Source organism: Lycorma delicatula, chromosome 12 (genome assembly GCF_047948215.1).
Source record: "Lycorma delicatula isolate Av1 chromosome 12, ASM4794821v1, whole genome shotgun sequence".
NCBI lineage: Eukaryota > Metazoa > Arthropoda > Insecta > Hemiptera > Fulgoridae > Lycorma > Lycorma delicatula.
In genome coordinates, this window is record NC_134466.1 from 7,982,297 (window position 1) to 8,126,475 (window position 144,179).

At 33.4% G+C, this 144,179-nt stretch overlaps 1 protein-coding gene across 1 annotated transcript; it reads right to left on the reverse strand.

Annotated features, from left to right (window-relative positions):
- Positions 1-2,280: 2,280 nt before the first annotated feature.
- dlp (glypican dally-like) lies at positions 2,281-110,036 on the reverse strand. The gene is made up of 9 exons (XM_075380369.1): positions 110,021-110,036; positions 62,992-63,150; positions 34,849-35,083; positions 26,228-26,384; positions 21,979-22,144; positions 17,555-17,685; positions 9,317-9,714; positions 7,990-8,165; positions 2,281-2,630 (listed from the first exon to the last, which is right to left on the reverse strand). Exons 1-9 carry the CDS (start codon positions 110,034-110,036, stop codon positions 2,281-2,283), a joined length of 1,788 nt encoding a protein of 595 aa, XP_075236484.1.
- Between the last annotated feature and the right edge of the window lie 34,143 nt (positions 110,037-144,179).

Genomic DNA, 144,179 nt, shown 5'->3' on the forward strand with positions numbered 1-144,179 from the left:
TTCGTTAATCGTAACTCAAAAGCAAAGGGTTTCCAGACCTATGTTTATATGAACTTTTTTCATTATTTTCACTTAAACATGACCTGAAAATTTCCTGTTTCTTCGTGGGACACGTGTATAAAAATTACGTTTTGACAAAATATATAATGAAAAATTTCACAAGAACTAATAATTAAAAGTTATTTCATAGAGTTAATAACAAAAAAAGAATAATAATATCATATTATCTTTTCTGTTATTTGTACTGGTACATTATAAGGAAACAATACATTGAAATTGTCTATCAACCTATTCCATCTACAAGTCAGACAAACAATTTTGAATGTTTGTGTAAACCAAATATAACAATACCAAAATACCAGGTTAGTAATAAGATTTCTAGTAAGTTTATTGCCTGGTAATCTTGTGCACATGTCTGTTCTGAGTTATGAATTTCATTCATTTAATTGAATATTAAAAAAAAGAATCCCATAAAGTCAAGAGTATAGTAGTTTACGTAACCAAAGTACAGTCATCATCATGATACGGTTATGACTACAATTACACAGTCCAGACAGATGGTGTGGTTTTAAACATAAGTGTCGAAAATAGAAATAGTTACAGCAAAAAAAGTACTCGAAAGGCTTTAAATTGCTTTTATGAAAAATTTTATTTTTCATCTATTGCTGGTCTAAGAAACTAACTACAGTTTTATGAGCAGAAGATGGAAACCTCCATAATACCACAGCTGACTGATATTATTATATGCATGAAGTGTGTGCTAACACACTTATATTATATTTGAGAACACAAATATAAAAAGGTAGACACAGAAAAACCATTGAAATTGACTCATTTCATCAAGTAAGAACAATGTTGGCTGTGTATTACCTCAACAGTCATGTTCGAGAATGTATGTTGTGAAACAAGGGAATGCTTTTTAGTCGCTGTTGAGAACTAAAGAGAAGCATTGCTGTTACCCATTATCATAAAACCATTTCTCCAGGAAAAGCGATTTTATCTGATAAATCAAAAGCATACAACCCCCTTCAAAAATCCAGTTTTACCCATCAAACTGTTGTACATAAATATAATACAGACCCTGAAACCGGCACATATATGTAGACAGTACATGATGGTTTGCAATCCTATACAACAAAGCCCTGTGCAGTATGCACCAGCCCATGATTGATTCTTATTTGTGAGAGTTAAGTAGCATTGATGAGAAGAAGAGAACTTGTTTGAAAAGATTTTGGGAGATGTCCTACCGGTTTACATTTACAATTAATTTTTACAAGTTTATTAATGTACCGGTAGGTAGGTAACGGGAAAGATCCAGTAATAAGGTATGAAAAATGATAATTTTTAGAAAAAATGTTTATTCAATTTTTAGTTGGAATGGAATACAATTTATTTTTTAAAATGTATTCCCTTTTAAAAATTAAAAGATGTTAGGTGACTTTTTTCTTATCATATTACAGAATTTTCCTTTTTTAGGTTTGTTTATCAAATTATAACAATTTGCTGTGTATTAAGTTTTACAGAAATCTAATGAAATATTATATATTGCTCCAAATAAATACAAGCCTACTCTTTCATTTTTATTCCAAAACAGAAAAAAAATTTATACTTCGGTTGATTGTATAAATTGTTTTTGATCGACTGATGAGTAATAAAATTAACTTAATGTAAAATTAACATGAAAATTAAATAAAATAGATTTACAAAGGTAATTTAAAAACCATTTTAATTAATCATTTGTTATGTTTGGTACCGTAATAAAAAATGTATATCTATCTCTGCAGTTAATATGATAAGCTGTTTTTCCTTACAAATAATAATTAAATTAAATCGAAACAAACTGAAACCAGGTTATTTGAAAAGAATCTCTGTAAAAGTATTTAATGGAGAACCATCACAATCTTTTGTACTGCTGTGATACAGTAGATTGCAGCAAAAGATTGGAATCTATTCAACCGCTTTAACTATTCCTCATCAAGTTGTACTTAAATAAGCGCTTTGGAAATTGGAGGATTTCCTCACATTAAGTCATATAAGTAAAAAAATATAATTTATTTATTTTTGTTTGTCTAAACAAACACGCTCCTGCCAGTGAATTGTATTTATCTGCCAAATTGATTTCACTGATTTTTATCGATATCAAAATTCTTAAATGATTGTTGAAAATATAATATAAACATATATAATACACATTTAAATAATAAAATTATTATAATTTAAACATATTTAAAAAAACACATAATTTGTTCATATTGTTTATTATATTACTATAAGAGTTATTTATTGTATTAATTCATTAACAGCATTACCGAACCACATTATGACAACAGGCACAAGATAAGTAATCAGAGCTCTATTTAAAGACATTTTATTACTATTAATTCCAGCAGAATTTATTCCAAGCGTTGAATTAGAATTAGATCTACTTCCAGCCTCGTCTAATACTGTATGTAATCTATTATCTTCATCATTCTTAGATATACCACTATCTGGATGAAAATGTTCTGTTGGATTAATTGAACTAATTCCGGAGCCAGTTTCACCATTATCATCATCATCATCACCTTTTTCTGTATCATCATTTTCATCTGGTGGCATACCTGATCCACTACCAGACCCAAATGATTCTTCTGAAATAAAAGAATAAATAAATGTTATCATAAAAACATTTATTAACATGATTATATTAGTAACAATAAAAAAACTATACTGAAATAAAGAAATAAACACATTTCTTTCAACACTTCTATCAGGCACGATCAAAAAATTCAAATAAGAGGCACGGTTTATAATTTATGTGAAATATTAGTTACACATAAATTTAAGAATAGAATTTTCTTAAAAATTCACAAGGGTTTGTTTGCAACTGTTTATGGCCAATTTTAATATAAAGTCAAAAATGAACATTTTCAACATGTTTTACTTATTTTATTTCCGTAAAGGTGCTCTGAGATTCACAAAGAGATATGTGAAGTTTGTCGTGTTGATCGCTTAACAGAACACACGTGCCAGAATCGATTTACAAAATACTATTTTGGAGTTTTTTTCACTCGAAGATGATCAATGTTCTGGTCGATCTATTTTAGTAAATGAAGAAGACCAAATCAAAGCCATAATTGAATCGGATCGTCATATAAATGTGTGAGAGATTTCAGAGAGGTTAAATGTATCTCACACACAACGATTACAAATCACATCAAATGTATTGGATTTGTTAAGAAGCTTGATAATTGGGTTCTGTATGGATTGAAAGAACCATACAATGAATTGATATTTGCTATATGCACTTTTATTGCGATGAAGTCTACTCGTTTTTGAAACAAATATACAATTTGTTTTAAAAAAAGATCATGCTGTCAATTCGGTGGGATGACAAAGATGTTGAGTACTCTGAGCTTCTTTCAAGGAACCAAACGATCAATTTAGATGTTTACTAAAAACTAATGAAACCAAAAGAACAATCTAAGCAAATGGCCAGAATTGGCAAATTGCAAAGGAATCGTGTTCTACCAAGATGATGCAAGGCCTAATACATCTTTGGTAATTTGTGGAAAATTACTGGCGCTAGTCAGGAAGTGATATTTCATCTCCATATAGCCCTGATCTAGCACCATCAGATTACCATTTATTTCAAAGTTTGCAAAACTCTGAACGGTAAAATTTTCACTATGGATGATGATCTAAAATCATACTGTGTACAGGTTTTTTTCTGATTAGGAATATTAGTTTTAAGAGTGTGGAGTCATGAAATTGCCTGAAAGAGGGGAAAAGATTATCAGATGATAAATATGTACGCGATTGAAGTTCATTTTTTAGGTTAAAAAAAATTAAATTTCTTTCACACTACATAACTGAAATTACTTTCTTGCCAACCCGATAGTAATACAGTAGCAAATTGAACAGAAGTTAATCAATAAAAAGTACCTTTATTTAGAAAAGAAATCATACCTGTACAATTTATGACTATCTAGTAATTAGTATGTCCTCCTTTATTCTTAATCACTTCACGTACATGATTTGGTATTGATTCAACAAGTGTACTACACGTATCTTTTTATTTCTTCTTCATGTATCGAAACTGATATTATTGCTTTAATGTCAATTTTTTGTGGTAAAATTCATTTCTGAAAGTTTTTTTTTTGACTGTTACCCAAAAATTTCCAATCGGGTTAAGTCTAAGGAGTTGCCTGGCCACTGACACACCTTTTAATGTTTCATTCTTTGAAAAGTTTTTTCAATTTTTTGGCAGTATGGCATTTTGCTAATTATTGCTGAAATATTCTGATCCTTGTAGGAATTTATTTTGAAGGTGTGCCATAACCTTTTCCTTCAGAACCTTAATGTAACATCACTTTTAATACCATCTACAGGAAGTAATGAAATAACCCCGAAACATTTTTTTCTAGGGATGTTTAACTGATTGTTGGATATGATGTGATGATTTATTTTCATCAGATGCTTCTCTAACATATGGAACACAAACTACTATGTACCTGATCATAAAAAAATGTAACTTGTCGGACACATTTTTCTAGTCTTTGGTCCAGTTAGCATGTGCTTTGGCCTACAACAGCCTTTGATTGAATACATTGCTAGCATTAAGTAACTATTTGAAATAACAAAATTAGCAATGCTAGAACAATAGTGGAAATGAAGAGACACTGTTTTTAAAACCCAAAAATCATTGTTATGGGTAAATCACCCATTGTTATGGGTAAATGCCATTTACCCATAACAATGGGTGTTTGATGGGGTGAGTTCCTAATTGATCATTTGAAATATTAATGACAAAATCATACAGCAAATGATAGAAGAAACAACGTATGTGTACATTGTTTGATATGCACACCAACAGTCCACAGACTGTTGGCATGCATATCAAACAACAGACTTAGGAGCAAACAACAGTGTTTAATATTTTAAGCTAAACCGTACTTATAATTTTGTAAGCCAAAATTTTTGGTACGCACCCCGAAAACAAATTTTTTGATGGGGATTATTAAAATGATACAGTAAAATGCAACAAGGGATTGCAAGCAATTTATCAAAAGTTATTTGTCTAAGTTTATCTGGTGACAAGCTATAGGAGATACCAACCCATTTGATGCCATATTAAGTGAAATTGCAAAATACTGGCCTTCTGAATATAAAATACAGCTCGAAGGAGGATGTTAAATTACAGAAAAATTAAAGGCAGTGTGGCTATATACTACAAAAGACACAATTTTTAACCTAAACTGGTACGAGTTAAATTTTCTACTGCTGTTCCAACATCTTGAGCAATCAATAGAATTTATTTTTATTTTTTGCAACCATTTTGTAATTTATTTTACACTCTTAAACTTTTTTCTAATTACGCCATTCTAATTTTAACATAAATGTATTCCAACAAGCATTTTAGTTTTTAAAAATATTTATTAGATAATGTTGTGTTGCCAACATTTAATTTAACTGACTTTGTTTCATACTATGTTTGCTGTTTACATATTCTGATAAATATGTTGTACACTAATCTACTAGACCCAGTGGTATTGAAAAAACTGGAGATTGAGAACTACATAAAGCAAGTGAAAACTTGATCCCTGTTCTGTACTGAATCAAACAGTGCGTATATAAAAACATTAATGACATTTCTATGGAAGTGTCTCATGAAGAAATGGTATTTCAAGAAGTGTACTATAAGTGAAAATAAAGAAAAAAATTCACATACACATAAGTCTGGATGGATCTACCTAAGTAGTGTTAATTGAGCATGAAGAATAGTTTAAGAAATTTTTGTTTTATTAAAAACAAAACAAACTGAATGGCAGAGAAATACTGCATTATAATTTTTTTTGTCGACTACATATCATACAAACCCACAAGGTTGGTCTAGTCGTAAAACTTATCACAAATCAGCTGATTTCAAAGTCGAGAGTTCTAAGGTTCAAATCAAAGGTAGTTGCTTTTATTAGGATTTGAATACTAGATCATGGATACCGGTGTTCTTTGGTGGTCGGTTTCAAATAACCACACATCTTAGGAATGGTCAACCTGAGTCTGTCAAGACTACACACACACATTTACTGGAACACTCACACAGATACTAATGAGTCATTAATGACTTTAATTGTTGGTGCAACTAAGAATAAAAATATTAAAAAAAAAAAAAAACAATCATACAATTTTATAGGTTTTTTAATTCCAGTCATTACATTCTTTAATGATTTTACTATGAGCATTTTTCTGTTATGTTAGACAAATTTTCTGCAAATGTAAAAAAAGAAATAATCTTTCAGTAACATGTAACATTTTATTTAAAGCAGAGATTGGCAAGATTGATTTATTTAGTAAGATATAGTATGGAAGAAGCTCTCTGGAGATGTTTATATGATTTTAAGGGTAATTTGCAGTAATTAAAAAGTAATATATATCAAATTATTTAGTTTGTTAAGGTGATTTAAAAAACTGATCAGACATTTGTGTAACAAATTAAACATAAGTTAAGGTTTAATGTGATTAGTATCATAGTATCATAGACAGTGGATCATGATCAAAGTAATCGTAAATTTGTTGTGGCTTAAGTTCATATTGCTGTCAAATAAATGTACGAATAAGAAGAAAAAAACACGACTTAAATCCTCCTGGAAGCTTTAATAAACTAAACTTCTATAACTTTTTATGTTTTGTTATTGGAGTTGAGATGTATCTGTTGTCTATCTCATATTTAAATGTACCAGTGAATACATATAACTTTGCGACTGAAAATAATTTAATTCTTTTTCTCAGATAAATGGGCAAGTTTATAATGTTGCAGGATCAGGATAATAAGCAAGGCCATATGTGCAAAGCTATCAGAGTGTGCCACAATTGACTAAATATAACTTAAGGTGTGAAGATAAGTTGTTGGAAACTATGAAGCTAACAACCGCTAAAAAAATGACAGTAACTGTAGTATGGTAGTAAAAGAATTCTGTTCTAATGTATTACAGTGTAGGAGGAAAATTGTAGTAACTGAGCATATCCTTTTGATAAAAAAAGAGAAAGTTATCGTACATTTTTCTGATAGTGAAATTAATTTCAAAAAAGTACATTTTATTTAAACATAAAAAATGAAAATAAAAATGATAAATATCTAATTCAAAATTATATATAATATAAAATTGTATTTTGAATTACCTAATTAAAAAATCTGATGTGAACACCACACCACTTCCTTGTACAATCATTAAAAATTACATATACACATTTTTTTTGAAATGAACATAACATTTTATTTCATTAATAACTTCTAATATTTTTTCATATTTTTAAACATTTTTTTTTGTCATTGTGTTATTATTTATTGTAATTTTTTTTTTACAATCATAGGTTAATAATTATTATTAATATTTAAATTTCAAAAAAAAAGTTACAAAAAAGGAGATGAAGTCTGATTTGAACCGATGTGCCTTCCCCTTTTAAGATGCAAATATTTCATTAAGATTCCATTTGGCTATAACTCTGGAGCCAAGGAAAAGAAGTACCATTTTATGATGTATCATTGAAAAGCTCTCAATGAGGGCTTATTGCTGTAGTTAAGAAAAAGAAAAAATTTGAAATTTTTTTGTATTTTGGGCTTTTTGGACACGTTTGGTTCAGTCGATTGCAATCAAAAGGGGAGGTGCACAACTAGATGTTACAACAGTCCTAAATCCAAAATTTCAACATCCTACAAATAATTGTTTTTGAGTTATGCGACATACATACGTACATACGTAAAGATGTTATGCCGAAACTAGTCAAAATGGATACTTCTGTTGAAATCTGAAAACCGAAATTTTGCGATCACAATACTTCCTTTACTTCATATAAGGAAGTAAAAACAAATTATACAATTTTTCGATAATGATATAAATCTTCAAATTTGCGTCAACCTTTTGTAGCTGATAAGTAACATGTGAAGTAATAATAAAACAAAATTTAAATATTAAAAATTTTAAAGAAAATAAGAAGACAAATAAATATTACCTGTATCATACCATTCAACATCATTCCCAGTATGAGCAGCTCTTAATTTATTGTTTATTGTTTTGAGCGCATAAATTTGTTCATTAAGTAATGTTGAAGGTCGTGATAAATCAACAGTTACTTCTGGGTTACTTTGTTGGTTTGTAATACCGTCTCCAGCAACTTTACCTTCATACCTGTAAACAAGTAGATAAAATAAAATACCTTTTATTAATAATTTTTACAAAAAAATAAAAATAAATAAATAACAATTAACAACTAACATTAACTCCTTAAATAGTGAATTTTTTTAAATAAAAAGTTTATTTAAGTTACGTGTTGTATTAAATGAAAGGGAAAAGACTGCAAAACATTATTATAATCTATTTTTATTTTCAATTTATTGTACTTAGAATCTATGATTATAAATGAGGAGGATTTACATAAAAATCTAAATCTGAATAATTTTCAAGACATTCATCATAGAAGCAGATTTTTAAAAATAAAGTTAGTAAAAACATAAAGATTTAGATCCATAAGGTTTTAGCTATTCTCACAGCAGTTTACGGCTGTGAACAGCTAGGTCACAATCAGCAAAAATGTATTCCTTAAGTACCATTAAAGGTTTGAAGATGGATGGGATAAATAACAAGATCGGAGAGGATCTTAAACTTGAAGGCATTAACAATAAAAATAAACAGTACCGAGAGAGGTGACATGATCATCTGACAAGAATGCCTAACAAAGAAAAGCTCTTCAATATAACCCAATGAAAAGAAGATATTGGATATCCCAGAAAAAGATTGTAGAAAACCGCGCATGACTGAGGACTTTGGATCTGAACAGGTAATCTGCCTATAGCAAGTAATACAGGTAAAGATAAAATGTTTTTTTTTTTTTTTACTATCTTACACTTTCCCTTGATTAATGTGTAGGATACTCATGCTGCATAAATTTGATTTTGTCCACTGCACACCGCAGTTTCGAGTTCCATCATTCAAAAATTACTTCCATGCTGGTACTGAGATCAAAACATATGATCTCCATATACATTACAGACTGAATGATCTCAATCTAATAGAAATATTTTATTGTATTAAAATGAACTGCATCAAAACGGATAGTCCAAGTCACATTTACTCATGGCTGGAACAAGCTATTTTAGTTTTAGATTAATATTCTTGTATTTTTAATTAATCATAACTTCTACAGCAGGCTGAACAAACTCTCACATTTCAACTAGGGAGTCAACTTAAAAACAAAAACTTACCAATGAAAATCATTTTTATTATAATTTTATTTTTCAATAAGATTTAAAATGTAAATGAAAAATATAATTTTTACATACCTAGCTTTTTGAGCACCGTTCCAACAACTATCATCTTTACCAGGTCCAGACGCAACACTCTCTCCATTGCACATTTGATAAGGTAAACGAGCCCAAAACTGCTTAGTTTCTCTAACACGTGAACGAATATCCTTCAATAATTTACTTAAACCTAAACCACTATCATCATTATCATCATCATCATCATTATTATTATTATTACTTTTCCTATTATTTGATGATCCAGGACGACTAAACTGTAAAGTTTCAAGAGAAAGCTCGCCACCATTTGATTCTTTATCGGTTGCTGCACCTCTTCTAAATCTTTCTATTGAAAATGGAATTTGTTCTTTATTAAATTTCTCATTAATGAACCTCTTTTTTCTTCCTAAAACTGGTTTACCACAGCCACTAAAAACCTAAACGCAAAAAAATGTATTATTTAACTCAAATCATCAATTTGTTTCATAACTAATAAATACAATATTTTTAGGAGAAGGCAATACAATATTTTACTACAAGAAATGTTCAAACTTAAATTATGTGCCAAATAAAAGAAACATCTCCAGGTTTTCTAATAACATGCACTGGAACGGGTATTAACTTGTTAGCGTCATTTGCATACAGTGTGGGTCACTTGAAAAGTATGAATGAAAGAGATGTATATTTAAGTGTGGAAAAAGTTTAATTTCTTTTGAAAGAAGGCCTTATTTAAAAGACAGCTTGATGAATATACACCCAAAAATGCCAAATTAGATTGCTGACAGTTAACACACTTATTCAAAATAACATTTAATTACATTGCAGGATACTGTTTCTACATTCGATAGCAATGTTAGTTGTGCGCAGAGCTTCTAACTTTCAGAACTCTGCAAATTTCTAGACTTTCAGAAGTCGAAATTGACTACAGTATTAAAAATACTTGTTGGATTTCTGGATTACTAATGGACAAATTCATGCAGACACGCTTGCAGGTGGCTCACTCACTACTGACATAATTTGAAGAGGGGAATGCTTTTTTACAGTCTACTATCACTACTGATGAAACATCCTTCATTAGAAACCGATAAAAGCAAAAACAGTTGTTTCAGCAAGAAAGGTTGCTTCATTATCTTGAGATACAAAGAGTGTTTTACATATGTATTTCATAACTGAACAGTAGACTATAAATACAAAAAAAGATGGCATTGTTTTTTTTTTACAGAATAATGAACATCCATACCAACAATTCAAAAACTAAAGTGAACTGTTTTCCTTCATCATCTCAATAGTCCATCCCCCCCTCTCTCTCTCACTCTCAAGCTTGGACTCTGATTTCCACAAGTCAGGATACTTGAAAGAGTTTCTAGAGGATGGGAAAAGTTTTATTAATAAAACTAAGAGTTAATGAATAACTGTTTGAAGCTCACTTAGGGAATGTCTACAGCCACAAGAATCTTTTCTCAGCAAAAGCAAAAGCTACTGTAGAAATGGTTGCAGTGTATTCAATAGGAGGGAGACTGACTAAGGAGTATGCCTTTAAAAAGGCATATGATTCAACTGACAGAAATGTGTTAATCAGCATTCTACAAGAATTGCGACTAGATAATGAAACAACTGAAATAATTAAAGTGACCTTAATAAACGCAACATCTAAGGTAAAATTTATGGGGAAAATTTTGAAATAACATTAGGTGTAATATAAGGAGATTGTTTATTATCCTTCCTTTTTGATTGTATATTACAAGTAGTTAGAGAATAGAGAAAAGCCATAAATACTGAGGGTATGCAACTTGGAAGGCACTCAAATAAGAATACAATGGATCAGCTTTCACAGATGACATGGCATTAATTACAGACTCACTTGAAAATGCACAAGAATAAATCACAGAATTACAAAAACAAATAGCCAAAGTAGGATTATAAATATCCTTTGACAAAAAAATACAGTTTATGACAAACATCAGTGATGCACCTCAATATGTTAAATAATAAAATCATACCCTAAAATGGACCGCTTTAAATATTTTGGAGAATGGATATCAAACAGCACAAAAGTAAAAATAGCGATAGACACTAGAATACAAAAAAAAGAAAAGAGTATTTCACATTACAAAAAACACATAACAAGAAATCTAATCTAATATATATGATAAAATCATACAAAATTGAGACATCAAATAGTGGTTAGACCTGAAATATTCTACACAACAAACATTTAAACTAATCAGAATTGGAGGTTTTTATAAATTAGAAAAGATCATTGAAAGGAGACTTCTGAGGAAAATAGTAGGACCTAAAAGTAACAGAGAATCGGAATTCAAATTACAACCTAATATAGAATTTGAGGGTTAAAAAACTGACAGATGTTATGATGAAAAGATTTATAATTCTATGAAAATACACATAGACGGGTGATCCTGGAGAAAAGGTAACTTAACTTTTAACTTGCTAAGAAGTTACAAATCCAAGCCCATGTGGTTTTGGAAAACAGAGACATGAAAAACATTAGAGTCAAAACAGATAAATGACAGGACACTTATTAGACAAGTAATTCAGAAAACATTGATTTTTTCCTTTTCAAGAAAGGAAAAATAAATCGGTGGAAGTAAAAGGACACAAGAAGAAAAGGAATGACCCTCTTGAAGGATGAAAGAAATATGGGCACAAAGGAAGATAGCCAGGTTGATTTATCATACTCTCTGAAAGGGTACTATTTGAAAAAAAAAATTAAAACAGATCTGAATGCTCTCTAAATATTACATAATAGAAGGAACAAGAGGCTCGACTTAACTTGATTGGTAATTTCAGGTACTAGATGGACTCTTCAAGCAACCTTTCCTCAAAACTGGTTACTGCCAGTTTAGATAAACTTATTGAGATAACATAAATTAAAAACTGTTACAACTACAATTAAAATAATTGCTTTGATAGATGTTTTTATAAAAATATTTAAGATGCTGGAATCTAATCAGAATTACATCATAAAATTCATCCAGAAACTAACGAATATTTAGAAATAATATTTTTAAAGCAAATAATAAAAAATATATTTACAAAAACAAAACTTTTATTTATTTTTATACACAGTCTTGTTGTTTTAGTGTCCTAGCTTCCACACCATAAAAAAGAATAGAAAATCTATAATATATGAACACTGCAATTTGCAACTGTAAATCAATATTTTGTTGGGAAGCATCTTTCACTGTTTCATAAAAAAAAGTTGTAGCAGTTTTTATACATAAGCATGTGCTTGAAAGGGCTGTTTCCCAATAGTATAACCAAGAATCAAAGTATTTCCATTGAAAAAGCATTTCTAAAAATTACTGTTAATTTTAAGCTGAACATACAAGTCACTCTTTTCACTAAATATACTATTTGTTTGGTTTTCTCAAAATTCAATCTCAGGTCATACTAACTAACTGTATTATTTTAGCTTTGGAAAAAGACTGTAAATCTTTGATATTAACAGTCAGTAGAACAATATCATCAGCATATCAGATGTTATTGAGTAACCATTCAGGGGTATTTCCGAATCAGTATCAGTTAGAACTTCTGGGGAAATGTTTCAGAATACACATTAATAAAAAATGAGAACAATAATTGTACATAATTTCAACAAGCTCATCTTATTGTCACTCTTGCAATCACATTATAAACTATGGCTCAAAATAATTCTATGGTTGAGCAACAAAATGTCCTCGCAATATATGAATTGTGACTATCAAATACTTCTTTTACATACAACTTCCCCTGGAATTGTTAAATGATGAAAAACATTTTTTCCCCTTTTTAGGTTTGTTATAATAATTTATAATTTATAATTATTTATAATTTTTAGAGGTATTTGGAGGCAGAAAGAAATGGGGTTCTACATAGTTAAAAAAAATTGCATTATGGTGAGTTTTTAATTTTTGTCCACGATCTTGCATCTGCCATATTGAATCAAACTTAATTTTTTAAAAACGCGAAGGTGGATGTACGACAAGTGATTTCAATTTCAATTTTTACAAGAAAAACAATGGTGAAACCTGTTTTTCTGTAAATACCTTCGTTATAGAGTTATAAGCATTCAAACTTGCAGTCATGTTAAAATTGTGTTAACAATAAAACGAGGTAAACATGGTGCATTAACAATTTCATTACATTTTACATTCATTAAGCATACGATACAAACTTTAAACAGCGCTATAATATTGATAATAATAAACAATAATTAATAGTTAACGAATAATTAATTAATGAATAATTAATAATTATCAAATGAAAATTACTAATGAAATAAATTTAAAAGCAAACCATTCTACAATAAATGTTCAAAATGCTTTCCCTCTACAGCCTGGCAGTGTGCTAACTAACCTCAAATAATGTCCGTTTATAACTTGCTGTATCATGTCTGGTGGTACACAAGAAGATTCATCAATTGTTCTTTTTGATTTATCAATGTCTGCAGGTTTTGTCTTGTAAACATTATGTTCCAGATACCCCACCCCCAAAAAGTAATCCAGAGGAGACAGATGTGGGGGTCCTGGCAGGCCACTCTATGACCTATCCAGTTATTTGGGAATTTGTCATTTTAAATTTTCCATGCCCTTAGATTATTATCTAAGGGCATAATAAGGTGTTATTATTAAATTCTTGTCCAATATTCTCCCAGATATTTGGTCAAACCTATAGGCTAACAAGTTGCAGTAAGCATCTCCTGTAAAACTGCCATCTAAAATAAAAGGCCCTACAATATAATGGCTAATGATTCCCGCCCAAACATTCACTTTCTGAGGGTGCTGTGTATGAGCTTCCGGCATCTACCTGAGATTATTATCTTCCAAGATTGACAGTTTTGTTCATTCACATGGCCGTTTAATATAAAAGTCGCTTCATCAGAAAATATTATTAAATTAGACAAATTTCTGTCTACATCAAATTTTTACATTACACTAACACAATCCTCAATTCGGCGGTCAAAATCATCTTCTGAATGTTCTTGTACCAGGTGTAGTTATAAGGGTGAAATTTATTTGTTTTAAGAATTTTTTGAACCGAAAAATAACTGATGTCATGTTGGACAACAGCTTTCCAAATCAATGAATGAGGGTCTTCAACAAAGGTCTGCGATACATCTGACTTTGCATCAGTTGTGACAGTTCTCGGTCTTCTGATGGGAGGATGATCCATAACAATACTGGTTTCTTCAAATTGCTGTATTGTCTTGATCAAAGTCGATTTACTTATTGGTTCTCTGTTTGGAAATCTATTATTAAATAAATCACATACCTCTTGTAAAGGCCAAATTCTATCACCGTACCTGTACATCATCAACAGAGTTATTCTTTCGGTTTCACTTAAAGAAGGAATTGTTATTTGAAGATTTTAATATTCAATAAAACTAAATAAATGAATGAAGAAACTAATAACAAAACTTTCATTAAAAAACAAATTTGAAACGCTAGGCCTAGAACTTAATTTTTACTAGCGCTATCAAATTTTACCATTACAAATATGTTGAAGTAAAAAGATGAAATGAGCAGTTAGTAAGTTGCATTGTTTCAATGTAATAAAAACTGCATTGTTGTAAACTAACAGCTGATTTATAATGTATTTTACAAAAAATTTGTAATACATTTTTTAAGTAAGTATTTCCAGTTGCTGGCCTCTGTGGCACAAGCGGTAGCGTCTTAGCCTTTCATCCGGAGGTCCTGGTTCAAATCCCAGTCAGGCATGGCACTTTTACATGCTATATAAATGGTCATTCATCTCATCCTCTGAAGCGATATCTATTGGTGATCCCGAAGGTTAAAAAAAAAAGAGAGTATTTCCAGCTGATTTTGTTTCATTTATAAGCACTGTTATTGTATGTATTATGAATGTAAAATGCAATGAAATTGTTCATGTAATGCATTTTACCTAGTTTTAATGTTAACACGATTGTTCTGTCATCCCAACTTTGACTGCTTATAACTATTAACAAAAACATTTACATAAAAATGGGTTTCACCATTATTTTACTTGTAAAATTTTAAATAGAAATAATGTTTCGTATGTCCCAGCTTCCAGTTTAAAACAATTAACAATTACCTATATCACTGTATTATTTGATCACTATTCAATAAATCATTGCGCAATGTTGCTATAAAGAGTAAGGCAATGAGAATAAAGTTTTTATAAAGTTGAATCCTCCTCTATGAATCATGAGACCTTGCCGTCAGTGAGGGGGCTTGAGTGCTCAGGGATACAGAGTAGCTGGACTGAAGGTGCAACCATATCGGAGATGTACCTGTTGAGAGCCAGACTAAGGAATGATTCCTGAAAGAGGGCAGCAGCTCTTTCAGTAGTTGTTAGGGGCGTGAGTCAGAATCACTTAAACGGCCATATCAACATCACTCAGTCCTCTGAGTACTACTCAGCTGAAAGCAATGGAAAACTACAGCTGCTTGTTTTCCAAGAATATGTGGCTCTTTGCATTTTCATATAGCAATGATGGAGGTGCCTTCCTTGGTAAAATATTCCGGAGGTAAACTAGTCCCCCGTTCGGATCTCCGGGTGGGGACTACTAAGGAAGGGGTCACCATAAAATTAAAAAATAACATTCTACGAGTCGGAGCGTGAAATGTTAGAAGTATAAAAAAGGTCGGTAGGTTACAAATTTAAAGAGGGAAATGGATAGGATAAATGTAGATGTAGTAGGAATTAGCGAGGTTCAGTGGGAAGAGGAAAATGACTTTTGGTCAGGTGATTTTTAGAATAATTAACTCTGCTTCAAATAACCGCAGGCAGGAGTAGGTTTCGTAATGAAAAAGAAGATAGGGAAGAGAGTAGAGTATTTCAAAATGCATAGTTCTATAGCTATGCATTTCTTCAAAGTATAAAAAGTATAGGGGCAAGGGAAGCAATTTTAGGCGTTTATTTTTAGGCGACATACTTGGCGTTTATAGACCTAGAAAAGGCATTCGATAACGTAGACTGGAATAAAATGTTCAGCATTTTAAAAAAATTAGGGTTCAAATACAGAGATAGAAAAACAATTGCTAACATGTACAGGAACCAAACAGCAACAGTAATAATTGAAGAACATAAGAAAGAAGCCGTAATAAGAAAGGGAGTCCGACAAGGATGTTCCCTATCTCCGTTACTTTTTAATCTTTACATGGAACTAGCAGTTAATGATGTTAAAGAACAATTTAGATTCGGAGTACCAGTACAAGGTGAAAAGAAAAAGATGCTACGATTTGCTGATGATATAGTAATTCTAGCAGAGAGTAAAAAGGATTTAGAAGAAACAATGAACAGCATAGATGAAGTCCTATGCAAGAACTATCTCATGATAACAAACAAGAACAAAACAAAAGTAATGAAATCTAGTAGAAATAACAAAGATGGACCACTGAATGTGAAAATAGGAGGAGAAAAGATTATGGAGGTAGAAGAATTATGTTATTTGGGAAGTAGAATTACTAAAGATGGACGAAGCAAGAGCGATATTAAATGACGAATAGCACAAGCGAAACGAGCCTTCAGTAAGAAATATAATTTATTTACATCAAAAGTTAATTTAAACGTCAGGAAAAGATTTTTGAAAGTATATGTTTGGAGTGTCGCTTTGTATGGAAGTCAAACTTGGACGATCGGAGTATCTGAGAAGAAAAGATTAGAAGCTTTTGAAATGTGGTGCTATAGGAGAATGTTAAAAATCAGATGGATGGATAAAGTGACAAATGAAGAGGTATTGTGGCAAATAGGTGAAGAAAGAAGCATTTGGAAAAATATAGTTAAAAGAAGAGACAGAATTATAGGTCACATACTAAGGGATCCTGGAATAGTCGCTTTAATATTGGAAGGACAGGTAGAAGGAAAAAATTGTGTAGGCACGTTTGGAATATGTAAAACAAATTGTTAGGGATGTAGGATGTAGAGGGTATACTGAAATGAAACGACTAGCACTAGACAGGGGGGAATCTTGGAGAGCTGCATCAAACCAGTCAAATGACTGAAGACAAAAAAAAAAAATAAATAAATTGAAACCCATATCAACTAAGGGAAAAAAGCATGTAATATTTCATATTCCAGACATAGAAAATATAATTTTATTACCAGGCATAATATTTTAAACTGTGAGACAATCAGAGAAAATTTTAAACAAAAGAGTACCCTTTTAAATATTTTTTTACTTGAAACTATCAGTATACATGTTCCAAAAGAGCAAATAGTTTAATATTGTTACTAATTTTTTTTTTTAATTACATCAGTAACAATTATTTAGTTATTAAATAAAATAATAATTACCCTTTGTGATACTTGATGTGAATTTTCTTGAAAATTCATTATCGCCTCAGATATTTTAATATTAATAGGTTGTACAACCATTTCTATGTTAAATGGCCCTAATAAGCGTTCAACCAATTTATCCATCATATCTGAAACAATTACAAGTAATATGATTTAATAAAAATATTTTTAACATACACATACACAGAGGTAAGTGGGGAGGGGTGGGAAAGGGAGAGGCAGTAAGACAGAGATTTGTAATCAATATTTTAATACAGCGCATTCCTTCATTAAGAGAAAAATCCAAATTGGTAAGTTGAAAGAATAGAAAACAATTTTAAAACCTCATTAACTCCTCTCTTATGAACAGAAATATTTTTGCTACCGAACACTGATAAAAAACAAAAACCGTTTTCACATTTTTCAAATCTAGATGCTTTCAAATGATGTGATTTCAGTTAAAATATGTAGGTTGACCACAAAGTAAGAACTGTTTGTGCATCAGATGCACGTGCTTCACTCATAACAATGAGTTAAGGTCAGCTGGTCTGAGTTGCTCTGCTAGTCCTATACAAAATTTCATAGCTGCACTTTGACATGGAGTGATTTTGTGTGTTTATAATGAATAAAAAATTGAAAATCTCACAGGCTATGGGGTTATAACCTCACAGTCTGCAGGATTTTTCATTGCAAGGTGTTTGTCCTGTGGAAATCCATTCTCAAATTACTCCTATAATATATGTAACAGTGTAATAAATGAAAGAAACATAAGGAAGTGGTATCTTTATTTACAGCAGGGAGAACATGTGTTCATGACAAGCAATGTTCAGAAATCCTACTCTCATTACTGAACAGCTGAAAGAGCTGATTGACATGAAATGTTAAAGAAACAGGTGTTTCATGTTAGACAAACTAAATGATAAATTTCCTGTACATTCATTGGTCTCTGTTACATGAAAGTGAAAATGACATCATGATAGCTGTTCATGAGTTCTTTAATGGACTGGCGGCAGACTTTTTAGACGAATCCATATAAAAATTAGTGCCAGGATTTGTTGTCAAATGCTTTGAACTTACGAGATGATTATGTGGATTATTTTTTTTTGGGCGAAAAACACTTCTGCATTATCATCACCCGGGTCTCTTATTATTTTTGTAGAATTACAAGAGGCTCCTTCTCAGATAATAAAATATTAGTAAAATAGGGTTAAAAATATGATGAAAACCAAGATAATAATAAGAATAAAATTAAAATAGTAAAAGAAACACAATAATTAGGATAATATATGTAACGCAAACAACAAAATAATAGCAAAATCTATGACGGGTTAAATCTTATTTAGTATATTAATTCTTATTAGAAGTAACAATACCCGGTGGTCTAGTACATTCTTGTCATTTCTTAGGATGCGCTGTATGCCCCTTGGAAATTTAAATTTGCGATGTAAGGCTGCATACAGACTGTGTATGACAGTCCACAAGAATGTAGTGCACAGTCAAGCGACAGTCGCATTGGATGCACAGCGATGCACTCTCCCCTGACATCAGGTATCCGTGAATAGCTCTGGTATGTCCTCGGCACATGACCACTTCCTCTTGGCAAATCTTTCTGCATGAAGAATGCTATGATAACACTGTATCTTTGATGTGTCAGAATTTATTATCTGCTGTAGCGGTTCAGTCACCTTGCCACCTTCTTCGAGGTGTATGTTTAATGGAATTCATAAAATCGGTAGTTGTAATTCGAGCTGTGGAAGATGATCGGCTACATGCATCTTTGACAGTGGATGTTCATTACCCAGGATTCCCACATGACTATATGGAAAAATAGTTTAAAAACTATAGATTACGGTGCATATATTGAAATTAAAATAAATACAATAAATCTGTTACAAAAACTGTTTTTTGCTTTTTGGATGACCCTCGTACATATACTGAGGATATGGCACAATACAAAAATATTACTTTACTTACTAATACAAAAATTACATTTTTTAACAGGTTACATTAACTAAATATTTTAAATAAAATCAATATTTAAAAGATATCAGTTGGTTTTTTAAGGAAGATCATCAAAAGTAAATGGATAAAAAAATATAGGTATAAGGAAAAACATTGCTAAGAAAAAGTATGATATAATAACCAAAAGGTCAAGTTTGAAAAAGAATTTTAAATCTTTCATCTAGATCTAAGTAATCTATTTATTTATTTAGATTTAACTCCGTTAACATTTTAAGAATAAACTGTAAAAGAAAATTAACAAGAAACATAAGTATAAGCAATAAACAGTGTAGTATCATAATCGTTTTAAAGTAAAGAGTGTATAATAAATTGTTATAAATTAAACATTGAAACAGCTTTCTTTGGTATATGCGTTTGATTTAAACAGCTTTCTTTATACACTAAAAAATAGTAAACAGAACTATTTTCAGTCATGTTTGTACAAATAACATAAAAAGACATCAGTATGTTAGTAAATATAAATCTGTTATGTTACATAAGAAAAATTTCACTATTCACTTAACTATTTATATAAATAATTGTTTCTAATTATTTTAATTTTAAAACACAGAGAAACATTCAAATTACACGTGGAAAAAAAATTAAAAAAACCACAAATAGATGTATTATAACAATTTAACTAAAGCATTCGTTTATCACAAAAACCAAATTTTTAAACTTAGGAATTGTGGTTTTTAATCCTTAGAAATTATTAATCAAAATAATGTTTGCTTACATTTCCTTAACATTCACTTTTAAAATTTCAGTTTAGAACTATTTAGGAAGTGAGAATTAATAAGGAATGGAATTAAAGAGCGTTACTCCATTTACATAATGTATAAATTCAATAAATAGTCAATCACTACCGATTCAAATTTTTAAGTGATACCCTTTAATCCAGTTTCACCTCTCCTAATGATAGTTTAAAGATAATTTCCAAAATTTGCTTTCAAGCAGTATCTGTGTTAAATTTTGAATTTCTATTCAAATTTTTTTCTTTTTAAAAGAGTTTAGGAATTTTAGCTATTAGTCTCAGAGTTGATCGGTGCAGCTGCTAGATTCAAAGAATGGATTGGTATTTTATGTCTCAGCATCTTCAGAATTTAAAAGAACCAGAGCTGCAGTCACAGAATAGATTATGAAGAAGATAGATCAATGCAGTTTTTACTATTTTGCCCACGACTCTGAATTTTTTTGTGGAATATTTTTGTTTAAAAATGAAGATTTCACTATAAATTAAATGCGTCAGCAATATCTATGGAATTAGGCAATATCTATGTAATTATCCTGTTTTGTAAGTGGTTAAAAAGAAAGCTCCTTTTTTCCAATATTTTTGGAGTTATTTTCAGAATTGATTTCCAGCTTCTACCACTGTCAGGTTGCCGAGTGAACAGAAACTGTAAAATTCACCCTTAATCCTTTAAAAGAGTTTAATGAAAATCTCAATTCTTTCATAAAATGATATAACTGATGGGTTGAATTTCAGACTTTTATCACAGTTTGAAAAAGACAAAAAAATTGATATTATGGACCAAGATATGCTGGTTTTGATAAAAATTATTTAGCTCCTCATTTCACTTGTGATTAAGAAAAAATGCATTCTTAATATCAGCTAACTACCGAAGATAACTGTGTTCAAAGGTTTTAAGTTTCCTAGCATCTGCACTGGTTTTTACCCGTATTTCATTTAATCTGTTAGTGATCTGATAATAAAAATAAGTTTTGCTTACACTTCCTGAGGACTTCCTTGAATAACTATTCCCCATTTCATCTTTCTAGATAAATATCAGGAGATGTAAGAATTACAGAGTCAATAATTTCCCATTTAAGGAAATTAGCTTTTCCCATTTATATAAATATACTATATTAACAGTTATAATGCCTAAGAGTTAATAAACCACATCTGAAAGGTTATAAACCCAAATACTACAAGGCAGATGAAAACAAAAGGCTATCAAATTTATTCTATTGAATTTATTATGTTTTTAGAATTCCTAAACGGGTTGCATTGGGATCTCTTACATAGTTATATATCAACATATAGTGTTACTTTAGCCCCTTTTATTGGCATTAATATAAATTTTTTTTTATCAAAATAAACTAAATGGTAAATACCAACTAAAATTGGCACTCACATTCACAGCCAATGCACAGCAATACTGAGTTTGTCAACAAGCAATATTTCCCCACCAGATACCAAGGATGCACATGCTCTTCAGGTCTCAGCATTCTCAGCAAAGAACACGGTAGCGGTATATCAACAGAACTGATAATGAGGAAGAAAGGAACAGGATAAGGAAAAGGATGAACAAATGACCTATCAGGATAGATCAGATTTTTTATATCATATCCTTCTTAATCAGGACTAATATTAATGCCTGAACACATAATTAACAGGAATGAGAAATAAATAAAAAAAGAATTAATTTATTTTTACTCACCAACATAACTATTCCACTCAGAATCAAGTTCTGTATGGTAAGCTAAGCAACCTTTCATGACATTAATACAATACGTTGAACAAGCTTTTAGATCAGGTAATCCTCTACAAGCCGGACACTGTGTCATTTTCATTACAGCTGTAGTACATTCTGTACTTGGATTAATCTGTAAATTAAAAAAAAATCACGAATATAAGATACATTTTTTTTTTAATTTTAAACAATTATAAAACTACAAACTTAAAATAAAAAATTGTAAGAGATTTATTACACTTCAATAATTTAAATTGTATCTAAGATAATAAGGTACCTCTAAATCCTTAAAACTTGACAGTTCCATAATACCTGAAACATCACAGGAAACAGAATTCTAGAAAAAAAACTTGATGAAGTAGAATATATCAGTAACTAAAGGTGCATTTATTAACCGGTTCATGAACATAAGCAGAGTTAAACAATATTAAGTAAAATTTTCTTTTAGATACAAAAATGTGAGCTATCAATATTACTTAAAAAATGGTCAATTATAAACATTTCTGTTAACACACTCATTCTCCACTGAAATATCAATTTTTCCACCAAAGAAAAACATTATATATTTAAACATTATATATATGATCCCAGTTTTTAATTCCTTAGTTAAAAACTAATTTCAATTTCTTCATTTTTATTAAACTAACTCTGTTTTTTAATTAAAATAAGTTTTGCATATTATTCCTTAAAAACTCCTTAGGAATAAAATGATATGAAATTTTCAGCTTTATAACTCTTTAAAAATGGTAGATTAAGTTTTTGATCGCTTCGATGAGGGCTTTAGGAGTAACAAAAAAAAATCCTCTAAAGCTTACTAACAGAAACATTGTTGTCAGGTTTTTAGTTTTTAACTCTTCTACAGGCACTCCTTTGTGATGTCTTAATTTTATCCCATAAAGTTGTTGACCAAAACAATTTTTTCTTACTTTTTCTGAAATAAATACAACAAACTTCATATTTCAAACTATATGAAAAATATAAAAATTATGATGAATAAATTAAAATTAGTAATGGCTTTTATCGTTCATATTCATGAAGTGTGCGATTGGAAAGTTTTAAGGCTGGGCTTGTAATTTCAAAGGCCTGTAATTTTTACAGGCTATTGTATTGGATTTCCTTCAAAGTAGTTCCTTTCTAATTGAACAAACAGACTCCAATGTATTTCCATTTTTGGGAGCATCCCAGGAAATTTTCTTTCTTAAGGGTGTTAAGAACCCTCTCTATATTTCCTGGATGTCTTCGATCAAGAACGCACAATGGCCAGTGTGTTGTCACAGTGAAGGACGCAATTCTTGTGTCGTCAAGACTACAGGACTCTTCCACAAATTTTCATGCAAATGCCGAAGGACATTTTTATATTATTTCTGGTTGACTGTTTGCATCCTAGGGGCAAATTCATGATGCACATGAATTCTGATACCTGTAGAATCGAAGAAAAACTACTAACATGTCTTCACATTCGACCGACTTTGAAGTGTCTATCAATCGTGGTGAACTTGGACCTTTACACTGCAATGACTGTGCCTTTGTTTCTGGGTCATACCTGTAAAACCATGATTTATCGACTCTAATTACCTTATTTAACAAATCTTTGTCAGTTTCGGCCTGATAAATCATTTCTTGGCACACTTCAAGTGTCTGTTGTTTCTGCTAGTCTGACAACAATTTTCGAATGAATTTTGTGGGCATTTGAACATATTCAAACCTTCAGTTAAAACTGACCGAACAACATATAAACTTAAATTCAGTTCAACAATCATCTCCCTAATTGTAAGTCTGCGATCAGAGGACACTAAATTGCCAACTTTTCATTGTTTTTTGAAACAGAAGGCCGGCCATCTTTGAATCTGTTGAACTGACACAACATTTGAATTACTCTGACATTTACCCCAGAAACCTGTTTTTAAGAGTTTATAAGTCTTCAAAGCTGATTTCCTGGTGTTCAAACAAAATTTGATACAAACTCGTTCTGTTTTTTTGTACATTTTGCAAATTCAATAATTTCACCAAAAACGTGTCTTCACTCACCAGGATGACATTCTTTACTGAACAAAGATATCAAGATGATCTTTTCAAGATATTTCAAGGGCAAAATAAACTTCCACTTCCACACTTGTGGGAAAACACTCTCCCATTGAGCAGTAGCGGCACCTGTCTTTCTTTTTTCTGTTTAGTCTCCAGTAATTACCTTTCAGATAATACTCCAGAGGATGATATGTATGAGTGTAAATGAAGTGTAGTCTTGTACAGTCTCAGTTCAACCACTACTGAGATGTGTGGTTAACTGAAACCCAACCACCAAAGAACACCGGTATTCACAATCTAGTATTCAAATCCGTGTAAAAATAACTGACTTTACTAGGACTTGAATGCTGGAACTCTCGACTTCCAAATCAGCTGATTTGGGAAGACGTGTTCACCACTAGACCAACCCGGTGGGTCAGCAGCACCTGTCTTAAAACTTTCCAATCACACCTTGTATATAGATTAAAACCAACTACATTTTAATTGTAAAGAACTTTCATTCAAAAAATTTTAGGTTCATACCCCACTAGGTCCATACTTTATTATCATACACGCTGTTTCAAGATGTGCACTGAGTAATTACAGATGTCATTACATGACTGCTAGTCTTTGTTTGCAGTTTCCAGAGCATGTTTAAAATGCCTATGACTATAGACAGCGCTACCGATCGTAAAGTACATGTTGTAATTCGTTTCAAGAGGTACAAAAGCTACTGAAATTCATCAACAGATGAGTTAACTGTACGAGGATGATACAATGTCCGATGGAACAGTGAGAAAATGGGTCAGGGCATTTATAAAGGGAAATACAAATTTACACGATGCGGCACGAGTAGATGGCTATCTTTCATTACAGATAACCTGGCGCTTAGTTAATGAAAAAGCCCATGAGAATAAGAAGGTTTATAATTTCCTGACCTGGCACCCAGCAACTACCGCTTGTTCCTGCATTAAGTGATCAGTATCACAATGACGATGACATCAAAACAGCTGTTAAATAATGGTTATTTTCTCAAGCGGCACATTTCTATAAATCTGGAATGCAGAAGCTGATCCCACAATACAAGCACCTTAATTCAGGCAGAAATTATGTAGAATAGTAGTTAAAGGGGAAAATTGGATTTTTAAAAATTTGTTTGTTTTTTTTAATATTGGTACTTACTTCAAAAACATGCTTATACTTCAAAACTATTATTTCATATGGTGAAGTATTAAAACTTTTTCTCAAATTTAGATAAATTAATAAATAATTTTTATTCTATAAATAATAGTTTTATAAAAATAGAAATTTTTTATAATACCAAAAGTAACTTTAATATTGGTTAGTTAAAAGAAATACCTCTGGATGGTATTCTGGATTCACCAAATGATATAACTCCTCAACGAATTAAGTATATAAAAAAAAAGGCAGTTAGTAATGACTAGTTACAAGTAATATTAAAGATGATAAAAATAAGTGAAGAAGATTATGTATATTAAACGTGAAATAAAAACAAATAAGAAATGCATCAGCAGAAGAATAATACACAAACCAAACCGCAACAAGAGCAAGAGGGATGAAAACCCGATTAACTATGGACTAATGTCACGAAGATTTATAATACATTGAAGAAAATAATTCATTGGTGACATCATGTTATTTAATTAATATTAAGAGGTAAGAAGCCTGATTAAACAAAACTGTGCTTGTACAGATTGCTTTTTCTCATCCACCTAATAGGAAACTTTCAAAAAAATGTGCGTATCACCAGTCTATGTAAACTGAGAAGGAAGTTGTTGCCCCATCAATCACTAGACGGTGAGGTGTTTATTTCCAGTTACATATTACCTACCTGTACTAAGAAATCAAGGATAAGCAAGTGTACATCAGAAACCCTATGTGAAGGAAGAATGAACTAGAGAGGTGCTGGAGAAAAAATGTAATAAATTTTCTTTTGTAAAATTACAAAATTCTAGCATTTTGATAATGCAATAATTACAAAAATATACGGCTAATAAACTTATATGTTTAAATTCTTTAGGAACAAAGAGACACAAGTGTCAACAGACCCTTGACCCAACAAAGCTGAACAAGATAACCGAAGACGTTCATAATTAATCAAAACTTCAAATAATTTCTTAAAATTAAATTACAGGTATATTATATTACGATATATAACAATACAATTTGCAGATAAATTAATTAAATTTACATTAGCCATATTAGATGCAATATCTCCAGCAATATTAAGAGCCTGAGCAAACGTCCTTGTAGCTACAAACGATCGTTTGAGTTGGAGCGATAATTTGTGAGGTACATCACCAAAAGGTTTTAATTCTTTCATGTGTTCGCTCACACAACCCAGATATCTGGAAAATAAAACACGAAATTACATTAAAAAGAAAAAAATATTACAAACAAGATTAAATTAAATAGATAAATAAAAAACTGTTATTTACATACACGTATAAAGTAAATAAAAATAAATGCAACTTATGTTATTAAGTGTTACTGAAGTAAACAAATATAGGTGTGGTATTTCCTTCCTTTCTATATTACAAACTTAAAAAAACAATTTCCTCTAAGATGATCATGAAACACACTACACCATTTTTAGGTACATAGACAGGTTACAAACCACATATGTTATTAGAATAACAAAACTGAGAATTCTAAAACTGACTAAATTTTCAAAAAATATATGAATAAAATAATTCTAAAACCTGGAACCAACTTCAGGTATTATCAAATATTTATAGCCTCCATAAGTGTGCCTCCATATATATATATATGTTCCTTTATGATAAAGCAATCCTCTTACACAAATTTTTTGATGTTTTCTTATTAGAGAAAATTTATGTTTTTCATTAGAGAAAATACTAAAAGTTACATTGAGATCAATTGAATTATCATTTTTAAAATAATAGTTGAATATATGAAATTTAAAGTGAATGAAAATAAAAACTTTAAAACTTATTATAAAAAACTTTAAATTTCAGCTGTTTAAGCTACCAAATTCAAAAGAAGCACAGTATATTGACTCTTAATTTTGCCACTGAATCCAAAAAAAGAATTTTTTTACAATTATGGGCATCGTTTAGAAAATCAGTTTGAACGAATATTGGCATATTAATAAAAATAAAAAATAAAAGCTATATGGGAAAATGAGATAAAATATTACAAAACAATAGCTACAATAACTGGAACAACAGAATACGTCTTGTTTTTTAAACTAAATTTCAAAACAATTTTTTTTATTTTCATACAAAGATACTTTGAATATCAGGAAGACAACAAGCAATTATAATTCAGAGTGTACAGGGTGTCCATAAAGTCTTTCCATAAATAAAATCCATATATTTCATTAATTAAGATTTCATTTGGCTATAACTCTGGAACCAATGAAAATTACCATTTATGTATATCGTTGAATAGCTCTCAATGAGGGCTTATTACTATAGTTAAGAAAAGTCCAAAATCCAGATTTTTTTTTGATTTTGGGTTTTTTGGACACTTTTGGTCCAGTGTTGATTGCAATTAAAAGGGGACTGCACAACTACTTTTTACAATAGTCCTAAATCCAAAATTTCAACATCCTATGGCTAATTGTTTTTGAGTTAAGCGAGATAATACATACATACAGATGTCACACCAAAACTAGTCAAAATGGATTCAGGGTCAGTCAAAATGTATATTGTATAATGTATATCCGATGAAATCTGAAAACCGACATTTTTCGCAATCACAATATTTCCTTTACTTCGTACAAGGAAGTCAAAAACTATTACAGTTGCAGTTTTGCAGTTTATGGCAAAAGAAAGAAAAATTATCAAGTATTTTTTATATTGGTTTGTTGCGGGTAGAGGCAGAGTAGAGGGCACTGTGATCAATTTTTTATAAAATGGCGTCAATCCAGGAGAAAGCGCAACGCGTATTGTGGTATCATGAGTCGAAATTACTGATTACTGTGCAGTGAAATTTTAGAAAGGAGTACGGACGAACAACACCTGATAGCAAGAGTATTGCTGCACGGTATGCAAAGTTTAAAGAGAGTGAAAATGTAGTCGACCTTCCCTGAACAGGGTGGCCATCTGTCAGCGAAGAGAAAATTGAGGTTGTGCAGCAAGCGTTTCTACAGAGCCCTTCCAAATCTACCAATCGTGCATCTTTTGAACTATGGATTCCCCGGACAAAATTTTACACCAGAAACTAAGGTTGCACACGTATAAAGTTCAAATATTGCAACATTTACAGCCAGATGACGGTCCTCGTCGTGCTGCCTTTGTGACCAACATTTTGCAGCAAATTGATAACAATGATAAGTACCTGCAGCGTGTGTGTTTTTCAGATGAGGTTACTTTTCATACCTCAGGGAAAGTAAACACACATAATGTAAGAATATGGGGCTCAGAAAGTCTGTACTTCACCAAGGAAAAATGAGAGATTCCCCTAAAGTGAATGTGTGATACGGTTTGATGCAAAACAGAGTTATCGATGCCTTCTTTTTCATCGAGCAATCAATAACAGCTAACATTTACCTGGATATTCTGCAACACTTTGCTATAGCTCAATTAAATGACTTGCAACTTAGGGTGGTTTTCCAATAGGAAGGCACACCACCACATCAGTGTTTACTAGTTCCAAGATTTTCTAAATGAATCTTTCATGGCAGATGGATTGGGCACGACGGTCCCACTACCTGACCACCACAATCATCAGACGTAACTTCCGTAGACTTTTTCTTCAGGGGTTGTGTTACATGCAACACCCGTGCTGGATATATTGAGACGGCGAATAACTAAAGCTGTTGTTAGTATTATAGAAAAAACTCTGACCAACATATGGCGTGAAATTGATTATCGGTTGGACATTCTACAAGCGACAAAAGGCACACATTTTGACTTTTATTGACATAGTAAAAAAAAAAAACTGTAACTGTAATAGTTTTTATGTAATCATGGAAAGACTTTATGGATACTCTATAATTATAATTGCCTATTTTTTTAGTAATAGTGATGTCAAAATAATGAAAAATATCTAAAAATCATTTGTGTAGACAATAAAATGTTTCGTTAAAAAATTGTTCCTACACAATTAATCCGGCATAAAACTTCCTCAACAGAATTCAGTAGTCAACAAAAAATAATTGTGTATCTGGAATCATACATGGCGATTTTAACTAATTTTGGGGTGCTGAATTCAAAACTGTTATCAGAATTTGTGTAATATGTCTCGTTTTTTAGATACATACAATTTGTTTAGCAATAACTGCATAATCTCTATGTAATCAGTATTTAAAAAAAAATATTTTTTATGTGTATTCATTTAAAATTTGTTTAAATTAACTAAATTTTTATTTATTAAAACAGATTAATTGAAGTGCATTAACACAATTTTAGAATAACAGTTTCTAAAATTATAAATCATAGAAAATGTCTAAAATTACAGTTTTTAAAAGTTTAAATCAATGGAATTGTCTTACATTTAATCTTTAAAATATGTTGGCAAACTTTTTCACTTCCATGATGTTTGATCAGTTTCTCTAAACAAAATCCAACAATAGGATTTCATCTTCCTTGGTACCAATGCACCATGGTCAAAATATCCTGATGGAAACACTGTCCTTGCTCATCACTGATAGAGCCCAAATTTTTGGGAAAAACGTCTAGGCGGGAATGCAGGAAATGAATTTTTAATGATATCCTACATCCTAAATGTTTGTAGTTTTCTACAAAACTGTCTTATTAACAAAAAAAAAGTTTTCATCTTTTCTGTTGCCTAAAAACCACCAATGACTTTGAAGGATTTCCATACAGCTAGTTCATAATCATTAAGTTTATCGTCAAAAGTAAACTATCTTGTAAACCAAAAATTAACAACAATTTTTAGATCGCTAAAAATTGAGGAGATTTTTCATCAGTTACAGAACGAAATTCTTCAGCATCCTCTACATCATCTGCTTCATTTTCAGATTATTCTTCTAGCAATATCGGATTACATGGTGGTACAGGTAAAGGTTGCTCCTCTCCATGCGGTAATGGATTTAGAGCTGATATATCTACATATTTTATGAATTTCTACAATTTTCAATGAAAATCCAAATATATTTGTCACGCAAAAAAAAGCAGTTGGTGAAGTGGTTCTTTCGTTTATGCCAAACCATCGATACAGTAACGGTATAGCTTGTCATTTCCCCTTCAACCATTCAGCTACTGAGCACGATATGCAGAAAACATAGAGCACCCAGATTTTATCATGATCCCCGAGTGCACAATCAAAATAAAATTTATAAGCAGTTTTTATCGATTCAGAAATAGTGTGAACTTTTGCAGAAGCCATGTTATAACACATAAAAACGAGAAAAATTACTTTCATACTATAAAGAATCGATGAAATATGGCAAAACACTAATAATTCAGTGAAACATAATACACATTATAGATAAGTGAATCTAGACCAAATAAGATTTTTAGCTCTGTAGTAGACAAAACACATGTCTGTATGATATCATCATACATGTTTGTATGTGTCTACTTCTCATGATACAGTGTATATATTTATTTATTTTTTCTTTATTAAGCATTTACGCATATTGTTTAAAAGTAAAAATAAAGAAATTATTCTTAATTGTAACCAGTAGTTGATCAAAATGAGTTTATTATAAAAAAATTTTACAAATTTACAATTGATGTAAAACCTTTACATGGGAATGGAATTGCAATAGCATATTTAAAATCAGCGCCCAAATTACAGTGAAAAAAGTTGTGTAACATGTTATATACAAATTTTGAGTTGACTAGTATTAAAAAAATCACCGAAATCAATCGTATTTGGTTAAAATTAGGCTTCAAAATATGTTAAAAAAAATTACACGAATTGAATAAAAAAATTGTGATTTTTTTAACAATAATTAGTAAAACTAACTAGTGGGTACTAACACAATGAAAAAAAAGTTAATAACATTAAATCTGAATCCTTGATAAGACGAACTGGAGTTCATATAATCATCCTTATAAACCATGGTTTTGCAACATACGAGCTTGCTATTAAACAATTTTCTCAGTTATAATTGATCAGAAGTTGATTTAATTTTTTGAAGGCCAAATATGTAATGAATTTCCTTTTAAGTGTAATAATACATAAATTATATTCTATTTACATTATTTCTGTTCATAAGCTTGCAGAGTCCTATATTAAAAATTGAAAAAGTAAAGTTATTAAGTAAGTAACTAAGCTATTTCAGAGACAATCTATCTTGAAAGTAACACCTGTTATCTTTGTTATCCTACACCTTGCTTACCAGAAATTTAAAGTAAAGATAGCTATTGCATATTTATTGAAGGATGTAAAGTAATGATGAAATGCAAACTGTAGTTAATAACAAAAATTCTACCAGATCAAAGTAAAAAAAAAAATTTTTAGTTATATTTTAATTATTTATTAATAGATGATACTAATTAAAATGGCTACCACTTTTTAAAAAAATGTATTTAATTTTATAAAATCATACGAACCATTTTTTAGAGAGATTTGCTTTTAAATTCTTCAAAATACTGTTCAGTATAATTATATTAAAAAAACAGCCTTTTGCATTTGATTAAGCTCTTTACCTTGGAAAGTAAATATTTACAATTCTTGCGTAATAAATAAAATGAATTAAGAACCAGTAAAAAAACTGGTTATCAGTAAAATTTTATTTGAGATAATCTTTTTTCAGCAACTTTATAAATGTTAAATAGCGGAGAGGATTAGTGCTGCTCATCTTCCTGAGTCAAAAGTTAGCAGTTTGAAGTCAAGCCAATTAACACCATCAACTTCTCAATACTGTCTCGCTCTACCAACATTGTGTAATCCTAGACTTTACCCTCATCTTAGATCAGTGATTGAGAGACAGGTATCTCATTATGTGAACAAAGGATAAAGCATATTGATGCACTGTTATACACATGTTCAACTAAAGATATTGATTTAACAAAGCGACACAAAATAAATAGAAACTTGAATTTTCACAACTTCAGTCGTGAATTATGAAGGTATATTAAAATTGCAGCACAATTTTAAATTTGGTTAATACACCGATGAAATTTCTTTTTTTTGCTGGGAAGTTGTTGGTGTTCATTAGTTTACACAGATTATTTTAATCTTCAACTGCCAGTAATTTTTTGCATAACAAATTTCTTGCTAACTGAAATTTACTAAATGCTAATGACATACACAAAATATTTCTCTAATAACCGGTTTTTAAAAAGTACAGAAAATAAATTTATTTCTATCAGCGATACACAATACGTTATTTTCATTGTATCCATAACGATTGTAAGCAACCCGTCACACAACATTCCAGAAAGTAACAAAAGAATTCTTAAGAATAAGCACCTTATATATCAGGCATAATTAGAGGACTGATTTTTCCCATAAGCCAAATATATTATTGCGCATCAGTACGGTAAAACTACTAAAGTAAAAATTATATTCAACCCAAAAATGATACTTTCACTTTGTACAACACAGATTGGCTGCAGGATGAATATTATTACTTTCAGAGAAAACAAACTCTGATAAGGGTGTGCTACACCCAAAGTATGTTACATGTATCATAGCCAAATATAAAACTGAAACATGTAAAGTGACACGTCACTGTAACTTTTTGGTATATGATACACAATGTTCACAATCATAAAATCCATATTTAAAACAACTCATTCAATTCTAAATTTAATTACATGATAAATACATAATTAAACGGGTAAAAATGTTATTTAAATATTTTTTACATATGTTTCATAATGGATATTGAAATCATAGATACAAGTATCAATTTTCTGTATATGCTGTAGTTATTTTTTTCTTTATTTTTCTTAAATTTCATGTAAGTGAACTGTTAAAAAAATTCCATCTTTGGATAATTCTATTAATAAAAATTTGGGAATGAGAATGAGAGATCCAGCTAACATGAAGACCACAATTAGTGAGAAATTATGCGGTTATCAAAAAATTTACTTATCTATAACGGTCGAGTAGACAATGTGACATGTCATTTTACTGTAATTAAATTTTTTGCTTGTCTATTTCTAACATGTCTGCACTGTTTCTAATAATTTCCTGAAGATGTTCATTTACTAATTTCTCAGGAAAATAATATGTCAAATGTCAAGAGACTGCATACCACAAATCGATTTTCAGAGAATGCAGAGGAGGCTTATAATAAAAATATAGTTATTCTTAGAAATCCATAATTTATTGTTTTAGTGATTACAGTATGTGAAAGATGAAACTATACTTCATCTGATTGTAAAACAACATCCAAACGACCTCAAATAAAATATTTAAAACTTACTAAGTAAAGTTCATTAAGTATCAGTATTACTAGAATATGATATGGGCATAACTTCAGCTTATGTAGCCATGAAATAAAGCAGATGAGAAAACCCAGTCTATGGAGAAAATTTTCAAATGACTTACAGAAAATTTAACAAGTTATGAGTTATTTTGAGCGTTTTCACGTAAAACTGACATTAAAACACTTTATGATAATTCATGAAATCTAGAGGGCTGATCTATAACAAAATGAGAACAAATGAAAAAGAATTAAAAATAGTTTCTAATACGTCCACATTTACTTTATTTTTCTACATAATCACCATTTTGTTTCAAAAACGTTTGATATAGTGGAACAAGCTTCTTCAAACCGACTGCATAACATTCCACTGCTTGGGATTATAGCCACTTTTGCACTGAGATTTTCAACTCTTCACTTCCTCAAATTGTTGAGATGCAAGCCAGTTTTTATAAGAGATGGTAGTCAGTGCATTATCGTGAAGAACAATTCCTAATCTCAGCATTTTCCATTGTCTGTTTTAAATGGCACAACACGGTTTAGAAAGTGTTTTATAATAGACTTATGATGTGTATGAAATTCATGTTTTGACACCAGTGATGATGATACGGGGAAAAATTTGTCTCTCTTGTGATTAAAGTAATTGAGAAAAGCACTTAAAGACATCATTCTGCGATCTTTCTGAGCACCTATCAACATTTTTGGCACCTATTGTACACACAGTTTATGATAGCCTAGAATGTCAGTCATAATTCTCAACAATGCAGTTTTTGAAACTTCTGCAAATTCTAGAGAAAGATTACTCATCTTAAAGCAATGATTTTCTCTCAATTTTACATTCACACATTCAATGTCAGGCCAGATAGATCTTCCACTTTTCTATTTATCATGTAAATTTGTACAGCCTTCCTTAAATTCAGGACACCATCGTATTACTTTTCTTTCACTTATTGAGTTAGGCCCATATGTTTCACAATTGACGGTAAATCTCAGCAACACTATGTCCTTTTGCATTATCGAACATTAATAAATAATTAGATATTAAATATCTTGCTGATCAAGCATCACAACTGGTGGGATGTGTTGTTATCGCACTCATTTTAACGCAATGTAAAGACAAACAACAATGAACTGATAGCAATGTGGCAGTTGAATGCCCAACAGACCGCTTTTACGCTGCTGTCCATGCGTAAACTAATCACACTTTTGTACTTCACCTCGTATGTACAATGCGATCAGGAATTAAAACTTGTGTTCTAAAAATATGAGATGACTACATCATATGGTAGTTGATATATAGCATGCGATTTATATACTTTGATTTTTACTGGTACAATCATAATAAAATACTCACCTCACCTAGAATCCTTTTACAGAATGCTATAAAAGTAATAGGCATAATAGTTTTAGGCTGTTGTCTTTATAAACACTTTATTCTATAGAACAAAAAATCTATTATTAGAAAACTAATTATTAATAAAAACAACAACACTTACTTTTCATTAAAATGATATTGTGAATTAAGAACTGTGAACATCTTCTGGTACAATGTATTGAAGAAATTTTCCATAGCATCTAAAAGATCGACTCGACCTTTAGAATAGTATCTTTCTAATTCTTCAAATAAATCAGTAAATACATATGAATTTTGTTCATAAATAATACCGTAGGTTTTTTTAAACATTTCATGAAAATCACGTTTTGAATTTGCTAGAAGTTCCTTAAAGAATTCTGTAAACAAAAACAAAAAAAAAAAGAATAATATTTTACCACCTTAAGATAAGTGAAAAAAAAAATCTGATGTGGACACCACACGACTTCCTTGTACATCTATTAAATTACATATACACATTTTTTTAAAATGGAAAGTACATAAAATTTTATTTCATTAAAAACTTTTGATATTTTTTCATAATTTTTACTTCCTTGTACAAAATAAAGAAAATATTGTGATCGCAAAAATTTTGGTTTTCAGATTTGAACAGAAATTCTGACCATCCCTGAATCCAGTTTGACTAGTTTCAGTGTGATGTCTGTACGTACTTATGTGGGTACAGGTAACGTTTCTCGGCATAACCGAGAAGGGTTTTATATATATTTCATTTGCCGGCCACCGTGGCGCGAGCGGTAGCGTATCGGCCTTTCATGCGGAAGTCCCGGGTTCGAATCCCGGTCAGGCATGGCATTCTCACACGCTAATTTTCATTCGTCTCATCCTCTGAAGCGATACCTAACGGCGGTCCCGGAGGTTAAAAAAAAGATATATTTCATTTAAAAAAATCTCGAAATATATATATATATATATATAGAAGCGGGAGATTTTCTGGTTGAAGCGCAAACTTTAATGAATTGAATTTAATGAACTAAGAGTATAAAACTGTGCGAGCTGGGTTTTAACTGCACGATTCGAATCGATCGAATGAATTAATATTACAAAAATAATAGAATTAAATTTACATTACGTACAACGATATTAAATTTATTATGATATTCATTAAATATTTATTAATGAAAAAATAGATTAATCCTTTTACTTTACTATTATTTTTATGCTGCCACGGCAAACAAAGAACTTACGAATTTTTCGTCGTCAGAGGTGTGTATTAGTAATTTAGTTTCTTTTTCGGGTTTCTATAACGCACAAATACTATAATTATTATTTATCGGTATTATTCTCACAACCGTGAGGTTACGTACAGTTCGGGATCCAGGGGGTGGAGCTATCTTCGTAGACGGGAACGGCGACCGAAACAAGCTTTGCGGGTGTCCAGGGCGCCTGTCTCTGGCAAATTGCGAACGAAAAGAGCTCTGTGACCACGGGGTAGGCCCCTTGGCTCCGAGGAGCTACTGATTTGGTTCCGGGATTCGCCTGGGCTGATCTGAGCCCCGAGGATCCAGGTTCCGGCTAGAGGGGGCGTCTAGTATAAATATATAATCTACGAGTATATTTTAAACCGTTTTTTTATAAATGTTTGTAGAAATAATAAAAAAAGTTTCTTTTTTTATAATAAACACAAAATGTAAAGAACAAATGAATTAATTAATTAACTAAATATTAAAGTTTTATCGGTTTAATTTAATTTATTATTATTAATAATAATAATAATAATTTGACGAAGGCTTTATATCTGTTAAATTTAACAGATTCGGCAAACACTTTAGAATCCCTTATGTTATAAATTATGTGTATATGCATTATAAGTCCCCGTGTCCTGAGATTTGAAAGCGGGAAAACTCATCCCCCATCCCGATCCATAAACAACATACATCCTTCTATCCAGATTTCAGGTTGCGCATACACATATAAGTACAATCTCCCTCTTTCTTTTCCAGAAGAACCACTCTCATCTAAAAAGGATCTGAATATTCTTCCTACGACTACTTCAACCTCCTCTTATACACGCGCGCATTAATGTTTTTTTGAAAAAATAAAACAAACAAAACACATGTATTCTTTGCAAACAACGCAAACGACACGTTACATAAAAAATATAATATATATACGTCATAAGCGCATTTGAAAACTTATCGCGGTAAACGTAATTTTACTTTAACTAGATTCAAATACTTTCTGGTTTTTACTGAAGCAAATTAAAAAAATATTAATTGATAAAATAAACGTTAAATAAATTTATATATAACGATGTACATAGGTTAGGTATTACAAACGTTAGTCGCGAGCAACCCCCTAAAAAACGGCGTAATAATCGTTATCGCATTCCGTACAAATCTACTATGAAAAATTATAAATAAATTGGCTTCCTGTTCTTTTTTGGTCGAACGTATCATCGCGATTCATCATTCTACAAGTTCACTGAAATACAAAAAAAATATTCAGCCCTTCAAGCGATAAATTCGTTACATTCACGACAGAGATTAGTTCTATAATGAATATCATTATTTTTGAGAGATATAAACTACATCGCAGCCGAAAGAAACACTGAAGCGGATAGCGTAAAATATAAAATAACACGTTAATAATATTATACGATCCGATATTCTAGAAAGCCTTAGCTCACATTCAGTACTACTGAAGATGAATTCCTTTCTGAAAAGTATCTATGAGTCTCGTGAACAAGGTTTTTTCATACAGGAAGTGTTTCTTTAAGAGGCGGAATCCCTATCTAATGTACCGTTAAGATAAGGAACATTGGCAGAGATTTGTTTCAAATTTTTACAGATTCTTTAGTTATCTATACAACCCGAGTTAATTTTGTTAAAAAAGCTAAGATCCTGATTTTTTTTTTCGAAAAAAAAATCTTAGTTTTAATTTCGTATATTTTTGTATTAAAAAATTTTTACGAATTCAAAAATGCATTTTTTAGCTTGAAAAACTCAGCTTAATTCGCTAAAACGGCTGAATCGCTTGTTAAGATTTCAGATATATTGAAGCACCGGTTGTAGAAAAAAATATACCGATACTCCCAGCTTTAAGTACGATAAAAGTATTTTCGGGTACACGGATCCAAATTACAAGATTAAAACATTCATCGGCGTTTTGAGCCCGCCCGTGGAGACACTTTCTCAGAAGTTCAGGGTCGCTAAGATCTTTAAAAATAGGTTTAATTTCTCTACGAATGGCGTGTAGAATTGTAAATTAACGCTTGTATTCAGCCGTATTACCCAAGGCCTCTGCTTTTCTGTACGGACACCGAGAAACACTACCGGGTGAACGCGATCCCCGACAGGAATTTTAGTCCGTAGAATATAATAAATAGTCCAAACTTCTCGTCGCAGAGCGACCAAATTTCCAGAATTATTTCTTACCGCTTTCCCGTAATAAGTTTGCGATCGGTCTATAACTTTATAGGTTAGGCGTAATCTTTTTGAAAAATTAAAACGTGAGCAAAAGATTTCAAGCTGCGTCGCTACGCCGATATGCACATCTGTAGAACTTATTTCCATGTCGCTGACATGGAAATAAGTAATAAGTAATAATACGTAGCGAATTATTTACAAAAAAACTAGACGATTTACCTACACCTAAAAGTTCATAAATATGATTATATTACGACGAATATTCACCGTAATAGCTTTTTTAAATTTTTTATTGCAAGTAGATGGCGTTTACACAGATTTGACCTTTCTGAAACATTAAACTCGGACGTCGACGGCGATTCATCAAAATCTTTTTATAGTTTTTTCAGTCTAACCCCGATTCCTTTACGGCTTTTAGTCAGTCTATTACTGAAACAATGCGTATTTAGAAACAAAAAAAAACAGAGTCGCTTCAATGTTTTATTATATTGCACATAGATTAGAAATACGCTGACGTAACGATTATAAAACATTAAAAAATAAATTACGAAAATCGGTTAACTCGTTTAATTTTTCTAGATAATTTTATGAAATTACACGCGCGATAAATTTTTTTAAATTATTTCACGATGAAATATCTCATCGACATACAACAAAGGAACCGGTAAACACAGAACTATTAAACGAAGGAAAATTTTTTTTTTTGTTTTCGCCTCCCGTAAGCTATAAAAATCACTTTAAAAAAGTACGAAAAAGAAAATTACGTACTTTTCCAATTTTTATTTCCTTCTACGAAGTAAAGGAAGTATTGCGATAGCGACAAGTTTCGATTTTCACATTGCAACGGAAATATCCATTTTGACCATCACTGAATCCACTTTGACTAGTTTCGGGGTGACGTCTATATACGTATGTATCTCGCATAACTCAAAAACGATTAGACGTAGGATGATGAAATTTTGGATTTAGACTGTTGCAACATCTAGTTGTGCAACTCCTCTTTTGATTTCAATAGATTTAACCAAAAGTGTCCAAAAAAGCCCAAAATCCATAAAAAATTGTATTTTGCACTTTTTCTTAACCGCATAATAAGCCCTCATTTTTTCAACGATATATTATAAGCGGAACTTATTTTCATCGGTTCCAGAATTACAGCCGAATAAAAGTTTAATTAATGAAATATTTGGATCTTACAACGGGAAGGTACATCGGTTCAAATCCGACTTCATCTCCATTTTTTAACTTTTGGTTTTTAAATTTAAATATATTGATTTATTAACAATCAGAAATTTTTAACGAAATAAAATTTTATGCGCTTTTCATTTAAAAAAAATGTGTATATGTAATTTAATAGGCGTACAAGGGACTCATGCGGTGTCCACATCAGATTTTTTAATACATCACACATGGCTTGTGCATACGATTACACGATGACGATTTTGTTGCGTATAAAAATGCTATTCCTACCCGGGAATCACACCGGGTATGCTTTTCCTGAAGAACACTTTACGACCGGTTCCGCCCAACTTTCATAAAATGTTTCGTTTTTTCTACTCTAGAAACAAAACAGTTTTACAAAGCTTTTTATTTTAATTAAATAATAGAGTAAAGAATATGTAAACAAGGGAAGCAATTTTAGGCCTCAGATTAACAGTAGAAAAAAGATTAAAGAAAAACAAATCAACATACTTGGCGTTTATAGACCTAGAAAAGGCATTCGATAACGTAGACTGGAATAAAATGTTCAGCATTTAAAAAAAATTAGAGTTCAAATACAGAGATAGAAGAACAATTGCTAACATGTACAGGAACCAAACAGCAACAGTAATAATCGAAGAACATAAGAAAGAAGCCGTAATAAGAAAGGGAGTCCGACAAGGATGTTCCCTATCTCCGTTACTTTTTAATCTTTACATGGAACTAGCAGTTAATGTTGTTAAAGAACAATTTAGATTCGGAGTAGAAAGATAAAGATGCTACGATTTGCAGATGATATAGTAATTCTAGCCGAGAGTAAAAAGGATTTAAAAGAAACAATGAACGGCATAGATGAAGTCCTACGCAAGAACTATTTCGTGAAAATAAACAAGAACAAAACAAAAGTAATGAAATGTAGTAGAAATAACAAAGATGGACCACTGAATGTGAAAATAGGAGGAGAAAAGATTATGGAGGTAGAAGAATTTTGTTATTTGGGAAGTAGAATTACTAAAGATGGACGAAGCAGGAGCGATATAAAATGCCGAATAGCACAAGCGAAACGAGCCTTCAGTCAGAAATATAATTTGTTTACATCAAAAATCAGGAAAGATTTTTGAAAGTATATGTTTGGAGTGTCGCTTTATATGGAAGTGAAGCTTGGACGATCGGAGTATCTGAGAAGAAAAGATTAGAAGCTTTTGAAATGCGGTACTATAGGAGAATGTTACAAATCAGATGGGTGGATAAAGTGACAAATGAAGAGGTGTTGCGGCAAATAGATGAAGAAAGAAGCGTTTGGAAAAATATAGTTAAAAGAAGAGACAGACTTATAGGCCACATACTAAGGCATCCTGGAATAGTCGCTTTAATATTGGAAGGACAGGTGGAAGGAAAAAATTGTGTAGGCAGGCCAAGTTTGGAATATGTAAAACAAATTGTTAGGGATGTAGGATGTAGAGGGTATACTGAAATGAAACGACTAGCACTAGATAGGGAATCTTGGAGAGCTGCATCAAACCAGTCAAATGACTGAAGACAAAAAAAAAAAAAATAGAGTAAAATAATACAATAACTTACAAAAAAGAATTTTCTTACGTAAAACATTTGGTTTTTATTTTATGTTTTTAAGCAAACACACTTTTCTACATTAAACAAATTCTAATAGTTCCTTTAACCGATACATGTACATTTCTCAAAAAAAATTTATTTTTCAACTAGAAAAGGACGGGACTACAGACCGCCGCAAAAATGTTACACGGCTTATGTTTCATTACAAATCATTTTGTTAAACGTTTTTTCCGTACGTAACTAAATAACGTTCATGAATTTAACAATAACTTTTACGACAAAAAGCTTCAAAATACTGAACAGTTTTAGCAGTTTCTTGAGTTGTGATTTTTTAACACAGCTCTAACGTCTACGTTTTCTTTTTTTATCCCCAAAACACAAATTTTAGATAAATCGTTCGTATCAATAAGTATAAATCGTTCGTGCGCTGCGCGCAACCGGCAGGTACACAACCATCGGTCGGCTCTCCGTCAATAGCGGGAAAAATAAAAATCTGATGTGGACAACATACAACTTCCTTATAAGCCTATAAAATTACATCTACACTTTTTTTTAAATGAAAACTACAAAAATTTAAAAACTTATATTAACTTATTAAAAACTTGATATTTTTTTATTATTGAATTATTCATCGTAAAAAATATTTTACAACGAGAAGTTAATATTTATCAATAAATCTATAAATTTAAATTAAAAAAAAAAAGTTAAAAAAAGGAGATGAAGTCGGATTCGAATCAATGTGCGTTCTGCTAAGATCCAAATATTTCGTTAATTAAAATTTATTTTGCTATAACTCCGGAACCGATGAAAATAAGTACCGTTGTTGATACATTGTTGAAAAGCTCTCGATGAGGGCTTATTACCGCGGTTAAGAAAACGTCCAAAATCCAAATTGTTTTAGATTTTGGACTTTTTTGGACACTTTTGATCCAGTCAGTTGCAATCAAAAAGGGAGAAGCACAACTAGATGTGATACAACAGTCCTAAATCCAAAATTTCAACACCCTGCAGCTAATCGTTTTTGAGTTATACGAGAGATACGTACGTACAGACGTCAAGCCGAAACTAGTCAAAGTGGATTCAGGGATGGTCAAAATGGATATTCCCGTTGGCATTTGGAAAGCGAAATTATAAGCGATCGCAATACTAAAAATTTGAGCGCATATAACAAACAAACATATCCACGCACGCATTTTTTTACGGGAAAGAAAAGAAAGATTATATAAAATAATTTCATATTTAAAAGAATCTAGAATTTTTTAAACGATTTTTGAACTTAAAAAAAATTTTAAAAATATTTTTCCTGGTTTTTAATTCCTTGTACGTAGTAAAGGAAGCAGTATGACAGGGAAAAAATTCGGTTTTCAGATTTCAACGGAAATATTCATTTTCACATCCCCCTCCCCTTTAATCCATTTTTACTAGTTTAGGCGTGACGTGTGTACGTGTGTACGTACGTATGTACGTACGTATGTATGTATTTTTCATAAATGCAGTAATAAGTCTTCGATGAGAACTTTTCAACGATAGTCGTAAGTGGTACTCATGAAATTTTAATTAATGAAATATTTGGATGTTAGAAGAGGAAGGCAAGTCGGTTCGTATCCGACTTCATTTTCTTTTTTTTTCAATTTAAATAAATTGATTTATTAATAATTATTAGCCCGTGATTGGGAATTGTTTTATAATAAACATTCAATAATAATAATATATATATAAATCAGAAGTTGTTAGTGAAATAAAATTTTATGTACTTTTAAAAATGTGTAAATGTAATTTAATAGGCAATACATAACAGATTTGTTGAAAAATCCGATTATTTAATATTAATTGAAAATTATAATTTAGAATCTTATACTTTTTGGATTTTCTAGTTCAATTTCATCTACATTAAGGTTTACTACAGAGTGACTGACAAGTAGATCCTCACAACAACAACACATACACTGAGGCATACATGCTCAATATTTGATAATGCAACAAATTATTATCTTTTAGTTCATTACTCCTCTGATATACCGGACAATATTCTCCCTACGTCGGAGCTGATCATCGCTTCGTTTAATTGATTTTGTTGCCGATCATTTAATCGCCCTTATAATTCTTCTGATCTTAATTTGCGTACGGGTTCTCTAGTTTTCAAAATTTCTCTCTTTATATTCATCATCCTCTCTTAATCTTTTTATTTTTTCCTTGGTCTTAACGTTTTCTTCCTATTTTCTTCATATTAATCATTTTGGTTTGCAATATTTCCTTCCTTTGTTCCTTTTTTTTCTTTTTTTTTTAATTTAAATAAATTGATTCATTAATTTTATTAACCTCTGATTGTAAAAAAAAATTCACAATAAATAATAATTTAGTAACATCAGTAAAAAAAAAATCAGAAATTAATGAAATGTGTATATAATTTAAATAGGAGTACAAGTAAGTCAGTCAGGCGGTGTTTACATCAGATTTTTTATAACTGAGTGTACGCCGTTTAGAGTAATGGCTGCGACTACAGAAAAATACAAAAGAATGAAAACGTCTTAAAATACAAATTTCTACACAAAAATGCAATAAAAACGAGGTTTCTGTTTGAAATAATGAAGTCGGCAGCCGTATTGAAAAAAGAGCTAAGGTTTCAAAAACGGGTAATATTGTACGTTGGAGAAAATTTCCCCTTTAAGTTTTCTTATAGATCTTATAGTTTTTGAGATCCCAATAGCGGCTATCTTGAGTTGATCGCTCTGTATAATATAAATAACTAGGTGATGTTTAAATAAAATATGTATACGTATAGTTTATTTAAACATTAATATATATAACTTTCCAAAAATTCAAATAATTCATCAACATACTGGACCACTGTGCCGATTAAACTAAAAAAAAAACAAAAAAAACTGACGATAGAGTTGTAGGACTTTTACCATCACGAGGCTTTTTTCTGATGCACGGCTTACATACGCATTTTAATTTAAAATGTTTATCGTTTTATTTAAATATATTTTTTGCTTATTTAATTCGATGATCCTAACTAAAGCGCGGGTGTATATCGTATTTCATTTGAGCGGGTGTGGCGCTACTAGCGGCCACTTTAAATACTTTGTTACACTTTAAATATTATTCATTTTTTTAATTCTACCGCTCACCCGTGACGTCAAAACATAGCGGTCGACAAAAACAGCTGTAAGTCAGTGCTACACTAGCGCTCTTTGTGGTGAGAGCGGGTACTATTGACGCAGTATACCCGCTTAGCCGGTAGTTTATTTACAGCGTTTTTTGGGGTGCGATTTTGCAAACAATATTTTTTTGCAAATATTATTTTTTAATCGTTAAGAAACGCGCTTAAGGAAAATAAGACCTTAATTAGGTGAAATCTCGAAATGGTGACACCTTGCTGTACAACCTCACCGCCTTGACCATTTAAGTTGAAAATTTAACGGCATCAATGCTCCACATACAGAAGTAATCTGACAGAGTTTTGTCAAAATCGGTCGAGCAGTTCTGTAGGTATAAGGAGTGCGACACCGAGCACACGCACACGCACACGCACACATGGATAAGAACATTAACAACCGGAACATTTCATCCGGCTTTTTGGTTTTTGGGGTTCCTTATGTGTCAAAACGTCAAGATCCGGAAAAAACCGCATATCCCCAAATCGGATCGATTACAATATTTTTCGTTCTAAAGTTACAGCGTTAGAAGGGAAACTAACAAGTTAACCGTCAAACACAGAACAGAAAAACCTATAAAAAAACCTATAGACGACTTTCGCGGGATCCCGCATCGTCAACCGATACATAATTCTACAATTACATGAAAAGAAATAAAAGCTTAAAAATGTATAAAACATAAACCGGGAAACTTGAACAACACTACGATGTAAATTTACAACGTCACGCAAATACGTCCGTAGACATTGTTGCCGAATACCACAACCAGCTATGTCTTTAATTAAAGCTTCATCTTCAAAAACGATATGTCGGTTGATCGTTTTGTGTTTTTCTTTAAATTTACAAATATAATAGTTTTCAAGTATATTCATTTTTTTTAATTTCTGAATTATTTTTACAGTCAGTAACTACGCTTACATTGCAACAAACGGTTGGCTGTATTAGATCCACCTCCGTTTCGGTTTCTGTAAGCATTGTAAATAGTTTTTTAAAAGATCCAACATAAATTTTATTACCTTCATTACATTTGATTGCATATATTTTTCATAAATCCTCTCCGTCGTTTTCATTATTATTATTCCTTAAATATTTTGTAATTCGGTTTGTACACGTTTTTACATTTATTTTTATCACTAACACGAATAATTGTTTCTATTATTTTATTTGTATTAAGAAAAAACTATTCGATAATGTTTGTGTTACTTTCTTGTCGCTTTTTTCAAAACTATCACGGTATTTTATTCTCGCCTTTTTATATGCCTTTACTATAATTCCAACATAAAAAACATTAAATACTGCTACTATTTGTTTTATTACATATATTTCCTTCTCGAGTTTGTATTCATCGCTTGAACATCGTAAAAAGCTCTAAAAATCAGTTTTTTATAGGTACCGATCTTTTTTGACCGTGGACGATTATAATTTACACATACTGTAACGCTATCGGTCGAGGGTTTCTATAAAACCGATTTTTATATAACGTTGTTAATGTTTATCTCGATTTCAGTATCTAAAAAAATGTATTTTTCTTTTCTTTTCCTCGTTTCGCTCGTAAATTTTTAATTATCGTTATAAATATTAAGTTTATTTAAAAACTACCAAACGTTCATTATTTATAGCCGGATTACGTACGATCGAAATAACATCTACATATCTGATGCCAACTCTATATACCGTGAACCTTAATATTTCCAAAATATTGTACAAGACCTCCGAAATAATTACAAAAATAGGTGAACCCGTAGGCAAATCTTTTGTTTGCGAGTAATATTTGTTCTCGTGTTCGAAACCATTTTGGAAACAAATATTCTTTACGACGGTGATCGACTCTGGTGATACTCTGCGGTTTCCTTCCAAACTTTTTCTATTATTTCTATCGTTTTTTTTCGACCGCATATTAAGGTACATTTTGTTATATCGCAATTTACCATTTTAACGTTAGAGTTAACCGCTCTTAAAGTAATGTCGTATTTATATTTAAAATGTATTTTTATTCTACGAAATTTAGCTGTAAAATAATATTTATTTTACGTAACTTCGGTAATCCAGCAAGTTTTGGAGGTAATGGTACTTACGGGCACAATCTCGATTACTTTATCGTTTTACGCTCTCAACCTTTTTCGCAATTTTCACATAAAAATTACTTAATAATAATGGACGAAACCGGTATGAAAGAATTCTGCCTATATTGTATTTTATTTTTGAAAATGAGGATTCGTCTACTTCTACCGTCATTTTTGATAAATGATCGGCACACACACCTCTCTCAGGTACATTTTCCGATTCGTTATTGATTAGCTTGACGTTAATCTTTACTCGCTGCGGTCGCTAATCTTGAAAAAATAAGTTAATACGTTTAAAATGACCGGTATAAAACAGCATGTAACGTGTTTATCCGGTCTTTTATCATTTTCTTTAATGTAATTAATTATCCGTAAGTTCTTTGTACTTATTTTTATGCAGTACGATCGGCGTATTAGATCGTTACGATTAACCTTATTTTTTAATTTGATAACCTCAAATTTTGTTATTTGTTTTTTTAGGCTTTTCTGTACTGTGTTTGGTGGTTAAGTTGTTTTTTGGTGGTTCTTTAGCGGTTGGGTTTCAATTAACCACATATCTCAGGAACGGGAGACCTGAGACTGTACAAAAATAAACTTCATGTACATTCATACAGATCATTCTCTGAAGTAATACTTTACTATAAAAAAGAAATATATATAAAGGAAAAGATTAAAACCAAATGCAGTTTAGTTTGTTAAACGGTCATCAACAGTCGGTACAGTGGAAATTACAAAAATGGACTAACACAACCGAAATAATCATAATAATAGTAATTATTACCGTTATAGTAACTCGTAAGTAAATTATTTTTATAAAATAAAAACACGTTCGCTAAAAATACAGAGTAAATATCGATCACGGTAAATGGCCATTTAAGTACATATATCCAAGTTTTCAGGAAATACGTAAATACGTTTGCTATTTTTGATATTCTCATAAAAAAATTTTGTTAAAAAATTAAACGATACCGATAAAACAATATAACTGTAATATGCATTTTTGTTATGAAAGAGCGGGCATCAACGACTGCGTTCATTAGCCCGGAGGAAATCGGTAGTGTATGAAAAGACGTCATGTCTAACCGTGATTCGAATTCATGATCTCCGCCCAAAATGTGGAGACGCTACCTACTCGGCCACGGAGGTCGGTTTTTTGTTTTTTTAATTAACTTTAACTTATAAATTTCACGTTTCGATGTTTCCATCGTTAAAAATTATTACACGATTGCCGAAAAAGGAAAAGGAGTGTAATGTATTTAGGGTGTGTATGTATGTTTGTTCCACCGTAGCAGCTCAACGGCCGAACCGATTTAGATGTACGATTCCGCGTCGGAATCCTTACGTTACCGGGAGTGTCGTCATAGGCTATATATATATATATATATGAATTAATGAACTGTATGAATCTTTATCCGTGCGTGAGCCGGGTCCGTACTGGATGATTCGAATCAATAATATTATATAAAAAAAAGAACTAAATTTACGTTAAATAAAATAAAATTGAATAAATTTAAAAAAAATTCTGTTTAACAATAACGGGCTCCCGTAGGGCTGCAAAAGAGTATATTACGTATAAACAAAACCGTCACCCGCACGTTCTTTAATTATCCTATATTAAAGAGCAGTGTTTGTCAACAATGTTTTTTTTTGTTCGCAGTCGGTTTTTTAATTTGTAATTTTATCTAACGTTCGATCGTGCAATTTCGAGACGCATCACTTTTTGCTGTTTTTCAGACGGACTGGTACCCGTCGCGCCGCGATCTGTTCTTGTGCTAATGTTCCTTTAAAATAAGGTGTACTGGTCTCGGCAAACTTTTACAAATTTTAATTTTTGTTATTCTAGATACAAACCTGGTTTCTAAAAGCTTCGTTTTAATACGAAATGCTTTACTTTCCCGTTCTTATTCGTTCCTCTTTTTTTTTGCTAAGCGTTTTCATTCGCTAAAAGCAACTACGTGAAAACTAAAAATCGCTATGCAATCCATCCACGCGTAGCAGATATTTTCATACGCCTCCTTTTACGCTTAATTTACTGCAAGTCTTACTTTTTCGTTTCTCTGTAAAATACATTATACACTCCGTTAATAGCGGATCGGTCTCTAGCAACCGCGACTACGTCATCTACGTAAGAAATTATTTGGTACTCGAAAAAAAAAACGGTTAATTCATATTACATAGCTACACCAAACACGAGACAAACAAAATGCGGTTTACATTTATTCCCTTTGTTTTCTTTAACTTTTTAACCCTAAGATAAACGATATATACGACTTTGTAAGTCTTTACGAGTTCTATTAATAGGTACAGACAACAACTGTTGAAAACAATATCCGTTGCTCTCTCCGCGCTAAAACCTTTCCCCTTTTCTTTAGTTCTCGTAGTAATCATCCCGACCGCAAGTCACTTTACTAAGGGAGAAGTAAGGGGGGAAGTAGGAGTGACGGAGGGGAATTGACAGAGAGCAAAACGGTGACTCCCAGTTCATAACACAGTCAATGAGGCGCATCTAACATCTTCCTGAACGGGCTTTATTACTTCCTTTATAGCAAATACGCTTGCTTCTGTCACGTTTGTCGTATTGTGATATCGTACATACACACACCACACAAGCGCGCGCAAACACGCATATATACACGACTACAATATCTATATATCTATATATCTATATATATATATATATATATATATATTATAGTAAATGTATTTGTATATTGAGTAGACCCCCTGCAATATCACAACGGAAATTAACGAAAGTGAAATTCACCTAACGGTCGGATATATAGGAAGTATCGATACGATCAAATTATAATCGATCTAATACACTCATCGGAGAAGAAAAAACTTGTCTTTCAAGCGTTATATTTTCGTATACAAAAAGTTTTTTTTGCAAATTTTCCCGTTTTAGGTTATAACTAGACCGAAAAAACATATATTTTTTTGTTCCACAATTAGCAAATTTAGAATCGGCTCCTTAAGTGAAACCGTAAGTAATTCGTTTCATAATAAGCACATGATAAGGGGTTCTTAAGGAACCGGCATAATAAAAGCCATCAGTAACCGGTAAAAAAAAATATTTGCTAACACTTCGTTGTTGATCTGCGACCAACCCGCGGCAGGCGTGCCGCGCCGAGGATATAGAAATAAAAACCATTTTGGGACTTTGGACAAAAAATAAAATCTGCTATAATTTGAAAATTAATACTCTACTATAATTACTTTATCTTCAATAGAAAACAGGAGAATTCAGACAACATTTAATATTAACACTGTTTAGTCGCGACCAATAATAATAAAGTTTACACTTACGAGTCGCCGGTATCTATAATTTTTATTTCCTTTGAATTGTTATATTTCTGTTGCGCCAGTAATACGGGTGCCCGATACCTTTGTCAACTCGCCGTCGTCTAGGGTAACCTGCACGGTTGTCGTATAACAGTACCGGTATGAAGTCGATCTCGAATCGGATTTACGCGAGTGTCGTTTAAACATCTCGTATTATGCCTTTAAGTACTTCAAAACGAAACTACGAAGAAAATATTATTACTCTTCATCAATTCGATAATACGCGAGAGAACCGTTTTTGTTTACTAATCAAAATACATCGAAACCGGTTTGATTTGCGGTGCTACTGTAGCAGCGCTCAAAATATTTAACTTGGAGCGACATTTCAAGCAAATCCGTGGCGATTTTAACGAAACGTATTCTTTCGATTCATCTTTGAAGACGAAACCGGTTAACAAAACACAGAAATCCTTAGTAAGACGACAAACGCTTTAAAAAAAAAATGAACGATTAAGGTCAAAGGAAAAAGCTTTTTACGAAATTTCTTTACTTCTGGTGCGAAAAAAGAAACCTTACTATGACGGGGAAGAAATTATCAAAACTAGTCTGAAAATCTTTGCTAATTACCGCTTTCGACGCAAAAATAAAAAAAGGAAGAAATACGGTGATGCGTCGCGTAGATTACCTGGCTGTGAACGTTAATACGAAATTCAGCTGTTGATGAGAGCACCAATAATACTCGCATGCTGGATTATGTATCTTTGTGCGTTATATCGATAAAAATTTTGTTGTCATCGAAGAACTTTTAGATATGCGACGATTAATAACAACGAGGGGTTAAGACATCTTTAACGAAACAAAATCGGTCATCGAGAACAATAACTTACGAGATATCGTAGCAAAAACTACGATAGGAAAAAATAAAGGTCATTCATCGCTACTCGAAAAGAGACATTTTTTAACTATCGCTAACGGAAATATTCAGTTTGATCATCCGTGAATTTATTTTGAGTAGTTTCGGCGTGTCTGTACGTACGTACGCATGTATCTCGCACAACTAAAAATCGATTACCCGTAGGATGTTGAAATTTTGGATTTAGGTCTGTTGTAACAGGTTAATCCATTTCAAGTGTCCCAAAAAAACATATTGCGGTTGCTTGACCGCTTCAAAAAAAAAAAAAACTGAAACTTACCCGCTTGTTCCTACATGTTTCAGGTCCTTAAAACGATTTTTTTGTATTTTTTTATTTAAGCGGTTTACTTGTGGCGGCCACTTTTGTTACGATGCACAGACGTATTTTTGTAAGGGTTTACGGAAAAAATCAAAACTAAAAAACTATTGGTCTTAGAAGGACGAAATAAAAAGCGATTTAATCGTACTTTTTCAAGGTTAAAGATCGGTCCAGCGGTTTATTTACCTATCTCTCTTTCTATGAGAAAATTACCGATAAAGTTGAACATGAAAAACGGTGAAATTTCACGTTCGGTAATTTTTTCCAAGAGGAAGGGATGGCGTACAGTTTGAATTATTTTTATACGTATAGGTATATTCTAGTAGGTTTACCGGAAACAATATTAACGGTAATATACTTAACCCTAAATTTTTATGAATTTTTAAAAACTAATTTTTTTTCAAAAATTCAAATTTAGGCTTCAAATAATTCTGATGGGAGGATCGGTGATCAAAATCTCAAATTTGCACAACTTGCAGTGTTTTTGTAGATGTTTATAGGAAATAAAAACGTTTCTGGTGTATTGTACTAATAAAAAAATTATACGCCACAGGAACACTGCTTAAATAAAAGGTGTAAAAAAAAAAATAGTTTAAAGGTCCTGAGGTAACAAGCGGAGGGGTAAGTATCAATTCTTTTTGAATTGGTCAAGCAACCACCCTTGGGTAACTTCAAATGGATCGACCCAACATCTAGTCGTACCCCGCCCCCACCATCATCGAGGGATTTTCAACGATATATCATAAGTGGTACTTATTTTCATCGGTTCCTGAATTATAGCCAAATGAAATTTTAATTAATGAAATATTTGGATTTTAGAAGGGGAAGGCACATCAGTTCGAATCAGACTTCATCTTCTTTTATTTTTTTAAATTTAAATATACTGATTTATTAATAATTATTAACCTCTCATCATAAAAATATTTTTACGACGAATAATTATTAAATAAAAAAGAAAGAATATGTGAAGTTTTAAATGAAATAAAATGTGTACTTTTCATCTTAAGAAATGTGTACATGTAATTTAACAGGCGAAAAATGAAGTCATGTGGTGTCCACAACAGATTTTTTGAAAGAAAAAGGTGAGAACTGCTTGCTTTTAAAATATGAAAATCGGCTGCGGGATCATAAAACATTTGAACAAATTAAAATATAAAACTGCAAGATAAAGATCGTTTATTCCGATGTTATTTAGTCGTGTATCTTCTTTGATAAGCTTTTTCTCTTTTTAAACGATTTAAAATACCGATACGTTTCAACCGAACGATAGAGCTACCGATGAAACTCGACAACCTTTCTAATCTCATTAGGTATGAAAACTTAATTTCTAAATTAAAATTCTTTTTTGAAACAAGATTTAACGATTTCCAAAAGTACAGTAAAATGTTGAACGTTTTACTAACTCCTTTTCTATCGCTACTGAAGACTTGAGCCACTACCCTTCTGAAATTTAAACCGACATAATTGATCTTCAGCACCGTAATCGTCTTAAAAATAAATTTAAGGTAGTAATTTCAATCCTAAGCAGTGAGAATTATATTGAGTTTTGGAAATTTTCTCGGCTACTGAACCGCCAAATTTTGACGATTTTTCTCTGAAATTTTGTTGTAGGCTCGGCTCCGCATACGTTTGCGAACAGTTATTCGCATTTACGAATACGATAAACAATAAATTCCGATCAAAGGTAACCGACTGTCATTTAAAAAACTTGTTGGCTTCTTAAAAAAAATCAACCCGGATACGGATGAAATTGTTAAAACCTTGAAAATTGTAAAACTTCATTAGAGATAGATCTACTTTCTGTTGAAACAGTGTGCCCCGTAAAAACATTTTTGTAGAATAATTTTTTTGAAAGATGTTATTCGTGAATATCGGTCGTTATTAGTTTTAGTGTAATTTACATCGTTAATAATTGTGCAAGTTTGAATTAAATTTTGACAGTTTCTAATTATATTTTGTAACGCAGTACCGATGATGATATTTAACTGTCGATAATCGATCGTAAAAGTAAATATTACATTAGAGTCGTGCATTTATACATCGTGTTACCTGTGTTTTCGTAACCGTCTGAATAAAAATTATTTTGAACGGAGAAGTTTTTCGTGTAATTTTTAACATTTTTGTCGCCGCCTGGTGTGATATTTAGGGTAATATTTAAAATAAAAAATAAGTCTTAAGAAAATTATCGCTTAAGATTCAACGCTCAAAAAGCGTCACCTTATTGAAAACGGTCGGCTGCGGATATCGGAAAACTATTAACAAATAAATATTCGATAAAAAAACAAACAAATAATCGAGCGCATAGGTCAAGAGCATGCATGGAGAAGTTTCAACCTTCGGACGTCCCCGCTGTTATAAAGCAGATCGATCGATAAGCGGTTTCTAATCGTTGTCGGTATTTATCGCTGTGCTGCTCACAACCTCACAAAAATTAATTAAAAAATATTCGTTCCTTTATTTAAATATAATATTTTTTAATTTATTTAATTCGATGTTCTAAATACAGCGCGTGCATATTACCTACAGTATTTCGCTCGGGTGTGGCGGTAATAGCAACGACGGTCGGCACTAACTAAACTAATACAATTTCACAATCTACATATCAAATTTCACTCGTACAGTCGGCAGCCGGGGTAGCCGCGACGCTTAACGCACCAGGTACCTGGTCGACCAGGCGATCGAGTTCGAGACCCGGCCAGACAGAGTTACTTTTTTTACGCTTTAAATATTATTCGTTAATTTAATTCTACAGCTTACCTTTGACGTCACAACACAGCGGACGACAAAAATAGCATTTTTTAGGGTGGGGGTTCGATTTTGCAAAACCTTTTTATACAAATTTCGTTATTCTTAATCGTCGGCAAATCTGCCTAGGAAAAATATGACCTTAATCGGGCGAAATCACGAGATGTTGATGGCAACTTGGGAAGCCTCCTCCCTTTGACTTTTTAAGTTGAAAATTTAACGGCATCAATGCCCCGTACACATACACGGTCATTCACGGGAACCGAATGTTTTTAAAATAATCATAAAAAATTGAATATTTACTTTAAAAAAGTTTTATTGGTACTGAAACACTTGTTAAATCAAAGCATTTGTTACTTACTCGTAAACGAAAAATTATGTCCGGCAAGTGATGTCCATTTTGGGCAATACATTGTTGTAACCTTTCACGGTAACTGGCCTCAATTCTTTGCAGCATGTCTACATCGATCTGGGTGACGCGATGACGAATTGCGATCTTTAGGTCCTCCAATGTACGCGGTTTATTGCCGTACACACGCGATTTCAGAAACCCCCGCAGAAAAAATCACAACTACTCAAGTCGGGGGACCGAGGGGGCCAAGGAATGTCGCCGAATCTGGAAACGATCCGTCCCGGAAACAGGTTACGGAGAACAGCCATCGTTGCCCTCCCTGTGTGCGCTGTAGCTCCATCCTGCTGGAATAACACATTTTGAAAATCGATTCCCCGGTTTCGTAACTCGGGGATGAAAAATGTATTCAACATCGCGATGTAACTATCAGCTGTTACAGTTACGGCAGCGTCACTTTCTTCAAAAAAATATGGTCCGATAACACCGACCTTTCCTACTGCACACCAGACAGTCACCTTTGGGCTATGAAGTGGTCTCTCGTGAAGCCGATGCGGGTTTCTTTCTGCCCGATACCGGCAATTCTGTTTGTCGACGAAGCCATTCAGATGAAAACGGGCTTCGTCACTCATTAGCAATAACAAATTTTCATTTACTTCGAAAACGGTAAGCATTTGTCGACAAAATTGTAATCGCTGCGTGAAATCTTGCTCGTTTAACTGCTGCATGGCGGCTATCTTGTAAGGATGGAAATGCAGGTCTGTATGCAGAATTCGTCTTACCGTACTTCTGCTCATTTGAAGCGCTGCTGAATGTCTCTCAATAGAGCGGCGTGGGCTTCTGACAACGGCTTCCCTTACTCGTTCGATGTTCACCGGAGTGCTAGCAGTTCGTCGGGGACCCGGTGGTTTTTTCTTCAATATTGAACCCCTTGTTCGAAGGTTGTTTACCCGTCGCAATATCGTGTTACGAGAAGGGACACTTGCATTACGATGGATATTAAACTGACGGCGGAAATCTCGCTGAACAGCAGTTACGGATTCGTCATTTCGCACAAAACTGTCATACGCGTACAGGCGTTGGTCTAGCGTCCACGGCTCCATCTCAACGACTAAAATGTAAATGCTATGAACAAAGGAAACGTCAGGCACCAGCCACGTGCCCCTCCCACCACGAACGTCCGAGTACAACCCACTTCAAAAACGTCCGGTTCCCGTGAATGACCCTGTATATAATTTGATCAACTTTGGTCAAAATCGGTCCAACAATTCTGGATATATAACATGATTTAGAGGCCAACATCTAACACACACGTGTTACGAACATTACATCCGGAAGATTTCCATCCGTTTTTTGTTGTTTTTAGGGTTCCTTAGATGTCACACACCAAGATCCGGTGAAAACCGCACATACCTTAATTGGACCGATGAAAATACTTTTTGTTTTAGAGCTATAGGGCGCTATCTGGAGCGGAAAGTAAAACATTAAAACAAAATTTTGTTTCAAGTATTTACCAAATAAACACTGAATTTTGTAAAATATGTTTTCTTTGTTTAGTTTATCGATGTAAAAATTCTTCAAGCATTCAAAAATTAATCGGATAAAACCGGTTATCCCAATAGATTTATTTTCTTCGAGTTACGTTTTTTATTAACTCGTTCGTCACAAAAAACAGTTTTTCATAAATTTATATGTTCATATCCGGCTCGATGAGTCTAATTCTATTCCCGGTAAGCGATCAAAGTTAAATCGTTTTACGATCAGGCAATCCGTCCGAGGAGATTAAGTAATAACACGTGAAAAAACCAGAAGATAAAATTTAAAAACATAAAAGATGAAAAATGAAAAAGATGAACGTAAAAGATGAAAAATCAAAGTAAAAGATATATCTTAAGCAGGTGTATCACAAACTTCTCTCAGGCTTATTATTATTAATAATTATAATATTATAATTATTAATATAATATTAATAATATATTATATTATATTAATATTATATTATATTATTAATATAATATAATTATTATAATATTATAATTATATCTTATTATTAATAAGATATAAATATATTTATTATATATATACATTTCCGATCGACCGTGATCTGTTAGAAAGAGTGTACCCGATGCGTGCAAACGTTAGCCTTCAAACTACTAAGAAATACCTCCGTGGCGCTAGCGGTAGAATCTTCGCCTTTCATTCGGAGGTTCCGTGTTCGAATCGCGGTCAGGCACGGCATTTTCACACAGGCTACAGATCGTTCATTTCATCCTCTGAATTAATACCTTACGGCGGTCCCGGAGGTTAAACAAAAAAAAAGAAAGATGTAAAATACTCTCTCTTTAATCTCCCACAATAACTCTCGTAGACTCGCATATCGCAGAACTCATCGCGTACTCACCTTTCAGACTAATATCATAAGGTGTCGCTTCGACCGATTCGTATAACTTATAACTTTCAAACGGTCTTCCCCGAGTATTTATACTCCTATCTTCTTTACCTGCCGGACCGGATTCAACTCGAACTATCGTTCGCCTTCACATGTTCCCGTGAAATTCCTACCCCGGTCCGATAACTCTTCTCACGGAACAAACATCTGTTAGCTGTGTCAGCGGGCAGTATTACAAAGGACGATTGTTAGTCGCTTCCTGGATTCCTCCCGTTATTATATTTTCTACTACTTTCTTCTTAACCGGTATGAATCCGTTATTCAGGTCCGATATACCGGGGTTGTTTCAATATATATTTTCGAGATGAAATATAGCTTCTCAGTTACGACAAGAATCGCGGTAAAAATTCGGATGCGACGGATCGAGTAGTTTTTTATCTCGAACAAACAGAAACTTTTTCTATAAAATTATAGGTATAGATTTTGTAATAATAACATTTCGGAACAGCTAAGGACGCATTTTACAGCTAGTGTAAAATAAAAAAGTTTTTTCTTTACTTTAATATAATAAAGTCCGATTTGATACGCTTTATTTATTAACGATAAAGTTCGGGAAACAAGAGGGCACAACGGTGTTTTAAGTGTAACTTGTTAAATGCGGTATTTTCATCCATCACAAAATGTTTTAGACCTATCATATACAGTCGTCTACAACAATCAATTTTAACATTCCACAATTACTCACTTGCCATAAACACTTCACATAAATCAAAATATAACTAATAGTAGTATCAACAATTTTACACCCAAAATCCATAACACACACACACACACACACACACACACACACACACACACACACACACACACACACTTGTAATAAAAATAAAGTCTAAAAGTACAAATAAATAATATTAAAATAATAATAATAAAAAAAACGTAAGTTAATTCACGTATTGTTTAATTCAATTTAAAATAATGATTACATGAAACAGCCAGGTAATAATTAATTAACAAAAGTAAAAGCGATGATATCGATAAATATCCCGTTATTTGCATTCTTTACGAAACGTTTATTATTTATCTTACAATAAAAGAACTGAAAACACTTTTCCGGGAACGTGCTACAACAGCGGGTTGTTTTTGGCGCACGGCTTACGCAAAAAAAAAAAAAAAATTTAAATATTTATTGTTTTATTTAAATATAATATTTTTTCGTTTATTTAATTCGACGATTCTAACTAAAGCGCGCGCGTAAACCGTATTTAATTCGCCCATGTGTGGCGGTACTAGCGAAGACGATCGAGACTAACTAATGTAATTTCACGACTTACATAAAACAAATTTCGCTCGTACGATCGGCCGACTGGTGTAGTCGCGAGGCTTATCGCAGCATGTACAGAGTCGATCGATTTCGAAACCCGGCCGGGCCGAGTTACTTATATACACTTTAAATATTATTGCGATTCTACCTGTCGCCTGTGACGTCACAACATATCAGACGACTACAACAGCATTTTTTAGGGTGGGGGTGCGATTTTTCAAGTCATTCTACCAAAAATAAAAACCCGATCGCAGTTTTGACCGATCAGTCTTCGTTTAAAAAAAAAAAACCTTGAAATAATGAAACATAAAAACGTTTTTGCGTAAATATTGTTATTTTCTAATCGTTGTGCCTAAGAATAATACGAATAATACGAATTACGGAATTAATACGAAATATGGAGATACTGAGAACAACCTTGCTCTACTTGCCCACCCCCTTGACCTTATAAACTGGAAATTTAACGGCATCAATGCCCCATATATAGATGTAATCTGAACAAGTCTGATAAAAATCGTTCCGATAGTTCTGGAGATATAAGGTGATTTAGAGACAAACACAGACTACACACGTACATACAAATATTAACATCGGGAAAATTCTATCCGGTTCTTCGGGTTTCAGATCCGGTGAAAATCTGCCTAAATCGGACCGATTATAACACTTTCCATTCTAAAGCTACAGCGCTATCTTAACGGCTAAAAAAAATTTGCTACAATTCTATTAAATTAACTTAAAAATATTTTGAAGTAGGCTTTTAACGATTTAAAATTTACTTTACTTCAAAATATATACCGAACAACAAAAAACAAAATCGTCTATATGAAAAAAACAAACGTTTCAAAGAAAAGGAGCAAGAAAAAAGTAACAACCTTCGTTAAAAGAAAATAATAATAATGACAAAAAGAACAAACGGGACGTTAAGTAAATCTCTCCTGAATACTTAATTATTCGTTATTTTAAAAAATATATAAAATAATTTAAGGGAAGATTGCATATCATTACGCTATAATAATCTATTAATATCTAAGTAATATCTACATGGAAAATTATCAGTTTATGAAAATCTTCCATTTAAAAAACTTACATCAGGAAGTAAAAAAAAACAAATAAATCGGTCCCCATTTACTAGCAAAGAGTACCTATATATATATTCATATATAGATAGTAAGGGGATGTTTAGCCGTATGTTATAGCCAACGGGTTCTGTTCCCTAGCTAGAACAGAATATCAATGGATTATAATTTCTTCAGAGAAACAGTTTTGTCAGTACAAGACCCGACATTTTGAAAACCTTAAAAATAATAATTTCAACCGGTTACCCGTCCGTACGAGTAAAATTGTATTTTGCCCGTTTCTTAGCGTTACCCGAAAAACGTACTGATTTCAAGTACTGACCGTACTTGATTTCTCTTTTATTTTATGTCTTTTAGTCGACTAACGGGAGGCAAGTGAAGCCAGACGCGTCACATATACAGTAAGAGTGGCCGGATTGCTTGGGCCACCGTATACCGTTGCCCCCTTAAAAAATGCCCAATTTTAGTGAATATTACGTTTATTATAGTCTGAAATGGGGAAAATTTGCGATCGCTGTTCAAAATATTTTTACCTTTCATCGCCCCCGTTTTCACGGTCGAATTGGTTTTTACATATTTATATGAAGATTGCACAAAAATCAAGATGACATATTCGTTTGTTACCGAGAGAAAAAAAAGTAAATTTCATCGTTACTTCATTTTAACCCTTAAACTCAGAATTTCAAAAAATCCTTTCTTAGTGTGCACTTATACCGTAAGAAAAACACGTATACAAATTTTTATCGATTTTTCTTCGATAGTTTTTGCCGGGCGTTGATGAATCGGTCGGTCAGGACCGGTTGCTTTATAGGTACAGATAAATATATAGTATATAATATAAAAACAGAAGCAGAAAATATTCATATCGTAAATATAACTACGTAGACGGTAAAAATAAATATAAATACACAGATAAAACACTTAGATCGCAATATTGTATTTTCATAAATTTTCAGCTAAACCGACCGTTATAAAATTTTAATATATTAAAATTATTACATAAAACAAAAAAATTGATGTGGACACCGCAAGACTTCCTTGTACGCCGATTAAATTACATATACACATTTTTTGTTGCGCTTCATTTAAACTTATTTCATTTGAAAGTGAGATACGATCCTCTAATTCATTAATAAAGTGTACGATCGCTGAAATATTAGTTTTTATTAACGTCAAATATTTATACGATTATTAATTCGACAATCTTACGTAAAATATTAGGTTAGAGTAAAAGAAAATGTTGCAAACAAAAAAAGAAAGAAGAAGAATTAAACACGTAGAAAATGTTAAAACCAAAAAAAGATTAAGAGAGGATGATGAATATAAAGAGAGAAAATTTGAAAACTAGAGAAGGTGTACGCAAATTAAGATCGAAAGAATTATATCAAACCAAAGAGCGATTAAATGTTTGACAACAAAAAAAAAATAATCACGAATTGACGATTAACTTCAACGTAGGGAGGAATACTGTCCGAAATATCGGAGTATTAATGAAGTAATAGATAAGAATATTTTGCAATTTATTAAAGATCGGGACGTATGCCTAAGTATGTATTGTTCTTGTGAGGGTCTGTTTTTTAGTCACTGTAATTAAGTTTAATGTAGAGAATAATTAAATAAAATTAAAATACAAAATACAAAAACAGTACCATTCTAAATTATAATTTCCAATTAATATTAAATAATATTTAATAACGCCTATTAATTTACACATACACGTTTTTAAAACTACATAAAATTTTATTTCACTGATAACTTAATTATTATTAATTTTACTGAATTGTTATTTATTATAAAAGCTTTTTTACAATCGCTAATTAATAATTATTAAATCGATATATGTAAATTAAAAAAAATTTAAAAAAAGAAGTAGATGAAGTCTGATTCGAACCGATGTGTCTTCCCTTTAAGATCCAAATATGTCATTAATTTAAATTTCATTCGGCAACAACTCTGGAACCGATGAAAATAAGTACCACTGATATATCGTTGAAAAGCTCGCAGTGAAAGTTTATTGGTGCGGTTAAGAAAAAGTCCAAAATACAATTTTGTTTGGATTTTGGGTTTTTTGGATGCTTTTGGTTCAGTCAATTACAATCAAAAGGAGAAGTGCACAACTAGATGTTACGATAGTCCTAAATCCAAAATTTCAACATCCTACGGCTAATCTTTTTTTAGTTATGCGAAATACATTTTTTTCCCCCCTACATTCCCGATCCGGACATTCAATTAAGTATACTCGACTCGGGGACGTGTCCTTTCCGGACCTTTTAATTGCCTGCCTCTAATCTCCAACGTAAGAACCAGGCCCGGCTATGCCGTTCCCAGCCCCCCCGCCGGAGACCGGGTCTCGGTCTTTCCTTTTGCCAGCCTCAAACCGACGGCGCGGGAGCCGAAGCCGCCAAAGCGTATCCGGGAACCCACACCGCCGGCCGGGTGTCGGTCTTTTCATTCATTCGCACCTAACGGACCCCAGGAGTCCCCGCTCCATCACGGGAACCCACACACCAGGGCATGTAAGCCCTCAGGAACGGGGCTGTCCGCCCAGCCCTACTATAAACTACACCCCTCAGTATCCCAGACGTCTTGCCTCATCTTCTTTTATTCTGATAACTGTTCTTGCAAATATTGCAAAATTATTCCGGTTTCCGGACATAACCAAGAGCCACTCCGAAAGCTGCTCCGGTCGGGTATGCATCAGTCCTGCATTTATACGTTGTTCCTCCCATCGGCTGCACTCAAAAATAGTGTGTTCGGCATCGTCAACCGCATCGCAGTAACAACAGATCGGTGACTTTCTCCTGCCAAACCTATGCAGGTATTGTTCAAACGCACCATGTCCCGACATGAATTGCGTTGTGTGGTAATTCGCCATGAGAGCGATCTAGCCAAGCATCCAGGTCCGGGATAATTCTTCTTGTCCATGCGCCACTGCTGAACCCGCCCATGCCACCTTCCATTGTTCTCGTATAATAGAACTGGCCTCATCTTTGGCTACACCGGACGCCCTTAGTTTTCGTCCTTTAATCTGCAATTCTATCGGGGGCACCGAAGAAAGCACGCACAGTGCATCATACGATAACGTTCGGTACCCCGAAACTACCCCCAGAAGCGACTTCCTATGACTGCTAGTTAGTTTTCTTCTGTTGCGCTGGACATTAACCGCATCGGCCCATACCGGGGCGGCGTACAACAGAGACGACGTTATCACCGGTGATAAGTCGCTTCTTCGACGCACGTGGAATTCCTTGTCCCGCAAAGAGACCTCGCATGGCACGGATTGTTGTTTCCACTCTGTCGCAGATCATGGCCACATGGCTGGAGTATTTGAGGTGTTTCCTCCTACCAGTGAAGAGGATACCCTTGCATTTGGAAGGAGAGACCTCCAAACTGTTGTTGACAAGCCATTTATTCACTATTTCTAAGGTAATATTCCCCTTGGCCTCCACTAGTAGCGAGATGCCGTTCGCGTATCCTACGACATTCACCCCCGGCGGGAATTGAAGTCGGAAAATTTCATCATAGATGATGTTCCAAAGTAGTGGTCCGTACGTATGCGAAATACATACGTACGTACAGACGTCACGCTGAAAGTAGTAAAATGGAGTTATGGGTGGTCAAAATGGATATTTCCGTTGAAATCTGGAAACCGAAATTTTTCGCTTTCCACAATACTTCCTTTACTTCGTACAAGGAGTAAAAAACAAAACAATGAGACAGTCGCACAAGCCAAGTGTAGCATTCTCCCGGCCGATTTTAAACGAGTCACTCGGTATAAATATACATATAAGATTAGGCGTAAACTAAAATAATTGTACAAAATTAAAAATCACACTTCTAAATATTTTTTTTAGTTTTTTTAAAAAACAGTATTTTAAAAAAACCACTCGCTCTTCCATTTTTAAAAAATTTTTATCGGCTTGATGATTTCGCCACCTAAGCTTGAAGCTTGCGTGTGGGAAATGGAGATAAAATTTTTTCAGCGTATGAAAAATGCCATTCCTGATCGGGATTCGAACCCGGGACCTCCATGTCAATATTAATTGTATAACATACATTTACGGTAAAACAAATCAAACAATACATTTTGTTTATTAAATTATTTGCTTTAATACGTACGATTTCGGGAACGTTGTTTCACAGCGACGACTGATGCATCGTCACGGGTCTGTTTTATAATAAAATTCTAGCTTTATTGTAATAAAATTGAATTATTTTATTATTGCAGAGTTAACTCAATTAATAAACACAAAGGTTTAGATAGGCCAAACAAATAAACTGATTCTCTGATTGCGCTAAAAATATTAATTTTGAATTATTTACTTCGATATGACTAACCAAAATTACTTTTTCTGTTCCAATATTATTATAAATAAAAATGGTAATAAACTGTACACAGAAATTCAAATCAGAATACATAAATTATATTATATATAAAACAAGCATGAAAAACACGATAAATAATATAACGTAATATAAATTTAAAAAAATTACCATCGAATTTACTTCCTCTGGCTTTAAGAACTTGACTTAAAGTAGTTAAAGAATCTCTGACAGCCTTTTCAAAATCATGTTTACTTTGTTCGGCTAATAAATGTTCCATTTCTTCTGTACAACACGTAAGTCCTGCCGAACAAATTCTGAGATGTTCTCCTAAAAACAAAAAAAAAAAAACAAAATTGAATGAAACAAGAATTTTTATTTATCGCTTATAAAAAATATTATTAGATAGCTCGTTAAATAATTAAGGACAGAAAGCGCGAAGTACAGTCGGTTCTCGATAATCAGACATTATTTAGTCCGACGACACCTCCAGTAATCCGACACTTTTCGTCCAACTGCTGAGACAATTCGTGTATACTATACGCCGTATATAAAAATCATCGTATATACAAAATCATCAAAGAAAAAGTTCTATAAAGAAGAAATGACGAAGAAAGAAGATTTCCGCGCAAGTAACGGGCGGTTCAACAATTTCAAGAAGCGCTATGTGTATCCGTTATAAAGACGGTCCAAGAGTCTGATCTCGGTCTTGACCGGGTATAATGCCGATGAGGGTGGGTTATTTTGGAGGCTGCTAGCGAAAAAAACATTCGTCCATTGTGCTGAAAAGAGCGATCCAACGCAATTTACTAAAAGATTTTATCGTATAATGTAACGAGTAAATCGTAAAATACGCGTATTTTAAAACGTTTCGAAGAAATAAATCTTAACCTTACAGACGTCGTGTTTGATCTCGCACGAGCACGGCAAAAGATTTCTGCTAAACCAATGCTCTTGGAAAACTCATCCTGTATTTCATTTATACGAAAAACGCAAAAAAAACCCGTGGAAAATGAACAAATATCGACGACATCCGAAAGCGCTTATTTCAGTTCTGGTGTTGAATAAACATTACGGAGTCGCTTGCCCGACTGTTCAATCAGACGATTTAGAAGGACTGACACAAGACGACGCCATTGGCTGAATCGAATATGAAAATTATCAATCGATGACCGACCGGAATATAAATGAAGACGCGCTGGATGAGGACGAAGATGGTGACACCTTCGCCATCGATTAGTAACGTAGGTCACGAAAGCGCTTTGAGTGCTTTTAACGTGCGTATCGCGTGGGCCGATGAAAATATAGCGGCAGTTGCCGATATTTTAACATTAAAGCGTTTGCCAGAAAATAATTTTAACTGTCCAGTAAAAAAAAACAAAAGACTCTCGACCGGTATTTTTCTGTTAAGTAGTTAGTCGTATTATTGTTATTTTCTTAATCGAATTACATCAGTTATTCAAATTAATAAATGCGCATGAAAGAACGTAACGTTTTCTGTCGGTTATTCAATTGAAATTAGGAAAATTCCTGTAATCTGACACCAGGGCTGCCTGATATCGAGATTATCGGGATCCTACTGTAATTCTTTAACTGTAGTAGTATGTTGTAGTCGACTAATAACCCGGCTGTTAGGTGAACGTTAACGTTATTAATACAATATATCTGTTAAAAAAAAAAAAAATAAAAAATCGAACTCCATTTTTTTAAATGGGATATTTATCAGTATTATTCGATTATTTCTAATTTCGTTAATTCATTATGCGATATTTATTGTTATTTTTAGAAACGCTACGTACTTAATAAGTGTAATTTAATTTATTATTATTACGATTATTTTTTTAAAACAAATTTTATTACGTATAATTTTATTTCACAAACAAGTTGTGAAATAAAAGGTGCTTCCTAACGATAATAATGAATAGGATTATAGTGAAAATAATAGACTGGAACGAACGAAAGGATTGTAGCCCGGGTTAGGAACGCGAGAAAAAAAGAGGTTTTGATAAACAGACCAGAAAGAGAACGAGGGGATATACTAAAAGATGAAGTTCTTGAAACTATAAACGATTTTCATTTTCGGTTAACGGAACAGAAAGAAAAAAAAGAGTATAGACCGAAAGAAAGAAAATTTTTATCGCGATTAAAAAAGGTCTGTTATAAAGTAAGGAAGTCTCAAGAAAGCGTAAAGAGGTATGATTCTCGTCGATTCTGATAAGTAACGTAGAAGCTTAAATTAAAAAAAGGGAGAGAAAAGTAACGTACAGGTTGTCCCACGAAGAAAATCAAGACGCATTCTACTAGTGAACGTAAGAGAAAAGGTTCATATAAACGTAGGTCTGCAAACGCTTTGTTTTCGAGTTACGGCTAGCGAAAAATTTCGCCCGGGTTTCAGCTGTTGTAATAAAAAGAAATCCTACTGTAATTTTTCGAAACCAAATTAAGTAGTAAAGAAGGTGGTTTCTTATGTCACTTGAGCCGGTAAATAAGGTAAAACAGGTCCCATAGCTGTAACTCAGTTACAACTCTACTGTAAGCAGTTTTTTAAGATATCCGACTTAAATCGCAAAATTGTGTCGAAAAACAAATTTTTTTTAGGTTTGTAGTACAATAGCTTTGTTAAACGACTAATAAACGTGAAGGATTTCCCAACAAAACTTGGAGAGAATTTAATTCTGAGAAAACTAATGTAAATACAGCCGATAAAAAATTCTAAAAGATTTTTTATTGAAAGAGAACAGACGAGAAACAGACAAGGCTGAAATCTACGTTAAATTAGAAATATTTCCAAAAAATTTGTTGTACGGGTTGACAATACGGGTTAGTCGACAAAGAAAATTGTATATTTCGTTTGAATCCGTCGTAAAATACGATACAGAAAAAGGAAGTAAAAATGCCGTTTCAATTTTCTAACAAGAATAAGCCGATATAATTTTTCTTTATGGATTTTGTTAACGGAAATTCTGAAGCTGCTCGACGTGAATATCACGGAAGAGTTCTGAAAGTTTTTTTTTTCGTAGGACGAAAAGTTTTTTTTCGGTGCATCAGGATTTACGAACGAAAGGATCGCTTCCAACGCGTTCGTTTTCGGTCGAACGCCAAGTAAATTAATAATGAATACCGTGTGCTTCAATATATTCAACGTAGACCAGGCGCTAGTACAAGGTAAATTTCATGTCGCACCGGTTTCTCAAAAAACAAAGCGCGGCACATCCTACGGAAAGAAAATCTAGAAAATCTTTCCGCCTGCAGAAGGTTCAAAATTTGCGGTCAACAGATTACCCCCGGCGGCTAAACTTCTGGTCAGCTTCTATACGAGTTTTTTTACTAAGTCTCCGCAATTATTAGTTATTTAACAAAAATATTGTCCTACCAAATAAGAAAAAAATATAGAAAATATAGCTAAAAGAAGACATATGCCACATATTAAGGCATCCTGGAATAGTCGCTTTAATATTGGAGGGGCAGGTAGAAGGAATTGTGTAGGCAGGCAACGTTTGGAATATGTAAAAGAAATTGTTAGGGATGAAAGGGGGTATACCGAAATGAAACGACTTGGTATAATTAAACGACTTGGATCTTGGAGAGCTGCATCAAACCAGTCAAATGACTGAAGGCAAAAAAAAAAAAGAAAAGAAGATAAACTTGTTTTTCGACACCGAATTTTATCTTTTTCTACGTACATCTTCAAACCTACTGGAGTTACAGTTCTGGGATCTGATTTATCTTATTTCCCGGTTCAAATAACATAAGAAACCACCAACGTTACTCCTTAAGTTAGTTCCTAAAAAAATACAGTAGGTTTCTTTTTATTAGGAGAGTTGAAACCCGGACGAGATCTTTCGCTAGCCGTAACTCGAAAACAAAGTTTCCAGACCAACGTTTATATGAACTTTTATCGTTATTTTCGCCGGTAGAAAACGTTCTGAAAGTCGCTTCGTTTCTTCGTAGGACACTCTGTATAAGATATAGAGAGAAAACGTCTAAGCAGGATAAATAAAACAACCGGTAATCGCGTATGTTAAGAGAGTACCGTAGAAATTCTTGAATTAGGAGGGAAAAAGAACTAGACCAAGGGAAAGATGTCTATATAAAATTAAGGAGGACGTTGTAAGTAGATGTGTAAAAGGATACAACAAAATACACGGTTCGCTCACCCAAAATATTGAATACGGGGAAGAAGAACAACAATCGCGATTTATTAATAATTAATTCAATTTAATGAGTAACGGGATGTCAATATAGAATGTAAAATCGATTTTACACAATTAATAAAGAGTTTTACTTATTGCGATCATTTTGGTAGTCGGTGATACACAATAACAATTTAAGACATAAAATAATCGTATACATGCGATTTAAGGGATTGTACTACTCTCTCTACGTAGATACAAAAACAGAACTGCTCCTGCCCGGTTTGGATAAATGAAGGCTTAATCAGATACTAAATTAGATTCGTTCTCTTTTATTTTGGTGTATACCACGTTTACGAGCGGTGACTCATAAGTTACCGACGACAGATGTTGACATTTAGTAGTCGTCACCCCTTATGAATACGGTAAATTAATGTTTGGCAAAATACTTACCGCATACTAATAGAATAAGGATTCAATACGGCAAAATTCGACCGTTTGTCGGATCATTCATAATCAGGTTTAAGAAGTTTCATGTAAATTTTCATTCTTTAAATAAATAACAGAATAGAATAAATAGGAAAACTTTAATCCTCGATATACATTTGCGTCTTGCCAATGCTCTAAGCCTTATCGGTAAGTGCCCGTTCGATAGAGTAAACGATGAAAAATACAAATGCAGAACGGTTACGTCAAAAAAGAAAGTTAAAAAAAATAAGTTTATTTTTAATTATGAAAAATATTTAGCGGCGTCGTAAAAATATGTATTTCAAATATTAAAGGATTTAACTGGTGGTCGATTTAACATTTACAGTTTCAGAGAATAGCCGTCGAAATACTTCTTTTTTGTCACGGTAACATTATTACGTAAATTATTATATTTAAAAAGAAATAGATCTTTATACCTCCGTTTGATGCGAAATTTTTAATTCATTTTTCGTACGGAACATACGCATTAATATTACCTGAAAAACCTACAGTTGATAGCGTTGATGCGGCATTAAAATAGTTTCTCATTAATTACTCTGTTTTTGAAACGTTTTAATTTTTTTAGTTAAATAATTTGCTGTTGAAACGAAAATTAAAACCCGTTAATTAACGATTAAAACATAAATTCATACCGGGTGATCGTTTGAAAAGTTACCGCACTTATTATTTAACAGCTACCAGTTCCATCGTATTTCTGTTTACAGGCGTGTATATCGTTCTCGGGGGAACCTTTTTAAAATTATTTTCAAAGGGTTGGAACCCACCCTCTCCGCTTCACCTGCCACGACTCAAAAATGTTAAACGGTAACACATTTCATTACATAAATTGACAACCCGAAACAAATAATGAATTTTGGTGAAAAGAAAATTAGAATCCGCCCACCCCTTCGTTCGGTAAGTGCGAAAAATCATTTGTGGTAGTACTTTTTTTAAATTTCAGTCCGACAAAAATAACTACAAAATTACGCGATATTACTTTTAAACTATTTGAGATATTTAAAACTGTGAAAATTATTTTTCAAATTACCGACATAAAATTTTACCCTTAAATGTTTTCTAAATTTTCAACGGTTGAAAACTTATTTTGTTTTTAAATGAGACGACGTATCTTGTGACATTTCATCGGAAGGCCCTTTGAATGACAAGTAATTTGGTACAAATAAAATAAAAACCGGTTCACCGGTATTGAAATTACGATTAAAAATAAGTTTTTTTAGGTTATGTTAGGATGCAGTGTTACTGACCCAAAGCGTTAGGTTTGAAATCGTCCGTTCTTCTTAAAAATATAGGTTTAGGTTTCTCCAGCATTGAAAAAACGTACCGGTATATACAGCACAAAGTTGAAATGAGATCTCAACCGAAACTGTAAGTTATCTAAACAAATTTGTATACGCTTTTAAAGTTGTGAAATCCTTCATGAATCACTCCTCGATGTAAAATATCTCTAAATATTAAAATCCGACTAAGTAAACGTTTCACCTCGGTATAATATTCACATTAACGAAATATATAATATAAATTTAATATTAACGAAACATAAATATTAATATCAAATACAAACCAAACATATTTAAAAAAATTGATTAAATTAAAAATAGTACGACTGGAATCATTAATTTTAAAGCAAGTTAAATGTTTATCGAAAAATAAAGTAGCAATCCAACAAAATATTTATATATATATATATATATATATATATATATATAGAGAGAGAGAGAGAGAGAGAGAGAGAAGAGAGAGAATGAGAGAGGGTGAGGAGGATTAATGATTTTTAACACTGTAAATAACAGACATATAGTATATATTTGAGTGTTTAGTATGTACAGACTGCTACTATACGATGCTTCTCCACCCTTTTTGAGTAGACGCGTAGAATAGACCGTAACGGTATCCTTTTTTTTTAAACCATCCCAACAATGTAAGGAGCGAGAAAGTTTATCATGCTTATTGGAAATAATACACAACTCTATAATATTATTATCAGTTAATTTCTATTACATTCTACAGAAGAGTAAAGAAAAGAAAATAATTTGTTAAACAAAGTAATATATATACACGGCTTTAATGAGTTTAAAACATATAAATATTAATTAATTATAGATAAAATTTTATTTTTAGATCTAACTAAAGCATTACACATAATTAACTACGTCAACAAATCTGTTGCATATCAACGGTATTCCATCTGGAAAATTTCACGCGTACTTTCTTAATTTAATTTAATACTTCAAGTAATATTATTTTTCAACAATTAATAAAAAAGTTAAAAACCCTATTTTTTATTTTATAATTTTTTTTTTAATTTAGTGATATTAAAAATAAAAAAATGTTAACGAAAAAAGAATTTATTTAGTTGATACATTTTATACGTAATTATCGATTTCTTTTCTTACTGTATTAATAGTTTTCAACATTAAAATATTTGCTATATCTTATATTCTCAGTAATCTGTTTTATAACATATAAATGTCGGAAACCTAACGATTTTAAAAATGGAAAAAAAACAAAATATAATTAATTTACCTACGTACATTTTAATCAAGAGGTTCGATAGAACTTCGCCGGTAAGAGTTCGCAGAACTGGACGACACAGCGAAGTCAACGAACAATGTTTATACAGTTGTACACATGACCTAACCTAAAAGTGAAATGAAAACGGGAAAAATAAGCGCGACAACATTATATTTCGGTTCAATTAGATTTGTAATAAAGAATACTTTCAAAAAATATCTCGAATTCTGTTAAAGAACGTTTTTTCTTCCGTTTGATGAACCGAGGGACTTGAAATGTCACTTTTTCCTAAAAAAGGTGAGTTTACGAATCGCGGCGCTAGGAAGCAGTATGTGATAGTACTAGTTAGCGCACCAAAACTTGATAATCTACTTGAAATAATAAAATTTAACAGAAAATACACTGCAGTTTGTTTTAATAGTAAATGCCGTTACGTAAATGAAAGTTCTGAAGATGAAACAATTTTTTTAATTCCCATCACTTCATTAAAAAATAAAAATATTAGATACAACAGATTATAACCGCTAATAAACACAAAAAACACCAACAGTAAAAAAGTGTCGCAAATTGACAACAAAAACTTGTTACGTAAAACAGAAATAAATTCGATCGGTAACATTTTTATCCCTCAATTAGAACTATTTAAATTAATTAACGGCTCAACGCATAGCGAGCGCTACATACAGAATGTGCAAAAATTTGAAAACACCCGTAGACCGGCTTTAGTACACGTGTTTCGGCATGACGATGCTACGGCTCGTACAGCCGACAACGCTAAGACTTTCTTGGATCGGTGTTTTCACGGACAAATGCTTTCGAAGGGGTTGTAGCGCCCGCTGTCTCCTCACTTTTTCTTATGGGGATACTTTAAGAATGCCGTTTACAAAAATCATCCTCATACAATTCCCGAATTGAATAAAGAGCGAAATTGAACGATCTGTCGTTGCAATTCCCCAACATACGTAACGACATGCGTTTAAGAGAGTGCAACGTCGTATTTAATTATGTAAATCTCATAATCGGAAACCGCTTTCAACAATTATCGTGCTCATTTTCCCGTGAAGTTTTGACAGTTCTTTAATGCTATTACGTCTACCGATAAATATTCTAGACTTTAGATACTTTCAGAAAATAATCGTGTAATGACAAGAAGTGTACCGTGTAACATCTCCTTTGGATATCACGTGGTCCGAAAATGTCTCTCGAACCACCCTTCGTGGTTGCACTAACATCTCGGGCTGTAGCTACACCCTCTTGGAAACGCACCGCCTTCAAGGTCGATCCCACAACCAAGCGGTTCAGGTGTAAGGAATCCTGTAACACCATTGTGTATCGGTCAGAATAGACTTTCATGATGTGCCCTTCCCTTCCTCTTCGATTATATAATGGCCTAAGATTCCAAAAACTCGCTACACCACATCAGGCGGTTACACGTGTACTGTATAGAGAACCTATACGAGCTGCTTAACATTCGTACAGACCGGTAATGAAAATTCAGTTCGTTCACCGGGTCCGATAACTGAAAATGCGTTTTATACAGTTTAATAAAATTTGCACAAAATATCACCCGATTTACTTTGTCACGCTTACGTCGTTATCTTGCACCGTCGTTATTATCTTATAACTTGATATTAAATAGTAATTTTAAAATAACATATATTAATTTAAACTTTAAAAAAAATTATATCATCACTAGTCTAACCAGGGGGCTCTACCCCCTAGATCGCCGATGCGTTCCTAATCCTCACGGTTGTGAGAATTTTACACACTCATTAAAGAAAATAAAATTCATCCTGTAACTTCATTAAATCTCAGTTATCGTACGGTGACAGAAATATAATAATGAAGTTAAAGGATTTTTTTCTTCATCGAACAAGTTTAATATCTTAACCTTCAAGGAAACTAAGGCCTCGGCCTATTGGATTAAAACCTACCCTGGGATATTACGAATGTATCCTGAAAATTTGAAATGAATCGTTCGGTCGGTTCTCGACTGCCGAGAACAAACAGAGAAACTTTCACGTTTAGATATAAGATAAAAATATAATGAAATTTATATAAATTGTATCAAGACCGGCACGGCGGACCTGAATAACGGATACCTGCCGATTAAGAAGAAAGCAGTAGAAAATATAATAACGGGAGGAAACCAGAAAGGGACTAAAAGGAACTCTTTTAGTAAAGCTAACTAGTCCGTTTAACAATCGTCTTTTTTAATACTGCCCTCTGACACAATAAACAGATGTTCTTTCCATCAGAAGTTACCGGATCAAGGTTAGCAATGCACGCGAACGAAAGGGCTCGGTCGATCGTCCTCACATTTCGACTTTGGTCTGGTCCGGCAGATAAAGAGGATAGGAGTATAAATACTCCCGAGAAGACCGGTTAAAAATCGGTGCTGCGAAACGAGTCTACGCGAGATGCTATGTTGTCAGTTCCGCGAGGAGAGTCTGCGATGAAAGAACTTTATATTTGTCTCATCTATTGTACTATTGTTGTTAATACAAGACTAGCGGTCATGATAATGACTTGTCCGCGGGACTGAATTCTGAATTTCATTATTTACCTACCTGCGAATAAATCCTGAAGATTACTTTAAATTTTGTTTTGCATGTAATCTCTGTTTATTATTATTAGTTTACGATTTTTTGTTTGTTATTGACAATTAATATTATTATTGTTTACTGTGGTCATTACGGTAATTATTCTAATTTTTGTGGAATTTTTTTATTATCTGTTATTATTGTTGCTATTATTCCGATTATTATTGCGGTTGTGATTACTATTATTTTTTTACTACAATTTGTTTTACTGTCGTACTATTATTAAAACTATTCTCATTATTATTGATCGGTCTGATTTTACGAAAAATTTTAATCATCCTGATCGAGCTGCGAACACGCGACAATATATATATTATAAATTACAGATACGTTCTCGTATTATGTGGTTCTTTAATGAACACAGAGTCATTTTGTGTCAAACAAGCGAATTTAATAACGAATAGCGTATGTTAATACTTTATGTACAGAGCCGTTTCATCTACAACGTTCCTCTTCAAAGCAATTTTAGTTAGTTGATGCTTAATACACAGAGCGGTTTCGGCTACGACGATCTGTTAAAAGCAATTTTAGTTCGTAAATTAATAGTACATATTAACTTTACGCGTACGAGCACGAGCGCACGCTTGTGTTCGTACGCGTTATTCGTACAAAATTCATATATAACACGTAATTCAATTATGTATTAGAAGAAGATAAAATATTACGTAAGAAGATAAAATAGAAAATAAGATAAAAATTAATCGATTAACTACAGAGAACGTTCCAGTAGAAAACCCGTAATTTTAGGTGATAATTGTCGAGCTAAAGGTACGAAAAGTCGTATAATGGTACAACCGAAAATGTTATCCTCAAGTCAGGGCAAAGATTGCGAAATTGTTGTTATTAAGATAATAATTACTATTATATAAACTGCTAACAACATTAATTTCCGTGTCGATTGTGTTTGCCTTTCACACCTTCATTCTTTTCTTATATTTTGACGCGTTTCAGAATAACTTCGTTGTCAAAAACTTATTGTACCGATACGTTTTAATTTCTGTTAATCTTTATATAGTTTTGTCAACGTATATATTTGACGTCACGCCTTATCTGTCTTTCTTCTTGTTTATTTATTATTAAAGGCTTATACTTATCTTTTAATTTTATTTATCTATTTCTTGCTTTCAATAAATCGAGGTTCTTGAAAAGGACATCGATAATAAAAACCACTTAGGTAGATTTATAGTTACGGAAAAAGCATTTGATAAAATAAAATCTAATTTCTTAAAGAGTTTAACGAAAGAAAGAGTTTAACAGTAGTTTTCTTACGGCAGAAAATAACCGCTATAAAAAAGAAACGATCACAAAAACGAATAAAAATAGAAATAAATATTTACCGGAAAAGAAATTTACCCGATTAAACAAACAATAAGTAATAAATAGTAAATAAAATATAAAAACGGCTATAAATACAAATAATGCAGCGAAAAAGATTTTCGCTAACAACGTACGAGAAAAAGATATATTTAACAGTAATTGTATATACAAAATAAAATGTAAATGCGATGAGACATGCATCGGACAAACGGGAAGAAAATTAAAATAAAAATACGACTAACATATCAGATCTTAAAAAAAGAATTGTAATTACCCAACGCGATCGACAAACGTAAAAAGTAACGATAAAACGATCATTAATGAACAGATCGACGATCAAGCGGACGTCCTTTTCAACAAATTCAATTTACCGAAGACAGGAAATAAATAAATATAATTAATATATACGAGTAACCGTTAATAGCAAATAAACAAGGAGAAAGTCAGATAAGGCATGACGTCAAATAAAGGAAGAAGCGTTGGCTAAACGTTGTATAAAAACCGACAGAAATTTAAAAGTACCAGTACAATAATCGTTTACTTTTATTAAATAAAACGGGTCGACATGCGATTAAAGAACGAAGCTAACAAAAGGTAAACGGTACTCGACGTAGAAATCATAGCGTTCTTAGCGGAAAATACAACTACGATTATTATCTAAACAACAATGTAGAATTAAATTACACCAGAAGAAAAAATAGTGTGCGACAAGGATTTAGTTCAAGGCTACAGGTAGTGTTGTCGGTGCTAAAAGATTCGGACTTTCGACGGCTTCAGAAGAGGCGGTGGAAGGGGTTTTGGCGAATGTATCTGCAAGTCCGCAAATATCAAATCGCCGAACAAGCTTGGAGGAAGTGAGCGTTTCTCGGTTAACAGTCGGTTTTTGACCCGGTTGGAGGAGGACCCACAGTTTTTGTCTAAAGTTATATTCTCTGACGAAGCCGACTTTTATACAAACGGTACGGTAAACCGACATAACTTACGGCCTCACCGGGTTATCAACAATACGGATCGCGTCACGGTTTGGTGTGGTTTGTGGAAAACCGGATCGTCGGTCCCTACTTCTTCGAACGGTTAACGGTGAAACTTACTCGGCGATGTTAGGAAATGAATCAGCGGCCGATTTGGATTTGCCGGGTTCTGGAAAAACAAAACGGTTGATGCAGGACGGTACACCCCCGCACTACGGTACACAAGTTTGTGATCGGCTAAATGAACGCTTCCCTCGGTGGATCGATTGTAGGGAACGACTGGAACGGGCTCCACGATTCCCGGATGAAATCCGATGGACAGTACGGTTCGGGGACAAAAACCGTCTGCGAGAGCGCATCACAACTGTGTGCCGATCTGTAACGCCTGACTTGGTGATCGACATCCTGCGGAACACGGGAGACCGTTTTCAGTTACGTTTCGACTTGTACGGAAACCGTATCGAACAGATATTGTAAATATATTTTATACGTATCCCTGTGTTGCAGGACTTTTGGGACAACTTGTAGATAGGAAGAAAGAGATTCGGTTTTAAAGTAAATAAGATCAAAAGAAAAAAGTAGGTCGACGATAAGTACGATAATAAGGAATGAAATAATAATGGGAAATAGGGGAATAGAATATTACAGAGCCGCAGAATTTTGTTAATTCGTATTAAAATTACAAAGAATGGAAAAAAAGCAGACGATTAAAAAGTACTTTTCACGGATAAGTAATATTCTACTAGAATCAAATATAAATAATCCTTATATTTATTTTTATAAAAAAAATTAAAAAAAAAAAAATGGTGTGAAGTGTAGCGTCCTTTATGGAAGCTATACAGGAAAAATAGGACGAAGAAAATCTTAAGATGAAAACAAGAAAGCGGAAAAATTTGTAGCAAAATCTTGTGACAAAGTTAGGTTGACGAGCCGTATATTAAAATAACCGTGTTGTTATTAGAAGTACAACTTACAAACATCGAAGATAAAGAGAAATATTAGAACGTATAAAAGAGATAGTGATTAAATGCAGATTAAAATTACACCGCAGGATAGCGCCAAAGCAAAGAAAAAAGACTTTCTTTTTTTAACTTTACTCGTTTAGGACGCGTAAGTAAAGTAATTCATAAGGAAAGATATGAATTATCTACAGGTGTATCACGAAATTCCCACGGGACTAGTCTACACGTAAAAATAATAGAAAAGGTTCGTATAAACAACGTCCTAAAATATTTTGTTTGCGAGTAACGGCTAGCGAAGGATTTCAGTTACCCCGGTGAAATGAAGTCGTACTGAAATTTTTAGAGCGTTAATTAAGGAGCAGAATTAATAATTTTTTGTGGTTTTTATTTTTCTGAAAAATAAAATAAGTCAGGCAACCGTATCTGGAGTAGATTTTGAGAAATCAGGGGTGAAAACCTGCTTTTTTATATCTGACGTACAATAACTTTGTTAAACGGGTAATAAACACGTAAAATACTTCGACAAAACTTGTAAAGAATTTTTTAATTCTGAACAAAATAATGTAAGATAAGTCGATTAAAACGAAGAATCGTTAAAAAAAATGGGAATTTTATTTAGAAACAGTACATCCGACCAAAAAGCATTATACGGACCGGTTTATAATAAACTTTCGAAAATGAGCCCGCCAATCCGGTAAAAAAACGTTTACATTCTACGTTGTCCTTGATAAGGTCAAATAAAGGTAATTTCAAGGTCGATTTAATAGTTTTAAATAGGAACCTATATCTTTTATCGCACGATCGAACGGTTTGCAAACAAAAATTAAAATTTCATTTTGGACTTTTTTTCTAAAATTAATAGATTTTTAGTTATTCGTGTTCAAAAATGCTGTAGACCTACAAAATGGCGCTTTTAGTTTCATTCGGTCTGGCCCGGATTAAATACTCTTCGGATTAATATCTAAAAACTATTTTCGGGGAACTTTTTTCAATTTTGATTTTTTAAGTTCAACCGAGACAGCCACTGTTACTGTATGTGCGACGCGATTGCTTGCACGTGCCTCCCGTTACTCGACTAAAAATAAAATATAACAAAATTTACCGCGACGGGTAACAGAAATAACCGTATAGCACGGGCAAAGCCGCAACGGGGATGTTAGCGTATATATTCCCCCCTCGCATGTTTATACGAAATATTTCTCATATCTTTTATAATCTAAAGTTTCGATCCAAAGGATACACAACCTGTTAAACGCCATTTAATTCAATAATGTATCTATAAAACGAATAATTGCGACGGAAAGCAGTAACATCACAGTTACAGATTCTTGTTTTTTTTTTAACCTCCGGAACCACAGTTAGGTATAGTTTCAGGAGATGAGAGATGAATCTGTAATTTTATAGCGCGTGAAAATTCCGTGCCTGACCGGGATTCAAATCCGGGACCTCCGGATGAAAGGCCGAGACGCCACCGCTCGCGCCAGGGAGGCCGGGCACATTTACTGAACGTAACATCGGTTTCATCAACCGTTAAAAAAAATAATTCTTGCAAAATTAAAACGGTTTAAAAAAATTTACGATACGTGAAGAAAATCGTTCCGTTAAATAGAAATCGAATCGAGTTTGACCTGTAACTACGGTGCAATAACAGGTTGTACGAAATAGAAATAAATGAACGATTGCTAACACTAGAATCTTGGATGAATGATTTTAACCTCTTTATCGAGAAGGGGAGAAAAGCGTTCGTAGTAATTTTATAGGAAGGGTAAAGTACAGTCTGGTTCCTAAACTACTATGAACAAATAAAAATTAACGTTAAAATTTAACATTAAATGATTAAATACGACGTAAAGAACAGTTTTCTTCTCAAATACTCTATCGCTTCCCCACCGATTTTTTTTTTTATATACCTATCGATTTTATTCGTCGGACAATCCCCGTCGCTGCTACTCAAATGAATATTGTTATTTACTATTGTACGTCTACTTTTACTCGACTGTTATAACGCTACATCCTGCGAGTGACAAATGATCAATGAATGACTCATACGTATACATATACATATACATGCGATACACATACCGGATTATACTTTTTTTTCATTTCATCTTCCTTAAATTTAAATTCAACAGACATATCGTTTTATTTATTTTATTTTGATTATACTAACGATTCGTTGACATTAGACCTTGACGCGATAAATAAAAACAATTGACATCAAAACAACGAAGAATAAAAATATCGTACAAAATACAAAAACAATAAATCATCGTTATCAAAAATATCTCTCTAACTAAAAAATTTAACAACGTATTAAGTATATTATTTGAAAAATATTAGATTTTTAAAAATCTATATTCGTACATCGTACAGAAAAATCTAAGGCGCTGTAGGAACATACAGAGTGACTCAAAAAATCTAACAACTTTCAGGGTACGTTCTGTAGATGAAAATACAGAATCTTTTTAAGCGTTCTTATAAACGTAGGCTGGGAAATGTGTCGTCTGCGAGCGTCGGCTGGCGAAAGAACCCGCCCTGATTTCTTTGCCTTCGGTAAAATTAAACAGAACTATAATTCTTGAGACCCACATTAAATTTTATATGAAATCTGATCCAAAAAATTGAAAAAAAAGTAGGTCCTACAACCGTACTTTAAAAACAAAGCGTGGCGCACCCTACGGAAAGAAAGTACTTATCCTTTCCGACTGGAAAGGGTTCAAAATTTGCGGCAAACAGATTATCCCAAACAATTAAACTTCTGTCGTCCGCTTCTAGACGGCGCTGATAGGGTAAATTCAAATTTATTTACTGTTGAAGCCACTTTTACGAGAAACGGAGTATTCAATTCCAAAAACAGTCATTTATAGAGCGAAGACGATCCACACGGTACTGTAAAAACTAATTTTCAACGTAATTAGATTTGACGTAAATATTTGGTGCGGTATCATTTACGACAAAATTCTGAGACCGTTTGTTTTCGATGAAAACCTTACAGGAGATGCACGCGTTGATTTCTTGAAAAATAATTAGCCGGCTGTTTTGGAGGTTGTAGATTTACAAACTAGTTCGCAACGATGGAGGAACGCCGCATTTTTCTTTAGTAGCTAGAAATCTGTTGAACGCTAATTTCTTAAACCGGATTGCACGCGATGGTCCGATCGATCGGCCACTACGATCGGCTGACTTAACACCACTAGTACATTTGAGAACATATGAAAACGGTAGTATAAAGTGTTAATACTAAAAAGAAAGTTACCGGTTAATACACGAATTTCTACTGCATTTATACGAAACGATCCTGTGATACGAAAAGCTACCGGAAATATTTTACTTCGGGCAGTGTCGGGTACACTGGGGAGGGGGAAATTATTATAGCCGAGGTTTGTTATTCTGCTACCATTTATCATTTCATGTATTTTATTTATTTATTTATTTTTTGCTAAATTAAGAATAACGTTTATTAGGCCAATTAATAACGTCAATACAAAGCCAATTTTTAAAGGTTTTTATTGGGTGTATTTGGATTAAATTTCTAAGTATTAAATTCTCTAAAAGTTATGTTAGTCATATAACAAACCTACGTCGGATATCTTAAAAAATACCGGAGTTACAATTCTGGGATCTGTTTTATCCTACTTCCTAGCTCAAATTACATAAGAAACCGACAACTTTCCAACTTATTTTGGATCCCAAAATTTACAGTACGGCTTATTTTTATTAGAAGAGCTGAAATCCGGGTGAAATCTTTCGCTAGCGGTAACTCGAAAAAAAGCGTTTCCAGAACTATGCTTATATGAAATTTTTTCATTCTCTTCACCAGTAGAAAAGGTCCTAAAAATTTCTGCGTTTCTTCGTGAGACAAATGCACGTACAGAAACATATATTATATATATATATATATATATATATATATATATATATATGTGTGTGTGTGTGTGTGTGTGTATGTGTACATATACATAGTTTACGGCATTCCCGGTAACGTAAGGATTTCAACGCGGGGTCATACATCTAAATCGGTTCAACCGTTGAGCTGCTACGGTGGAACATACACACGCGCGCACACACACACACACTTATTCCTAAATACATTACACTCTTTTTTGGGCAGACGTGTAATAAATTATAAGAAATAATAAAAAAATAACAACTATATTTAAATTTAGGGCCTATATACAAGTAAATTGTAATCCAGTGTCTTACATAAACACCAACAGTCCACAATACCAGCTGCGTAGTTTATTTTATTACGCGACTGTTAGTTTCCAAATAAATTAGATTATAAAAGTAACTAGTACCCCCGTCGTGGCTTTGCCCGCACTATACGGTTACTTATTTTAACCGTCGCGATCAAGGATTTCCGTGTGTTTATTAAAACTCACGCTTGTGAGAATAATAACGGTAAATAAAAATCAAAGCCCGTTTAATTTGTAAAAAAAATCAGTACCGCAATCTCATCAGAGCAACAATTTGGTCCGCAAAGGATTCGAAAATTTGAGCGATTTGAAAAATGCGGGTTTCAAACAGTCAGCTCCATATTAAAAATATCAGTTATACGTCTTTCGTACGGGTAAAAATGTATTTTACCGTACGCAAGAAACACCAGGATCGTTTCTCTTTTATCTCTATTTTATATTTTTTTTTAGTCGAGTAACCCGAGACAGATGCAGCCGGTTACACAGCACGTACAGTAACAGTTGCAGTGGCTGTGTTACTTGAGCCGCCGTGTCGTATACAGTCGCACCCCTTAAAAAATCAAAATTCCAAAACATCCGAAAATGGATTTTAGATATTTTAACGAAGAGCATCTGGAAGTAAAAATTTAGCGAATATTTCGTTTAGTATAGTCGGAAATGAGGAAAAATTGCGATGATTTTTCAAAATTTTTCAACTTTTCACCCCTTTCGAGGTCGAATTTCAAAAAAATTTAGAAATCAGATTTTTGATATTCAGATGAAGATTACACCGCACAAAAGATCAAGTCGATACGTCATTTGTTTGCGAGAAATCAAAAAGTAGCCGGGTCTGAAAAAAATTCAAAAATCCATTTTAACTCTTTCGTAAAATCCTTTCTTAGTGCTCACTTGCACCGTACGAAGAACGTGTATACAAAATTTCATCGATTTATTTTCATTCGTTTTTGCCGAACGTTAATTACGAATTACCCACAACATGTTTTATAGACTAGCATCCCCGTCGCGGCTTCGCCCGCGCTATATGGTTTCTTGCGTTTCCCGTCACCGTCAATTTTTTTTTAATTTATGTTTTTTACTCCAGAAACCGGAGGCAGGTGCAGCCAGTCGCGTCGCACATACAGTAACAGTGGCTGCGTCGGCTGAGCCACCGCTCCGTACAGCGTCACGCCCGTTAAAAAATCGGTTCACCCAAAAAATGGTTTTTAGATATTAATCTGAAGAGCATTTGCAAGCCTCAATCTAGTGAATAAATCGCTTAGTATAGTAATAAATGGAAAAAATTTGCAGTCACTGTTAAAATAAGTTTTTACAACTTTTCACCCTTTTTACGGTCGAATTTTGACAAATCTAGAAATAAATTTTTAAATATTTACATGAAAATTACACACCAAAAATCCAAGTTATCTATTTCTGTTACCGAGAAATTAAAAAAAAAAATCAAAATTCATTTTAACCCTTTAAACAAGGAATTTCAAAAAGAAACCTGTTTTAGATATTCACGTGAAGATAAAACAAATGAAAAATCAAGTTTACAGAGAAATTAAAAGAAAAAACAATAAAAAAATTTCGTCGTTATTCAATTTTATCCTTTAACATCCGAATTAAAAAAAAAAATCTTTTCTTAATGCACAGTTACGCCATAAGAACAACGCGTATAGAAATTGTTATCCATTTATCTTCAGTAGATTTTGGTGGCCGTTGATTATCAGTCACTCGATCAGGACAAGTTTCTTTATACGTACACATTATTATTTTAATGATTTCTTTTTTTTTAACCTCTTCGTCCTTCTCGTATATTAATTAATTATAATTGCTATATAATATACTATGACGATTAATTAACTAAATTGAAAAGAAAAATAATTTGAATATCATTCGGTCCGAAACAGTTTTTAAAGCGGGTAAAAAAAGGTAAATTTTTTTTTACGTTTCATAAGGAAATAATTCTTTCTTTGGTCGATAATTAAATTTCTAGGAAATGAAGCTTGTGTGTCGGAATACGGAATAGTAATTTTGTATCGTATAATAAAAGCCGTGCTAAATGGTATCCAACCTCGGACGACGCCGCAGAAATCGCTGGATTATATTACTGTTAACTAGCGCCACGTTACTGCTCGGCAGCGATATTACTATAAAGTAATGTTATATATTCTAAAAAATCGGCTAAATACTTATTGAATTTGCAATACGTCTCACCACCAATCCCTTGTTTTTTTCTTTCCTTCCCTTCTACATGTAAAATGCGTGTTCAAACCCTATTTCCAATCCGTCTATACGTTTTACTGGACGGGTCGGACTATTTTTTTTTTACTTTCCCGTCTAAGATAGCGTTATAGCTCTAGAAGGGAAAGTATTGTGTAATCGTAGTACAGGCAATTTGTCATCAAAATAGGCTGTATTTGAAAATCCTTACCTACCGATTGATCTTTTGTCCGTGCGTTAGGGGTGATGAGTGAAGCTTAACTCCAGATTTTTAACATCCCCCTTCCATAGATTTTTGAAAAACTCGAAAAACTCAAGAAGTTTTTGAATGCGTTTTTCTCTGAATCGATGCATGTAATGTAGAGGACAAAAATGTAGAGGACATTCTCCTGTACAATTAATGTCTTTGAAGTTATGCCGTATAACTTGAAATTGAAATACTAGGTGGCGCTGAAGTTGTAAAATAACGTTGTAAGAGTAGACCGGTTTCGAACACGTGTCCGATTCACAACATTTTCACACTTTTACAAGCTACAGCTCCAAAACGGTAAGTCGTACAAGAAAATTGTTTAAATAAAAGTCGTCTGTTTTTTTTGAGATTAACAACTTTTCCAAACGCAATACAGATGAAAAATAATTTTTTCCGGTGAAAAAACCGAAAAACACGTTTTTTACCATTTCAGCGCCACCTAGTATTTCAATTTCAAATTATACGGGATAACTTTAAAGACATTAATTGTAGAGGAGAATGTCCTCTACATTTTTTGTTTGAAAAACTTTTCTCTAAAATGCATAGATTCAGAGAAAAACGCATTTCAAAAACTTTTGAGTTTTTCAAAAATCTATGGGACGGGGAGTTAAAAATCTGGAGTTAAACTTCCCTCATCACCGCTAACATGGAAACATCAATCGGTAGGTAAGGATTTTTAAATAAAAATAAAAATTAACTGAACTATCGGTCCGATTTGGGCCGATGCGGTTTTCACCGGACCTTGTCGTTTTGATACCTAAGGAACCCAAAAAACCGGATGAAAATTTGTGTGTTCGGTGTCGGCCTCTAAATCACCTTATATCTCTAGAACTACCGGACCGATTTTGACCAGACCGGGCTACATTACTTCTATAAATGGGGCATTGATACCGTTAAATTTTCAACATAAAAGTCGCCCTCAGTATCTCGAGATTTTGTCTAAGGCCAATTTTTCTTAAATGCGCAAGGCGTATTAAAAAATAATATTTGTAAAAAAGCAGTCCCGTGACAAATAATGCTCTAAACTACTATGTCGTGACGTCACAGATGAGCGATAGAATTAAACGAATAATATTTAAAGCGTAAAAAAATAACTCGATCGTGCTAGGTTTCGAACTCGATCGCCCGTCGACTCGGTACCTGGTGAGTTAAGTCCAGCGGCTACACCGGTCTATCGACAGTAAAAGCGAAATTTATTTTATGTAAATAGTGAAATTACAATAGTAATTTCACACCCTCGCGAATTAAGTACAGTATGCGCGCTCGCTTTAGTTAGAATCGTTGTTTACGATTTTCCCGGGTTCAGAGAACGTCCTACAACGGTGCTTTTTTTATTCTGCTAGGAACGATCCGCAGATACGTCATAATAAATATTGATAGATCTTAAAAGTGTGGGAAGTTCTCAGAGGAGACTAGTGTTTAAGGTACGTTCACAATCTGTGAGTCATACCGAGCAGAATAAAAAAACTCGGTCCGATCCATCCAGTAAAACGCCCACATGGACTGGAAACAGGTTTTAATAAGATTATAAAGTAGTTACGAAAGAATTTTTCTATTCCGTTAAAAAACAAATTTTAAAATAAGATTATACGGTTATTAAACAGAAAAAAACCTATTTTGGAATAAAGTAATTTTTTCTCCAGATATAAAATGAATTATTACGTTATAAAATATAATTCTATTATTACAGTATCTACTCGTACTGCATCTGTGTAATTTCCCGTAGCGGTTCAACATACTATTTTAATAATGACGGTTGATAAAATAAATAATAATTCGTTAAATATAAATTTATGTAGATTATTTAATGAAAACGTGATGTTAGTAATATAACGTTATTTTATTATTTAATTCATTTATACGTCGATTATTCAAATTCACGTTTATAAAATATATTTTTATGTAAATAAATATTAATGATAATCCAAATATAGTATATATTCGACGATATTTTTATTAACTCGTTCTATATATAAAAAAGAAGAGCTTAAAAGCAATGATAAAATGAAGAGAGAAAATTACAGCTTGTATGAGCGTGCGCTTGTTAAGGGGAGTTTCCCCTTTTTTGATGAGCACAATAACAGCGAGAAGGGTGGATTTTCACACCGATGAACTTAACTACGTAACATTTCTGTAACAGTACCGGCATTCTACATGTAAAGCCGGTGTACAGCAATACGTAAAAACCAATACGTCATACGATTTGATTATACATTTATGCGTTTACAATTTATTTAAAATTTATATAAAATTTTTCTCGCTTTTAGACGGTTAGAGAAACCGTACGGAATGTTAAATCTTATACTATATACAGAGCGAGCCAAAAGATACGCAACCTAAAATTCCAAAACATGTTGCGGAGGGAAAATTAATTTTTTGCCGGCGGGAATGTGTGTGTTGGCAACGGGTGACCTTCTGGCAGAAGAATAGCATACGATAACCGAGCAATTACCTTCCGTTTTGATGATAATGGTGAGTAAGCTGTGAGCGGACAAACATGCGTTTCTCCCAAGCTACATATGCGTTCACTGTTAAAAGTTACTTTAAATCGCAGTCGTTCTTAGAACGTCAGGAAGACATTGGGATAGCTTTTTCTACGCGAAAGGAATAGTTAAAGGTTAGAAGGGTGGCGCAACGGGCCCGTTCCATTCTATAAGAGAAATTTAGCGTGTCCCGATATAAGGAGATGAGGAGAGAGCTCAACAGAATCATCGGGGGTTCTAAGAGGGCCTGTTGGCGGCGGCTCATCTCGGAGGTTGATGAGGACCCTTGGGGAAAGCCACGCAAGATCCTTGTAAAAAATGCTTTAAGACCTGAGTATCCGTAATTCGGGATGTAGAAGAAGTACGACTTATACTACTGAAGAGCTGTTTCCCCATAGAGACAGGATTATTGCGATAGATGCTGACGAGGAGGTAGGAACTTTCCCTGTTTTACAAGAGAGGAGCTCCTTCTGGCGATTGAACGCGTGTCTTCGGATAAGGACTCCGGTCCAGATGCGCTGCAGAATCTGGTAATTACGGTGGCAATTTGAGGAAAAACATAAGTTTTTTTGGAAACTTATAACATCTGTCTGCCGGAGGGGGTTTTTTCCTGAAGTGTGGAGACGTCAGCGTCTCCAGAGGAGTTTGGAAGCCTGAGCGGGACCCGGCGCTCCCGTCGTTATATAGCCTGTTAGCGATGATTAACACTACGGGAAAAATATTGGAACGCGTGCTACAGCAGAGACTAATACGTACAATTGATGATGCGGGTGGACTCTCTGTGAAACTATATTGCTTTGGTTGGGGTAGGTCCGTCCTTGAAGCGGGAACGGAGGTAATCAGTACGGCGAGAACAATTCTTGCTGCACGGAAAATGTATGCGATGGTGGCACTTGACGTGAGAAACTCATAAAACTGCGTTTCTCACGCTACTATCGTATCTTTGTTGAACTTACAGGTTCCTGGGCACTTGCATAGGATGATTTTGTACTATTTAAATGGACGATGGATGATATGCACGGCTGAAGACAGCGCTGTGAAGAGGCGTATCGATCGAGGAGTCCCGCAAAGGTAGGTCCTTGGATCGGCCCTATGGAATGTCGTTTTGATGGAATTTTTCGGACTTCTATCCCGGAGGACGTTGCGCCCGATCTTTTCACGGTAACAGCTGAACGTTACCAGGACATCATCATACGACTCGTGGCACTGTTAACTGAAAAAGACTGCCGGCTACAGCAAGACGTACACTGAATATCACGATGCGCGAATTCTTTGGGGGATACATCATTTCTCGTGGACTGCGGCCGTCTAGATCGCCAGTTTTAATTCCCCCCGAATTTTTTCTTGGAGATATCTGAAGGATAATGTTTATAAGAGCAACCCTCACACAATCGATCGACTCGATCGCAACACCGAAGACGAAATACGTCGCATAAGTGCAACGACATTCGAAACGAAGCGACTAACTCGAAGAAACGTGTTGAATGAAGCACGTGTAGCAGAAGACGGAGAACATTACCAGTAACTATCGTGAGAAAAATAAATAAATATAGATATACTTTTTGTCCACCTACAAAATACAGTACAGTGTATTACTCATTATCACCTTGCGTATCTTTTGGCTCGCTCCAACATATTGGAAAAATGAAGCTTCTTACAGAATGAATTTGGAGCTTAGATCTGTTTGTTTTTTTAATTTATAAAACAATTTTTTCTAGCTTTAAAATGCTACTTAAGAAAAAATTAAAAGAACCCCTAGGAAAAAAAGAATTTCCTTTTAAAAATGAAATTTAGTTAAGTATGTATGTGATCGATAATAAAAATGGAAATCGTTATATAAATTTACACGTTTAACGTAGAAAAATAAAATTTATCGATTCCAACTATCTTAAAAACGATAAACTGTATTTGTTTTTGGCACGAGACAACCACACTTCCAAGTCCTCATAAGGGGTAAACTCAAAGATTATAAATAGAACGAGTACAGTTGTAACAAATTATTTTAAAGGGCATCGATAAAAAATAATTTTGACGTTAAAGAACTTCAGCTATAAGTTATTTATTATTTTTCACAATTAGTCCCAAAAACCGGTCTACATTACACCCTAAATAGGAGACTTATAAAAAAAAAACTTTGAGTTAGAAAAAATGTTAAAGACATTGGAAAACGCTTTTGAAACTTCTTGTGAAAAAAATTACATGGATACCATTTTAGTTAAAACTGTCGTAATCCGGAGCTTTTTACATAGATTTTGATTGTCCTTGAAAAGATTTGTTCCATCCTACCTTTTCTAATTAAAACTGTTGAGCCGCCCCCTCCCATCGTGGAAATATAGGGCTTTTCAATATGTCCCGTACTGAAAAAAATAACTTTTCAAAGGAAAAAAATCCGCTAAATTTAATTCTTTACGTTTAACACCCGGGACCATCGATAGGTATGCTTCAGACGATAAGATGAGATAGAAATTTTTGTGGCCGGTGAAAATGCCACACTTGCCCGGGATTCGAACCTAGGACCTCCAGATGAAAGCCCGAAACGCTATTACTCGTACAACGGTGGCAGGGTTATTTTAAACGTTTGAAGTTATTTAATTGTTTCCCGTACTTTGTTAACACCCTTTTGTGTGTGTGTGTGTGTGTGTGTGTTACATTAAAATGTTTTTGACGATAGTAATGATTTTTAGTATGTAAAATTTATAATAACCTTAAAAACAAAGGACCCGAAAAGGAAGCAAGAAATTCTGAACACTCATAAAAAATAAATACTTTTACCGTACCGCTCTTAGAAAAGAATATCTAAAAAAATACTGACAATTTCAAGATTTAACAGTATTATTAGTAATAGTAATATAACTTATCTTAATCTAATGTTACTTCCTTTCGCGCGTTTATCTTATGTAACGATTATATTAATAAAAATTAACAAACACGTCAAGATAACCTAATATTTAAAGAAACTAGTATAACAAAGATAAGTATATCTACAAAGAATTACAAACGGTATTTTTATTATCCGTATTTTATTACGTACGACACCGGAATAAAAAGTTAATAAAAAGAAAACCTTTCTAGTACAACGATACTTGACCTTGATAAAAAAAGCGATTTACTCGATGTATAATTGAGCCCGCATTACTATAAAGCATAAATAAAGAAAATAGATTTACTCCGCGAGTTAAAGGGGAGTATACGTCAAAAATATTGAAAAAACATTTTTTTTTTAAAAAAACCTTTTTGCTGTATTTTTTTCTCTGAAATTTCCTGATTTGTTGATATATTTATTTTTTCTACCTCTAAGAAAATGGAAAATTTAAAATTGCCGTGGGATGTCGTGAAAATTTTCTCCGTTCATTATATCCATAAATTTTGATACGTACAAGCTACAGAGGTGTTTGTTTTTTTTTTATTTTGTAGGAATTTTTTGATGTTTTATATATTTTTCTCTGCGGGGGTAACGCTGTTAGCTGAGTGCGGTCAAAAACTGTAAGGCACAACAGAAAACAGTAGGTGCCCTTATAGACATTGCAATTAAAAAGTATACTATAGAGCCCACGTCTTATTCCGATCAGCAATTTTACACTTCAAGTACAAACGATATGCTTTTTTAATTAAAGGTGTAATGTTCAATTTGATTTTACGGTAAACTCACAGCATACATTACAAAATACATGCACATCATTTACACAATTTCGAGGCATTATGACACCGCACTGTTAACAAAATTAAGACCGAACAAAATTAATTCGTTCCTAAATCCAGCGCTTAATACAAACAACACAGCTGTGTTTCAGCTACATGTTTTGACCTGTATAGAACCATGTATAGACATGTATTAACCTTGTCCATGAAGGCGCACCGATCAGTAATAGATATGTCATAATATGTGACTGTGATATGATTTAATTGTTTGTCTAGTACTGTTTATTTACAGCTTACAAATTACGTTAACAAAGTTAATAAAAGCGAGCTAACAAAATACAGTATAGCAGCTTAAAATGTGAACTTTACGTAGAAAAATGAAAGAAAATCCTTTAATTAAAATTTAAAAATTTTTCAAAAATGGCGGGTGATATAAAGATTTTGGGTTGATATTCATTTTAAGCATAAAAAACAGATTAAAATCACGTATCGTACGTTACGAAACAAAAATTATGTTTATCGGTGTTATCAATATTTTTAGATTTGGTAAAGCACCTTAGGTAGGTGCTCTCGCTAATGAGATTACACAACAAAACGACATAAGAGGATGTACCTTCGAACGAACACGAGCAGAAAAAATAGTACAGGATAAGAACAGCGATATCAATCTTATGGTGAAACCGGGTCTAATTTTGTAGTAACGATTTATTATTGACAGATTGTAAACGGTCAGATTAACTGTAAAATAAATAATAGTTGTAATATGTTTTTAACGGATAAACAGGATCTTGATTATTTTTTTTTTTTTTTTTAACGAACGGAGGATGAAGGCTTGATAATTATTATCGGTATAATTATTTACCCTAACTTCCAACGAAACTAAATATTAAACATATTCTCACAAAGCCCGAAGGGACTTTGACCATGAATTTTCTTTGACGATTCGCTGTTGTAAATATAGAAATAAATTAAGAGACTGCACACAAGTTATAAACTAATAAAGAAAACTTTTTTTATTATTATTATTTTTTTCATTATTATTCATCGCAAAACTTTTACGACGAATAATAAAGTAAATATTATTCGTCGCATTTTAGGGGTTAATAAAACTAAAAAAAACTGCGGATGTACTTATACGCTTGTTTTATTGTTGAACAAGGGATTTAAAATAGTTTTGTTACATTTATTAACTTCAAACAATTTCCACAAAATCCAAACTTTATAACCCCCCTAAAGAGTGGGGTGCTGGAACGCATATGAAAAAATTGGCAAAAACATCAAATTTTCAATTTGAAGCTACGACTTTCACATAATCATACGTGTCACCATGGAAGCTTTTGTCAAATCCATTCTAAGTTTCTAAATTTTTTTTACCTTTTAGCGCGTTTAATTTAACAGTGGCTTTTAAAAAAAAGGTTTTACGTATTATATTTTATATTTTTTAGCGCATTTTATTAGAGCGCTTTTTAAAAAGTTTTTAATTTTGTGCTTTTTAGTCTTCATAATACAGGGTTATCATAAAAGAATTTTGCGGTTTCAGTAATTCATAGGAAGATTGTAGGGAAATTTCTAGATGTTATATTGGTATCCCTGAAAGCCTCCGACCCAAAAGTTTGTTTATCAGCAGTTGTAACCACAACGTTAGTTCTTGTATCGTTGTTGCGATGAGTTTAGCGAGTTACTATGTTCTCGGATAAAGACAAAGCAAAGTGTGTTTTATTGATGGCCGAATTAAAATCCGTAATCTTAGTTCAACGTGCGAATCGACGTGAATTCGGAAGAGATCCGCCACATAAAAATAACATAACGCGTCGGTTCAAACGATTCGAAGAAACCGGATCGGTTAAGAAACAGAAATCAACCGGCAGACAGAGTGTACCAGACGAAACGGTTGAACTAATTAACGATCGGAAATTAGAAGTCCTGGGAAGTCCATCCCCCGTCGAATTAGGTATTCCAAAATCAACAGTTCACAAAGTTTTACGTAAAAAATTGAAATTAGACGCTTATAAAATCCATATACTGCAGGAATTGAAACCCGATGATGGTGTAAAACGTTACAATTTTGCCGTAGAAATGTCGGACAGAATAAGTGAAAACGAATCGTTTTTAGACGATATAATTTTTACAGACGAAGCTACATACCATGTGAATGGATGCGTTAACAGACACGATTCACGAATATGGGGTTCTGAAAACTCACACGCAATTATCGAGAAACACCGCGATTCGCCTAAAGTTAATGTTTGGTTTGGTGCGATGAAAAATCGTGTAATAGGGCCTTTCTTCTTCGCTGAATAGACAATTAATGGAGTCGCATATCTTGACATGTTAACCGATTATTGCTTTTCTCAGCCGGATGAACTCGAAAACGTTCATCGACTTCATTTCCAACAAGATGGTGCTCCCCCGCACTTCAATGCGTCGGTCGCGGACGCTTTGAACGAAAAATTTGGAGATCGATGGATAGGCCGGCAAGGACCCGTACTCCAAGGAGTCCAGACCTGACACCTTGCGATTTTTTCTTGTGGGAGTGCATCAAAAGCGTTGTTTATACACAAAACATTCGCGACCTAAATCGCTAAAAAAAAACAGGATTAATGAAGCAATGACAACCATTAACGAAGAAATGTTAACTAATGTTTGGAGAGAAGTCGAGTATCGTTTGGACATTTGTCGAGCGACTAAGGGCGCACATATTGAAATTTATTAATTACGTAAAAAAAATGTTTGAGACGACAAATTTGAAAAATAAAAAACATAAACTGTAAGTAATTCTGTTTTAATTTAAACTTTGTTCAAAACCGCACCATTCTTTTATGATAGCCCTGTATTATACTTTACAGCTGCGCTAGCACACAGGTTTCAGCGTATTTAGCGAAAGACCGAAACGTTACGTTTTACGGTGGGCGAGTACAATCAAAACATAGGGCTAAACGATTTAATTTCCGGATAACCAAGATCCGGTCGATCAAGAGTACCCGATGCGTTAAACAGTTAACGCTCGATCTGCTGATACATACGCCGTTTGAATCGTGAAAATCGGACGAGCGGCTGCCGAGATATTACGGTGGCACCCCATCGCACCCTCCCAGATTTCCGAACAGCGTCCCGGGGGAACTTGAAAATATTATCGTCCGATGGATACCGCTGGGAGCGGATGGAGTTACAACTTGAGGGGGGGTTGAAAAATTTTTCAGAGCGCTAGGATTGACCGTTTTCGAGATATTTGCAATTTTCGTCCGAAAATTCGGATCCGGTTAAAAAGTACTAAATTTTCCCAAAACTTCATATATATATATATATATATATATATATATATATATATACACACACACATACGGTATATCGATATATAATAATACAACAAGTATTCAGCTGACCATCACGAGATATATACTAACGAATCGGGATTTTCCGCAAGTGATCGGTACATTTCGGTGCTAAGCTAAGGGTGGGATGCACACACCCACACAAATGCTGTTTAGTAGGGTAGGTTGAGAATTTATTGTGATCGGTCGGCTAATTGATTTTGTCTACCGCAATTGTAAGCCGCTTTTGTTATTTGCATTATTTTTTGTTAATATTTTTTTTAATTGAATTAATTTACTCTGCGCTATTTGTTAATACCGCTATCAAGAAATCACTTAGTGAACAGCAAAGGGTCACACTTTTGGCGATAAGGGGTTTTGGTGGTAGTTAGGTCGTGTAATGAAGTTTGTCGATCGTTCGATACGACATTTAATACTTGTAACCGTACTTTTAAGGTTACAGTATCAAAAAACCGTCAAACGATTTGAATAAACAGGGAACGTTAATATGGGAAAACGGGGGCGGCGTAAATCTGCAACAAACGACAACAAATCGTTAGCGATTACGCAAGAATTTATTGAGAATTCTCATTCCTCGAATCGCACAGCAGCACGAGAACATTAGCCGAAATTAAAAAAATACGAACGTTAAAAAGTGAAAATTTTAAACCTTGCAAAATTCATCCGACGCAAGAACTCGACGAATTCGACGATCAGTCGTGCGAAATTACGACGAACAACGGTTTGTGCAGATCCTAATTTATTAAACGACATAGATTTTAGCGATGCGGCCGCATATTTTTTTAACGGACAATGTAAATCGCCAATGTAATTGTCGATACTGGACCGATGAATCCACACCGGTATCGTGAGGCGCATACACGGTATCCACGGTCAGGTATTGCCGACGGACGATCGATCTGGCAAATATTTATCGACAGAGATTTAAACGCGGTGAGATATGATAACATCGCTTCTCGACCGTATCGTTCCAAACATTCAAAACGTTGTCGGCCCCGACTTCCAAAACATTTGGTTTCGATAAGACGATGCTCCGTCTAATTTCGGTCTTCAAGTACGTGAAATTTTAAACGAATTTTTTCCTGGAAGGTGGATCGAAGAGCTTAAATACGATGGCCGGCAAGATCTCTCGACTTGTTACCGTCAGATTACTTTCTACGGAGCCGCTTAAAAAGTATCGTTTATCAAAATAATGCAAGAGATATAGACGATTTGCAAAATAGAATTCGAGAATCGGCACAAAATGTCACTATCGTTGAATAATGCGGCTTTATTCTTTTACAATCGACTTACACGCTGTCAAACAACAGAAGCAGGTAGGATGTTTCGATAATTTATTAAAATGAAATGCGAATAAATAAGCGAACGTTAAAATAAATAAATTTGATAATATCCATTTAATCAAATTTTTAATAAATTTCTTTTTTTGCAGGAAGAGTTCATTAAATTAACGATGTAAACTTTTTTCAAAATCCAACCTTCATCCCGCCGTCATTTTGGGAACAAACATCTTACCGACTTTTTATTTATACCGTTATTCTTGGTCTTACAGACCGGCAAAACCGTTGCAAAGGTAAAATAAACAAATGTAAACTAATCTGTCGGCGCTATTTTATATTTTATTAACAGATTTTTCCTTGACTATTATTATTGGAAAACGGAAGCTTTTTTTAATATTTATCTTCTTTTAAAAAGTAATACGAACTAAAGTAAAAAGAAACCGACTTTATGACGTACGACAAAAACAATATAAATAACACTAAAAAAGGTAGCAGAACAGCCTGTTATTTTTCATTATTCATTTGACAAGGGGTTTTATTTATAGTATACGTTTTATTTCTGTCGGAACGGTTCTAACTGCAGTGTCGTTTATAAAACGCGAAGATTCCTATTTAGGTTACAATATCTACGTTAGTTTGCAAGCATAAGAACGGGCATGACGGGATCAAACGCTAATTACGATAACGCAACGAGAAAATACTAAATATTTAATCGTTTTCTTAATTTTATTATATCTTTTGCGATGTTAAGAACGAATAGAAATAGGAAAAAGGAAAAAAAATTCTTTTCGTCTGAAGGTGTTAATTTTGAAATTTCTGATCCGAATCTGTAATTTCTTCCGATTAAACCGGCAATACGAGGCTTACAAAAGTCTCGCACGGGATCCAAAGGAATATATCCGTCGCTTTCGTTGGCCTTAGTTACATTATCTATGAATCGCACGGTAATTCACGAAGAACGGTAACGATTTCAAAATATTTCTTAATAGCGACTAAGTATAAAAAATATATTTAAAAGTACCGATCGCATTTATATCTTTACGGATACGTTTGACGGTTAACAAATAAAATAAAAACTGACAATACAGTTGTAGGATTTTTTATCGCGACTAAAGCCGCATTCCGGTAAAGTCCTACGACTGTTGGTTGTTTCTGATGCACGGCTTACACACACGACTTAATTTCAAATATTTATCGTTTTATTTAAATATAAATTTTTTCGGTTATTTAATTCGATAATTTTAACTAAAGCGCGGGCGCATACCGTATTTAATTCGCGCGTATGTGGCGGTACTCGGCACTAACTAAACTAATGTAATTTCACAATTTACATACAACAAATTTCGGTTGTTCGGTCGGCGGACTGATTAACGCACAAGTACCGAATCGACCAGGCGATTGAGTTCACGACCCGACCGGACACTTACTTTCTTAAGCTTTAGATATTCTTCATTTATTTAATCCTAGTTCTATGACGTCACAACATAGCGGAAGACTAAAACCGCTTTTTTTCGGGTGGGGGTTGCGATATTGGAAAACTGTTTTTGCATAAATTGTTACTTTTTAATCGTTAAAAAATACGCCTAAAAAAATATAACCTTAATTAGCCGAAATCTCGAGATATTGAGGCTGACGTTGCTCTGCAGTTTCCCGTCGTTGATCTTTTAAGTGGAAAATTTAACGGCATTAATACCCCGTTTATACAAGTAATCCGACCGAGTTTCTTAGGTGTGAAAACGTCAAGATCCGGTAAAAACCGCATATACTCAAATCGGACCGATTACAATACTTTCACTTCTACAGCTGTAGCGCTATCTAGACGGGAAAGTAAAAACCGAAAATAGTCTTGATTTATTACACAGCATCTCTGAGGCTGCTTCGCCCGCGCTTATGGTTACTTGCGATTCCCGTCTCGGTAAAGTTTTTTTTTACGTTATGTCTTTTAATGAAGTAACCGGAGGCAGGTACAGCCACACGTACAGTAACACCGGTAGCGGCCGTGTCGGTTTGTAAATCTGTTAATTTCCTAAAGTTGAATCGCTTGATCTTTTGAATTTCCGATGAAAAAAAATTGCAAAGATTTGCGTTCAGCATCAGATACGGTAACAAACAGCCTCGTTTACGATATATTTGACCTTGAATCTTAAATGTTGGCGTATAATTGTCGTTTATTACATCCCGTGCACCAAACGAAGTCGATTTGAAAGCACGTATCGTATTTTCGTATGTTATTTAAGAAAAGATTAGATTTTGTCGTTATATCTCCAACCGATGAAAATGGTTCGGGTGGAGCGTTGAAAACTCGCGATTTAAGTTTGGCATTCGAACACATACCGGGTGCTCGTTTTTAAATTTTAACGCTTTACTTTATTCGTACGTTCAACAAACGGACGCAAGCTATATTCAATTTCAGAAATATAATGAAATGCGATACGATCAGGCGTTACAAATCGATGCAACGACCGATATTTTGTCGATACATATTTGATCGCATAATAACTGTCTGAGGAAATCGATATTGACGTAGGCAACATGATCGTTATAGACGATATTTATCGATATGTACGACATATTAATTTAGTAAAATAAGTTTTAGGTTATTTATTTATACATTTTTTTTTTATAACCTTTACAAATGATGAAATAATAACACGTAAACATTCCCGGGACAAATAACAATAAGTTACCAAATTTTCAGCGAAATCGGTTACGTACTTTTCGAGTAGGGCACACGCAAAACGAACTTTTTTAAATTTATATAGATAAGTTTTTTAAAAAGTTATTATCTTTAATTTCTACTTACGCTACATACGGTTTTCGTATTTTCGCGGTTTTAAGACGTTCTATTTTCTTCAATCGCTAAAAAAGTAATTTTTCCGCTAATTATGGGATCTTACATTTGATTTACGAAATTGATATTTATAAATTTTACGCATTTTATTGAACCTTATATTACTGCGTTTGAACCGATATAATAGCTTACACCGTTACTGCGTAACGATAATTACAACATTTTAATTTTTCCGCCATTTTAAGGAAATTCGCAGGCCGATGCGGCAATTCGTAATTTTTATAATCGTCGAACGACACTTAATCCCTATCCGAAACAATAAATGTTCACACTCATCGTCGAAACATTTAACATACGACAAGAAATTTTACATGAAATAATAATGACTAAACACAATGATAATTACAGTAAATAAATACAGTAATTACAGTAATAAAAAATAGCAGAACGGATGAAATTACACAAAATATAATAAATCAGTGTAACGTAAAGTTAAAATTAACTCGCTTGATAAATAAAATAATAATACAAAAATAACAAGCTTTAAAAGTATCAGAATAGAAATATATTACAAAGATAATAAAATAAAGAAAAAATCCAATTAAGGATACCTTAATTCAATAATAATTTTCTTCTTTCAAATTTGCTTCGTTTAAAACAGGTATATATAATTAACAATACATTAAAAAACCGAAATCCTCTCTCTCTCACACTCACACTCTCACTCTCACTCTCTCTCACACTCTCACTCTCACACTCACACTCACTCTCACTCTCACACTCACTCTCACTCTCACACTCACTCTCACACTCACACTCACTCACTCTCACACTCTCTCACACACACTCACACACACACACACTCTCACACACACTCACACACACTCTCACACAAACACACTCACACACACACTCTCACACACACACTCACACTCTCACACACAGCCTCACACACACACACTCACACTTTATATATCAGTAGTGAGTGGTAGCGTCTCGACCTTTCATCCTGAGATCCTGGGTTCGAATTCCAATTCATATTGCCATTCGCAAGGGAAATTCAATTTCCTCATTTACGAATAAAATTGTGACATTTTACCTTATTGACATCTTACCTATTTTAACAAAATATTTGTAACAGGACGTTGCAAAGTAAAAGTTCCATTGCGGTATTACAAAGGCCGGCAGTTTTTTAATTCCACGGGTTTTTCTGTTTGCAAAACTCCAGGAAAGATTGGGGAGAAAACAATGATCCGTCTTAACCGCCCAAACAGGTTCATCGAACTGCGTGATTAAAGATAAATTTTACCTGTCCTACCCCCGCTATTAAATTCAGTACTAGTAATTTTCGGTTTAAAAATACAGTACCGTACCGTAGAATCGTTTAAACTAATGGTATTGCGTTAAAGCGATCGATCGGACACCCGGTAGCCAAATACTGTAGTCGCGTCAGTGAATGCGTTTTCATTTTAGTATTTCTCGCTAAAAAAATACGGCAGGCCATATTTCGACAGAAGATTACCATTAGGTAAACGATACACCGTTCTCGGAACGGATTGAAACTCTTAAGTAGACAAAAAAATAAGCCTTTCAGAAGTACTCGATAGATGATTACGCAACAGCCGATGACGACGTACGTACTACAAAAATTCCGACTGATGAAGACATTACGTAATCGTGCAGGCGATAACGAAGCTGAAAACTGAAAATGACGGTGAATCTATAACTCTCCCAGTCGTATAGACGATTGACGCCGAACGTTTTAAAAAATTACGGAGTTTACAGAGACAAATAATGTAAGCGACGAATTTGTGGAGTACTTGAATAAACTACAAAACTGTTTTGACGATTGCAGGTGTAAGATTATTAAACAAACAAAAATAAACAGTTATTTTAATGCTAATTACTTCGTATGCGCGATTAAGTTTCACACGTTCTGTTAGAAATTTAAAAAAAAATAGAATGATTTTTTACATTTAATATATACAGTTTGAACGTAAAAACGTGTGACGCAAAAATTTTTGTGCGGTGATCATTTGTTACTTCCCTGGAAGAATTTGTTTAATTTTACTGCACCTTGTTACCATTTTTTTTTTTTTTTTGCTAATTCATTGAAGAGTAACGGTTTGGGTTAAAAGCAAAACGTATAGGCGTTAAAAATTTTATTACATCTAAATTTTATTTGTCTATAATACAAAACGCATCGATATTTTATTTTAAACCGGTTTCTTTCTAGATATAAAGTATATTTTTTGTATCGTAATAAATAATGACGGCGTAAAAATTAACGGTTACGAGGTGGCAACTCGGAAAGCACTCGGCTGTAAAAAAAGTATTTGATCGGCCCCTTGAATGTCGTTTTAACCAAGTTTTACCGTATAAATAATAAACTAAAAACAATTAATGAATTTTATTTTCAGATAACTTAATTTCATTTATTTGCCAAATAATGAAAACCTTTTGACAGATGGGGTGAAAAGATCGGGCCATAAAAAAGACGCCTGGCTTTTGCCGACGAACTGGCTCTTTTAGATGAATCGAAGCAAGACATAGTAGTACAAATACGAAATTTTCGCGGAATTTATTGCTTATCGCGTCTGCAATTTTGTGAAAGACATTTGTCTAAAATCAATAAGAATGCAACTTTTATTGAAAATCGTTGGACGTCAGACGAAACCCGTTTTCGATTAAGTCGACACGTGAATAAGCAGAACTTCCGTTACCGGGCACAAACATATCTTCCTCGGCTTCACCAGCGTCTGTTAAACGGCGCTAAACTTACGTATGGTGTGCGATTTCGTGTCGCAGGGTGAAAAACCCTTACTTCTTTGAAGATGAAGAGGGCTCTGCCCTCAATGTGTCGTCTCGGCGTTATGTTGACATGCTAGACATTTTTTGCTCCTAGGCTCCATTCTCTTCAAATCTTAACCTTCAGCAAACCGGGTTTCAACAGGACGGAGCCGCCTCACGCACACTGCCAGACGACAGTCTGGCGTTTGTTCGGGGATCGCATAATTTCAATGACTGCTAACGTCGCTGGGCCGGCCCAATCTTCAGACCTTTCAGTCTGAAAGATTTCTTTTTATAGCGATATCTGAATAGCGTTGTGTACTAGTCTAGATCGAGAAACCTTGCCCGGCTCAAAACAGATTTAAGAGGCGATCGTCAATCCCGGAGAACACATTGCGCTGTGCTATGCAAAATTTCTTAGTATCGACATATTGAATTTGTACCCAAAAATGGACTGTACTTAAAGAGAAGTAATTTTTGAAAGATAATTTATATTGAAATATACACTCTTGTAGAAGACGTTTTCAACATCAAATAAAAAGTCGGCGACTTTATTTCATTTTTTCAAATTATTAAACATTTTTCTGTCTATCTGCGCCACCTGTATATGTCTATATCTTTTTAAACGTATAGCAAATATAGAAAAACAAACAGATCAGAAAAAACCTTAATAAAAAAATGATATAATTGTCATCGACCGTTAAATGTTTACCGAATTATTTTTTCTCTATTCCTATCTGCAACTAAACGGCTTCATTTTTTCCTAAGTTAGTAGAGTAATATTTTGTAGAGCGTATACAATAATTCTGAAGAGGATTCGAAGCCAGGATCATCCGGATTAAACGTACAGAGACGCTACAACTATACCGTGGAGGACGGTGGAGATTATAAACAAATGGTATTCTTTCTTTCGATAACCCTACAAAACAAACAAAGGAAAATAAAAATAAGACAACTAGTTATGTCGGTAATAAAAGTAAATTTCAATTAAACTCTACAATTTATGCCGGTATGCAAAAGAATTTAAAAAGAATAAAGGATTCTTTTTTTAGAAAAAGATGAAAAAACAAAATAAATAAAGATAAAAGAATTAAGACAAACAAAAAAGCTATGAATAAAAATTCCTCGTGTCACGATTATGACAATAATTTCATTTTTGAAACGTAAAAAAAAAAAGAGACGAAACATTAAACCAATCATGAAGTGGGTGGTCCAGTATTACCAACATAATGAAAGAAAAACATGTTAAACGACCTATAATAAATTTATTATACTCTTTGTATCGAACGGAATAAAAAACAAACCTCATATTACATTATTATTAAGTCGGTAACACTGAACAATCATCAGAAATAATTCTTGGAGCATGATTCCTAATCGGTACTTAAAATATAATACATCGATATGCAAACAATATTACAAACTTGCAAAAAAAAAAAATCAACTAATAATAATATAATAAAATATAACTTCAGTCGGTAAAATAAATACATTTTGTTTTAATTATATTTTATGAAAAATCACTCGTAACAAATACGTTTCAACCACACATTTTTATGTTTTTTTTCCACACTACGCCGTGTTATTTAAATATGTTTAGGTGATCAATCTAAACCGTCGTTATTATTAATACAAGAATAGTTTTGTGATACTGAAGACAACTTCAACAATTTTAATGAAAATATGTATATATAAACTATATATAAAGCCTAAGGTTTATCTGTCTGTATGTTCTCGCATCACTCGAGAACAAACCGACGGAGTTTTCTAATGAATTTATTTTATCTTTTCATTCAAATAGTTTGAATTTTACACGACGGTGAAACGAAAATGAAACTGTATAGAAGGAAAACGATCGAATAAGACATTAAGTCTGACAGAATGCATATTGATTTCATTTTTTGCATAGAGTTGAAGATGGAATTGACCATCTTCAATATTGACATACTGAAACGAAAAAGAAACTTTATTTAGCAGGTAAATTATCGAAAGAACTTTTAACCTACAAAGTAGTGCGGACCACAAAGTCGTATTTGCACTTAAATAATATTTTTTTGTAAAAAAAATGATGAGTTATTTTGAAAATAATTTCGAGAGACGAATATTTGTGTTGCAAAAGCGTGAACAGTGTCGGTTCTAAAACCTAAAAATATTCATTTAGTGGACTGTATTTCCAAGATTGATTCATCCGTCGGGTGGATAATAAATAATGTGCGGAATTGCCCAAAATATTATTGTTAATTGAAAATCATCAATAGCTTAATGTTAAATTACGCAGAACTGCAATCTTACAATCGTGAATTTTAAATGTCGACATGAATTCTCTTGATTTATGAAGCATAAGATTATAAGAAGAAAATCAAAACATAATATTTAAAGAATTTTTATATTACGTTGGATTAACATATTCAAACATAACATAATATATTAGATTCACGTATTAAAACATAACATAAGATATTAGATGCATTAATTGAAACATATTAAATTTTTAACAAGCAATCGTAGAGAAAGAGTTTACATTTTGTAGTGTCTTATACATTTGATTGAGGTGAACTAATAAAACACGGTTTTAATATCTTTAAAGAAAACAATACAATTCAAAAGATGATTTTCTTTTGTTTTTAAATTAAAGTTCTTCTTATTACCATAAACATATGAAATCTTAATAAATACAAAACTTATATTGCTAATGCACAGCTACATAAATCCGAACGCCGATCGTTCGAGTAGCGGACTGATGCGAGCATATCCCGCAGCAGAGAGTAGTACTAACTAACCAGCAGGACGCGAACCATATGTTCGGTAGAAACACGCTGAATATTAAATAAATCATGAAAAATACTTGACCGGATGTGTTTCATATATATATATATGCCTACGTATAAAATTTTGATGCCCAAAAATCTCCGAACTAAATTACTACAACAGTTTGAAATTTAGATACGCGTGTTAAAATTTGATGAAGATTGGTTCAGTCGTTCTTGACCGATCAAAATCAGAGCTGATCTCGGTCGGACCACTTCTGAAGTCTGAATATTTTTAGAGTACTTACCGTGGGACTTCGAGACGCTCCAATAAAAACGCAAGAATGCTAATCGAAAAACCGTTTTGTGCATAAGATTACATTTTCAATTTTTATTCATACATCCAAATAAAATGAATCTGATGGTACGAAAGATGTCGGAAAACCCTCATAGGGGTAGCGACACCACCTCTCTGTTAAGTTTTTATACTTGCCAGAGGAAGCGCTACCGGCGCACTTCGATTTAAAAAAAAAATTAAATATATCGAAATCTCACGTGTAGATTCATAAAACGATAAACGAGAACGTAAATAGAAACGAACTCGTTTTTATTTAAAGTAGATTAAAAAATTATCGATTACAATTCGGAGATTAATTTTTGTTATTCGAATTTACTATACCGACAAACTGAAAGCTCTTTAAAAATGAAAAAATAAGTAAAAAATAAAATTACGCGTAAGTAATATAAGATCTAATAGAATTAATTAAAAACCGGAAGGGAGTAGAGCGTTTGCCTAAGCTGAATAAATGAAAATTTGTAATCGAATACAAAACAAGCCTACTTCATTATTTTTGTAGCTATTCCTTTAATATTATTAACCGGTAGGGAAGAACTTGAAAGTATAACCCTACAAAAGTTTCGAAGGAGCAATTTTATATTATTTTTTTTCATAAACTTCTCCGACTTCTAAAGTCTAAAATGTTTATTAAAAAACCCTGCGGCGAGAAGACATTTTACCTACTAAACAAACGAATTACGTTCCGTATATTAACATCTGCAAAAATGTCGAATAACTTTTACGAACAAATTTTAATTATAGAATAATAAATTCATTGAGGAATAGTCGATAAAAAAGCAAACAAACAAATTTTTATGAATTATCACCTATCGGTTTCATAACAGACCGAAACGAAATCTTTTTGTCATTTTATTCGCTTGTTTGCCGTGTAGTTCAAGCAAAATGAATTTTATAAAATACGGCGATAAAGTGTTAAGCGGAACGAAAGATTTATAACCGGTTGTTTTTAAGTATCGCATTCTAAAATGACAATTATTATGTTTCGTAGAAGAGCAGAAGGGAAAGTTTCCGTCGCCAAGCAGCCGCTGCTGCTGTAGATACAACACGTGGTTTCCCGCCGCTCAAATCGCGACTTACTTCGTATTTAAACAAAACGTTTGTTTCTTCCGACCGTTTAGCTAAAACGAATATTCTGAATGCCGTTCACAAACGCGTACGGTAATAGATAAACGCAAAATCATCGATAACGTATTCTTATCTTAAGTAAAAGTACACCGATCTTCCTCTGCAAAAGACTTCAGCTCCGAAAATGAAGCCTTGAATCTAAGTTATACAAAATGTTTCACGAAGGAACGGAAAAACGTTCACGACATGTTCTACCGGTGAAAATAATGAAAAAGTAAATATAAAGGTAGATCTAGAACCGTTTGGTTTTCGAGTCAAGGCTAGCGAAAGAGTTCGTCGAGATTTCTGCTCTTCTAACGAAAAAAAAGCCATACTATAATTTTTGGGATCAAAATTATGAAGTAAAGTCGGTGGTTTATTATGTAATTTGAACTGGAAAATAGGATAAAATGAATCTCAGAATGTAACTGCTGTAGGTTTTATGGTATCCGACGTAAAACACAGAGTTCGTAGTAGAAAACAAGTTTTTTTTTTTTTTTTTTTTTTTTTGTAATACAATAGCTGTATTAAATCATTAATAAAGGGGGGGGGGGATTTAGTAAAAAAAAAACCTTGTAGAGAATCTACTTCTCAGAAAATCAATGTAAATACGGCCGATAAAAAGTAAATAAAAAGTTAAAAAAAAAAAACAGTTTTTTATTGAAAACAGCATAAACATTACACATCTCATTGTAAGCCTCAGCAGCTTTCTTGCCTTTACGGAAATACTTTCTTGCAAACCTCAAAATATTTCAGAATTAAAAGATTAACGGATAAATTAAAAAAAAGTAGTACAATTAACCGGTTAAATTTCTGATGAAGTAATAATCTACATAAAATTAAACATACACGTAAATTTTTTAATTTTTCATAAAAAAAATTATAATAATGCATGACTAAACCGTATACGAGACCCAATTTATAATTATAAATTTATTTAAAATTATAAGTAGTTTTATTCCCTCACACATCAACATGTTTAAGAAAAGTTACGGAAAAGAGATTTAAAATAAATAAATAAATAGCGTTAAACGGTAGTTTACAGATATAAAGCATACAACAACTTAAACGAACAGATTAATTCGAAAGCGTTGAAGACAACGAGGCGGTAAGCGTAGACGGCGGCGCAGCGTTTCAACCCCCAATAAGAATGTTAAAGCAAATGGTATACTGGTTGAAGGGACGGAGGTAGTACGGAGTAGTGGAAAGCGGCAGTAGTAATTGTAGGAAGGAGGGGTAGTGGTAAAATGTTGTGTTGCGAAGGGGTGGCGGTTACCCGATAGCATTGATTTACAGAACACTCCTTCCCCCTGTTACAAAACACAAAATGCTGCAGACAGTTCGCCCGCTAACCGTATTCAACGTTGAATATGTGTGTGTGTGTGTGTGTGCGTGTATTCTCATATACATACACCTTTAAAAACACAATAGCGATATAAAATGCCCGTACAATTCATGCAGTTTCTATTATTTTACAAGTTATACACAGACGCACGCATATTACGAACATAAAAACTTATTTCACAAATATGTTACCGCCGAAAGGAGAAAAAAAGAACCAAACTACTAGAAATAAAAGGTCGAGAATGCTAGTAAAATAAAAGACGAGATACCTCGACTATAAAGCGTTGATATTTTAATCTAAAAGAGTGCGGGTTCAAATTTATATAAAACGTTAAGCAAGCCGTAATCTAATGTTTGTGCGCGCGCGTGTGCACGTAGTCATAAAACTAATAACGAAACACATAATTTACAAAGGGCAGGAAGTTACGCATGATATATCCGATGACCGACTGTAATTTGGCTAAACGAGACATTTAAACGACAAAAACGTTTATTATAAATATCGTATAATATTATCGAAATGTTTTCTCCGACCGATTTTCTATTTACCGCCGGGTCTGAGTATGCGTCTATAGGCAAACGTAATTACCGATTCCGGCTTGCCAGACCTGACGTAGGTGCAATATAAGCGTAAATGTATCGGTAAACATGTATTTTTGAATAGACTCGGGTCGACCGCTTCTGAGACGTGCGGTTGATTAAAACCCGTCAAAGACAACCGGTCAAAGAACACCAGTAGCCACAGCCTAGCGTTCAAATCCAGACGGCTGCAACTCCCTTACAAGGACTCAAACCTAAGAATTCTCGATTTCGAAAATCAGATTAGTTTCGCATCTTACTGAATTCATCCTGTAGCGTAACATTAATATGTCACGTATTAAATTGGGATCCCGATAGAAAAACGAATCGACCGAGTAACCGGCATCGTTACTCGATTTATTTCGATCGAAAATACGCGTAACTTTGACCGTCCTTGACCGGTGCGCCGAAACAGACTGAAGCACCTAAAAAAACATAACTTACCAAAATACGCTAAGAGTTTTAAACGGATTACTAATTTTCACTTTTATCTTTTCGTTTGAATCTTTTCTGATTTTCTTTTCGTATTTTGTCGTTATTATTGAATTTTTATTTATCGTAAATTTTTTTTACGATCAAAGTTTAATAATTATTCATAAACCGATATGTTTAAATTTTTAAAAAAAGTAAGAAATGAAGTCGGATTCGAACAGATGTGCCTTCCCTTTGTAACATTCAAGTATTCTCATTAATAAAAATGTTATTCGGCCAAAACTCCGGAACCGATGAAAATAAGTACCGCTTATGATATATCGTTGATAAGCTCTCAACGAGGAGGTTTTATTACTACGGTTAAGAAAGTTCAAAATCAAAATCGTTTGGATTTTGGGCTTTTTCGGACATTTTTTATCAAGTCGATTGCAATCAAAAGGGGGAGGTACAAAACTAGACGTTATAACAGTCCTAAATCCCAAATTTCAACATTCTACGGCTAATCGTTTTTGAGTTATGCGAGATAGATAAGTACAGACGTCACGCCAAAAATACTCAAAATGGATATTTCCGTTGAAATCTGAAAACCGAAATTTTTCGCGATTACAATAGTTCTTTTACTCGGTGCAATGAAGTAAAAACAGAACGATCACTAATTTTGAAAATAAATTCGGAGACAAATTTCCGTTTTAAAAAAGCGTGATCGTATACGTGAACAGCGTGGAATATAAATATTAAATATCATGAAAAATACTTGAAGGTATGTATTGTATATAAGTTACGATGAAACACAACGACGATGTATTTTTTTTTTTTTTTTAATAATTGTCATTTTTAAAAACGCAGAATATTATACGATTTACTTTCGATGTACATTCAAAGTATCCATTATACGATATCAATATAACGTTAAATGCGTGCACGCTTAAAAAATTGGACGATGTTTATCGAACGAGTGTCATATACGGACTAACTAATTACTCTTACGATTAACAAAGGCTGCACTGCATCCATCACACGGTGGATTTGTTAGTATTTTGTGATATGGAATGCAATGCGTCAGGATTTTACTGTAACAATTTATATACGCGCCTATGTATAAAATCTCCTAACTATTACACCAGTTTGAAAATTAGATACGCGCGTTTAAATTTGATGAAAATCGGTAGAGTCGTTCTTGACCGCTGATCTCGGCCGGACCACTTCTGAAACTTGAATATTTTTAGAGTAGTTGCTGTGGAACTTTAATGCGCTCTAATAAAAATACAAGAATGCTAATCGAAAAAACCGTTTTGCGAATAAGACTACAATGTTACTCGTATATCCAAATTATGTGAATTTGAAGGTTACGGAAGGTGTCGAAACCCCCTATTTTAAAGATTATAGAGGTATCGTCGCCGCATCTCAGTCAAGTTGTCATACTTGCCAGAGGGGGCGCTAGCAATGCCCCTATATACTAACTGAAATACAAATAATTTGTAAAATAAATCTATTTATTATAAATCTCATCCGCTTTCAAAAGCGATGAAAAATCATGCAAATTTAAAATTCCGCCAAAAAAAATCCGGTTCATTGTAACTAAGAACGAACCGCACAGTAACAAAATGTAAACGTTTCTGATGCGTTGACCCCCCGACCGGTAGATAGAAAAGCCGCTGTACTACCACGCGTAGAAGCGTGGTTAGACCGATGCGGCTACAAGTGCTCAGAACTGAATTTGTTAACGGATATTTAAGAAAAGTAATAAAATAAGATAGAAAGAATAATGAAAAATTACGGATACTTAACGTAATGCACAAAAATCAACAGAATTTTACTACAGAGGTAGAAAAACCAAAACGAATGGACGAAGGTACAGTTAATTACAAAGCTGACAGGTACAAAGACAACTTTCACGCCGAAAAAAATCTGATAATATCAAACATCGATCGAAAAACCAGAAAAATACTCTTAAAAATAGTTGTGATGTGTAAAAGTGTTCTTTACGGTAGCGAAATACAGACAAGAAAACCAAAAAGGTAAAGATATGATAGTTTGACATTCGATAGTATAAAAGGACGATGAAATTTGGACGGGCTGATAAATTACAAAATGATGTCTAAAAAAGTAGAAAATGAAAGAGGATGCGGGGAAAATCTTTCAGAGACAAATTAGGTCGGTGGACCGTTAAGATTTCCGTGTTTACTTCACTTGTTAATGAAGGGTAATGTAAAGAATGAAAACCGCAGTGGAGGACAAAGATCGAAAAATGAGGAAATGAGGATGTAGTAATTACTACGCTTGGGATTTAAGATTAATATACAACACAAAGTCAATATATACCATGAAACCGATCGATTGACTGTTGCCTAATGAAAACTCTATCTTCCGGTTGCCGACATACGTGTAAAGCAGCTAAGGATCCCACCGCAGTTCCTTTTTTCCAGTAACAATATTAATTATAAATTAAGCCTCTAAAATTAAAAAAAAAAAATTAATTAATCTTTAATTGTACCTTGAGAAGGGTGATAATATGCTTTATACCGCATATCTGAGAGATATTTGAAAGCAGAAAGAAACGCGGTTCTACATACATAATAAAAGGCATTGCGGTGGATTTTTTATTTTTTCCGCCATCTTGGATCGAACTAAATTTTTTTTAAATGAGAAGGTGTACATGTGACACGTGATTTCGATTTTAAATTTTACAAGAAAAACAACGGTGAAAACAGTTTTTCTCTTTATACCTACGTTATCGAGTTATAAGCATTCAAATCTGCAGCGACGGAAAAACGGTGTTCGACAATAAAACGAGGTAAAACGCGCTCCTTGAACATTTTATATTCGTAATGCGTACGGTATCGAACCATTATAATATTGATAATAATAAACGATAATTAATGCGACAAATTAAGCGGCTTTATTTACTTTAAATATTAAAATATTTATTTTAAAGTTTTAAATTCTCGTTTTCAATCGTAAATTACTAAAGAAATAGATTTTGAAAGCGTACCGTTCTACAATGAATGTTCAAAACGCTTCCTCTGTTCGGCTAGGCCGATGCGATAGCGATTACCTCAAGTAATATCCGTTTATAACTTGTATCACGTCTGGTACAAGACCGGATTCGTCAATGTCTGCAGGTTTTCTTTTGTAAATATTACGTTTCAGGTACTCCCAAAAAAAGTAATCCAGAGGAGACAGGTCTGGGGACCTGGCAGATCGTTCTACGGCTCCTCTAAGACTTATCCGGCGATTTGGAAATTGTTTGTTTAAAATTTTCCTTGCCCTTAAATAGAAACGAGGTGGTGCCCCGTCTTTCTGAAACCGTACGTTATTATTCAATTCTTGTCCGACATTTTCCCGGATATTTGGTAAATTCCTATCGGATAACAAGTTACAGTGAGCATCTCTAGAAGGTCCTACGATGCAATGACTGACGACTCCCGCCAAAACGTTCACTTTTTGGTCGGTAAGTACGAGCTTTCGACATCCATCCGGGATTATTATCGCTCCAATACCGACAGTTTTGTCTATTCGCACGGCCGTTTAACATAAAAGTCCTTTATCGGTAAATACTATTGAATTAGAAAAGATTTGTGTGCGCGACTAATTTTTGTATTATATCACAACACTCAACTGTATTGTTAATTATAGCACCGTTCAAAGTTCTTTACGAATGTAAAGCGTAATTAAATTGTTTATGCGGCACACATACGTTTTATTGTTAACACGATTTTTCCGTTAATAGAACATTTCGGTCCTCGATTTCTGCGCTTTCGCTAAAATTAAGCCGTACTGTAACTTTTCGGACTTAAATTAACAGTTAACTTAAACGGTTTCATATGAAATTGAAAAAATTGATCCCAGAACTGTATTTTTACTACTTTACGTGTAATCTTGGGTAGAGATAAAAGATTACGGTAAAAAACACTATTTTTACGTTTGCCGTAAAATAACCTTGTTAAACTGGCAATAAACACGTAAATATTGTTAAAAAAATGGTAGAGAATTTCATTCTGAGTAAAACGGTACGAATAAAGTACACCGAAACTAAATACACACGTAAGGATTTCAACAACGTAAGTTTACTATGTTAACAGAACCGTCGGGGTGGTCTACCCGCGAAGACGGCGAGTGTCATTTGCTCAAAAATCAGTAGAATAATTACAAAAGTATCGATGGCTTGGACGATTCTTTGTACGGTCCAGATTTTCCTGAAATCAAACGATTGTTTGAACGGAAAATATTCGATTATACAAACCGATATCGTGGTCTATCAACTGTTACCGACCGGTTCAAGAAACAGTCAGGTAAGTTTTTTATTGTACGGAGGTTGCCTTTAAAGTTTTTACAAATGACCGCTAGATGGATCCGTTGTGATGTGACATTACTATTGTAAAATTTGATTTTTTTAATCGATACAGCAGTGGCCGCTCAGAAATTGGCCGAGTAGGTTGTTTACAGAAATCGTTTAAAAAAGCAGTTTTGTGAAAAAATGGAAATTTTACGTGAACATTTTCGTCGGATGATTTATTACGATTGTAGTAAGGGCCTAACTCAACAACGATGTCTCGATTCGCTTCGATCAACTTTTCGTAACGAATCGCCATCAGAAAAGATTATTTAAAATAGGTTTACCGAATTTCGTCCAAAAAACATCGATGCTGTGCGCAACAAGATTGAAGAGGATCGACGTTTGACTTACCGTGAGGTAGAGGCATCCTTACGCATATCAAAGACTACAGTAAATCGATTTTGCACGAACATACAGCTGTGAAAAAGATCTATTAACGATGGATTCCGCACGATTTGACAGAAGCTCAAAAACAGACTCATGTCGATCGGTGTAAGAAAACGCTCAAATAAATAATTCGATCAAAAATACAAAATACGTGTACAACATCGTAACAGGAGATGAAACTCGGATATATTCGTACAAGCCGAAAACTAAGCGCTATCAATTCCAAGCGCTGTTTGGATATTCCAAAATGAAACGAATGCGATAAAAGGGATTCCTTCGCGAAGCGTTTCAAGAAAACGAACTATTGTTTCTTCGGATGTGCTGGATATGCGGCAACCGCTGTATTAGAGGATCGAATAACAGTTAATTCTGAACGGTATTCGACAATTCTTTATCATGACAATGCGAGTTCTCACCCAGCACGTCAAAAAAATTTATATTTGACGGAGGGAAACAACGAATTAACGTCTCTAATTTACCGCGTTCACCTGATTTTACGAATTTGTAGTTCCCGAACATCAAACGTGCGTGGACAGCGATTTTCATCGCCTCAAGAAGCTGTCGAATCCTTCCAATACCACGTTTTTGAGGTACCGACTTTAGAGTGGATAAAATGTTTCCGGAATCGGTTCGAACGCACGTAAGAGACTACAAATCTTAAAGACTAATATTTTCACAAACAAAAAAAAAACGATTTGTAGCAAAACATTTTTTTTTTTTATTGTTTTTGTAAAAGTACACAAGGCGGCCTACGTATCTACCTACGAGTTTGGACAAAATCGGTGCAATAATTCTGGACATATAAGATGATTTATAGGCCGACACCGAACACAACACGTACATACGAACATTAACATCCGGAAATTTTCCATCTGGTTTTTTGGGTTCCTTAGGTGTGAAAACGTAATGATCCGGTGAAAACCGCATACGCCCAAATCGGACCGATTACAATACTTTCCCTTTTAGAGTTATAGCTTTGTTATAGCGCTATCTAGACGGGAAAGTAAAACTTGCTCTGTTATATTTCTCAAATTTCCCCTTACTTTTACGATAAGATATCAATAATAAAAAATATCGCTGTTAATTAATTAACTTTTCTTTAACCATTATTATGAATAATTTACCCGTTAAGTTTTCAATACGAGGAATACGAGGATACATAAAACGAGTAATTACAAAGTAAATTTGCTCCTTATTAGTATCGGTTTTAAAATTTCTAAAGCAAGCATAAATAAAGTAAGTAGTCTTACCAAGACGTTTTGTCAACCTATTAAGTCGCTTACAGCAGCCAGATAAAAAGACGAATTTTGAAACAAACCGATAAAATATATTCCATAATAACCATTAAACACTATAACGTTAAAAGTTATAATGCATCGGTTATTTTTTATTCTTACTCGTATATAGCGGAAAAATAATTACACGAGAAAAAATTGCTCAAGATTTCTTTTTTTTGGGGGGGGGGGGGTGGTGTAGTAATTTATGAAGTTTTATTGTAAAATTATTATTATGTGTTTACGTAAATCAAAAAGTTTAAGAAATTTAAAAAAAATCGCGGTTTTTTTTCTGCTCCCCTACGTTAAATTGAAGAAATTTTAAAAATATTCACTGAAAAATGTACAACCGATAAAAAGTTAAGAAAGATTTTTTTTTTTGATGGGTGGAGGTAAATTACGATGCAACTTTATTACAATTTTTCTTTTCTTTTTCCGAATAGATTACCTTGGAATAAGTTAGATCGTTTATTTATTTCCACTTGTTTCTCTTTTTCTATCTGTACATTACCTCTCCGTCGTTACTGATATCTCTCTTACCTTTGTTTTTCAAAAAGTTCAGCTCGTTATTCTTGCGTTTTGGCGCTTCTTGAAACCTTTTATTTTCATCTTTTAATATTCCCTTTAAAATTTCTCTTATAATATCTTCCGATCTTTTATAGTTCTTCTTGGATTTGTGCGAATCGTTTGTCTTATTTTTTTTTTTTTACTTTTGAAAAAATAAAAAATCCGTTTAGTCGATCTACCGGTATTCATTACTTTTAAATAAATCGAAGTAAAATGCAATTCGTGTTTTCCTTATCGTCTCTGAAAGTTTTCCAATTTTATTATAAAGTTTGTTATTTGGAATTAATTTTAGTCGATTATTTTGAAATTTAGGATCTAAAATGTTTCTTATAATTTTCGTTTCTTTTTTTTTTAAATTTTCTAGTAGACTTTTGTCGCACAGCGTTAGGGTTTCTGCGGCATAGAATGCTTCCGGCTTTATCACAGTTATATAGCGTCGAAATTTTGAATTCGACGATAAAGACCGTTTGTTATATGCGTTTTTCGTTAGTCGGAAAGCTAATTCCATTTTATTAGCTCTAACTGTTAACGCTTTTTTTATCTAAAGAATTCCAACCGATCGGTTCTCCGATATGTCTGAAATTATCGGCTTTCGCTATTTTTTTTTTATTATTTACCCTAAGGAAATTCGGGTAGTTTTTTATGGCGGGTAAAAATTTTCGTTTTCTAGAACGCGATTTTTAGTCCCATTTCAGCAGCTTGTTTTTGTAATTCTTTAATTTGTTGTTTAGCTTCTTTCCTGTTTTTAACAAATACTGCCAAAACAGTTTTTCAGTTGCCAGTCTTATTTAATAATACTATTTATTATTATGTTATTATTACAAGTTTATTATTAAAATTTTTAATCCGTTTTATAATTCTTATTTAGTTTTATTTTTTTATTTTTTATATTTTTAAACCGCGATCGGCACCCCCCACCGTCAATAGTACCGTCAAAGTATTTTTTTTTTGAGACGCTTGTACTATTAGTACTATTATGTTTAGGGAGATATTAAAAACAATCCTTTTAATAAACATGCAATAAATAACAAAATTTTTGATTTTGGTAGGATGAGAATTTGGGGACAATTTTTTTTTAAACGATAAGATAAGCGCGTACGCATGTACTAAACTTAATGTAAAGCGAGGTTGTTAGCAAAACGTTTGAAAAAATTGACTCCCAAGTGGAAATATTGACCCCAAAATTTTACCATCAAAATCCCCCGCATACATGAGCCTCTGTGCCAAATTATATCAAAATCGGTTTATACGGTCAAAGTTATTAAGCTTCAAATACGCCAACACTCGTAAATTACTTCCCCTTTTTTTGTGTTCCTGGGTCATGAAATGAAAAAAGATATACATTTTTTAACCGATTACCATATTTTCCTTTTTACAGCGCAGATCTAAAGCTACGATGTCAGGAATTAAAAAAAGGAATCGTCTCTTCATATATACGAGATTAAAACAAAAAAAAAATTATGGAAATTTCAAACTAATTAGACGTTAATTCTAGGCGATTTTAAATCGGATTTGAATGTTTCTCTTTAATAATTTAATCTTAAAAACACTTAAAATCATTATCTTAACGATAAGAAGATTCTGAAAATAAAGAATTAAAGAACGTATATTTATAAAGATTAAAATCCGACTAAATAAGTTCAGTATGTAGATCGATGGTTGTTTTTAGTAAGGGTCAGCCGTCACAAGCGCCAGGTGCGAGTGAACGAGTCGGTGCGTGCAAATGAAATATTTAACTATATCACACAGAATGAGTGTGTGTGTGTGTGTGTGTGTGTGTGTGTGTGTTTATGTGGGCACGTTAGGAATTCCTTTCCAACTGGTTCTAAACGTCCGCTCGTTCTTTTTACCGCACTACTACAACTATAGAACCGACACCATCGGTATTACTGCACCGCTGACAAAACATACAACGAACGGCAGGCCGGTCCGACCAGAGTTTAGATCTCTAATACGTCGTCGACCGTGGTCGGTATTTCTCTTTTTGTTCGGTTTTCCTTCTTATTCTATTTGCACCGATCTACCAGACGCCAGAATGGACTGGTAAGAGGTTAGCGGTAGGGGTAAACTAGTGTTGATGGGACGGAGAGGAGCGAGGAGGGGTCTTGTCTACATTCTTTTTCTTCCTTCCTTCACCGGCTTTTTCCTCATCGCTTCTCCTTTCTATATTATTCTTATACGTAACATATTTCTTAGTCGCGCTCTTTTTTTCGTACCCGTTCTTCTTTCGTTCTGAGTTTTTCCTTTATAACCTTATTCGCATCGCCCGCATAGCGCGGATAACATTCGGCGCTAGTAAACTTTTTTCTTTTTTTTTTTCTAAAGTCTCAAGCAAACCTTAAAGCGAAATATTCTATTAAATAAAAACAAAAAAAGAACGAATAAACCGACCGACTAAACGGAAACTTAACCACCCAGGAGACGACATCCGGATTCCTACACCGACACCATCGACTACACAACTGGTATTTCATCTCTATTCCTGCATACCGTTCCCAGAACTTACTATTCTTATTTAAAACTTGCTCTACTTCGCCTTAAACCGGCGTCAAAACTTCTTTAACCCGCCCGTCAAAATAAAATAAAATTTTACAACATAAAAAAATATATCACCGACCGTTTCTGATCGACTCATCGTCGTACTTTGTTTTCATTTTCTTTTAATCTATTAAATTCCAAAATGTTTTTCTCACGGTAAACTAAAACAAAAAATTGTTTTTTTCACAGTTATTATTTACTTCCTTTAACGAATAGTAACAATATAATTAGATGTTAAATACGTCAGTATACAGAGTGTATCACGAAGTTTTCCCGGGACTTTAATAATTTATTCTACTCCAGAAAATAATGGAAAAAGTTTACATAAACATACGAACTAAAATGCTTCGTTTACAAGTTACGGCCGGTGAAATATTTCGCTCGGATTTCAGCTACTTCGTGAAATTAGGTCGTACTGAAATTTTTATGAAGTCAATTAAGGGTCAGAATCAGTGGGTTTTTTACGGTCTTTGACCTGAAAAATATAATAAAATACGTCCCAGAATCGGAGATCCCAGCAGGAGATTTTAAGCGATCTGCAGGTACGCTTAATTTTTTGAAATCATTAGGCTCACGATTAAAAGGTTGGAACCCGCTCCACCGGGAAACAAAAATGCGTATTTAGAAATAGGCATAATGACTTCAAGAATCTCTTTGTACGTAAAGATGGACTTGTTTTTTGTAATCGTTTGGTCGCGAGTACAAAACACAGGAATGACATTTGTTTGTCGATTCGTCTAAAACCGGTCTGAAAGACCCGCTTCTGCGCATCGGGAATGAGTTTCCATCGCTGGCGATAGCTTACGCTACGGATCTGAAAGAAACTTACGCGAAAGTGAAATTTCTGCTAGATAAAGCACGAAGAATTTCAGTAGAATATTTGCGGTGACTTGAAAGTAATCGCTCTGTTGACAGGTCTTCAACTCGGTTTCACCAAATACTGTTGTTTTCTTTGGGAGTAGGACAGCAGGGACGGAAAAAAAAAAACATTAACTCTAGAAAAGAATAACGGACCACTTGTCGAATCAAAAAAATTTTATACCTCCGCTCCCAATAAAGCTGGGGCTTACGATATCCTTCGTGAAAGCAAGATTCGAAGCGGGCTTGGATTAAAAAAAAAATCAAGAAAAATCAGCGAACAAAATCAAAGAAGGAATCTTCGTAGGACCTTAAATTAGAGATTTATTTAAAGACGATAACCTCGATAGTAAGTTTAACGAGGTAGAGAAAGCTACAGAAGTCTTTCGAGTGAGAAACTTCAGAAGAAACCGTAAATCTGGTTTACAATTACAAATAATTAAAATTACGAATATACTTAATTAAAATTAAGAATTAAAATTACAAAGAAATAGCGAACGATATTTTAAAATCATATAATGAAACACGAAACTGAAGATTCGCTTCTTGGACTCGCACTTGGATTTCTTTCCGACAAATCCAGGAGAAGTCCACGATGAAAACGGTGGACGGTTCCATCAGGATATTTCGGATATGGAAAAGCGGTACCGGGGCAAGCGGGGTCCGAGCACGCTAGCAGAATATTGTTGGACCGTAAAGACGCAAAATAACGTAAAAAATCAAAGGTTACTAGTTTTTATTTAAGAACACGTTTTAAACACGCGATGTAAAATTAAAATAGTCGTCTCCAAAAATCCTTATGCGATAGACTAATTCTGATGCTAATTTATATTTGAATTCGACAGGAAAAATGCAATTAGATCCGCCCGTTTTCACTTCTAGGACAAAAAAAATCAAATTTTGTATACCGGTGTTATTTATATGCTGAAAAATAACTAGCTGTTGTTCGCTGGATATTTAATTTGTACCTAAAATAAGTTTTCAACACAAATAGTATTAGAATTTTGTTCAAATCGGACCGTAATTTAAAGGTTGATATTCTAACGGGCATAGATCTTGGTCTTGTCAAATTGTTCCTCGTAACATAGTAATCGAGTGCCAAAGTAGCGTACGATACCGCCCGGAACAAACATGCTCCATCGTTTTACAACTGCTACGAGTTTACACGGTATCATAACACCACCGATATTTCAATTTCAATTTACATTTGAGTAATGAATTTTAATAATAAAGAAGACAAAATAAAGGAACAAATAATTTTTTAGGAACATACGAATATATATTTATACTATTAATCATTCAAATAAAAGTAGGAAAATTGTTTGGACCGAACAAATGATCAATAATAGGTACAAATAAATAAAAATTTCTGAGAAATCGATGCGGATATTATTATTTAATTTCAATTTTACTGTCTTCCAATTTCAAATGAATATACTCACGACTACAGCATGCAATGTTTCGAAAAAAAATTCGTTCGTACGCGGGTGAAAACGTTTACGACAAAAGGAGACAAATTTCCCAGCGGTCTTTACTTTAGAGATATGTACGTTAGATTTCGTTACGCTATAACAAAACAGTATATGAAAAAAGAAAACAAAATATAGAATTTAAATTATTCGTTTTAAAAATTTTCCACTTAAGTTATCGTGATAAACATTAGAAAAACTTTCTTTATAAGAAAAAAAAAATTATTGAATCGGAAAAACACTACTTTCATTTTTTAAAGCCGATTAACAACCAGACAGATAACAAAACATCAAAGATCCAAAACGAAATTAAAAACAAGATATTTTAAGGTACAGGAAGAAAAATTTAAATCAAAATTCAAAATATACCAGAAGAATAGATAAGAAAGTAGAAATACATCGCACCAGTCAAATAAATACAAATACCTCGTAGATAAAACGAAAATATAAAGAAAACTATTAAAAACTATCACTTTCGATTTAAATTTAATTTAAAAACAACCTACAATAAATATAAAAAAATAATACTAATCAAATACAACTCCACAAATCGATAAAAAAAGATTTTATTTTTATTAAAATCAAACGTCATACTCGAGATATATTTTTTCCTAAAGCCTGTTACTATCATAAGGACTTTTGATTTTAAAACTTCACCGGAACTGAGAATAATGAACACGAAAAAAAGGTAAACATTCCAAAGAGATTTAGATAAGAACCCTTAACAGAAGAAGACTTGGCTATTCAAAGAGGAAAAAAGAATTTTAATGTTCACCACCTCTTACCACCAGTCTCACATAAAACACACACACACACACAACGAACGAACGACAAATCGTACTATTAAAAGGAATAAAAGAAGACAAATGTCATTTTATACACAATAAGAGAAAGCGACGTTCTTTTTGTAAATTCATTTTATAACTAAATAACAATCGCAAAAAAAAACAACAATACAATAAATTTTAATTTCATTGTAACAAAATGCTTTTCATTAATAACAATCAGAATTTCCATACATTATTCAACCGTCTACTCCATTAATATTATACTGATGTTGCCGATGAGTTTAAAGTCTTAATAATTCGCTTCATAAAAACTTAAAAAAAAAACTATTAACGTAGTTCATATTTTGTCCCCTTCCCGTTACTTTTCACAATCTCTAGAAATATGTATATTAAAAAAAATTACTTCTCTTACGTTATCCTCCTGCCGTTCGATATCAGTGAATCGAGTTTCATTGACGATTTTCATTCGACGATAATTATATAGAGACGAGAAAATGCGATATTCATGGACCCACGAAGAAACTTTCACGACATCTTCTACCGGTAAAAATAATCGTAAAAGTTCATATAAACATAACAGGAAAACCGCTTTGTTTTCGAGTTACGGTTAACGAAAGATTTTGCCGGAATTTCAGCACTGCTAATAAAAATGGCTCTAAAAGGAGTAAAGTCGATGGTTTCTTCTGTAATTTGAGCCGGCAAATAGGATAAAACATATCCCAAAAGTGTAACTACAGCAGTTTTTAAGATATCCAACGTAAAACACAAAATTTGGTGTCGAAAAACAAGTTTTTTTAGGTGTGTAGTATAGTAACTTTGTTTAACGAGTAATAAAAGCAAAAAAAAAAAAAAAAATTAGAGTAATTTTTTCTTTTCTGTGTCTGTCCCGCAATGGTTTTTTTAAAAGAACTATTTACAGTCATTAACAAAATAATAATCGTTAATTTTTTACAAATTAAAAAATATAATTAACCAAAATTAACGTACGCTCGCTTAATTATTTATTTTTACCCTTCTATTTTATTCAAACACGGTTCTTCCAAATGTACCTCGGAGAGATCCAATGTAAGCGTTATGCTTATAATTGTAAATGTACCGTAAATTATAAACATCGTCTAACCAAGCTGAACCTACGCTCGCGAACCTTGACTAACGACGAATCGAGCATAGGTTAAGTTTAGTTAGATTATATTTATAATTTCTCAGCAAATACCTCCAAATGCACACTGAGAAACGTAACACGTAACGTAAAAAAAAATGTAGAGAATTTAATTCTTGGAAAATTAATGCAAATACACCGATAAAAAGCAAATAAAATCCTTTAAAAAACGGCTTTTGATCGAGGCAAAACAGACGAAAAATAAACAGAAAATCGTATCGTTCTTATGTACGTAATAAACCCTCTTTTTAAAAACAAAAAATACTAATTACTGAAAACAACTTTAAAAGAAGTACAAAATTTATTTGTCGTAAAATATTATTATAATTTTGTAATTTATTTCCTCAATAACGAGCCAATTTATTTCCGAACTGCCGATTCGGCGATTCGGGAAAATTTCATCGAGACGTCTGCGGATATACAGAGCAAAATACGCTGAGTACACAGTCTTGCTGAAAAGTAACGATGTCAGCGATCCCTTTTGCCGTTGATTCTGAAAGCAAGTACTCGTCAGCCAGCATAGGCGCTGTGAAAACTGCAGCACCGACTATTTCCATTTGATATCGTCGATAACGTTTAATATAACGAGTCCTTTTTTCTTTAATTCTTTCTTTATACTTGTACGACATATAATCCTTAAGCTTAATGTCAGCAGCCGTCCCCCGGTTAACGAAAAAGATACAGAAAGTATAAAAGATACTCTTGTATATTCAAGTATACTTTTGTATAAGGTACAAAAGTTTCAGCATTTCAGCAAAGTTCCACGGTTCCAGCGGCGTGGTGCTTGGCTGTTGTGCGCACGCGGACATAGGAAGCTGCACACGAGACTGCGAGGGAAAGAGAGCACTGTCGCTCCCGCAGTGCCGAGTCTGGCGTGCTGGTGGAAGGTAGTTTTTTTTACTCCGCGTGCGATCAAGGAGAAAATTATTGATCTTTTCGCGCAAATTAAAACGACAATAGATTTCATTTAAAAACGGATAGATCGAGCTTGAACTATAACAATTTAAGTTAAAATAAGTAAAAAAATGTTTGATTTTTTCTTTAGGATTTTATACGTTTTCTGAATAAATTTTCTTTTTATACGCGTTTGTTTCTTTTAACGCAATTTTAAAACAAAGGCTAAACATTTTCTGGAGCAGCACCCCCACTAATTTTAGCTACGAGCCGCTACTGCTCGTCGATCATTCGCAGATAACCGTATCGATTAACTGCACAATAAAAAAAAATATGGACCAAGGAGATGAGATGTTCTCAGCTGTCATCCCAGCCCAAGATACTTTCCGCCACTTAAAAGGCTGGCATCTTCTCTAGTTAGTTGGTTGTTATATGGCGCCACTGAAACGTTATATCGAGATAAAAAAGTAAATTAAAATAAATTTTAAATATAATCTAATCAAACTTAACCTACGCTCGCTAATCTTCGCAAAGCGATAGTTTATCTTTAAAGTACGTCCTGTTTAGGTATTCAGATACGACGGTAGTTAGTGAAAGACTCAGAACGAGGGAGTTGTTCGGTAGCAAATTCATTTCTTGCGATCATTCTATTAGGTTTCAATATCAGGTTAACGACCGTAACCGAACGGATTGGTCTAGCGGTGAACGCCTTTTCCCAAATCGGCCGATTTGGAAGTCGAGAGTTCCGGCATTCAAATCTCAGTAAAGGCAGTTACTTTCATACGGATTTGAATACTATTTCGTGGATACCGGTGTTGTTTGGCGGTCGGGTTTCAATTAACCTCACGTCTGAGGAACGGTCGAACTGAGACTGTACAAGACTACGGTTCATTTACACTCGTACATATCATCCTCTGAAGTAATACCTGAACGGTAATTCCAGGAAGCTAAACAAGAAAAATAAAGAAAGGTTAGCGAGCGTGCGTTAAGTTTGGTTAATTATATTTATAATTTTATAATGGTATTTTTGGCGCCATCTAACAACTAACTAACTAACTAGAGATCGTTTTTTAATCGTCTTGTGATGGGAATCTTCTGAAAAAGTACCCCGGTCCAAATCGTAAAACGAGGTGGATGGTGTTCGATTTCCTAAAAAAAAGTGAGGATTGTCTTTCGCTCAGGAAAAAAAAACATTTCGGTTAAGAGAAATTCGATAAATCGCATAATCGTCTGAGAACGACGTTCTTTTTATAGTTTGCTTTCGGATAGCGATAACCGACATTAATAAAGACGTCGATCAAGGTCATTGTCACTGGACTCGTTACCTGCGGCCGGAGGAAAAAATATAACTTTCAAGGTCTTCCGCATACGGTCTCGCGCTGTCGATCTTGGAACGCTTAACTCTGCAGAACGATTTCATCGGTGATCGTCGAATCAACTCCTTCGTAGCGATACACATCTCGGTTCGATCTCCTGTCGCGTGGCGCGACAAAAACGGTTCTAAATTTCTAAATTATTCGCCTTTTGGGGATAAAAATCGAATATTTAAATAAATATCTCTGGCAAAATCTTTACCGGTCAAAGCATTCGGACAAACGGAGCGAAAGCTTTTCCGATATTCCGTAAACAAGATATTAAAAGAAGAATACGGGATGTAGGACGCTTAAACATTTAATTAAAAAACAAGAGGCGTTAGGGCTCTGTAAAAAAAACCGTCACTCTGAACGGTGAATGAATATCAGGCGAGTAAGGCATTACGCTTTATATGATTTTCAACGGTATCGTTAAATTTATAAATAAAATTCCTCTGTCGGTAGAAGTTATTTAGATATTACACCGCTTTTTTTTAAACAATCGGTATCGGGTCGTACGAGTCGGAAGTCGTTCGCCGAATATTTTATCATCGTGCAGCACGAGCCGTATTCATATTTAACTTAATTACGTTAATAATAATAAATTATTTCGTTAAGATACGAAGTAAAAAAATCGTCGAGGATATATTTAATTCTGGTAGGCGTTATTTTAACAAAGCCCGTCAAAAAATATACAGAACGTAAAATACTAGAGGAACTATCGTATAAGTAGGAGATAATACAAAATATTAAAGAACGACCGTCGATAAATCATTAAAATTGTGTTATAAAATAGGCGGTTTAAAATCTAGTTAAAGCGTGTGATACGATAATAAACCGACACACGTAAACGTATAAACCAAATATGTAAATTAAAATAGGTGTGCCATAAAGAGGCGCCACAAAACCACAACCCGGTGAACGCTAACAGCGTGGGCGTCCGGTCACGGACTTTGCAACAATATAAGAACACGGTGCAAACAAAATATATAAACGTTAACCTTTAGAAGATGACGTATTAATAAATACTTCCCTAAAGAAATAAAAATAACAGGAGCAAGAAGCCTAATACTTCAGTATTCTGAACTCGCTTTTAAAAAACCTGCGGTTGTAAAAGTTATCGAGTATTCGGGGAATACACAACGAATAAAAAAAAAGCTCCCTTTCTAATAAAAATAAAAACCGTTATGAAATATTAAAGGTACAAAAAATCGGAAGAAACATTTACGTGAACGTACATTCAACGTGAAGCTTATTTAGAAACGTTTATAAGAATTAAATAAAACGTCTTAAAATACTTCAAACGGCAATATTTTTGAAAAATTGAACTAAGCTCTTTTGAACTGATTATTATCGACTGTCACTCCTAGCACTGTTACTCGAACGATCGTAGTTGATGCGTTTCGGAGGTACAACATAAGAATAAAACCGAGTCAAATTTGGATTACCTCCGTATACACCCGAAACGATTACCTAGCTAATTTAATTAATCCGGTTAGTAGTAACTGCCTTCCGCTAGATATCTATACTATTATATAAAGAGGAAGAGGATTTTTGTTTTTTTTTCAGGATAAACAAAAAACTACTCGATAAATCGCAACCTAATTTTTACCCGTCTTTCTTGGCGTAACCGAGAAGGTTTTTATATATATTTCATGTCAAAAAAAATATATACATATATATAGTAATGGAGGTTTGCCGGTTGAAGCGCAAACTTTAATCGATTGAATTAACGAACAGTAACCGTCTATCGCTGTGCGAGTCGGGTTTGAACTCGACGATTCGAATCGCTCGAACGAGTAATATTACAAAAATAATAAAATTAAATTTACGTTAAGTAATCCGATATTAAATAGATTTAAAAATTTTTTAACAATAGCGGAATTCCCGACCGATTATCGCCATCAACCGGTAACAAGCGGGGTGTCTATGGGGCACTGTTTTGGGAACGGGGTGCTGTTATAATACGTCTGCAAATAACCGTCCGATTTTCAACATTCAAACGGGTTATTTGTTAGTAGGAATATATATATAAAGTTTGTCTGTTTGTTTGTTATCGCATCACGCGAGAAAAATCGACCGCTTGGTTTCAAATTTGCACGATACATTCGCGTTATCCCAGGGAAGGTTTTAAACCGTCGACTGTGGCCCTAGCTCCCTTGACAGTTAAGATGCTAAAATATTCGTTATTTCTTCGATCGCAAGGAGGGTGAAGTTGCAAATTAAAAATATTCATTAAGGAAAAAATAGATTAATCCTTTTACTTCGTTATTATATTTCTGCCACCGCGGCGAAGAAAAAAGTTATGAATATTTCGTCGTCAAAGGTGAGTGTACCTTAGTTACCGTAGTTATTATTCTATCTTTTGTAACTTAGTTTCTTCTTCGCCCGAACGCTATAATCATTATTATTCTCACAACCGTGAGGATAACGTACAGTACGAAGGTCCACGGGGTGGAGACCTCCGGGTAGATGAGAACGGCAAGCCCTGCGGGTGTCACAGCGCCGGTCCCTCTGGTAAATCGTGAACCGCGAGCGAAGCGAGCTCTGCGGCCACTGGCATCCGCGAGGAGGCCCTGAGTCGGCTCCGGGATTCGCCCGGGCTGACCTGAGCGCCGAAGTTCCATAGACGGGTTCCATAGGATAGACGGGCCGGCCAGTTATCGATAAAAAAATTACTATTTACAACGGAGTCCGCCATTACTGTAAAACTTGGCGCATCCTTTTCGACGTAAGTTAAAATAATTCAACATAAAAATGCTGTTTTTTAAACATAAAATTAGCTGTACACCATAAGATTAGCCTATTTTAAAACTACATTAACAAAAATCAATTAAACGACAAACGATCACCGAATGCGGCGTTAAACGTTTTTTCTATTCGATAATCGACAGGTATGAATTTTTTTTAATAATTTTGAAAATTACGAACGACAGTAATTTCTAAACAACCGATCCCAAATTATTAAAGATAAAAATACAACGCTGAAATTTTCAATCTCATAGATTCGATTATTTATTTTAAAATTAATATTCTACTTACGATCTTCGATATAAAGAAAAAAGATATGTTAACCGGAACAAAGTTTAATTTAGCCGTTAGAAAATACAATGTTAACCGCACACTTTTATGTAATAATTTACAACGAAGAAACCATTAGGAGGTAATGAAATCAAAATAAATAATCGTAAAAAAGGAAAGTTAAATCCATTAATTTCCTTCGATACATTTAAAAAAATAAATAAGTACGGAAAAATAATAACGTAAATGAAATGTAACAAGCAATAGAAGAAGGTGCGGTCCAGTTAAGTTATTAACCTACCGATAAATAACAACAAAAAAAAAAAGCATATACATGTATGTAAATGCATTTAAAATACCTATAAGCATTAATTATATAAGATTACTTTATTTCGACAGTTTAAAAAGTTATTAAAAATATTATAACATGTATGAGAACGCACGCACATGTACATGCATTCGTATGAGAGAAAAACAGAAAAGTAAGTTATCAATAGGTATAATTTTAATAAATTACGAACACCGAAATAAAATAAAAAATAAATAACGACGAAACCACGATATACTTGCGCAGATCAAAAACACTTTAAAAAAATTAAAAGTTTTTTGTGCTTAATATAGAAAAGAAAAATATAATTAAATGAAAACTAACATTTAAATATAAAATTATTTATAATTTTTTTTTTTTTGGCCGGAAACGCTTTCGCGTTACCATCACCCGGGTCAAAGGTAACAAAAAAGTCCTTTCTCGCACGCTAAAATATATAAGGTTAAAATTAAAATATTTTAACATTAAAACTGAAATAATACAAGAAACGTAACCGTTAGGATAAAACTAGTGCAGGACGTGCCTATCCCAGATCAGCTGACTTGTAAGTAGAGAGTTCGAGCGTTCAAGTCCAAGTAAAGTCAGTTATTTTTATATGGATTTGAATACTAGATCGTGGATACCGGTGTTCTTTGGCGGTTGGGTTTCAATTAACCACACATCTCAGAAATGATCGAACTGAGATTACACAACTTCATTTACACTCACACATAATCCTCATTCATTATCTGAAGTAATACCTGAACGATAATTCCCGGAGACTAAACAGGAAAAAAGAAAGAAAAGGATGCGCCTACGGCACGCCTCCGTAGCTAGGCCCTACGGGCGGGCGGCGTCTAGGAATGGGATTATTAGAATTTCAAAACCTGACTCTTGTATAAAAATATATATATTTTTTTTTTTTTTTGAATGACGAAAATCGATATAACGATAGTTAAATTAGAAATTTAACTCTAGAAATCGATACTAACAAATCGGGATTCTCCGCTAGCGATCGGCACATTCCGGTGCCGACTTTTTGGATGTAGTTAATTATTATAAGAATAAAAAAAATCACGTAAATAAATAAAAAATATGTAACAAAAATTTTTAAAACACCGCTCCTAAATTAAACGCACTAAAAGTTAAAAAATAATTTTAGGACGATACCTCAAAATGGATTTGACAAACTAAGGAGCGGGGTCCCGCGGCACCCCACTCTTTAGGCCGTTCATTACGCGTATGAAAAAACCGGCAAAAACATCAACTTTTTAAATTGAAGCTGTGCATTTCACATAATCTTTCATATCACCGTCAAAGCTTGTCGTCAAATCCGTTCTGAGATACCGTCCTAAAATTTTTACCCTTTAGCGCGTATAATATAAGCGGTTTAAAAAGTGTTTTTAATATATTTTTTCTCCTTCTTATTCTTCATAATCTTATACTTTACAGCTGCGCTAGCGCACAGGTTTGAGCGCATTTAGCGAAATATCGTATACCGATACGATACGTTTTACGGTGGGCGAGTACAATCTAAACAGGGCTAAACGGTTTAATTTCCGGATAACCAAGATCCGGTCGATGAAGAGTGAACCCGAAGCTTTAAACAGTTGGCGCTCGAGCTGCTGGATACATACGCCTTTGAATCGTGAAAATCGGACGAGCGGTTGCCGACATATTACGGTGGCACCCCATCGCACCTCTCCCTAGTTTCCGAACGGCGCCCCGGGAGCGCTAGAAAATATTATCATCCGACGGGTACCACTAGGAGCAAATAGAGTTACATCAAGGGGGGGGGGGTCGAAAAATTTTTCAGAGCGCTAGGACCGGCCGTTTTCGAGATATTTGCGATTTTCGTCCAATTCGGAACCGTTTGAAAAGTACTAAATTTTTCAAAAACTTCAATTACTATTTATCGATATATATATATATATATATATATATATATCGATATATATATATGCCCGGTATATCGATATATAATAATATAACAAGTATACACCTAGCCACCGCGAGACCTGTACTAACGAATCGGGATTTTCCGCTAGCGATCGGTACATTCCGGAGCTAAGCTAAGGAGGACGCGCACAAGACATCCAAATGTCGTTTAGTAGGGTAGGATATGTATCACGAATAACAAAATAGAATTTATGGCTGATTATCATTACATCTTATTAATTATATTAGCGATACCCGGTCAAGTATATTCTTATCATATCCTTCGGCAATTTAAATTTGCGACGTAAGACCGCATAAGGATGCGGTGCATACAAGTAATCCAGGCGGTATCGGTTTTGGTTTGGACTTCAACTATATGATCGCCAATTTTTGCTTTAATGCCACCGGAATATAATCGAAAATTATTATTTCGTTATGCGCCCGTTGAAAAAGGTACGCTTAAATTTTTATTAAACAAAATGTAAAAAAACCGCGCAAAAATATCCATTTTTTCTCCTATTTCCCTAGATAAGTCGATAACTGTTCATTTTAGAGAAAAGATCGAGAAAGAAAAGTCTTCTTATTAAAATTGACTTGCAATATCATCGGTCGCAAATTGAAAAAAATACGTTATCGCTGCAAAAATAGCAATAACTGTCAAAATAATGAAAAAAAGAAGAAGATTTTTGGGTAATTCTTTTCGGTTATTACATTATAATAGGACCGTCATATTTTGTTTCAAAGAACTTTTTGACATGACAAAGCGACAATTTCAACAAAATCGGTCGGATAGTTTTTGCAGAATAATTTTGCAAACCAGATTTTTTTTAAAAATGCGATTTTTCCAATAGTGTACAGCCTGAAATAAAGTTTCTAGATATTTGAAAATTTAACCGCATATAAAACATTACTCAAACTTTCAAATGAATTTTGAAAAATTTAAATCGGTTAATAAGGAGAGCCTAGGAAATGTTTCACACATATTGCAATTTTAATAAAAAAAATGTTTTTTTTGTTTTTTTTTAATCGATGTCTTGCAAGCTATAAAGTTCATATATCATATTGGCAACCGCGAATTATTGATATCGTTCTATTAATTTATCGATAATATTATTATTCCAAAAGTTGCACAATGTCGGTCAACTTTGATCGGTTATATCTCCGAAGATAAACGAATCGAAAAGAAGCATCTTTTTAAAATGTGCTTTTTAAAATTTAAAAAGTATCCAGGAGGTTTTTTACGAAATTTAGTCGGCTACCAATTGCCGCTTTTTATTTTTACATTCGATTAAAAATAAATCCGCTATCGGCGGAAAACTAAAAATGTCGCCTTAATTTTTTAACTAAAAAAATAAATAATTATTTACTTATGTCCGCTAGGGCACACGCTTTTCTTCTACGTACTTTTACTAACCCGTCCCGATAATTTATTTACTGTAGTGAATTTTTTTCGAGGTTACGGCATTTTTGAGTCTCTGTTAATTCTGTTGTATTTTTACACAACCGATATCGCATTTATATCGGATATCGAAGAACATTTTTTGAAAATTATGCGAATCGTTAAAATTCAGAATTAAAGATCCCGATACAGACGGATCGAAAGAAAAGTTTGTTAAATATGAGCGTTCGATATTTGGACGTCGAAAGTCGGCAAACGAAAGGAATATAATATAGAAGTTACATAAATCGCAAATTAGCCGACTGTTAATCGTTTTAAATTATACGTTAATAAAGCAAGACTTACAATATGACAACAATAATTCACGTACTTACGAATAATAAATAATTAAAATACACGACCAAGAAATCCACGAGAAGAATATCTAAACGAATTTGTCAGCAACGCTTACCTGAAACAAACAGTAAAGAAAAAATGTTAACATCGTATAAAACATAAAATATTATTTAAGATGACGATACGTGATATCCGTTTTACGTTCAAGAAAAAAATATTTAAATAAAAAGTAAATATAAATGGAAAAGAAGATACGGTAGGACTAACACAATGTTTAACAAATACGCGCGCGCACGCACATATACCCACACAAAAAATATATCTATATAAAAACCTATCTCCGGTTGTAATTAAAATTCAAATAATGTTTCATACAAAAAAAATAAAATAAAAATAACTGACACCCGTTTAAAGATCAATGACATATAAATTTTAAAATACTTCACTTAATATCGGTGTAAAAAATACCGGTATTTTTTACACCGGAGAGAGAGAGAGAGAGAGTGAGAGAGAGAGAGTATAAACCACAGTATTTTTTAAAAGGAAATTAAAAATATTTAACATTTTCCAAAAGACTAAATTTATTGTACTAAAAACAGCTGTTTTTAATTTTTATAAATTCGTAAGATTTGTTCGTTAAGTTTGTTATATTTTAAAAATTCATTTTTTTTTTTTTGTTTTCAAAGACTTTACTAAATCAGTTTTCTTGAAATACAATTTTTTTTTTATAAGTTTTGATAATCAAGAAGTTCGTTAGAACTTCGTCGGTAAGAGGCGACGAAGTCAACGAACTACGTTTACAGTTCTAAACGTGTCCTAACTTAACAGTGAAATGAAAATGGGGAACAAATTAAAAATAAGGGTGAAACATTATATTTCAGTTCAATTAGATTTGTAATAAAGAATACTTGCAAAAAATACCTCGAATTTTATTAGACTTTTTTTTCTTCCATTTCATGAACCGCGGGACTCGAATATGTCACTTTTTCCTTAAAAAGGTGAGTTTACGAATCGCGCCGCTAGGTAGCAGTACTTGATAGTACTAGGTAGCGTACAAAAGCTTGATTGATAATGTACTTGATGTAATAAAATATAAAAGAGAATATGCTACAGCTTGTTTTAATAGTAAATGAAAGTACTGAAGATGAAACAATTTTTTTAATTCCCATCACATCATTAAAAAATAAAAGTATTAGTTTACAAACACGAACGGTCGGAAAGCGTTACAAATGCGGCGACAAAGATTTGTTACGTAAAACAGAAATAAATTCGATCGGTAAAATTTTTATTCTACATTTAGAACTACTTGAACTAATCGATGGAGAAATAAAAAAAAATAATTTAATAATAATAATATAAAAGTGCGTCCACGGATACGATAAAAATCGAGGGTTACACTTACAAATAAGTACAATAATACATCACGGATTTTCGGTTTCTGAATGTCAGTATACTAGTTTTACTAAAAAAGGAAAAATACAGTATGAAGTGAACGATATGACTCAGCAAAAAAACTGGCCGAGAAATTCAATTTGTTTGTTCTAAGGCAATACATTTTAATAGTAAATCCATAAGAAATCAATCGGTAATTCATAAAAAAAATAATCAAACAAAACGCAGTGATATCCAAAAAAATTACAATGAAATTGTAAACCGTAAGGTAAGAGTCTCGCAGATATCATTTCTTCCGCTCAAAAATTTAACCAAATCATACTGATAACAAAAAAGGTTAAGATACTAAATTTCTATTTCAAAATCTGTTATTAATTTAAAATGTTGTTTAAAAAAATACATGTTAAATATATGTAAAAGACTAGATTGTACAATAATAGAGAATAAAAAAGTGTTAAAGCGTTCCATATGAAAAGCAAAAAACAGAAAAATTTGTTACAAAACTCTTACCGGCCCGATTTCATTTATTAAACAAACTCATAATTAGCAGGGGTAATATAAAGTCATTACCACAATTTTGGTTAAATTTGCCGTTTATTTACGTTTATTCGTCGTTTAACAAATGAAATCGGACCGGTAAGAGTTTTGTAACGAATTTTTCTACTCTTTGCTTTTTATATGGAACGCTTAAACATTATTTATTGTTTATAACACATATATATTTTTTTAAGCAAAATTGTAAATTAATAACAGATTTTGATAATAGAAATGTAGTTTCTTAACCTCTTTTGTAATCGGTGTCATTTTGTTACATTTTTGAGCGGAAGAAATATCTGCGAGATTCTCACCGTACGGTTTGCAATTTTATTGGATATCACTGTAAAATTTACGCATTTATTAATCATTTTACAAATATATTTACTTCACACCAAAAAAAAAGTTTTTATTCGCAGAATTTTTTTGTTTTACATTGGACATCATGAAAACTACGGGAAATACAGTTATGTAACTGTTTTATTAGATTTTTCAGGACAAGTAAAAACAGTCATCAAGTTTACCGCTAATGTTAAAATTTCACCGGGGAAACTGAAATTCGCACGAAATCTTTCGTTAGCCGTAACTAGATAACAAAGCGTTTTCGGACATATCTCTATGAACTATTTTTCCTTATTTCAAGCTTTAGAATCACCTGAATATATATACATATATATATATCAAATAATTTTTTTTACATTTTTAAACAGTGGATCCCGTTTTTTTTGGTGTTTTTTTTTAATGATTAATTCACTGTATAAACCTGGAAGCATGTACAACGGAATATAAAATGGAAATTTTGTGGCGTATGAAAAATACCACGCCTGATCAAAATTTGAACCCGGGACCTTCGGATGAAAAACCGAGACGGTACCACTACACTACGGAGATAGCTTTTTCTTTTGATGTAAAACTTTTTTAAAAATTATTATTGTAACGTGTTTAAACGGATTAAAAGACTTGGTTTTATCAGCAAGCACCCTAAACTCAGAGACGGAGGTAATTTTAAAATTACCCATCAAACCAAACAAACCCGGACGGAATAATCTCGCATCTAACTAGTCAAAATGTACAAGACATTATAAATAAAGAGAAAATCAACGATGAGAATACATTTAATTGCACAGTTCGTAGAAACGTATTTTATTATAATTTAAGACTGTACTTGCATAGAAAGTGATAAACAAAACATTACTCTTTTAGATATAGTTTTGCCTTCGCTTTTCAGACCCTTCGGAACGATTTGAAAAAAAATTTCCTTCTTACTAGAAGAAACAACCCTAAATAAGTTTCAAATTTCCCTTACTTCCGGTTTAGATCGGAAATCGCTATGTCAATAAGTTAGTAAACGTTTAGTATATAAAGGATGTATATATATTTTATCTGACTTTTATTTGCTGTATTCTATTGTAATAAAAATTTATATATATTTATACGAAAACGATAGAAAATTTATTTGTAACCCTCTAACTAAGGAACGGCTGCGCCGATTTTCATAAATACGTATTAAACAATTCGTCTCGACCGTTCGAGTATACTAGGTATACGATGACACCAAGAAATAAAAAAATAAAAATAATAACGTGGAGTTCCGCTTCCAAACGTACTAGATTTGTTACTTTAAACCAAACTATTGTAATAATCTAAAATAAAAAAGTGAGAAATGAAGCGGTTGCCTTTCAATTTTATAATTTAACAAAAAAAAAGCTGACAACACGATGTTTCTGATGCACGGCTTACTACACAACTTAAATTAAAATATTTATAATTTTATTTAAATATAATATTTTTTCGCCTATTTAATTCTAACTAAAGCGCGCGCGCATACCGCATTGAATTTGCGCAGGTGTGGCGGTATTAGCGGCCTCAGTCGGCACTAACTAAACTAAACTTACATAGAACAAATTTCGCTTGTACGATCGGTAGCCGGTGTAATCACGAGGCTTAACGCACCAGTTACCGAGCCAACCGGGCGATCGAATTCGAAACCCGGCCAGATTGAGATGCTTTTTTACGCTTTAAATATTATTTATATATTCAATTCTACCGTTCATCTGCTGACGTCACAACTTACCAGACGACAACAGCGTTTTTTGGGGTAGGGGAGCGATTTTGCAAAAAGCCTTTTTGCAAATATTGTTATTTTTTATTTGTAAACAAATGCGACGAAGAAAAATACGACCTCTTAATTAGGCGAAATCACGAGATACTTGGTGACCGAGTTTGGTCAAAATCGGTCCAGTAGTTCTGAAGATATAAGGTAAATTAGAGGCCAATACCGAATACACGTACGTTAACATCCGGAAAATTTCCATCCGGTTTCTTGGGTTCCTTAAGTATGAAAACGTCAAGATCCGGTGAAAACCGCACGAGCCCAAACGGACCGGTTATAATACTTTCCTTTGTAGAGCTATAGCTCTGCTATAGAGATATCTAGACGGGAAAGTAAAACCTGTTCATAATAGTTTACTAAACCGATCGAAATGCAGAATTTGTCAAAATACTGCACAATCACTAAAATTACTTACCGTATAACGGACATAATTACTCTCATAAAAATCAACTCCCGATTAATTTCCCTTACATCTTGCAAGTTTTAAATGCATTTAAGCTTTAAGAAAAACTAGATAGTACAAAGGAAGAAATTAATACATCCTATACTGGGAAAAATAATTTACTTTTTTCTTCTTTTTTTTTTAATTACGGGTAATTATAGAACCGTTTAATAGTAAATTTCTGGTTGGCCTCCTATTTTTTCAGCTCTCCTTAATTTTCAGGAAATATCTCCAGGAAGTGGAAATGGTTATTATGGGGGGGGGGGGCAATTCTATCAACAATTTACGAACATAACTTTCGTCCTTTATATTAAGACATGGGTACGCGCTTACGTTAACCTTTTTAAAACACCTTTTCCTTAAAATTTCCTCTTCCCCAAAAATCGAAAAAAGCCACGTTTTTATTTTTACATCGTATTTTTGAACCGTATTTTTTAAAATTTCTTCCTAGGTATAGTAATAGTGAAGGCCACTCAAAAAATACTTTGGGAGCAGTATTTTGGGATGGAGGAGCCGATAAAAGTTTAAATAATAAATATTTTTAAAAAGTTCTGCCACAAAATTCTACCCCTTCCCCAAAAATTAAAAAAAGTTAACTTATTGTTTATTATATTCTTTTTTTAACCGATATTTTTTTGTGTCTTCCTGGCCATAGTAGTAGTACAAGATAACCAAAAACAAAACAAAATATTATGGGGAAATATTGAGGGTAGGGGAAGCAATGAACGTTGAAAAATATCAGTATTTTGAATTTTTCAAAACTTTTTTGGATCTAATTTTTCCGAGTAACAACTTTTAATAGTATAAAAAGTTTAAATAATAAACTTTTGTAATAATGCATTACGATAAAACTTCCATCGTAATTCACTTCACCTCCAAAAAAGAAATCTCGGGTAACTTTTTATTGATTGTAAATTTTTTTAGCGGAATTAATTTTAGTTTCTTCCATTTAACATAGTAAACGTAGAAAAATCAAAAAAATCTCCTTGGTAGTTGATTTTGAGTGAGGAAACAGAGAAAAATACGAACTTTGAATTTCCTAAATTTTTTTTGTTTATTTAAACATACAAAAATAATTTCACTAAAAACTTCAACGTATATTATCCCCCACCCCAAAAAAGAAATCTTACGTATATTTTTTGACGTATAATTATTTTTCCATTTAAGTAATTTATATATTATTACTTTTAAAGGACACACGGCGTTTACAATCTCCTTCTTATATACCGGGTGATTTAAAAAGTACTTCACAACTTTAGAAGCATATAAAAATTTATTTAGACAACTTACAGATTCGGTTGAGGTGTCATTTGATAAAAAACACCTCAAGGTTAGAGTCACTTACGGCTACCAGCGCTGTTAAAAATGGATACATTTACTGATGCGAAACGTGTTCGCTGTGCGTTTTGGTTTCACGATCGGTAACTGCAGTTCAACGTAATTTTAGTAGAGAGTAGAGTACGGTAAGAAGCCTCCAAATAGGCGAAAAATTTACTCTTGGCACAAGAACAAATCGAGACAGATTATTCTATTAAACGTACAAAATCACCAGGACGCCCGCGGGTCCCTGAAATTGCTGTGCAACAACTCAGAAAAATCTTTGTACGTAGTCCGAAAAAATCAACGCGACGTGCATCACGTGAGGCTGGCGTTCCACAAACGACCGTTTGACGCGTATTACGTAAACGATTGCACTTGAAGCCGTACGAACTACCCACGGTTCAACGCGTCACAGATGACGACAAAGTCGCTCGGCTGCAATTTCGGGTGGAAATGATGGACGATATAATTGCGGACAACGATACGTATTAGAACATGTAATTTTTAGCGATGAGCCGACGTTTCACATCAGCGGCAAGGTGAACACCCGTAACTGCCGAATATGGGGTAGCGAAAACCCTCTTGCGCATTCGCGATAGCCCAAGCCAACAAAGACTGCAAGGTCGTTCTTTTTCCAGGAGGCGACCGTAAACGGTATCGTTTATTTGGACGCGCTTCCAAAATTTTTATAATTCCTCAGTTAGAAGATGACGACCAAAATGGACGCAATTACTGCCAAGACGGGTCACCACCTCATTACCGCCTAGAGTCCGAGATTTTTTTCGTACTCGTTTCCCGGGTCTGCGGATCGGTCGTGAAGGTCCGATCGCATAACCACCTTGCTTCTCAGATTTTTTCTTGCGGGGTTTCATTAAAGATCGGGTTTATGTACCGCCTTTACCTGCCGATCTTGTCGAACTACGATTTCGAATTAACGCCGCATCTGCAGAAGTAACGCCCTACTTGCCGGCTACACTCTGGAATGAAATCGACTTCAGATGGGACGTACTTCGCATTACAAATGGAAGTCGTATCGAACCGATACGAAACAAAATGTGTTTCGCTATGAAATGAGCCCTCTACCGAAATCTGTAAGTTATCTACGTAAATTTTGATAACCTTTTAAAGTTGTGAATTCCTTTTTGAATCTCCCGGTATTTACAAAATAGTTTAGGAAGAAAAAAATTATTACGATAAAATTAACGTTACTAAAAATTAATTTACCGATATTTTATCGTCGTAAAAATGTTCCTAGTCGAAAAAGAAGAAATCATTTCAAGAAATAACGGAATATAGGGTAAAGTAAACCTCTAAGGATATCGAATAGATATAAATAATACTCTTATGAAATAATTATTTTATACTGCGTGCAGTACCGGACAAAAAAGATTGAGAAATAATACAGCGATCGATATACTAAAGCTCTTTCTCTACGGGAGACCTTCAATTAAAAAATTATTTTCTTCACATCAAGTTAAATTTAAGAGCCTTTATCCATATCTCCAACCTACTAAGTAAAACTTCTTGTTTATCTCTCTCCGTCATACGTTCATTAAATGACATACTATTATAATACAGGTGATTCCAAATCTCTCCGGAGATGATTCTATAGCCAAAGATAAAAAATGATTTCATATAAACACAGACCAAAAGACGATTCGTCAGCAGGTTTCGGCTCGCGAAATATTTAGCCCTGCTTTCTGCTCTCTCCGTGAAATTAAACCGTACTAAACTTCTTAGGGTACAAATCGAGGGGGTAAATTTGACGCTCGCTTACGGTTTTTGATTTCAGAAATTGAATAAAAACGGTTCCAAGACCTCTATCTTATTTAAGTTTAAGAAAAAACGAGGTAAACACGAAAACGTTTTGCTGGAAAATACGCTTTTTTAGGTTTGGAATAAAAAAACTTTGTTAATCTACTAAAAAACAAATAAAATTAGAAAAAATACATATATATTTAAATAAATTTAAAATATTGAGAAAAAAAAATTACACTATACAAAAATACTACATGATGGCGCACGAAACGATCCAATATGTGTTTTGGCAATAATCGTTTAGGTTAATAATTATTAATGCGTTTTATGTTGGCAGAAGTGACAACAGTTCGTGAATATTACCTTCTTTTTCCGAGCGCGCTTTTTTTATCGTTCCAAGACGGCTGACAAAAGGAAAACTGTTGAACAGCGCGTAAAGACCGTATTGTTTTTTAACGAAACGAAAAGCGCGGTCCTTACACGAAGACGGTTTAGTGCAAATGTTCAAACTCGACGGTCGCCCTCATTTCAAACGATACATCTAGTTTTTACGAAAAATTTAACAGCGACGGTTCAGTATTTGCGGGTAAGCGCGAACGGCCTGCCGATGTTCGTTCTTCACAGAACGTCGATGCTGTCAGAGCAGAGCTCCGAGAAGCCCGGACAAATCGGCAAGAAAAGCGGCAGCACAACTTGGGATTTCTAGGCGAATTTTAAAAACCGATTTGCATTTGCATCCGTACAAAATAACAGTATCGCCTAAATTAACGGTAGACACAAACATCAAAGAACGGCATTCGTCGAACTGACTGCGAACGGAGAGTGTTGTACGATGTTTGGTTTTTAGACGAGGCGCATTTTTACCTAGACGGGGTCGTTAATAAAAAAAACCTGCGATTTTGGTTTCCAAAAATCCATCGCGCTTAAAGAATTACGGTACGGGACGCTATCGAATCACGGGGTAATAGGGTCATTCTTTTTTGAACAGACGGTGAACGGTAAACTTTATCTAAAACACCCTTCGTAACAATTTTGTTCTAAAAGTGTTTCGACTAGCAAACGAGTAGTTCACGCAGGATGGAGCCGGACCGCACACTGCTGTTCTTTTAGACTTTCCGCGTGAAACTTAAAACGCAAATATCATTTCAAACTATTTCCAATCGTTTTGCACGTGGACAGACGTGGCCCCCGAACAGTACCGATTTGAATCTGTGCGATTACTTTCTTTGGAATTTTTTTTATTTTTTAATTTTTACTATTTACGTTGTATTTTACTTTTCTGTATCACCATTCAAGCGAATATGTATGCGACACATGAAACAAATGTCGGATCGCTTCGTGCAATACTAACAGTGTCGTGTATTTTGAGTGTTCCACCGCAGCGATTCAACCGCTGAGCCGATTTAGATGTACGACCCCGCAATAAAATCTTTACGTTACCGGGAGTGTATGTTATATACAAAATTGTCACCCACCGGCACGCTATTTAATTATCCTGTATTCAACAGCAATGTTTTTGTTTTTTGGCGGTTTTGTTTTTTAATGTTTATCTATCGTATTTAAAAAACTCTAAAATTACGGGGAAAAAGCCGCTATTGGCCAGAAACATTTAGGTCTTTTTATAAATGAAAAATAATTTTAGAGAAATAATGTAAACGGTTTTAACACCCGCCATAAAAACGAACGTTCTCTGGAATACTGCAACGGTCATAATTATTGTTATTTTCTTCTTTTTTTCAAGAGAAAATATCCATTTCCATTAAAATCTTTGGGGAAAAACTTATCGAGACCGTCAGAGGAAATTACCCCGCAAAATAAAAAAAAACTCATCAGTATCGGTCGATCTGACGAGCCGCAAAGTTGAATGCGCTTAGAAAAAAAAATATATATATATATATATCATCACTATTAATCACTATCATATATATAATCGCTATTTAATAGTAAATACAGATCACCGTGGCGGAACGGTAATGTCTCGGTCTTTCAGCCGGAGATCCCAGAATCGAATCCCGGTGAGTCATGATATTTTTAATACGCAAAGAAAGTTCCATTTCTATTTCCAACGCGCAAGTTTAAAGCTTATGTAGCGAATTATCAAGCCGAAAAAACGCTTCCGTATTTTAGTTTTAATTAAATTATTTTTCAATTAACGGTTACTAAGTATTGCGGGAAAGAGGTCTTTTAAAATTTAACGATACTTACGTCGCGGAAGCGAAATAAAAAATAATTTTACGCTTAGTAATTTATAGCCGATTCCACATATAAAATTGCATATAATCAACTACGAGGAGGGCGGAGATGTATATACGCATTTTTATAGATGCGAATATTTTATTTTTACATATAACATATACTACTAGCTTCCACTCGCAGCTTTGCCCGCGCTAAAATCGGAATTCAAAAAAACAGGAAAACTGTTTTTAAATATTTATCTGAACAGTATTTGCAAGTCCAAATCGACTGAATATCTCGTTTAGTACAGTCGGGATCGGAAAAATTTACAATCAAAATCTTTATGTTTCTTCCCCGTCTTTCAAGGTGGAATTTCAAAAATCTAGAAATCGGTTTATTCGCGTGTAGATTACACTCGCAAAAAATCAGTCGTTTGTTTCCGAGAAATAAAAAAAAATAAAAAACTAATTTTAACCCTTAAAACTCAGAATTTCAAAATAACTAAGAAGAATTAGAAAGCTGACCGAACAGAATACTACAATATATTTTAAATCTTTTCATCCTTGGAATAAAAAAAACGGCAATTCGTTAATTTATAGAACCTTAAATACTTAAAATATAATAACGTAAATTGAACGATTGAAATAATATTAAACATATAACTTTAAATAATGGAAAATTAATAAATAAATTACACGCGGGAATAAAAAATTAAATACACATAAAAGACAAAAATAAAGCTAACGAACGCTAAAATCGAATACGATATAAATTATAATAAATTTAATAATATATTTAAAACTTTTACATTAAAAACAGCGTAAACAACAAATAATAAAATACATAATCAGGATCCTTCTATAACAATAAATCAAGAAAATAAATACAGTTTTGAAAAACAAGGAGTGTACAGTCTTAATTGCAAAAACTGTGACCAAAAATATATTTTAATAACAAATCGTTCATTTGCCATAAGAATTAAAGAACGTGTTAATTGTATTATTAAAAAGTAAACGAAAATCTAATTTCGCTAAACACATTTTTGAAACCGGACATAATTATGACCCTAAAGAACATATTAACATACACTTATTATTATTATAAAACCAGTATTTTAGAAAAATTTCTTATATATTGGAATAACAATAAAATAACGAACGAACAAGTCAAATTCGATAATGATTTCCCGTATGAATACATTATATAAAAATTAATTATTAATACGTCGGTACTATTTCATTTACATTTCATAATAGTCGTAAACATCTGAGGGACATGACGTTACAAATTAATTTTATTTCTTGACGACCGAGTATTATGAACGACAATTTTTAATTTAAATAAGATTATAATTAGAATTTTTATTAATATCTTATGAGAAATCCCTGATGATAGAGTAACAGCACCTAAAGCACTCGGATATATATTTCTAAAATTGTCGGCAAGTGGAACTTTATAAAATTTTAAAAATCTACAAATCGGTTTTTGGATATTCACTTGAAGAATATACACACACAAAAAAAAATCAAATTGATATCTTCATTTGTTACCGAAAAAAAAATTAATTTCATTGTTATTCCATTTCATCCTATAAAACGTAAATTTAAAAAAAATACTTTGTTAATGTGCAGTTACTACACCGTAAGAAGAACATGTATACAAATTTGCATCGATTTATTTTCGGTAGTTTTTGCTTGGCGTTGATTACGATTCAGTCACGATATGTCGTCATGAATTTCAATAAGAGCTCTACTGAAAAATATCTTGGAAGATAACAGCACCCCGTTTGTTGGCGGTTGATGGTGACGATCGGTCTCATACGCAGTCCCCACGGGAAGCCCGTTGTTGTAAAACTTTTTTAAATTTATTTTACATTATTATTTTATTTTATTCTATTATTTTTGTAACATTATTCGTTCGATCGATTCGAATCATTCGGTTCAAAACCAGCTCGCACAGTGATGCAGACTCACAGTTCACAGTTCATTAATTCAAGCCATTAACGTTTGCGCTTCAACCGGCAAATCTCCACTATTATACCTACACACGCGCGCGCGCGCACGTACACACACACACACACACACTTATGTCGTCTATGAGGGTCCCGGTAACGTAAGGATTTCAACGCAGGGTCATACATCTAAATCAGTTCGGCAGTTGAGCTCCTACGGTGGAACAAACATACATCCTAAATACATTACACTCCTTTTTGGGCAGTAGTTTAAAAATGCCTACATATTGGAATTAATAGGGAAAAACACCGAAATTTGAAAAATGTTAAACGATACGAACAATCGCGTAACAGGTGATCGACAAAAAAAATTTGATAGTCATTCACCATACCGTCCAATAATACCTCGATGTATACTCGTATTAAAGAAAGAAATAAATAACTTCCCGCGACTATTTTTAATGACATTAGTGGAACCGTCAAAGTAATATATGTAAATATTTTACCTTTAAAAGATACTGTTGATTCTTAAGTTATTTTTTTAACGACTTTTACATGTTTAGTAAATAACAGAAAGATTAATAAAACGCATTCAAGCACATCAAAAATTAAAAAAAAAGAACGTAAATAATAACGTGTGAAGAACGAAATACAAGTCAAACAACTTCTGTTTATAAATAAACACAAACGACTACAAATTATTCTTTTTTTTTCCGTCTCTATCGTTTACTTTCTTTTTCTATTACATAGCCTAAAGTATTTTTCTCATCTGCATTCCAGAAGAGCGAGAATAAAATATGCACGAATACATTAAAGAGTCGCTTAGAATGTAACACCGTAATTCGAGTTTTACCTTCGCCAGTAAGTTTAAAATTCGCATTATAATAACGAATAAAAAATAACCAAAATAAGTCTAAATTTTCCTTAAAAGAAAAAACAAATTAAACCGCCTTTTTTCTACAGAGCGTTCGGAAGGATGCTGTACACTGTTATTAAAATGACGAAACTTTCTTTTGTACTTTTATTTCGTTATTTTATAAAAACGGATATTATAATAACCGGAATGTTTATAAAAGGTATTGAAAATGACCTCCTCTAACACTGCACGCGTCTCAATATTTTTTCAGACGCTTCAATCGCCTGATTTACTGGAACGTCTCATAAAGGTATCCGGTTTTAATGCGGTTTTCATTTCGTTAATCGTACGCGGTGTTTTGGAATAAACCGATTGTTTCGCTGTCCCCCCGTAGAAATTAATTTGGAGGAGTCGATCGGGCGATCGTGCAGGCCATAAACATCTCGAAATGATTCGTTCACCTGGGAAAATTAGCCGCGTTCGTCGTGGCGCCATCTTGTCGCGATGAACCGCAATTGATTTTCTCTTATTTTAACCGACTGAAGTCTATTTAAAAAAAAAAAAAAAACAAAAAAAAACAGCGCAATAACGTTTACTATTAACTGTATTTTAGAAAACGATTGGACCCACAATGCGCGTACTACTCGCAGCAACCCGGACTGCGATTTTCTCTTCGTGTAAATCATAGGGGTTAGTTGCTGACCGCAGCCGTGTATTCTGTTAATTAATATACCCTCCCGGATGAAATCGCGCTTCATCTGTTAAAAACGTAATGTCCAGGATAACTACGGTATTTTGGTCGATAAAACCGTCGACAATAATTTAGTCTTTCGGAACGATCTGTAGGTTTCATTTCTTCAACGTGCATTACTTTCTCGGAGAAAAGTTTCAGTTCTTTTTTTTATAGCAAGTCCGATATCTTGCCGCTGCGGTAACTTACTTTTGAATTAAGATCTTATGAGAAATCACTGATGATAAAATAACAGCTCCCAAAGTAGTCGGATATATATTTCTAAAATTGTAGGCAAGTCGAACTTTAATTTATACGATTTCAAATTATCTAGAAATCGGTTTTTGGATATTAACTTGAACATTATACACACGCAAAAAAGTTAATTTCATCGTTATTCCATTTTACCCTATTAAGCGTCGACTTGGACGGACTATCGGCCTCAGCATCCCGTAAAATCAAGCGGCTTCTGTTCGTTTAGTTTAGCCAGTCTTCCCGTTTGATCAACATCTTCAACACAGCCTGTTGCCCGAAATTATTCGATAACAGTTTGAACCGCAATGCGGCGAGAAACAGCAGTATTTCGAAACTTTTCCTTCGCTAAATCAATATACTTGTCGCCTTCATAAAAGACGTGTTCAACGAAAAAAATGCGTTCATCTATCGAAAGAACCGTTACGTCTCTTGCAACTATTAATTCCGATAAACGAAACGAAAATAAGTTGTTTTTTTTTTGTTTTTTTTTTAATATAAGGGTATAACCGTAGACCAACCCGGCGGCTGTTCTAGTGGTTAACTCGTCGTCGCAAAACAACATGTTTAACAGCTGATTTTTGTAGAAGGTTCTGAGGTTCAAATTCTAATAAAAAAATTAGTCGCTTTTATAAAGATTTGAACGCTAAACGGTAGATATCGGTGTACTTTGGTAGTTGCCATTTAAATAATACAAACGTCTCAGGTATCCTAATCAAACTTTTAATACGATTATATATACCGCGTAATTTTTCCATAAAATTCCCGCGAAAAATTTTATAAACTCGTGTGACGAGCTAAAAGTAAATAATAATAATTAACGCATCTCTCCACGCGATAAAAAATTTACACTGATAGAAATTTTTACCGACCTAATCTAACAAAAAAACCACGGAGTAATTGTAATAATAATAAGAATAGTGTTAGAGAGTGTAAGTAACTCATTTTACCAGAAAGAACACCCGCGAGGTCTAAGCGGGTGGTCGAAAATAAACTGTACAGACAAAAAAGGAGGGTGGTAGATTGTACATGTATTCGTTTTAAGAAGAAAAAAAGTTCGAGTATATTATGGAAATGATTAGCGAGTTACATTAACAATAGTTCATCATGTAATCACGTGTGAAGCATTCAATGTGAAACCGTTCGAGTAATAGTAGGGATGTAAAGAATGTGTGTGTGTACGCGCGCGCGCGTAAGAAAAAATAGGGGAAGAAGAAATTAAGGAAAGAATCTATAGATGTTACCTACTGCAAGTAACCGGTAAGATCGTAGATAGAACAATTAGGTCTTTTAAAAATTAAAAGAAAAAGCGATAGAATACGATTTCCAATGACACATTTTATAATATAATCGAGCTAATAGTAGCGATACAGGGCGTTTATTTCATCACTGTATAGGCCACACACGTAGTTATAAGGCGACCAAAACCATCTATCTAGCGCATAGTCGGACTAGCTAGCCGGCTAGTTGTAACCGTTGTTACAGCCCCGAGTCATTCACAGAATGACTGCCTCGCTATCTCATTTCACACCTGGCTATCCATCCGTCCCGTCGCTTACTACTAACAATCGTATAATCATGCTAGTTCTAATAAAGACTTCGTTTACGAAAAAACAATCTTCAACACGGTTTACATCTTTTCTATTACACACGACAAATCGACTATTATTACCTGCGTTTTTTTATTCGTCGTTTTAAACTGCTCTGTATCAAATAAAAAGTATACCTTGTACATTATTGAAACCAATTTAATAAAAAAAAGCAAAGGCCGCTCAAATCGTAATCGTTAGGTCATCGGTATAATTTAAACACGAGATAAATATTAAAATTAAAAAACAGGACCGCCAAAAAAACACTGTTCTTTAACGTAATATAATTAAAGAGCGTGCGGGTAACAATTTTTATGTAATTTGTTTTTCAATTTCGTGTAACCTATTTAATTATTTATGATATATATACGGTCACAATGCAGCGGATCTAAATTTCGTACGGTTGTCCATCTCCCGCTTGTCGCCGAGAGAGGCTTCAGAGCTTCGCGATGGAAGCGTGGCGGCGTGAATGGGGCGCTACGACTACGGGAAGGTCTTTGTATAATCTAATCCGAGACTTGGTGGGATGGAACGCCTCGATATCATTTTTAAGGGCAACTGGGGCCCAGCTGCTCGCCGATCGCGTAAATTTGAAACGATATCTGTTCAGGTTCCAACCGGCGACTGATGAGCTGTGCGTCTGCTGGGAGGTCCAGTCGAATGTACATATGACGTACGACTGCCCCGCTGTTGGGGGGGCCAGAACTCGTGCCGCCCTGGAACTTAGAGGTCGAGGGGAAAATCGGCCGCTCACAAGCGAGGAGTTAATGCGGCGTCAGCCGCATTGTGGGACCGTTTGGGAGTTCCTCGATGCGATTACACCGTTCACCCGGCATCGACGGTTTGTTTAATGGAAAACTCTTAACGGCATCGCCGGAAGAAGCTACCCTCGAGTAAGGATCGACCGTCGATCTACAGCTCCAAGAAGCTACAAAGGACGGACAGGTACTTCCTGCCGTACGGCGATCTAGGCGCGGCAGCGAATCGCTGTATTTTCTTTATTCGACGAGTATAAACGATAATTTACTGACGTTCGTATATTTTATTATAAGACGGGATGCGCATAACCGTTTAGAAAATATATGACAAGCGAACGGCTGGACGCAAAAGC

Coding starts and splice junctions, on each gene's coding strand:
- dlp (XM_075380369.1), bottom strand. Junction 26,385..34,848: donor CAATATCATTTTAATGAAAA/GTAAGTGTTGTT, acceptor TTTATTTTCCAG/ATATCTGGGTTGTGTGAGCG. Junction 22,145..26,227: donor TTGCATCTAATATGGCTAAT/GTAAATTTAATT, acceptor TTTAATTTACAG/ATTAATCCAAGTACAGAATG.